This window comes from Chenopodium quinoa, unplaced genomic scaffold, assembly GCF_001683475.1.
Source record: "Chenopodium quinoa cultivar QQ74 unplaced genomic scaffold, ASM168347v1, whole genome shotgun sequence".
In the NCBI taxonomy this organism is placed as follows: Eukaryota; Viridiplantae; Streptophyta; class Magnoliopsida; order Caryophyllales; family Amaranthaceae; genus Chenopodium; species Chenopodium quinoa.
The window spans coordinates 1,175,985-1,291,974 of record NW_018742577.1 but is presented as its reverse complement, the minus strand read 5'-3'; the positions used below and the strand labels follow the sequence as shown (position 1 = coordinate 1,291,974).

The window sequence follows — 115,990 nt, the reverse complement described above, 5'->3', positions numbered from 1 at the left end:
CAGGACTTAGGCCACTTAACTGTCGATGACCCACTTCATATGCGATCATCTCATGGTTGTGATACCCCCATTTACCGTAACTCTTCACTTCCCAACCGTCACCCCTTTGCTGTTGTCGAACCTTTACTCTGAACTGACACCCACAACCTTTCCGCTTTGTATCAAACCGAATCGCTTGACTGAAATCTCGTTCCTCCCTTTTGCGATAACGGTCGCATCTCAAAATGCGATCCATTCTACCATCCCGTTGAGATTTATGAGTTGCTACTACTAAACAAAAACCTGATCTAATTGCAACCTGTTTCGCCCAATCAACCGCTTGTTGAGCATCTTCGAACAGACCATCGTGTACAAAAATCCCACTATAATCATTTCCGTCTCCACCATAATCCTGCAACAATAACATATAAATATAATCACATAAGAGTAGATTAAATTAATACATTTGACACAACATTAGCACAAAAGCAAAAACAATAATAAATTATAAACAACAAACAAAGAAATAAACAAAAAGTATTCAAAAAAAAAAAAAAAACAAAACACAAAAATAAAAAACATAAACAAAACTTTAGATTAAATAAATAAAAATAAACCAAAAAAAAAAAACAAAAAAAAAACATAAAACGAAAAAAATTGTAAAAAAAAAAAATAAAAATTAAATAAATTAAAAACAAAAACAAATTAAAACAATTAAAAACAAAACAAAAAAAAAAAGAAAAAAATTGTAACACAAAAAAAAAAAAATAAACAAATTTTAAATTAAATTAAAAAAAAAAAAATAAAAAATAGTGGTGGCGCCTAGCCAGGACGCCGCCACCGTGGCGGTGGCGTCTAGCCAGGACGCCGCCACCGTGGCGGTGGCGCCTGGCCAGGACGCCGCCACCGTGGCGGCGGCGTCTTGGCCAGACGCCACGGCCAGGGTGGCGGCGTCCTGGCCAGGCGCCAGAGTTACGGTGGCGGCGTCCTGGCTAGGCGCCACCACTACGGTCACGGCGTCCCGGCAGGACGCCAGCCGCCAATTCGTGGTTTTAGATGGCTTCGTACCTCCTTTTCCGGCGTCAACGGCGTCTCTCCGGTGCATCTACCCGACGTTGAGGGCTCTTCGGTTTCACTCGGCGATCCAGTCCTGCTCCACATTTTTTATGAGTGAAAAATTTTATTTTCGGTAAAAATTAAAACAAGGGCAATAATGTCAACATTTTTAAAAAATGTGGGCTTTATGTAGAAAAACGCGGGCGATGTTTAACAAATCCCCTACTTTTACCACCATATTTTTAGCGGCGATTAAAAACCCATAAAAAATGGAGAAATGAATGACATGGGTGTCATCTTTCTCCACCAAAGCCCCTTACCATCTTCGATTTATGCATTTAACTATTTATTTCTCCATTGAAGTCCTTCCATTTCTCCATTATAACTCTTTTGTTTTTTTTCTAGAATTCATTAATTTCTTATACAAGATTACAATATTAATCCCAACTTATTGGTTGGAATGACAAATTTACCCCTTTTAAATGTTTGAAAGGTTTCACTTGTATTTTCATATTTAGCTTCATTGGTATTCATATCAATCAATCAATAGTATTATTAAAACTCCAAGGCAAGGAGTATCATTCCACCATGTGTCACTCTTTTTGCCATGTGTCACTCTTTCTTTAATTGACAAAGCGACACATAAGCGATTACATGTCAATGTGATAATTGTAGCGATATTCCCATGAGCAATACACCACCAAGCCATTACCTGATTCATTAATTATCATATAGTGAATAAGAACACTCCCTAATTGTTTCTAGCATAATAACGTTGTTTCTTCCTTGATTTACGCTTAACTATTCAATGGTCTTAATAAATTGACCAAAATTTATTTGTAACTGACATTGTCCATAATAACAAATGGAAAAGCTAATTATTTTTCTTCATACTAATTAAGTTTGTAACTGACCAAAAAATAAAATATCACACTATATCAACTTTTCACCTTCATATGTAGTATTATTATTCTTGGTTCTTTAGAGTTTTAATGCCAATGGCATCACCAATTCTTATTTCATTAAATTATTTGATTTTTCTCTCAAATAAATGTTTAGAAAGTTATAACCCTTTCATATAAATCATCCATTTTCAATCAAATAAATATGTCCTTACTAATCACCCCTTTGTATCCCAAATTAGAATAGAATATGTTAGCTTCCATTATTGGAGCTAAGAGAGATCATCAAGAATGGTTGATCTACTTCATGGTATTTTGTATGGGTGATGTTATGCAATGGCAGAGCCATGATTTTAACAATGGTAGGGCACCGTACTACTGGAAAACTTTTATTAAAGTCTTTAATTTTTTTTTAAAAAAAAATCAAGACACATCTACGTACCGCAATAAGACAAAAAATCAAGACACATCTATGTACCACAATAGGGATTTAAGCAAAAAAAAAAAAGAGGAATAAAAGAATGAATGTTGAGTAAGGGATTATAACCCATAACCTTTGCTAGACAAGGTAATGTTCCAACCACTAGGCTATCGGTAAGTTTGAAGATTATAATACATTTTGTATTTTATTTACATGAATTTTTACTAACTTCTTATTTTTTTTTATTTTTTTTTTCTTTAAAAAAATGGTAGGGCACGTGCCCTACCAAGACACATAGCGGCTCCGCCACTGTTATTGTGGAGAGGAAGATTGAATAAACATCAATAAAAGGAGGGACTAAACAACCATGCAAAAGTGAAAAGGTAAACAATAATTATCATCTTTATTAATATCAAAATCCTAAGTGATTTCTTTTATCAGTTGTTGTTATTTTGTGTAGGTTTGACAGGATAAAGTCGTATCTCCTAATCAAAAAAATTACCTAAGTCATCTAACTCAAGAAGATAAGGAAGTAGGGTTGAATCCAGAGGGAAACAAAGTCTTTCTATTCCTAAATGATTAAATATAATCTAGATTATCAAGTAGCCAAATTGTTTTGTGAGAATTAATCTGAGGAGAATAAATAAACTAAAGCAACGTTAAACTTAAGGAAAAATCAATAAATCAAACCAATAAATAATATTCCAGGGTAAAACACAATAAACAATCATCAATGTATCAATTAATCAAATCATAAAGGGCTTTCTCTACGTATTCTAATCACATAATTAATCTACTTTATTAAATCGCATCTCTCGAATCTTGACTTTACCATTTATAAATTAACCTGCCTATTGAAACTAAGCCTAAACATCAATTCTCATATCTTGAATCTCGAATCAATATTGCATAACTCATTCAATCAAACCTTGCCAAATCTAATTGCATAACATTAAATCGATCAATAAAATCAATCGAGCATTAACAATCAGCAATAATAAATTACTCCTTCATATTATTTATGGATCCCCACAAACCCTGGAAATAAAACAACTCATACATATTAAAATCTAAACTAAGCAAAGCAATATAACAAGACATGATTAATCAAAGCAATTAAATTACTGAAAATAAAAGAGAAATAAATCGTTACCAAAATAAACCGAAGTAATGAATTGCATAAACCAAAAGAGTTGAGAAGAAGAGTATTATTCCAAAGCTTAAAACTAAAAATCTGGAAATTATCTAATGGATGATGTTCGCAAATCTCGCTTAACAAAGTATATTTATAGTCAAGCTAAAAATCCTAAGCTAAAACAAAGATTAAGAATCGCTAAGAAACCCTCAAAAACACGCGCCCGGTTGAGCGCGCCTCCGGGTGAAGGGTTATTCCTTCCTATCTGCCTCGCTCGGCCAAGCGCGCCTCAGGGCGAGGGCTTACCCGGTCGGGCGAGCATCCGGGCAACTTAGACTTCTTGATTGGGTTATTTTCTTTGACCAATTTGGATTTCCCCTTTGGGTCCTTAACACTCGGTCCATTGCCTAGGTCTCTTCTCAACTGTCGAGCCCTTAATCACCGGTTTGATTCCTCCAACGCAGTCTTGGGCTACGGAATGTGGTCATATGAACGCGATCCTACTCCAATGCTGGTAGTGGCTCAAATAAGTCCTGGAAAATGCTCCAAATCTGCAATTTCCTATAAAACAATACGAAAACACTAGAAAACGCATATTAGTAATAAAAGTAGCTCCGTAGAACAAAAAATACTCCTAAATATGACCAAGGGACGAGGGTAAAACACTATATAAAATAAACATATCAAGGTTCAACACAAATCAAATACCTACAATGTGAGTTCAACATGTACATGATTCAAGTCCACAAAAAAAATTAAAAAAAGAAAAGAAAAAAAAACATGTACATGATGACGAGCAAGTATAGTTTGTTATAAATTGTTGTTAGATGAAGTTATTTATTAATTTATTATCCTCTTTGGAATGAAGAGAGAGATTATGTGGAAGACGAAGACGTGAGCATGACTACAAATTAAGTTAGGGGATTTGAAAAAATTAGTATTAGTTATACTATGTACATCGAATTATATATTAAGACTTTAAGAGGGAAATGAAGTGACGAGCTTTGAAGTGTATATTTCAAGGTGGCAATTCGAGTCAGCAGGTCGGGTTTGGGTCAAATTTCGGGTTGATTTCAGGTTATGCTTAGAAACTATCAAAAATAGTGTAAACTAAATATTATTACGAAATATGAAATTTAGGTCAAATCGAGTCGAATTTAGGTTGTTCGGGTTCGGGTTGGGTTCGAATTTCTCCTCAGTAAGTTCGGGTCAGATTATTGGGCCAGGTCAAGGATTTCTAGCCCTTATATATGAAAGTATTTAAGCATTTTTTAGGGCTTTCGGGTATGCCACGTCGCATTCCCGATTATCCAGATGCTTACGCAGGATGGCCCTCAATACAGATAAATCTAGTGATTTAGATGAATCCCAGAAAAGTTTTAAGGAAATCAATGATGAAATTGATTTGCATTATCCTTATGCTGCAGGTGTCATGATTGTTCGTCCTTATGTTCCTATTAATGATTGTAATGTGGATTATTACTACAGTTCTGATTATCCTGATAATAGATTCCCTACCCAAAAGGAAAGAAGTGATATGTTACTATCGAACTTTATTTTCCGAATGATCTAGATAACAAAAAGTGTCCGCCCCTTAGATCGCCAAACTACGACGAGAGTTTCGCCTTACTCTAACAAGTAAGCAAGTAGAAACTACCTTTTGAAGCGCCAGTCGCGTAGGGCGACCGGGCCAGGCCAAGTCAGAAAGGCTTTGATGACTCAAGGTTCATATTAGGGAAAGGAGAGTGAGGGGAAGAGGCGACGAGAGTCGGCCCGATCGGGAGGATTAATGATGAACATTAGTGTTTTTAATTAAGCAAAAAATTATTAAAATTTATAGATCCAACACAAATATTATCTCATCTCATTCCTACACATTTAGAAAAACTTCCCACTTCAATAATTTGCTTAATTTATTTTTTATTACATCAAACATGTAATAACCCGGGACTACGCCCGGAAAAACAACTAGTTCATCCTTCATATACTTATTCATATTCTAAACCCCATTTATCAAACCTTCTAAACCCTTCCAAAAACCCTCAAGTCACAACTCCCACGTATCCAAATCAAAATACTCTCCCCAAATCCCAAAACGACGAGCATTAACCAACTTTGCCCCAATTACGACGTCGTTTCGCACCCCTCTTTAGCTTCTTCTCCAAGAACCTTCTTTAATCTTCAGACAATTTCTCCCTTCTCCCTCAATTCATCAACCTCAATTTCTTTCTCTCTCTAAATTTCTCCATCACAAAGCGCCGAAAATGTCGCTAACTAGGGTTTTGGGAAGAGCGTCAAGAACTACGCTTTCCCAATGTCGGGCCTACTTTCTCTCTCCTCCTCCCCTTCATCAACACAATTCCCCTTTCTCTGTCCTATGTAATCGATTCCATTCTCTTTCCGACGTTTCTAGCAAGGTAATTGACCGTTAGTTTTGATGAATTTTTGTCTGTTTTTTTTGTTAATTGTTTAAACTATTATAGGGGTTTATTTTGTTTAGCAGGGTTTTGCTGGGGTTTAAGGATTTAGCCTACATGATCTGATTTTCAGATTATTTTTGTTAATTTATTAAAAAAAAATAGCTAATTTATGATATTTGTGTTCCAAATTGGTTCAAAATGAACTGTAACGATGTGTTAAAAGATTAAGATTATTGTTTTAAAGTCCCAATTTTGAAATTTTAGAATTGATATATTATTTTGCGTTCGAGTTAGTTTTAAAATTTGAGAATTAGGTGTTTTTTTAGAATTAGAGTATTTTTGATATTCTGACCTTTTTTTTGTTTCATTTTCGCTTGAAGTTTTTTTTTGTTGCTCTATATTGTTGGGTTTTGCTAGGGAAGCTTAAGGCTTTACTTGTTATATGTCAACTTGGAGCAAATTTTTGTGAATTTCGGTCTCATATGGTAGTAGAATTATAAATTTCGATAGTTGTAATGTACTTCGTATTGTTTAGGGTATGCTAATTGATTAGAAAATCTCTTAATAGCTAATCATTAACTAATACTCCATCCATCCCTCTTTAATAGGCTGTATTTGATTAGAGGTCATGTTATTCTTTTGATATGTCATAAATGTTTTTGATAATATATACAATTGTTAGCAACTTTAAGAATAGTATGGATCAAGTCTTTATATAAAGTAAGAGAACTACTTTAAATGAGAATTTTCATGATATAACTACAAGATATGCTCCCTAACAATTTGGGACACCCCTAAATTAAAATGTGGCCTATAAAAGTGGGATGAAGGGAGTAACAGTTAATGCACTAGGAAAAGGTAATATATAAGGGGAAGTGATGAGAATTTAACTTTCATCTATTTATCTTGCTCTTGTTAAGTGCTAGGGCTAGTATGTTGCCAAATAATGATGCATATTAATTTGTGGCATGTATAGTAGGCCGTAATATGATTGGTTTTTGTGCTTTTAGCAAGGGAAGTTATGTGACATTGTCCATGGTAAACTTTACCCTCATCTTTTATTTGAATAATTGTTTTTCATCACCACACATTACTACTTTAGAAGTGGTATTGAGTGGTGGTGGAAAATTATCAAGAAGAACTTGTTGGGGGAAGAGTTGCATCACCACAAACCATGGCATGTGACTTCTCTTGCAAGATCATGCTAATCATTACCATTACTTTTTTTTCCCTTTTTACAAATGGCCATAACTACTTTAGTGACTAGGTCTGATCCTTTATTTTATTGACAAATTATTAATTTTCTTTCTTTTTGACGTTTTGCCTTTTATTGCTGCCTTATAGTGAATAATCTAGAGGAGTTGCTGAGGTGATAATTCTTTGATCAAATTTGGCTACTGGTATCATGGATTTAGGCGTCTTAAGTAAAAAACAAAAGTTATTGGAAAAAAATATAATCTTTTTTATCTTAGTAGATTTTCCTGCAATATTATAGAAAAATGTATACACAAAAAACAGATACCCACAGGCATGCTTGTCGACTCAAAGGGGAAAGTAACAGACTGTAAGGGGAAGGGAGTTTCAGCTATTCACTAGAAGACCATGGTACTTTTATGCTTTTGAGTATCCCTATGCACAATTCTTCTTTTTCATGTATTACCTTGCCTCACATGTCAACCTTCTCCGGTTCTTTTGACGCCACCCCCGGTGGAGAATTTCACGAACTCATTCGCTTTGAAGGTGGAGAATGCCACAAGCTCGTCAGCGGGGTGGTGGAGGAAAGGAATTCACCACACTCTTTGGTCTCTCTTTTGAGAGCATGGCCATCAATCCACAAGAAGAGCTGCGGAGGTTAGACGGGCAAGGAAATTATCTCAGATGGCAATGCAGGCAAAGAAGCAGGAGCAGGAGCAGAGCAGGGGAAATTAGATTATGTTGGTTTCTAGATTCTGTTTTCAGTGGTTGTTCATTGTTTTCAGTTGAACTTCATAAATAGCTATTTTATACTCTGTTGTGTTGATTATCTCAGAGTATTTTGAATGTTTTAAATGAGATTAATCTTCCAATGTGTTTAAGTCACATTAATTCTGTCATTGATGTGTTTAAGTCGCATAATTCTGTCATACCACTAGAATTGTGCATAGCCATACTCAAAAGCATGAAGGTACCATGGTCTTCAAGTGAATAACTAAAACTCCCCTCCCCTTTCAATCTGTTACTTTCCCCTTTGAGTTGACAAGTATGCCTGTGGGTATCTATTTTCTTTCCCCTTTCTCTATGGGTACTAGTGAGGGGAAAACATAGTTATACATTAAGGATATAAAGCTTACTAGGGAAATTGAAGATTTTCCTGCTTATTGGTACCTAGACAACTATTTTGAAGATCATCCATTAGTTTATTTATTGGTGTTGAGGGAAAATATTACCCCACAAGGTAGTGAATAATCAAGTTGGGTTGCTGCGGTATTTTTTTTTTTTTAGCCAAATGAGTTTAATGTTATAGACATGCTAACATTCTTAGTTTACCCTCCGCTTTACTTTATGTTCTTCAATGTATGGTTTAACGCCTTATGATAAGCATAATCATATAAGGATCAGAATGACCTTTGTTCTCTTCCTTGCCCCCATGCCTTTACGGTATTCTGTGTATTCCAGAAGATGGGTGCCTTTGTTTTGGATTTCTCATAGGTTTGATGGCTGGATTTAGGCTAGACTTTGTAGGATTGAAACACATGAGTTATTACATGTTCAATATGAGTGTGATTTTAGATTTGCCACTTAAAGTTGTCTTCAGCTATTTTCCGAAGTATTCTCTACTCCCTTGTTATTTGCCATTAAACAGTTTTATATATTGAGCGTCTGACATTCCCGTCTAGAGTGGAAGTTGTTATTTCTCCTAAGATATCTTACCCTGTTAACGCCTTAGATCACCATTCTTACACCTATAATATAAATGTAGATTGCATTTTTGGGGAATTCATTGTGGAGACGTGACTACTACCTGTGTCCCAACCTTTCTTGTTTCAAAATCTTGTATATTACTTCAGTTGCAGTACACATCCATTACTACTGTATTCAATTTGAGAGCTTTTACGTTTTTGGAATCTCTTGAAAGAGGTTTTTCTAAATCATCATTAAAATCTGTGGGGGCTTGTAGAGTTGTATACTTTCAGATTGTGTTCATATGATGTTTCCTGCCTTGATGAAAATTGGATTTTAGGTGTCCATTTTTTATCGTAGTGCGACTGCTATCTGATTCAGGGATTTGTACATGTGAAGTTTAAGCCTTTATGTCTGATAGGGACCTCTTTAAATGCACATTGATGGTAAATTTTGCATGTTTATTTTGTTCTTTGAAATGTATGCTAATCTTTCTTTGGCTCTATATATATGTTTTAATTACGAAATAAAGCTATTTTGTATGTTTTTGCTAGGCATCTCCTTTGCATAATGGACTATGTAGAATTGTTGCTTTCCCTCATCGTGAAATGTCAACCTTTGCATCTCCTGAACAAGAGCAGGGGACACCTGCTGAGAATAAAGGAGATAATGGTGGTGCTGATGGTGCAAAGCAATCAGGTGAGGGAATTAATGCAGACAGTGAGACTTCTGCACAAAGTCAAGAAACAGGTTCTACTTCAGATACACAACCTACGTCTCAGTCTGTCAAAAGACGGAGTCGAGGCACTAAAATAACTGCCTTTTCTGATTCAGATTCCGAGGAAAACATGGATGACCTTTCCAAAGAAGATCTGGTAAAACTTGTGCTGGAGAAGGAGAAAACCTTGGAGAACAAACAAAAAGAGTTTGCTGAATTTAAAGACAAATTTCTTCGTAGTTACGCCGAATTAGAGAATATCATGGAAAGAACACGACGCGATGCAGAGAACTCAAAGAAATTTGCCGTGCAGGTTTGTGTCTATGATTTGGATGCTGGTTCCTATTACATTTCCTTTAGTAGCACTTCTGACATATTTTGTGGCACATTGCTTGTTCATACTGCAGAGTTTTGCAAAGAATCTACTGGATGTTGCTGACAACCTTGGCAGAGCAGCCTCTGTAACCAGAGAGAGTGTCAATAAAATTGATGTCTCTCAGGAGACTGTTGGAGCAATGCCACTTTTGAAAACCCTGCTGGAAGGTGTAGAAATGACAGAAAAGCAGCTTGCAGAGGTAATAATATTTCCAACATATACTTAATTTATTGTAGTCACCTCCTAGTAATTTGAATATTATTACATGATTTCTACCCCTCTCCTCCCCATCATCTTAGTTTGAATTTTAACAGTGTAAGTGTAATTTTTATATTGCTGACTTTGTAGAATTTACTGGTATCATGTTTATCTATTTGCCACAAAGTTTTTGTTAATTTGATCTAGATCAGATGATTGTATAAATTCGAATAATGTAGGCGTCCACTTCACTTGCACATATTATATTCTTGCTAAGAGAGCATTATTCTTTCAGGTATTCAGAAAAGCTGGTGTTGAGAAATATGAATCTATTGATGAGCAATTTGATCCTAACAGGCATAATGCTGTGTTTCAAGTTCCTGACAATTCTAAGCCTCCTGGCACTGTTGCTGTTGTCCTCAAGGTAATGTCCAGTGCTTTGATCTAGATATAAGTGTAAGAACGTTAGTTGATGTGATGTAATTTCTTGGTTCTTAAAAAGTAATAAGTTCAGCTCATCTAGTCTTTTTACTCATGTATGTTTATCTTGCGTGCAATTCTCTTTTATATGTGACTTTTATGTGTTTACTCTTCTGGGATGTAGATACTTTGAGGGTTTTTGCATGTGTTAGCCTGTGGTTGTCTTATGAAACTTGTTGATAATGGGCCTTAAAGGCATGCTGTGGTATGAGAAATTATCTGATTGTGAAGCTGAATTAGTTTTGAGGACAAGGTATTGTTGATATGTTTTTTGATCTTTTTTTTTTTTGTATTATTGTTTTTTACAATCCTTAAGGGGGGGAAGAGCCCTGCGTAAAGGAAACACAGAAGTTTCACACTAAACAGAAAGAGTATTTGGTCATATAGGCTTGTGCTATCTGAATTTTATCTCTATTAAAAGCATTGATGAATGGTGTTGTATGGTTTCTCTGCTAACCTTTTTATGTCTTCTCACCTTGAAATGGCTTGCTATTCTTTCTTAGTTTCAGGGCCTCTAGTGGCCTTCTACTCTATAGATTTGGCATAGGGGGTCAACATTGATCTTGTCTTCAAAATAAGAAACATTTAGACTATAGAGCTTTCTTCTGAATATACTGAAATAGTTATATGTTATCAAGTCCTCAATTAAATGGCTTGAAGTGAGGTCCTGTTGCTATTAAAAGTGGCCTTGATTATCTGTGAAGTAAATTAATTTTGGCATATGCAGGCGGGCTACATGCTTAACGACAGGATCATCCGACCAGCTGAAGTTGGTGTTACCATTGCTGTAGAAAATAACGATGCCAGCTCTTGAAGCTCAAGATATCTTGTCCAAGCCCCTTCACTATACCTGAGAATTTTGTCAATGCTTGCAATTGTCTGAATATTACAACACTTTTCTGACACTAGGTTAGCATAGTTGCCTCCGTGGTACTATTTTTTGTCTCCTTCCCTTGAAATTTGTTGCAATTACAACATAAATGAGCTTCAAAGCAACATTTAGCTCTACTTTGTATTTATGAAGTGATCACAGGCTAAGTTTACTGGTGGCTTCAGGATAGTTACGGGCTATAGCTTCTGGATGTCGAGTCAATTGGGTAATTATAAGCAAAAAATGCAACAATTAAGGTCAAGTGATTTGGTAACTGCAGTTGTACTTTACATGGGTATAAAAAATTTAGTCTTAAGCCATGTTCTTTTGGGTTGAATGCAATAAACTAAACTCAGCTGAATGAACTTATAGGGAGGAAATTGATTGGACCAATTGGAACAAAGCTAAAGTAAAATGAAAATAAGATTGAAAAAACAGTGTAAAACATCTCATATTCTCACCCATGAAACACAGATTGGCACCAAGTCCAATGCCAGCATGGGAAAATTACTCATATGTTATTTTGAATATTTGGTTGTATATTTAATTTAGGATTTTATTAGAAATTACGAAGTGTCTAAAAAGTCAACATTGGTAAAAATGTAAGTGCTTTAACATTTGTAAAAATATGACATATATAAACCACATAATTGAGTAGCATTACCTATCAATAACTATATACTAAAAGAAACACCAGCAATGACACGTGTCATTTTCTGGTGTGTCTCTTAGTTTTTTTTTTTAACAAAAATCTATTTAGGAAACAAATCTTAAACAAAAATAAAGTATAACAAATTTATACATAAATAAAAGATTAGATTTGATGTATCCTTGAAAACTATGTTTGAATATTTTTATAACATAATACAGTGTATTAGAAGCTCCAAGAAAATAATATGAATATAAAAAATTACTTAAAATAAAAGATTTGATGTATCCTTCCACAAAAAATATTAACAACTACAGAGTATAAATTTAAGAAGAAAAAAATCGGATTCTTAAATGTGACATATTGAGTGTAATGTACTACGTTTATTACAACACCAATTTACTTTCTAAAAAAATAAAAATAGAAATCTATTTACAGATTAAATACGTATTACATAGTTTTAAGAAATTCATTTGGTTAATAAGGAAAAAAAAATACCAATTTGTTGGTAAAATATACAAAACTATATAGATATAGTCAAATACGTATATTAAAATACCTATCTGATTAAGAGACTCTTTCATAATAAATTCATTATAATATTTTAGATAATTTTTTTTTAATTAAATATTGTTTTAATTTAAGAAAAATTATTTAAAATTATCGTGCATGACACGGGACCTAACCTAGTTAAAGAAATATGCTACATTCTCTCATGTTAACTTTTCAAAGTTCTTCAAACTATCGTTGTTTTTTTGAGGAAAAAAAAAATTGTTTTTTTAGTAATTTTTTTTTTTGTTTTTTTAGTAGAAATAGACCAAATAGTTATTTGACGAATTTGTTGTATGAATAATTAAATACAAGTATGCCATAAACCTGAGGGAAGTGAACATGTGGTCCATGGACGTAAAAATATAATTGTAGACTTGTAGTTGTCATAGGTGTACTACTCATCATGTTTTTAAAAAATTTCTTAAGGTTTTTTTTTATTTTTTTTATTTTTTTTTATTGGGTGTAGAGAGAATCATAAAAGATAAATGAAGTATATGAGATTTGATATCCATTTTTATAGGTACAACACTAGTATACTACTAAGATTTTAACTAAGTAAATAAGTTAACAATCACTCCAAAACGTATATACAATAGACAAAATTAACTTTATATGGAGTAATGGTTTGCCTTTAGTTGTTTGTGCCTTTTGCGTTTTGAATAACCATTAACAAATAACAATCACATGCTCTCCAAATTAATTTATGTTCTCATGCTACCTAAATTGAATTCTCAATTTCTCATAGCTAGATGGAAGTGTGAAGATTAGTATCCCCATCTAAAGACTATGCCTTAACCTAATTCCGCTTTCATCTGCATTTGGTTTTTGAGAAAAATCACCTAATTTGACCCTTGTTATGCAAATGGATCATATGGTTTTCTTTGCCTTATCCTAGATGGCTATTGCAACTTGTTAGGATATTAGCGGATAACAACATAACATAAACAGGTTCATCTGCTATTCTTCCCTCCGAATAGCTCATGGAAAGCAAAATTTGAGCAGAAGCTCCTTTGATCTCTGTGAGTACAAGAGAAGGCTCTTCAAAGTTGAATAGGTTCATCTTTCTCCCCCACAAAAACTCAGGTTGCTGATACTATTACTTCCAGTAATGCAAAGCCTGTTTATCTGTCTTACTTGTTGCTGTCTGCGATTAAATCAATCTCATCCCTGAATATGACCCTTGCTTATCCTTAAAGTGTAGGACAATAACAATAAAGGATGAGTAAAAGGCTGAAGGATTTAATTCTGCCCAATATATGAACACTGAGAATTAACTTGTCAACACATTCGTTCTACAAGGAATTTGACATTACATTACATTTAAAGCAACGTAGAGTTGCACCAGGGTTTACCATCCTTGACAAGAGCATAGGATGTCATACTTACAAAGCCCTTTAACAAAATACTACCACCTGGTTAACCACAGCCAGTCAGCCAGTGAATGGGATCAATCTACAATATCCACAACACCGAAGCCATTATTTCTGTACGATCTACAGGCGAAAATCCTTCAATTAATAGCCCATAATCCTCTTTTTTGCAGACCTGATTGGGTATTCTTGTTCTCCAGGTGCAAACCAAGATTCGAGTGGCTTCTCCTTGTATAAATTAGATCACTGTCACTGGTTGTTCCCTGCAAACAAATTAGCAAGGATTAAAATACTGATAGCTACAAAATCTAATTCATGCATATCAGCCATGGATCATAATCATCGTATACAGAATACCATTTCATCCCTGCACCTTTGTTCTTTTTTTCCTCTTATCATCATAGAGTTACATAAATGGATAACTAGGACTTCAGACCGTCTATTGGGTGTATCACTTGTGAGATGGAAGGGAGATAAGCTCCATACATGCGCCCATCAGAAGGTAAAAATAAATAAATGAATAAATAAAGCACACAATTTCAAGCAAGGATATTTTTCACTTTTCAGACCATGATAAAAATGGCTAAGCCTGTCTGCGGAAGCAAAAAGTTCTTTTTGGTATATATTAAACGAAGACAAACAGAAAGATAAGAAAAATTGTGAAGGATACTGGATGGGTTCAACTTGATCTATGGACACTAATACCTCACAACTAGCTAAGCTAAGGCTGCCTAAGACCTCGCATCATATCTGTCTACATCAATTATCTTCGTGGTTTCCCTTCCCACCATCAAAATAATAGTACTAGCTAAGGCAAGTCTAGCAATAACTTATTACCTGACGTACTCCCATGAGGTCAGTGTTGATATCCAGCAACCCATATATATCTTCACTGTCTATTACTGCCTTTTCTGCATACTGGTCAGTTTCTCCTGATTTATCTTCACCAGCAACTCCTTTTGCAGTCAGCTGCTTCTTCTTCTCCTCAAAGACGGTAATCTGCAATTGAAAGCCATGATTTATGTAACACATAACATGCATTCTAAAACACAGCTATTATGTTAAATCACAAATACAACAAAAAAGAAAGTGGCTAGCGCTAGCCTATTACAAAGTACTAAGGAAGTTGTGGACAGTCAGCTTGAACTAAGAGTAAATATAATAAAAAGAGTTTATAGCATATAATAAACATAAAATATACAGAAATGAGATATTAAAAGATGAGTCCACTTGATCTAGATGTAAGAAGTACAGTTAGAAAATCTTGCAATCATATATAGCAGCTGGTAGTAGGCTCTTCTTCCATTCAAAATTACCAAGGGAAAATTCATAATCATCAATGGGAATAGCAGCGTACTTATCGCACATAGCATTCTAAAATTCCTTATTATATATATATATTTTTTTTTTGACTGATTTTTGGAAGCACATACATTACATTACTACAGCATCTAGAAACTCAAAGTACTTTTAGTCAATTGACGTTGGAATTAAACCAGTAAAAACCAAGAAAATTTCAACTTGTTTTCCATGTTAAAGATGACATTGTTTGCCATGAATATAGGAAAAGAAATTGAATGGAAAAGAGGAAAGGGTAATGTTAAGTGTTATTATGAATTGTTTGGTACCACCTAAGGAAAGGAAACCCGGAAACAACTTTGCGAATTCTAACCATATGGTTGGGAGGGGGAACAAATGGGAGGTTATGGACTTACGGTTATCTTTAGGAAATGAAGTGTGTTTACCCTACCTCTCATACCAAAGATTTGGTAATGGAAAGGATTAATTGATTCCATTTCCACCCCTTAAAAACACTATACCAAACATGCTCTACATGAAAAAGAAAAGGCGTCATAAGAATTCCCACAACACAGGAACCAAAAATTTCCGATAATCAGACTGTCAATAGTTCTCTATTATTCAACACTTCCCCAATTTATTAAAGCTTATACATTCAAAAATTAATTACTAATAAGCAGTAAGCATACACATATTATATTACTAAAGTAAGCACGTTATCAAAGATTAAGGTCATTTAATAGAATCAAACCCATCATCAAGTAGGGTCTAAACAAAATCATGATCATGCAAGCTGAAATTCATAGCCAATCACAAAATGACAAAAAAAATTATCAATGAAAGTGTTCATCATTATAAGTAAAAGCAACCAACATCAATGAAAGTGTTCATCTTTTTAACATATAACAATAACTTCATCCAAAAACCCTAGCTTTCTACTTAAAACCTTATTCTCTAAAAAAAGAGGGGGAATTTATAATTTTTGAAAACCCAGAAAAATTAAGAATAAAGGGTACATATATATCTAATTTATTTCTTTTTCTAGCAAAGCATTCAACACAATCGAAATCATTCAACCACCCAAAAACCCTAATTTCATACTTGTCCTAAAACCCTCATTTTGAAAAATTCTTAAAAACAAAAGGAAAAATTAAGGGACCCACCGGAGTATAACGAAACATGCGACGACAAACTTGATCGGAATTAGAATTCCCGTCGTCGGCGGCGGAGGGAGGACGAGAAAGTGGGGTCCATTTACAGAGTAGAAGAGGAGAATCGGATGGTTTGAGACCGTTGGATAGGAATAGTTTGCGGGGTTTAGAAGGGGTGGAGGAGTGAGATGAAGACACGTGGACCCATTTCTTCTCCCACCTTCGAACGGGCCCACGAAAGGTGGCCGGAGAAGCGGAGGAAGAAGAAGAGTTGCCGTACAAGTAGCGGGAAGCTCTTACAGGGCGCGAGTTAGAGTGAGAGTGAGTGTGTGTGTTAGAGTTTGTGGAGGGTCCCTCCATTGTTGTTGTGTTTTTTTACTGGTTTCACTGTTGTTTTTATCTCTCTTCTCTTCTTCAGGGTTCAAATGGAGGGTTTTTGCAATTTGATATGGATTATTTAAGAGGTTAGCTATTGCGTTGTTGAGGAGTAATTATATAGGACTAGGATATTAAATAGATAGTCTCATAGTCATCTAGATAAGGTTTTAGCTTTGAGAGAAAACGAGCTTAATTTGGATTAATTCCTATCCCTAAAATTTGAAAAATAACTATACAGTTTTAAAAGATATTTAATAACGTAGGAGCGTCACTAACATGTATTTATAGGTATAGTAACGCTTAAAATATTCTATATTAATATGAGTATTCTATCAGATCAATTTGGAATTTTTTCATATTTTATTAATTTAAAATTGAGAGAGTTCATAAACTTCCTTTTAGGCTTCCCCATTCCCATATATACTTTATTTTTATAGGGTTTTTAGTTACTAAGTAATTTGGTAGCGAAAATGTCCAAAAATATTTATTTTTATAACTTAACATGTGCCCATGAACACATGTTAGACAAACTTTTTTTTTTAAAACGATGAATTGTTATGAAAAAGTAGTAGGGGTGATTCCAAGATTGTTTGGTGGATATGGTGAGGGACTCCATCATCATCTACATTTGTTAAGGAGTAGGAGTTGTTCATTACCTAATCCCCTATACTCTCAAGCACTTAGCACTAATCTATATAGTTGGGCTGACTGTGCTTGTGAGAAGTGCTAGTTTATTAAAATCCTTTTTCTTACGGAAAAGACTTATGGTAATACTCATCCCTACATGTTAAATGACAATATAACATGAATTAACATCTACACTATCTCGGGTTAGGAGGGACTGAGGGAGGAGAGGTTGGGGAATATAAATGAAGACTCGGGTGATGTAGAGGGGTAAAGAAAATCATTCGCCAATGTAGGATAGGTTTTATCTGCTTACTTGAATTTGTTCTAATTTAATTGAATGGTATCACCTTTACTCCAATTCTCCAAATATATTTAGCAATATCGTAATGACATAATGCTCAAAAGTAAATATTCTGAGGTCCTACATGATCGAATTGAGTTAAAAATCGATGGAATAAAATACAAAACATGAATTATTACAAGCACGGATGACTAATTTACGAGTATTACGGTAGTGTAATATACAAGTATTTGTTTATCAACAGTTAGATTAAAGTAAACCCAATAGAGTAATTAAAAAATCGAATTGATAGGTAAGAAGTTCAACCCACAATCCACTTACTAAATGAACCATTTTATTCGTATTTACTAGAGATTCATTAAAAATTACTACTCGTAAAATAGAGGAAAAGAAATGAAATAGAAAAAACCAAATATCTAATCCCAAATTCACAATTCACAAGTCATAGATTACATTTATCCATTTAATCAAACAACTTCCTCCCTCTCTTCTTCACTCCACTGAAAACAGTATAGCACAGCCATGTCTTCAGAACTTTGGAGCTCAGCAATTTCCATGAATCTTTCATTCCATACTCGTTCTTCTTCTTTCTCTTTCTTACCTACCAACAATTTCCACCCTCTTCACTTAAACAAATCCAACAACACCCTCTACAAATTCCTCCATTTTTCTCCTTCTTCCCGCCAATTCTCTGCCCTGCAACACCAATTATCCAAAGCTCCAACCCATTTATCAGCTTCATCCTCTGCTTCGTCTTCGACCGCGAATGCCGAAAAGGAAGATAAGCTTCCTGCTGATATTGACATCACAGAGATTACAGAACCCAATTCTAGAGTAATTGTTCAAGTTTTTTGTCTTTAAATTTGTAATCTTTTTGCATTATTGAGCATAATTTGATGATTTTCTCAATTGGGTATTGGTTGCTTTCTTGAAATTTTACTAAAAATCCATATGGGCTATTCTCTTAGTGATGAGTTTTCATGTGGGTGTTGCTTAATTAGTTTACTTTTATTGAAAATATAAATGGGTTATCTTTGTTTTCCCTATCTATGATTGAACTGTCTGTGATTTCAATTTTCTACAAGTATGTAAATTTATATATGAATTTTGTCTTGTGAGTTGAAAAAAATCATGGAATTCAAATGAATTTTCCTCTATTCCCTCTAAATTTGATGTGTTTTCTCATGTCAGGTCAAGTTGACTGTGAGTGTTCCATCAGTAGTATGTGAAGATTGCTATAAAAAAGTTATGCAAGAGCTTTCGAAGCAGGCAAAGGTGCTCCTCTCCACACTTTTCTTTCCTATTAGAAAGTTTCTTGTAAATAGTAGCTCCTGGATTAAATTTTGTATGTATGCATGACATATACCTAATTTGTTTACTGATTGAATTAAATATTCCGTCCCACTTTTTCTAAGTCATATTTCTATGGTGGAATTCCCAAATGATAGGCCACTTCATAACTGATTCTGATTTATCATGAATTTTCCCATATTACTTCCAAGTTTCTAAGGATTTGGTCCTTATCATCTTAAGATTCAGTAAAAAAAAAAAAAAAACAAGGTAACTATGGTACTTTTAGTGAATCCTTTAAAAATTACATTTAACCAAATGTGGCCTATTAAAGCGGGATGGAGGAAATATTATGCCTTTCTGAGGACCTGTATTCACATTGAAGCTTGATGCGCTGATATGTGTTTGGATATCGTTCCCTTTTATAATTTTATGTGAGCCAGAAGATTGTGCTGTGGTTTAGTTTTCTTAGGGCTTTTGTCCATATATTTATGTTTTTGTGATGTTCACCTTTAATCCATTATGTTGTTGAATTCTTATGTATAGTACGACTCAGTAGAAGTTGGAACCAGTTCTTGGGAATTTATTGGGTCACAATAACTCAGATGTCTCAATGAACCATTCTGCTTGCTTGATGTAAAGTACTGAGCAGATAATGCATCCACGGAATTTCCCAAACAATCTCATTACAGTTGTAGTACAAGGAGTGTTGACTTCTTTGGTAATCAAAACTCCATATACTGAACTTCCTTACCCAGCTCTAGGCAGGATTCTTGTAGAGGCATTAGAGTAATGGTATGGTATTGCCTTAATGATTGGTTGAGTTGGTTGCACTCACTTTCCTTCCGGACTTCTTGTAACTTAGTTCATGTCTTTGTATATATATCTTTTGATTACTCGTATTCATACAAGTTATGATTTTATATTCTTAGGTTCCTGGATTTCGACCTGGAAAGCAAGTTCCAGACAGTATTCTTCTTAGCTATGCTGGGAAGCGAAATGTTGAAAGGGCTACTATTGAGTCTATACTCAAAAGGACCCTTCCTCATGCCTTGTCATCGGTATAATCCATTTCCTTTTGAATATATTGCAATAGAATTTTTTTATTTATGTGAAATGCCTTTATACACCAATTTTTTGCTTGATGAGTGCACCATTCTGCATTCATACTTTAGCCTCACTATGCTTTATTGTGAAAAAAATTGCTTTGATGAGATTACAAATTAATTTTCTTTCTTTTTTTTTTGTTGGTCATCTGATAAAGGTAAATGAAATAGCTTTACAAGATTCCGTTAGAATCATTACTTCCTTTGCAGAGTTGGAGAAGATGTATGCCTCATCAAATTCTTTGAAGTAAGTGATTTATATTATATGAAGAATTATCTGTTGTATTCTGGTAACAATTTGATAAAAATATGTATCATGCACGTCAGGCAACTTAGATGCATATTACGCAAATTGGGAAGATGAAGCTATAACCTACTCATTGTATGCGCATCAAGGCTTCATTCATTTGAATATAAAATCGGCCTAAACACTGAATATATGATGGTTGAAAATTAAGGATGTGCGTTTTTATTGGGCTTAGCTGATTTGAAAGTCTGATTACAAGTAAATGTGGGACCATCTTGGTGGTGTACCTTTTCAGGATTTCTGACCATCTTACTACTAAATTCATGTGTTTTGTTTTGTTGCTTGCATCTTGTATCATATTTTTGTGTAATTCATACAGGTTTGATATCGTCGTAGATGTGATGCCTGAAGTGAGATGGAATCCTGAAGATGGATACAAGAACTTAAAGATTGTTGTTGAAATAGATAATGAAATAACTGCTGAGGTAGCTTGCGAACGAGAGCTAAAACGTCGCCATAAGACATTAGGTCCAATGAGAATAGTGACTGATAGAGGGCTTCAGGTAATTGTTGAGAGTGGAAAAGTACTTATTCTATTTTTAAGCAAGCATATCTCAATTTAGTGAATTTACTATCATGGAAGAAATTTGATCAAAGCTTCATTTACGTAAATGAGATGCTAGAAAGCTTCATTACGTAAATGAGATGCTAGAAGCTAGATATCATAACTCAAACATGTACGGTTAGGCCATCATGGTCAAGCACTCTAGTCTGTGTTCTACTGTATAGCCCCTCTAATCCAAAATATAGAATGTTTTTTTTTTTTTTTTTTTTTTTTTTTTTTTTTTTTTTTTTGAAATTTAACCCATAATAAGAAGTTAGATAGATTGTGTTCGAGTTGCATTAGTAGTGTAAAATGGCATTTAATGTTGTTCTGATATCGTGGAACTAGTAATATTATGGATTGGCGAGAGATTGTATACAAAATAAGATCCAACTTTTTTGGTAACTACATTTCAAGATAAAGTCAGGGTTTTAGAATTTACTTTTTAGCCAGTGCGAGATTGAGAGAGAGTTTTCAAATAGATTTACTGATTCTTCTTTCTCCAGTGGTGCAAATCTGATGCTCTCTCTCTCTCTCTCTCTCTCTCTGAATTCCAGCATATGAGCTTTATAAAAAAAATTATCTACTATCTTTAAGTACTTCCCTGTAATCTTTTACTGATGCTATTTAATTGCTTATTTTTTATTCTGCTATTTAAGTACTTCCCTGTAATCTCGGTTATCATTGATTGTATGCAGGTTGGTGATGTTGTGGTAGTGGATATATCAGCAGCAACACTTGAGGAAGGTGGGAAAGATTCTCAAAAGATTCCATCTGCCGAGAGCAAAGGTTTTGCTTCTATGATCTTAGCCGCTTTCTATTAAAAGTACATTATTGTGAACATCTCAGTTATCCTTTGGAATCTTTGGATTCTATGATCGACTTATCTTGAATTTGGACTGCACTTTTCGATGGAAGATTACAGTAGACCCATAAAACTTAATAAGGTAACGATAAAAAGTCAGGGACACACAATTTCTTAAAAGCAATATTTCGTGAGAAAGTGGTTTTGTGACTTTTGTCTGAATTTGATGCAGCTTTCTGGCTACTTTTGGGGAATTTTCACCCTTTTCTTTGCTATACATTGGTTTCAGTGATATCCTTGTCATTTCATATGATCCATTGTTCATCTAGTTATTCTTTCTATCTTGATGACTACAAGGTTTTTCCACTCTATACATTAGAAATTAACGGTGCAACGGGAGGGAGTTTGTGGTGCAGGTTCAACACTTAAGAACAATATCATAATTTTATGTGATGTGAGAAGTGTTAGGGCTTCATTTATGTGCTAGACTTTCACATTTCATGCTTAAGATTTTTGATTCTCGCTTTAAGTATAATCAGGTAATTTGCCAAGGGTACGTGCATCAACTCTTAAGTCTTAACTATTGATTTGTATGTTCTCAGGTTTCAACTTTGACACAGAAGATGCTGAAACTGTTCTTCCTGGTTTCCTTGATTCTATAATTGGAATCCGACAAGGTGAAACAAAATCCTTTCCACTTGTGTTTCCTGAATCGTGGAAACAAGAAGATCTTCGTGGAGTGCAAGCTCAATTCACAGTGAGTATTGTGCTTTCTGCAGAACCTCATGTTACCTAGGAAAATAAGAAGGGAAAAACAAAAAACATTCATTGGCGTATGCTGACTTCAAAAATGCATGATATGTTCTGTAAAGCTTTGCATTTCACTACATTAAAAAAATCAGTTGATAGAATGTTGTTTCTTCCTTGAATAGAATTTGCTGTTCAATCATGACATAATTTTTTTTTATAAAAAAACAATAATTTAAGTACCCAAACGTTTCATATCCAGGTAGAGTGTAAAGAACTGTTTTACAGAGAGCTGCCGCCGCTTGATGATTCCCTTGCTGAACAGCTTCTGCCAGGATGTTCAACTTTGGAGGAGGTAAGCTGTTTAAAATGACTGTAGCTTGTGGTGGCTTTAGGAAGGAGATTAATATGTCATTATCTTACTTATGCTACATATTTGCAGGTCAGGGAAGCATTGCTACAGAGATGCCGAGAGCTGGAGAAAACAGCCAAGGACCAAGCAACAGATAATGCAATCCTAGACCAGATTCGTAAGGTATTGCTGTCTTTTCAATTTTCCTGCGCCAGCTTCTCTAGAATAGCAATTGTAATGGGTCATTGAAGAACTCAGATTTTACCTCAACAAAATAGTGTAGATCTTACATTAGGGTGTCACAGCTTCTAACTTTAAATCTTTTTCTAAATACAGATGGTCGAAGTTGATATTCCTCAGTCCTTGTATGAGGAAGAAGGCAGGCAGATGTTTGGATCAAAGCTTCTGGAGGTTCAGGTCAGCACTTACTATTTTCCTCAGTCCTAGTATGAGTAAGACTGGAATTTACTCCTGAAAAGTATTATAATAGGGAGGGAGATACGGAAATTCCAACGTGACTACTTGCCCAAGTAGATAGAATCACAAAAAAGAAAAACCATAAAATTGAGAGGCTTACTTGCTTCGACATGCTACAAAGCTAGTCTCACTCCTCAAGTTCTCAAATATGTGGTTGGAGAGTAGGAAAAAAAATGAACTTTAGAAGGTGATTTATAATAGGAACAAGTGGAAAATGCGCTGTTTGGCTTGAATTATATTTGGATGATAAGTCATTTGGTTCAGTTTCAGGCCGGGGGCCGGATCAAATGCAGTTAGGTGAGACTTGGGCCTATTGTCAATTACAGTATTTTATAGGAAATTTTGATTTTTGGTACCACAAAAACACCCTTGTTTCACTTTTGCTACCGCTCCTATTTTTTTTTTATTTTACTACCACCTAAAATCACATAATTTAAATTTCACTACAACGGATTCCGTTAAGTTTATTCAAAAAAAAAAAAAAAACCAGCCACCCTCAACTGCCCCCCCTCCCGTCAGCCACCCTCCCCCCTGCCGGCGGCCGGCGCTTGGGCGAACGCCGGCGACCCCACCCCAAACCCTTTCCCCCACCAACGGACGACGATGATGATGATTGTATGATTGTAGGGGGGGTCGATTCGAACAAGGGGAAAATCGAAAAATTTTGACCTCTAATTCGACAAGTTGTGTCGAAATTGATTGAGGGCTTTGTTTTCTTTAGATTTCAATTGCAAAATCATGTAAATAATTGTTATTTTCGTTTTGAAATCAAAGAGTTTGATTCAAAAATTTTAAAAACCCTAACTTTTTCCCCAATTTGATTTTGAATGAAAATCATCATATTAATTCAATAAGATTGAAAATTGATACCAAAATCTTGTTTTGGGATTAAAATCGAACATCAAACCGCTAGAAAATCCTAATTTTGATTCGAAATTGTTCGAATTTTTGGACTCGGTTTTCTTGTTCGTCGCGGCACCGTGGCAAGGCGTTTGTTCCTAGTTGCGCGGCATTCAAGTGGGCGTTGGCTGGTTGCGGTGGCTAGGCGTTTTCAAGCGTCGACGTTGGTGGCTGAAAGTATGTTCCTGGCTGCTACGTTGGCTGCTGCTGCGTCTGTTCATGGCTGCTGCTGCTGCGTTTGTTCATGGCTGCTGCGTTGGCTGGGGAAAGGGGAGGGGAAGGAGTGGGGATCCGCCAAGGGGGATGGCTGGGCTGGTGTGGTTGGAAGAAGAGATGCGGGCCAGGTGGCTGTGGGGTGGAGGGGGAGTGGCAGGGGATCGGAAGGAGATTGGTGGCTGGGGAAGGAGGAGAGAGAGAGGCAGGGTTGAAGTGGGGCCCACAAACGGCAATAGTAACAGATTTTGTCAACTGGTAGCAAATTTTAACATGTGTGGTTTTAGGTGGTAGCAAAATAAAATAAAATTTTTAAGAGGTAGCAAAAGTGAAACAGGAGTGTTTTAGTGGTACCAAAAGTGAAAATTTCCTATTTTATAATAAGGAGTATAATAATCAATCAATATTAAACTTAAAAGCTTTGTGACTAGTCAATTTCGGATTGGATCAAAATCAACCTAATAACAAGTATAGTTCAGGGCTGGGCGGCTGGCTCAGGCTATTTTGGGTTAGGCCAGTTTTGCCAGGTGTATTGGGAAGTAGCTTATGGGTTTTCCACACTACATGATCCATCTGTCATTCAATTTCCTATTCTAATGTTTTCTTTCTTCTGTTTTCATTTGATTTTATAGGCACAAATGAAGCTGAGTGATGAGCAGTTGGCATCCTTGACAAATCCGAAGACTGTAAGTGATTACATTGAACAAGAGAAAGAAAATATAAATCAGATCATTAAACAGAATCTGGCTGTAGGAGATATTTTCAAACGAGAAAATTTGCAGGTAAAGATCTTTTAGCTAAAGCATGGAAAGTTTCATCTAATGTCCCCTTCTCTTATGCTAAACTAAAGCATCCAACTACACTTTCCTTGTTACCTCAGCTCATAATTTCTTATTCGTTGTTAAGGCATCGAAGGTAACTTTATAAAGAACCATACCATTTGCTGATGATACTGAATGCAGGTATCAACTGATGAAGTGGTCAAGGAGGTTGAAAACTCCATTGCAGAATTTAAGAAACATCAGCAAGAGTACGATGAAGAGGGTGTCAGAGGACAGGTTTACCCGTTTGTTTGCCCATAAAATTTTATTTCTGGCCTTAATCCCTTCTTCTTCAAGTGTAATGCTTCAATGTTTATGTATTGAATTATTTAGGTTGAAGAGGTTCTGGAGGGAGCAAAAGTGCTCGAGTGGCTGAGAGAACATGCTGAAATTCAGTATATTATCAGGTGAAAAGCAGAAAACTACGCTCAAAACTGGGAAGACAACTTGTTTTGTTGTTCATTCGATAATTAGGCTACTTCAGATGCTCTATAGTCTGTATATCAATGAGGCCGCGTTATTTGACACTGCATGGGGTGTGACCCAAATTTGAGTTAATTATAGAGATGTTTAGTCGGTGACTCAAAAATTTTGTAATTCGAGTGTTGGCATTTGAAGTATCAGTTTTATTGTTTATAGGAAGTAGCTACTTAACTTCAGTGTTGTTTTTATAGTGATCTTTTCTTTTCAGTCACATTTATATATTATGGTAGCACATAATTACATAAAAAGGCCAATATAAATGATCAGATGTTTGATAAAGAGAAGAAAAGGCCTTAAATGCATATAATCAAATGAGGATTGAGGAGAGGATTGGTATCTCAATCCTCCCTCTGTCGTCTAAATGCAAGGGTTTGATTCTTGTGGGATACAAGGACTGGGAATACTAGGTATGCAAGTCTATCAACTCGAGAGAGGACATGTCTGATCTAGTCCATATAATCATATGTATCGATCCAAGGAATTTTTGCAAGAGCTTTGCACTCCCTTCGTTTAGAATCAATAATCTTGTATACAACTCATATTTAAATTGCTTTATAGAACCTTGCTTAATATAACAGTATAAAATAAAGGATGGGTATAATATGATCTATATTAAAACGTCTTCTCTTGTCATTGCAATATGACATGTCTTATAAAATGACTCACTTTCATGCCGACCAATAAATAAATTTAAGTATATACTCCCTTAGTCCCTTCCTTTCTGAAAGATGTACCTATATTCCGTGTTGAGGTGTTTTTTTATTTTATGAACTCAATTCAATTTTATACGTGTTTTGAGTAAGCATCTTTTACTATCTTACTCCCGCACCCATATCTACTTTTGTTTATGCACCCTCTCTTACAATATACACTTTTTTCTTATATAAGTACCAACACTCCTAGAATCAAGAGTCAACAATAAATGAGTATATAAAAGAAAAACGGAGAAGAGGAGAGGGGTAACAAACTAACAACAGACCAACAGTACTATATACGAAGTACGTGTAGTCAAATTCTACTACACTGCTACACATGATTACCAAAATCAATATTGCACGTGCGTGAAACTGGAATGAGCGTGTGTTTAGATTTAAGTTTTTTTAACATCTCACTATTTGTGTGCATGTGTCAAATTACATTAATACTATACTAATCCAAAAATCATTACATTATCTACATGATTTGGACCATTAGTGCACAAGGTTGTTATCATTATTATAAAAAGTTCAATGCAATAATTTTGTGCAACATCTTAATTAGTACGGACAATGAGGTAAAGGTATTAATAGCTCTCTTCTTCTCTATATGAATCATGATTGGTAATTGGCTATAAAAAATTTAAAATCAAGAATCGTACTACTCTTGTTATATTACTCCGTAATTTATTAATTGTAATTAATCTTTTCACAATTGTCAATATAAAACTTTGACTATTAATTTCCTAAATATATAGTATTTATTTGTATAAATTATAAAAATGTTGATATTCTAAAAATACATATTGTGATTAATTTTTCAATAATTTTTACATGATATATTTTGCTTTGCACGTGGTACGAATTACAAACAAAGATATAAAAAAATTAAAAAAAAAATAAAGGTCAAAGGGTATGTTTATTCCAATCCGATTTTGGAACCGCAATTCATATCTGATTTTAATTTTGGGTACCTAACACGGAAAAAATGAACATTTAGTAATAAAAAATGAACACGTAAAAAAAAACATTTAATGCTAAAAAGTTAATACGTATAAAAAAGGGACATTAATATATTAAAAATGAATATGATTATCATATAATCATAGAATTGCTGGACTACGGCTTATAAATGAACATTTAGTTAAAAAAATTTGAACATTTGAAAAAATGAACATTAAGTTATAAAAAATGAACACGTAACAAAATGAACATTCAGTAATAAAAAGTGAACACGACGTCAAAAAAATAAACATCTATATCTATATTAAAAGGCGTTTATAAAATTGTGTATGTGCCACGTGTATGCTTTCTTACACCAGTATGATGCTACATCATTATTTAACAACCTTTAGCATCATGCCACATCCTCATTCAATGATGTTAATGAAAAATGCATACAAAGAGATTTGAACTCTAATCTTCATTAAATGGAAACCACATGTATTACCATCTTAACTAGAATTAAATCATGCTCTATTAATCCACATTTATAAATAAATACATACATGTATTAGAATGTATAATAAAAACAAAAAAACAAAAAAAAAAGATCCAAAATAAATTATTGTTGTCATTGTATTCTTATTTACCCATGTTAAAAAATTAATAAGTCTTTTAAAGCGCCTAATATAAAAATGAAATTATTCAAAGTATCACCCAGAGCAAGCCCGGGTCATACACTAGTTTAGTATATTAAAAATGAACATGATTATCATAAAATAATTGAATAGCAAGACCATGCCCAATAAAATGAACATTTAGTTAAAAAAAAGAATATATATGAACACATTAAAAAAACATAAAAACATTTGGTAATAAAAAATGAACACGTAAACAAATGAAAAAAATATGAAAATTTAATATATAAAAAATGAACATAAATTTCATATATTCATATATGTTCAAATTCATTGTATATAATTATCAATGAAAATAAAGATAAAATAAATCATTTAAAATATGTTCATTTTTTATGTACTAAATATTCATGTTTAATGTATTAAATGTTCATTCTTTTTTAACAAAGATTAATACATAAATATAAAGTCATACTACATCTACAAAGAGATCTATATCAAACAAATACATGACAATTGAATCAAATAAAAACATCCTTTTAGCGAAGCTACGATCGTTGTTACAAACCGTACATTCTTTATACCCCCTTTCATATCGATGTGATTTATAACCTTATTTTACGAGGGGCTCTATTGATCAGTTGTAGCCGTGAAGAAAATGTTCGCCTGATTCATTTGGTTGTATTCAAAAGGTTAACCTCTTTTTCGATCTCGCACAAATCTTTACCCATGAAACAACTCTAGTACAATCCATCAAACAAAAAAGCAAATCCTCCCTCAAAAGAGAGAAGAAAAACATTTTATTTCGAAAGAGAAAAATCCTCCTAAAGAAGAAGAAAAGCCCTTTCTTTCGAGGAAGAAACGTCCCTCATAAAAGAGGAAGAGTTATTATAATCCTAGAACAAACAAAAACAAAGAGAAATGACACACAAAAAAACAAAAGATTAGGCCTTTTCACCGGTAAAAATCGATGGAAGCCCCTCCAAAATTCAACAATGGAGGCTAGGATTTTTAGAGAGGGGAGAGGGGAGAGAGGCATTTTAAATTAGCTGAAATTATTAAATGTTCATTTTTAAAGTACTATGTGTTCTCCTCTTTTTATTTTTATTTATTTATATTTTTGATTTTTTACAAAAATTATACACAAGTTCGATTATAATTATTTTAACTCTAAAAATTTGAATATTTACCTTAAATCTAATCTTGGTTCATCATAGAGAAAATAATTATTGATCTATAACATGATAGATTAGTAATCAAAAGAATACAAACCAAAAAAAAAAGAAAAAAAGAAAAAAGAGAATTGAGGGAAGATTACTATAATCAGTTGACATTCATCACATACTACAAATTGACAAAATACACAAAAATTATAGATGCAATATCAATCACAAATTCAAAATATATAACCTAATTAAACCAAATTACAAATCAATAACATAAACTTACATGTATTAACCATTATTTCAAGATAATAATTAAATCCATCACAAATCAACGAAAATACAGAAAATAGAGGAGAGAGAAAATATTCATGTAAGACTTATTGTTGCATTTGCATTTAAAAAAAAAAAAAAAGAGTAAATTCAAGTTTCTCACCGTGAGAAACTTGCCTACAAAAACCAACTGGCAAATAGAGAATTATTGGGCTTAAAACATTACTTCTTGAAATAAATAAGCAAAGGGCCCATCTGACCCCTTCGAAGGGTGCATGTCATGTGGCCCATGCTTAAGAATTTTATCCATTTTAATAATGAACTTCTATTATTATAATTCTATCCATTTTAATATTGATTTGTATAACAATAATAATCCATATAAATAAGTCTAGTTGTTGAAGCAGTAGAGAAAGACAAATTGCATGTGAAATATTTTGGATGGTTCAAATGGGTCATCAACGTTACGACCCCATACTCTATTACCCACATCACTTCCTAGGGACTCATAAATTAGAAAAGGACCTACTAATAAAAGTCTAAAATATGTTGCTTTCTGCTTCCTATTTGAGCTATCACATATCAACACTTTATTAATCATCCGTGATTAGTGGATACGAGCTTGTTTAGTTGGTGAAGTTTAAGACGCTATTCAAGATAGAAGTCGAATAATGTTGATTTCATTATCAATCATTTATCTACGTAAATAAATGAATACATACATGATATCGATATCCTAAATTCGAAGTTAAATTTTATCTACAAAAAATTTTCCAAATAATTATCTTTACATTCCATTTGCTAAATACATATCAATAGGATTATTGTAATGTTAGCCCATTTATGCTACCAGTTACTGCATTAGGAAATACGAAGTATATAGTTAGTCCAGTTAAGTCTAGGTTGACTTATCATTACAATTTTGTCATCACTACTTGACCTCTATCAATAATTGGAAGCTAAACCAATTACACTCCGTAATTATTACATTTATTTATTAGTGGAAAAGTATAATTACATACATACAAAGTAGAAATAGCTAGTATATGCACTTATAATAAAAACATTATATATGCATGCATTGTTATTCATTTTAATTGTCTCATAAGAATCATAAAATAAATCGTCATAACGACAATTTTACTCTCCCATTACATATAATAATACGGATATACAATACGATACATTTAATCTCACCAAATTCCAACTGTACTCAATTAAAACTTTAAAAAATAATCATAATCAATTAATCATATACAACAATCTTAGAGAAACCGACGGAGTGTATATATATCAACATAATCCTTATATGAACCGCGGCCGAGTCAATGCATTGGTCATGTTTTCATGGGAGTCTCGAGACAATGCTACATTGCTCCACGCATTATCATGAAAAAGGCTAAAGTAACACTTAGTTATACTATATTATTAATATCATCAATCAATCACAGTGATTAATCATGGAATTTTAAGCACTTTACCAAAATCACTAATGCAAGAAAGGAACAAAAAGTTCATACAATATATAACTCGGTAAATGTATATTTTATGATATAGATTATTATTAATTTACTACATTAATAGTGAAAACTAAAAAGATACATAAAAAAATAAATAGTTAATTGTTTGTATGTGTTAATGTGGCCTATTAATTAACTTTTTAAGGTTGTCTACTCGTGAAGATTGGTTAAGAAGTATGTGCATGCCATCCCTGTGTCCATTTTTATTTTTTAAAAATTATTTTTTTAGCTGTATAAAATAAAATAAAATAAAATAATTGAGGTATATTTTATTTTTATTTATTTATTTTCTTTTTTGCAGTTGCGCCAAAAGTGAATAGATTTCCAGTCAAAGAAGCAGCAATTAGCTCAAGCTGGTCAAAAACCAGCAAAACTAGTCAAATGTCTTCGTCTCTAACTACCAACTACAGCCTTGTTCGCCAAATTAATGAAGTAGGAATTAAGTGTTACTTGGACGTGGAACTGGACTTAAATGATGGACTTGAGATGATTTACATTCATATGGCGATATTATGAAGTACTCCGTATAATAGTTTGGTTTTAGATTATATTGTTCTATCTTATTTTGTGACTTTCGTTTCTATAAGATATTTGCATTTAGAAAAATCTATGCTAGTTTGTTGTCACGTTGAGTGTTTCTTATAATATTGTGATTAGCATGAAATTGACAAATAAATTAAATAATGTTATGACGTATGTCTACCATTTAAAATTTGACAAAGATTCAAATAGATCGAGTATTAGAGGTGATCATTGGGCGGGCCGGGCCGAAGATAAGAGGTTGTGCCCATTTCTCGGGCCGGGCCAAACTTCGGGCCGAAATTTTTGTGCCCAAACCCGCCCAAAATGGTCGGGCCGGACCAAAAAAATCAACTAAACATGCATAAAAACGCATTCCCAAACCCGTCCAAAAAAATAAATTTTCGGGCCGAAAAATTCTGCCCAAAATCGGACCGGGCCGGGCCAACTTTGATAACCTCTATCGAGTATTCTATGCAATTAAGAAGCTCATTTTGTTTTTATTTTTTTTTATTTTGTGCAATTAATGGACACGTTTATGGGTAAAATCCTTGGATAAGAATTTGAACATAAGATTGCGTTGAACCACCAAAGTCTAACACATGACACCATAACTCAAACTCAAAAATTTAAAAAGCATTGCACAAGGTAGCTAAGCACAACATGACATGCCAATGGTCATGGCCTGGGCTAATAGCAAGGTAGGAGATGAGCATGCGTACAATTTTTGTTGAACAAACGACAAAAAGACATAACCCAACCTAACTCACAAGCTATTAGCTAATGCATAAACTAATAGAAACGTGGTTTAAATTATGCTTAGCCATAACCAATATCAAACAAGTATGACATAACATAACACGATCTATGCTGTGACTCATGCCTAAACAACCACTGCACCCACAACTCCACGAAACAACTAGTTCACGACGACACGACCCATTGCTCTCAAGTCTCAACATCTCAAAGACTGTCATTTGAGAAGAGAACATTGTCACAAATCACAATCAGTAAACACCACAAGAAATTATAGGTACCAAATTTGTCAAACAAGAAAAAGAAAATTATTTTTAATTACAAGAAATTAAAATTATAAACCTACCAAAAAAAAAAAAAAAACTTTTCAGACAATCATATGGGAAGGAGAGAGAAAGAAAAGGGTAGTAGGCCCCACCTCAATTAACACTCACAAATCACAATTTTCTCCTTCAATCTTCGTCTTCCTTCACTCAAGAGTCCTCACTTCACTCTCTCCTTCTCACTTTCTCTCTCCTCGAGACGACCAAAATACTTCAGATCTAACTACCCAGAAAACCCTAAGCATTTCATAAGTGTAAGCTTTTTCTTCCTTTACTTCTCAGTTCATTTACTTCTACATTGCCTTTTTCTTGCTATTTTTGGTAATGGGTATGTCTTAATTTTTGTTGTTAATGCTTAATTTGTCTTATTATTATCTAATTTGAAGTGGGTTTTTGTTCGATTACGTTGAGGATCTGAATGATTAACTGATTTCTTGATTAAATAACTGATTTCGTGAGTTAATTTATTTGGTGGGTTTGATTTTATTTTTACAGGGAAAATTTTTCTTGATTTTTCTGGGGTTTTTTGTTGGTTAATGAGGTGGTTTTAGCTAAAGATCTTGGTTTAGTTTAATGGGTGTTTGATTCTTTTCAATGTAATGATGTAGGCGGGATTCGATCTCGGGTTCTTGGTTCAAGCAACCCCAAGAGCTTCCTAACTAAGTTAGCAAGCATCCGTATTAAGTGTTGGATAATATATCAAAATGACTTGGGGTTTAAGATCGTCAAATGGTCAATTTGTTGCTTGTTTGTCTGGTGAAATGAAAGAGTTGGTCTTTTGCTGATTCTTAAGTTTTTTTTAATTTTTAATTTTAATTTTTATTTTTTTAATTTTATTTATTTATTTATTTTTATGTGGATTTATCATGTTATGTTATTATTTAAATTTTATAAAAACTCATTATCCAGTATAATATAAATAAGAGTTGGATGTTGTTATCATTATGTGGGTTATTGGTGAGTTATGCCAAAGATGTTAATTTTGTGGATGATGTTGCTATTAGCTAAGTTGCAACTTTATAGTACTAGATTGACCTATTAATTTTATGGTAGTACCAATTGTAAATGACAGTTGGTCTGTCACTTATTATTGCCTCGTCATCTATGCTCTTATCATAGTTGGTGGGTGATTGAAACCATTGCTTTCTTTTTCTGTATATGATGGAGTGAATGGGAGTCCTAGTGTGATTATCACTCGTATTCTTTCTCGGAATATTCAAGTCATTTGTTGTTTCGTGGTTTTGTGTGATTATTTGTTGGTTTACTGCTAAGAGAGAAATCGATGGAGGAATGAGGGTTTATCTGTGTGTTTTGATCATTCAGCTAAAAGATAGTTCTGTGTTTTTTGTTTTGTTTTTATCAATTGGAAGTCGGGCTTTTCTTTTAAATGAAGAAGCTGAAACTTTGGGTTCAATGCAGGTCTGTAATAGGCTCCTTCTTCAATGGCAGTGGCAGATGCAGAAAATCCTCTTACAGGAGAAACCACTTGTGGGTCTCTACTACAGCAGTTACAGGTAATTAAAGTGGAATGAGAAAATCGTGTTTCGAACATCTTAGCATTATGTTGATTGTCATTTTTTGATTGGGTGTAGCGAATATGGGATGAAGTTGGTGAAAGTGATGAGGATAGGGACAAGATGCTTCTTCAGATAGAACAGGAATGCCTAGATGTTTACAAAAGGAAAGTTGACCTGGCCGTTAAATCAAGGGCTCAGCTTCTCCAGACCTTGGCCGATGCTAATGTTGAACTTTCTACCCTCTTTTCTGCTCTTGGAGACAAAACTGCTGTTGGAATGGTTTGATTCTACTATAATTCAATTTATTTATTTAATTTTTTAAGGAGAAACAAGCCAATATCTTGTTTGTGTCTGATCTGCATGTAGAATTATAAGTGTTGATTATAATCAGTCTACACATTACTTTTGGGCAGCCTGAGAAAACATCTGGAACAATTAAGGAACAACTTGCAGCAGTTGCACCAACATTGGAGAAGCTGTGTAAACAAAAAGAGTATAGGTTGAGAGAGTTCTCTGATGTACTGAGACAGATTCAGGAAATTAGTGGAGAAATTGCTGGGAAGTTGAACCTGAATGATGCACCAGTAGTTGATGAATCGGATTTATCCCTATCGAAGTTAGAGGAATATTATGCTCAACTTCAAGACCTTCAAAAAGAAAAGGTATAATTTAACCTTAAATGTTACATGGTGATACTATGTCCTATTTGATAGGAGTTACACTCATAAATTTTGTTGATGTGACAGAGTGAAAGGCTGCACAAGGTCTTGGAATTTGTGAGCACTGTACATGATCTTTGTTCTGTCCTTGGTATGGACTTCTACAGCACCGTGACTGAAGTGCACCCAAGCTTGAATGACTCTAATGGTGTGCAGTCAAAAAGCATTAGTGATGAAACACTGTCTAAGCTTGCTGAGACAGTTGTTGCTCTAGAAGAGGACAAAAAACAGAGGCTTCAAAAGGTAAACCATCGATCAAACTACTCAACATCATTTAGACCTGTTTAAAGTTGATGTAATCTCTTAAAGTTCCGACCCCACTCAATGTGTAAAAAATTTTGAGCTCAAAGTTCCAATAATAACCCTGAAAGGCTGAAACAACCCAGAAAAAGAGGGAAAAATAGAGTTTACTACCCAAAGTGACTTGACCTGAACCAAACCAAACTGACCAAATAGTGCCACACCTGTGATTCTCAAGTTGTCATTATAAATTTTATGTTCATGTTTCATCATAAGCTGCTGCTATGAGGGGATGTGAGGCTAGAATTTGATGTTGCCATTCATGTAAGACTAACATGAGGCTAACAGAGTGTCTCTATGTGCAGCTTCAAGAGTTAGCTAATCAATTAACTGATCTTTGGAATCTAATGGACACACCTGAAGAAGAGCGACAATTGTTTGACCATGTTACATGTAACATATCAGCCTCAGTGGATGAAGTGACCATTCCAGGTGCTCTTGCTCTGGACCTGATTGAGCAGGTACTGTAATTGTATTTTATGTATGCTGCTCTTACAAAAAATGATGCTTGGTACTGACAATAGTGTTTTTATTGTGCTTGGACTTTTTGTGGTTAGGCTGAGGTTGAGGTAGAGAGGCTTGATCATCTAAAGTTTAGTCGGATGAAGGAAATTGCCTTCAAGAAGCAGGGTGAACTTGAGGAGATATATGCCCGTGCACATATAGAAATTGACACAGAAGCTGCTCGGGAAAAGATTTTGGCAATTATTGATGCTGGGAATGTTGAGCCCTCAGATTTGATTGCTGACATGGATAGTCAGATCTTGAAGGCCAAAGAAGAGGCTCTTAGTAGAAAAGAGATACTGGACAGGGTTGAAAAATGGATGTCAGCTTGTGAAGAAGAGAGTTGGCTTGAAGACTACAACCGGGTATGGCTCTATTCTAATTTGTTTTGTATTTCCAGGATTTATTTTCTTTTTGAGTGTCTTGTTGCTTCTTTCTTTTCTATTATCTCTTCCAGAGGTTGGAAATGTTTGGTATGGATTTTACTTTACAATGGGCATTGTTAGTTTATGCTATATAACCATGATGAAGGTTTTATGGTTTTTTTTTTTTTTTTTTTCCCCATCATCAGTGCATGCACATGCATTGACCTCTGACTCTGAACTTTCATTTTTACAGGATGACAACAGATATAATGCTAGCAGGGGTGCTCACTTAAATCTTAAGCGGGCAGAGAAAGCCAGAATTTTGGTGAACAAAATCCCAGGTTTGTATGATATTTGATGAAATACGAAGCTGCATTTAGTCTCTGCCAGCGATTCTTCACAAAATGGAGACTGCTTATAAGTTATAACTTTAATATGTGAAGTAACCTACTTTTGTGACCTTGCAGTGATGGTTGAGACTCTTGTTGCCAAAACTCGCACATGGGAAGATGACCGGGGCTTGACATTCACTTATGATGGAGTTCCCCTGCTTGCTATGCTGGATGAATATGCCATGCTCAGGCACGAAAGAGAGGAGGAGAAACGGAGGTTGAGGGTAAGTAACTTACTATAACAGCTCAAAGCAAAACTCCTGGCTGCATAGCCTGGTCATGTTATTTCTTTTCACCCCTTGTCTACATAGGCTGGATTTTAAGCATAGTGGTGGGAAATTTTACTTTTCTAAAGTCAAACAACTTAGTGAGAAAGAGCACCACATGCTTGGATTCTTTTTAACCAAAGGTCTCTGGTTAGAGCCTTGGGAATGCATCTGCATTGGTCCAGACTCTGGAGTGCATTCTTCTTGTTTGGAGCCTAACCTTGCTAAAATCCAGATTAGTAGTATATAAAATTATTAGATACTGGACTATTTACCTAAAAGAGGCATGCTAATTCCCTAAACTCTGTTGTCCCTTGGAAAGAGGAGGGGTATGGATGTCTTTCCGTTTTTGCCCCTGGTAGCATGGCTCCTTAAAAGGCATGTACTGCTCTGGAGTCTGGACTCTTGTATACAACCACGATTAAGGGTCTGAGGCTTTGAGCCTATACCATCCCCTTCCCTTTCATTGTTGTTCTCACTTGATTATGTATGGAGTTGATTTGAAATGACTATGTTGGTACCTGTCCTCAATGGTAGATGAACTGGATATCGCTTTTTTTTTTCTCTTTTTTTTGGTAGCTGTGATGCTAACTTCTGTGTGTTGACCCTGCAGGACCAAAAGAAATACGTTGACCAGGTAAGCACAGATCAGGAAACTGCTTTCACTTCAAGACCTAGCCCTGCTAGACCTGGGAGTGCAAATAAGAAAGGACCACGTGCAAATGGAGGCCCCAACGGGACTCCTAATCGTCGACTCTCTCTAAACAGTCATCAAAACGGAACTCGGTCATCGAAAGAGGGTAAGATCAGGCCAGCAGCTCCAGTAAACTATGTATCCGTATCGAAAGATGATGCTTCGTCCCACATCTCTGCCTCAGACTCCATTCCTGTTACACCTTAATAGTCGAAACTAGAAGAGATAATCTGTAGGTTTGTTGTCATAGTGTAGTTTTAGTTTGCTGTCGTAGGATGATAAATGTGAACAATAAGGTGTAATGAGAGTATTTAGTATATACTGGGAACTGTCTATGTGTGTTATATTGACATCAAGAAGCTTACTAATTCATGCTGTACTATTTCCCATTTTCCCATGTTAGTTGGTTTCAAAACCTCTGGGATAACCAAGTCCCACGCCTTCGAAAATTTATGTTCACAGAGCATCAGTAACAGGGAAATTGTTCTCACTTCAACTGTATAAGCTATATCTTTTACTCCGAATTACGCTTACAAACAAGGGTCATTACTCATTAGCAAGGTTGGTTGAGTGCCAAAATTTTGCCTTTGCCTGTTTTCGCCTCAGTCTGAGAGTTAACTTAAACTCACAAATTCATATTCAAGGTCCTCTCGAGTCTTGACTTGATAACTTGCAATCTTCAAATGAAATCAATATCAGATATAGGTTTTATTTTTATTGTTTATTTTTTAAATTTCCTCATGGGCAAATGGGCTGTTCGAAATGCTCGTCTCGTATGAGTATGTATGAGTAGCTCGTTAGTTGTCTCGTCTTATGAGCTAGTATCTTGAGCACCAATGAACCCGCGAAGTTCTTGCTAGTCGTGACTAGTCTGCTACCCTATCTTCAACACGTTAAAACTCTCGTCGCATAGAACTGTAATTCATTTCTTCTCTCTCTTCCTTTAATTAATCACGAATCATTTCCTTAAATCATCAATTATTTTTTTTTCTTGGTAAATTTGATTGTAGGTCGATTTCATGCAATTGAACGAAGGTTGAAAATTCCTCCTCATTTCTTTCATGAAGCAGCTTGAAAAGGTTCTGATTTATCTCAATCTCAGTTATAAATTAAATTTTTTGGTTCTTCATGAGCATTTATTTGCAATTTGAGTGTTTTTGTGAAATAATTCAATATGTTTGATCATGTTGCTGGATTTTATGAGAGTTAGATCATGACTGTATGAATGCCAGTGAGAACATAAGATTTACAAAACCGAATCGATTCAAAAAGTGTCATAATTTCAATTCTGGTTAGTAATAAGTCCTTATCACACTATACTGTAATTATAATTAATTCTTTGGCATATTATTGAATTACACCACATTTGACTAGATCAATTGATAGAGACAGATGCAAATTCGTGGGAACTTAACATTTGCTGTTCAATACATACATTATATACGTGTGAGGTTAATTTCTTACGAGACTAATCCATTCGAGCCGAGCTTGTTGTTAGCCTTTTGTTCAGCTCTAACCCAACCTAAAACTAGATCAATCACTTCTGAACTTAGCATTAGATTTAAGAGATTCAGGTAATCTTTTGACATAGAAATGGACATTGGAACAGTGCTATCTGTTGCTCAGACTGTGTTTGCGGCGCTGCAATGTCCGGAGCTCAAAAAGATGTGCTCAATTCTTGGCTACAAAACCCAACTTGGTGACCTTCAAGTCACTGTCTCCGCCATCAACACTGTGCTCCGCAAGGCAGAGGCCAAGCGCGAGCTTAATGATGAAGAACAGCTTTATGTTGAGGACCTCAAGGATGCAATCTATGAAGCAGATGATCTGTTGGATGAGTTTGTTACACTGGTTGAGCAGAGGAAACTCACAGAGAGTGACAAGCTGGCGCATTTCTTTTCTCTTTTTAACGAGTTAGGTGTTGCTTACAAGATGTCTAGAGGGGTTGAGAAGATTAGGCGGAAGTTGGATGCTATTGCTTACAACAATCAGTTTAGATTTAAGCTTGATCCTGAGCCTACCAGGAAGAGGAGGCCCGAGAGCGATTCTTGTGTGAATGCAGTGGATATTATTGGAAGAGAGGATGACTTGGAGAAAATCATTGGTGTGCTGCTTGATTCTAATGTTCAGCAAGATGTGTCTTTCATTACTATTGTGGGTATTGGAGGGTTAGGCAAAACTGCCCTTGCTCAACTTGTCTACAACGATCCAAGGGTCAAGAGCGCATTTTCGTTGAGGTTGTGGACTTGTGTCTCTGATCAAGATAGAAAAGAATTGGACTTAGAAGATATTCTTGGTAATATTCTGGCTTCAGTTACTGGCCAGAAGCATGAGGGGTCAACCATGGATTGGGTGCAAGGACAGCTTCGAAAAACACTAGCAGATCATAAATATTTGCTTGTTTTAGATGATGTATGGACTGAGAATCGCAATCAATGGTGTGCTTTGGTTAAATACTTCATTGGAGGTCAAACGGGAAGTCGAATAGTGGTGACCACACGTTCGCAAAAAACTGCAGCAATTATAGGAGATAGTTCAATGTATAAGCTACAAGGCTTGTCAAAGGAGGATTCATGTTGTTTGTTTGAAAGGACAGCATTTGGATCAAATCAATCAAACCTCCCAGATCATGACTTAGTCGAGATGGGGCGAGAGATTGTTGATTTATGTGCTTGTGTCCCTCTTGCTATAAGAGTGATAGGTAGTCTGTTGTATGGTCAAGACAAGAGTACTTGGAGGTCATATCAGAAGACGGGGTTAGCCAACATCAGGGAGGGTGAAAACGATATTATGCCCATATTGAAGTTGAGTTACCATAATCTTGAATCTCCACTAAAGAGTTGCTTCAGTTATTGCACATTGTTTCCCAAGGATTTTGAGATAGGGAAAGATATGTTGATAAGCCTTTGGATGGCACAAGGCTATATTGTTCCATTAGATAAAAATCAGAGCATTGAAGATGCTGGCGAGGAATATTTTTCGATCTTGCTGAGAAGATGTTTCTTCCAAGACATCAGAATAGACGCATTTAATGACAAAATTACATGTAAGATACACGATCTCATGCATGACATGGCTCAAAGTGTCACTGAAAAGGAGATCTATGCAACAAATACCATTAGTGGCAACCTGGATAAAAAAATTCGCCATCTATCAGTTGCCAGTAGGAGGGAATATGGCAGATATTTCTTCAGTAAGAACCATATTCGTTCCTATCTTCATGTTGACCGAGGTGGTTTATTATTGAGCACGGTGGACCTGTTTTTCCTAGAGCCATTAGTAGCAAATTGTATGTGCCTAAGGGTATTAGACCTAAGTTGGTTAAAGATCAAGAAATTGCCAGGCTCCATCGGTAAATTGTTGCATTTAAGGTATTTTGATCTCTCATATAATGTTGATTTGGAAATGCTTCCTAAGTCAATTACAAAACTATATAATCTCCAAACTTTTTTATTAACCGGGTGTGAGAAATTGAAAGAGTTACCAAAAGATTTGAGCAAATTGGTTAAGCTCAGGGTTTTGGATATAGATGATTGCTACCATCTGACTTATATGCCTCGGGGCTTGGGTAAGTTGAGTTGCCTTCATAGGCTAAGTAACTTTATAGTGGGGGGAAAAGGGAGTAATTCAAGTTGGAAGCAATGGTTTAGCGGGCTGGAAGATCTAAAGGCTCTAGAGAAGCTGAAGGGTGATCTTGAAATCCAAATCAGATGGCCAAAGGATGCTAATAATGCTGTTAAGGAAGACTATAAGAGGGATAGATTATACCTGAGGAGTAAGGAACATCTCAAGGCCATTTACTTTAAGTTCACTGATGAGGAGGGGGGTGGAAGAGTTGATGATGTGATAGCAGGAAGTTTGATGGAAGAACTGCAGCCGCATCCTAATCTGAAATGGTTAGAGGTGCAGGAATACCATGGTGCGAGAATGCCTGATTGGGCAACCCTTCTTCCAAATCTTGTTCAACTTTGTCTTTTTCATTGTGGGGAGTTGGAATACCTGCCATTCCTGGGAAACTTGCGTCATTTGAAAGTCCTCAAACTTTTACGGTTGGATAAGTTGGAGTACATAGAAGTAAATACTCCATTGGCTAATTCCAGCTTCATGCCTGCGCCTCAATTGGTGTGTGCAAAAGGACTATCGTTCTTGCCCTCTCTCAAATTACTATGGTTAAACAATCTGCCAGAGTTTAAAGGTTGGAGGAGAATGGTAGTAGGTTTGGGAAATCAACTTACAGAATTTACTGTTGATAACAGCAACAAGGCACAGTGGCAGTTATTACCGAGTCTTTCGCAATTGAAGTCATTGGAGATAAGAGGGTGCCCAAAGCTGACATGTATGCCTCTGTGTCCTGGGGTGGATAACCTATATATATACAAGTCTAATGATATACTAAATGAGAACTATATACGCAATGGGATGAGAAATTAGAAGATGCTGCTCCATAAATTAGGAGCGTTCCTGTGCACAATTCAGGGTGATTGGCATAAATAATGTGGCATGGCTAAAATTGTTGCCCATGGAGGTGCTTTTCATAGCTGCTCGCTTGGGCGTTTGCATTATACACTCTATACAACCTTAGTAAGTCTTCACATTTATCTGTGGGGAAGTAAATCTGAGCTAGTCCAATACAAATGTATGTACATTGTTTGTCATAACACTAGGTTTACAGAATTACAGGTCTGTAGATAATTGTTACATTAGTACTAGTAGTTGAATAGCTTGTGGATGAACTTTATTGACTACAGGTAAAACAATTATAAACTGTAATCTTATTTAGTTTTTCAAAGTTTTTTTTATTTTTTATTTTTTGTTTGGGGGGGGGGGGATTCAATCTTTTGCTAACAGTAACCATTTTTCGCTTTCTTTGATTTCTGTGATTTAAAAAAAGTGCACAGTTTATGTTTTTGAATTATAATTTTCTTGGTATTTGTTTGTTGACAATTTCTGTAGTGGTAGTAAATTGTCAAATTGCAACCCAAATTTAATAATCAGGGCCTCAGGGAGTTGAAAACTGTGAAATTGAAACTACATCTTATACATAATTAGGATCTTCTGTATGTGCATCTTATATGTCCTCTATACAGAACTAGGTGTAACCGAGAACACCTAAGACAAGTTATAGTATCCATTTTTTGATATTTGGCTGAATATACTAATTTGGCCTGCTAGTAATTAAGAGTCTTGCTTACAAGCAAAAGTAGCAGATATATTTATCTGCAAAAGATGTAGGGAAAAAAGACTTATTCTTAACAAAATAATTTTAGCCTAGTCCTACAGTTTAAAGTACTGTATATTTTAGCTAGATTAAAGAGCTGCCGGGTCTCTAGATTGGAGTAGGGCAGTGAATAGGAATCACTTGAGACTTGGGTTTAAAAAGATGTTTCCCACAAATCAGAGTTAAGTGTATCAAACAAGACAGCCATCAAGTATTAAGTGCTGCTATAGATGACACAATGTAGTGGCTTCTGGCTTGCATTTTCTCGTCTTTCCCTTTCTTTGCAGCAACTTTCTGCATAGCCACAAATGTTGATTTTTTAACAGTGATTGATATAGCTTAAGTTTCCAAGTGTAGTGCTGATTTCCATTTTTGGAGACAGACTATGATTCTAAATTTGTTTGGTTTCTTGCTGTTAAATTACCTGTTGCAGTAAGCCAGTAACATACACTTGAAGAAGCTACCATCTTGTAACATGCTCTCAACCTTTACCTGAGTGACTTACTCTTTCCTACTCTTATATCTTTGTGACCTCTTTTTGGTTGAAACCTTGAAAAAGTTGGAGTATGTAGCATGTAGTGATGAAATTTCAGAATTTTTTGGCATGCAGCTAAATTTCAAACAGGGACCTGGAATGTCAAACTTGTTATAAATCTAGGAAGATCTCTAGATTAATGCAGTTATAAAGATTTAACTAGTACATAATTGAAGCATTCCTGATATTGATTATACTACATTTCATTACTTTTTTTTAACTATTTCTGTCCATAATTGAAGTATATGGATTTGCATGAGGATGAAGCAATGGATCGTAAGGGATGGAGGAGGAAGATTATGTCGATGATTACATGGAATAATCAAATTTGGTTCATGTAGCCGACCCCACTTATGGGATTAAGGCTTTGATTGATTGATTTTATGAATTAATTGTTAAGCCTGCACTTAGTAATGTTTCCATTACTATCTGTATTCAGAGGAGGCACTTGAACTTACATTTTGTTTACTTCTTATTATTATGCAGCGTTGCAGGGTTTGGTGCGTTTTTTTTGCCCAATCTAATATTCTAATGTGGTGGACATGTAATTTCATATGATGGCATTGCTTCTACGCTTCTACCTTTTCAACTGCATATCATGGTATGTGCCTCCTTGGGATCAATTGGCTGTGGAAAGCTAGTAAAAGGTGTTTTTTTTTTTATATATTTTTTAGATACTTTCTAAATTTATCTTCGTATTTAATTTTAGTTTTTAGCCGACTACTGTTTTATGAACTGTTTGTTTTCTTTGGCTAAAGTTTTCTCAAATGTTAAGTTTTTTTTTTACTCCAATATTTTAACCACTCATTTAAAACATTCTTGAATTTTATTGTCGGTTCTCTTTTAAAGTTTTAAAACACCTTTAATTTTCTTAAATGCTCTTTCATTTGCTCACTTTACTCACCTTTTTTTTGAACTCTTTCTAATGATTATTTTGTTATGTCCTTTTCTTTTTATCGAACGATTCCTTATGACGATTCATGTTAGCCGACCCTAAATCATTTTGGGGCTAAGACGACGTTGTAATCAAACCATATACTTATCTTTTGCTTCTAATATGATGGCATTGCTGATATGATTTGGCTAAATTTTGGTAACTTTCTTGGCATTGCTTATCTCTGTGTGTTTGTGTGTGCGCCGTGCGCGGGTTTTAATTGTACATGAAATTTCGCCGTGGCGGGTTTTAATTGTACATGAAATTTCTGGTGTGTGTGGGTTTTAATTGTATAGAAAATTTCTGGTAACAATTTTTTCCAATACTAATTGGATGGTTTATTTTGGTCAGGACATGAGAGACCGAAAACTGCTTAACAATTGAAGCTGCATGATGAGTAAATGGAGTCTATTTAAATTTCAGATTTATGAATATTGAGACCAGAATTCGTACTGATGATTATAAATCATCAATGAGCTCAATTACCTTTCACAGGGCAAATATGTGTTGTGATCACAGAGCTTTGTGAGGGATCGTGATCAAGAAATGAAGATGCATGAGGAGTACATGGAGTCATGGAGTATATCAACACTCCGGATTCATGAATTGGAACACTGACAATTGTGAGCAGAATTGGTATTGAGGGCTCTAATTCATCAATGAGCTCAATTACCTTTCACAGATCAAATATGTGTTTTACGTTTATACGGAGTATGTTTTAATGAGATGATGTTATGACAAGTAGTTTAGTTGGCAATTTTTTTTTTTTTTTTTTTTTTTTTTTTTTGGTTTGGGAAGGACCCTACTGTACTGGAATCTCTCACAAATCCATCCTGCCTGGGTTATCGAGTTAGACCCTTTGGAAGGATGGGGAAGGGTAAGAGAATCCCCACCTCAAAATACCTCTAGTAGGGTTCAATCCGAAAACCTTATGGTTGTGATTCAAACTTTCCCATTAGACCAAATCTTGCTTGGTAGTTTGTTAGCTAGTTAACCGGTCACATTTTATACATAAAGGTGATATTGTCATACTATTGCATAACCTTAAACATGTAAAAATCAGTAACAAATTATGTGTGTATATTTGGTCATCTACTACTAAGAAATTTCGGGGTGAAAATCATACTCTACCTCTAATAGCTACCTATTTCTTCCGTGTTTTAATAAGTGTTACACTGTGATGGGTACATAATTTTAGGCAATTTAATTGACTTAAATAAAATAAGAGGTAAGTAGGGTAGTTGGAGTATTAAAAATCGTAAAAGAAAGATAATGATTTTTTTTCCGAAAAAATAGAGAATCAATATCTAAACCCGCTTTCTAACTCATTAGCCACTCAATCCAACCCGATCCATCCATAGCCCCAGGCAACCCATAAACTAACCCGAGTCACTCCGGTGCCAATACTCTCCAATCCCAGCCTATAACGGCCCCGGTGACCACCTCTAATTACAATTACAATACACGGTCGTAACAAACTAACAAGTCCAAAAAAATTTTCCTCCTTAAGGAAACTTCCTAAGATTGACAAAATAAAGCTCGACGCTTTCAAATTTACAAATTTATTCTCTCTCCTTTCGTCTTCTTCCCTGAAACTAATCAAGCTCAGCAATGGCGAACGACAATGAACCCGCGAAGCTGCTACTACCCTATCTTCAACGCGCCGATGAACTCCAAAAGCACGAACCTCTCGTCGCTTATTACTGTAATTTTCAATTTCCTTTTTCTTTATCTCTTAATCACCTTAATTAATTTCATTGTTATTGGAGAACCCTAATTTTTTCGCTTAATTGTATGAAATTTTATCATTTTTGTGTTGATTTTGGGGAATTTGATTGATAGGTCGATTGTATGCGATGGAACGAGGGTTGAAGATTCCTCAAAGCGAGCGTACTAAGACTACTAGCTCCCTCCTTGTTTCGCTCATGAAACAGCTTGAAAAGGTGCAGAATTTTCTCGATCTTGATATTTTTGTTCATCTTTTTGATCAGTTTTGCAATTTGTGATTGTTAGTGTTGAGTAATTTTGGTTGATCATGTTGCTGGAATTGATGAAAACTAGGTTATGAATGTATAAAATTCTAGGGGGAATTAATGTATTTCTGTTAGATAATTTCCACTCATTTTTGTGATATTTATGGCTGGTTGGCCTTTTTCCAAGTTGAAGGTATAGTTGAGAGATATGAGACGGCTTATTTGAAATTTTGGGGCTTTGTTGTTTGACACTATATTGTAAGATTGTGAATTTGGATATGATTTTGGATCATAAGCAATAGCACGAGGCCCTTACAATAATAACGCTCAGCTATGTAGCAAGGAACTGGCTTGGGTTTCAGCAACGGGCAATCTTCAGGCTTATCTATTTTCGGCCTTGTTAGAATGGGTATAGTGTGGTTTCAGAAACAATTATGGGTTTTGGAAGTGGATAAAGCTCATGTTCCAGGAGTTTCTGCGCCTTCTAGCTGCTCGGTTTGGGTTGCTTCATAGTTGCATCATGTTAGTGGTGTGCACACAACCTCCAAAAACATGCCTAGATACGTCAAAATATACGTCAAATATAGTTGCATCAAAGAATAAATTTCATTCTAATATAAGTCATAATATGCTTAGATACGTTCTTAAATCATTTTGATTTGTTTTTAATCAAAATATAACTAAATGAAATTACAAATCTAGAATAGCTTAGATGTTTGAAAAGGAAAGAAAAATGTTTCCATAGTGATTGATTGTGTTCTTTTTGCAAGAATCTCATCTTACCATTACTCAGTTTGATGCTGGCTTGCGCTGATATGCATGCATATTTTTCAGGATAAGAAGTCGTTGAAGTTGGCACCTGATGACCACTTGCACTTAGAAGGTTTTGCCCTAAACGTATTCTCGAAGGCTGACAAGCAAGATAGAGCTGGGCGAGCTGACATGTATGATTATATGTATTTTGATTTCAGTTTGATGGTTTTCTGATGTCTTCTTGTGGTCCTCGTCTTCTTGTTAACCTTTTAAAGAGTTTGTGTTCATTTTTTTTATAATTATTTATTAATATTCATGGTTTGAGGTTTCACCCTGGAAAGTCTAATCTACTCCCATGCTTTAGGTCCGCTGTTGTGGTTTCTGTATTGCATTTTTGTTATTCTATAACTTGGTATTATATTAGGCTTATCCCCAGTTCCCAACTTTTAAAACAATCAACTTATAATCTAAGCTACTTACACTTAAGTTATAGTGCAAGTAATATCAATTTATGATGCATGCTTACAGTTTGGTCTAATAGAGCAATATTTATATGTGCTTATTGTGTATTATAAACATTTAATCGATTGAAATATGAGACATGCTGCCTTGTAATATGCTCAAGGATGCTCATGTTGCATCAAGTGAATTTAGGGTTTTAAATCTTGATTTAGATCATGACCCCAATAATGCAGTAATGGTCATAGATCATAGAATATACTTCTATGCAGGTGTCATTTAAAGGGTTTGTGGCTGACAAAGCATAACTTTCATATTAGTTAATTGGTTGTTTATTTTGTTTATCAACCTGTATGTCAGCCATATTGGTTCTGTGTAAGCTGCATCTGCTGATATTTTGTTTCTTGGGCTATATTAGTTCAGTTAGCTGAGAAATAATTTGTATTGCCAAGATGTTGCATATCAGCTTAGATTCAAAACCATGAGCTATGCATAATAGCTTATGCTTTCTAAAGGTTTCATATTTGGGACTGTTCATTTTAAAACTTTTGGAAAAGAGAGCAGAAGAGAGCACATCAATACTGAAGAATACTTCGTCTACTTTGAGTAGCTTGGAAGAATGAAAGACACTAATTTGTTATAGAATAGTTGGAAGTGTGGAACATGGATGATTTAGGCAGTGTTAGAATTAGAAGAGTGATCTCTTTGGAAAAGACAAGGCATGACGTTATGGCTAATTGACAAAGTAGATGTACCATGGGATAGCTTGTTTAGAGTGAAATTGGAGCCTTGGAGGAATTGGTCCTTAGGAAAGAAGAGCAGAGCCGAATTTTGAAATGAATTTGGGCTAGATAGGGATAGGGGTAGAAATCATAGTAGTTCTCCAAGTATGAATATGAAAAGGAGGACCCTTCAGAGTTTGTTAAAGAAATTAAATTGAGTATGGTGGACTGTTTAGAGCTGAAGAGGCTATTCTAGAGGAGATCCATTGTACGGAAAGGAATGGATATTTGATATTGTGGACTTTTAAAAGAGTTGGAGCACTATTTATGGTGCTGTTAGTGCTTGGCTTGAAAGACATTTACAGACTACAAGACCATGTGTTGTATTTAGCATACAAGACTCGTAGTTTGCAAAGGCATTTTTATTGATGGTTGTATGTCGATTTATGCCCCCTCGATCTGCAACCTTTGTTTCTAAAATTTCCTTTTACTGTCTTCCGCATATTCCACACTCAGCTTATATACCTTAGGAGGCTTAACATAACTCAGAGATCATCAAGGTGGTTTCTCATTTTTGCCCTTATCTGCATGCCTAACATATGTATAGCAGATCCGTGGTTGCTTGGGTTAATGCATTACAAGGTTCAGATTGTCTTTTGACTTTGTGCTGTGGATGTTTGTTACTGGTCTTTTGAGTTGCATCAGGTCCTCAGCATGCATGACTTGATCCCCACAACTGTACCTTTACTCTGTCCTCTTTGAAGGCTTGAATTCATCCTGGCCACACTTTCTTGAGACGTGATGTAAAATATTGATGATGGGTTTTCAAAATTGTAGTTTACATTCAACCCAAATCAGAGGCCTGAGTCATAACTAAGATACCAAGTCGGAAGGCTGGTGAAAACCTTTAAAATAAAATCATAAAGAATTTGTCTAGCTTCAAGTAACTCCCAAGGTCTCTTGTGCTCCATCTTGGCCATCAGGTCCCCATCCATGAAGTGGATGGGGTTTTTGGTTTTAATAGGGGATATGGGGGAGGTAAATTTTTGTTGACATCCTACTTTTTGCTTTTGGTGCTGGTGAACTGCCATCTTCGGTGGTGGCCTGAGATTTGAAGAGTAGAATTTCAATTAGGTGCTTTTGTCGAGAGTTTTGTGGCATGGGAAACCTCCCAGGGCATCTGTTTTGATTGTTTTACAAAGTCACAAACTGACTGATTTTACTAATGACTAGCCCCTTAATGAATGAATAAGTTCAAGACTCCTTTTAAGTTGTAAAGCAAGGAAAAAACATACTATTATAGAAAGGAATGTTAATTGCAGATGCCATATGATGAACAAGAGAGTATAATTTAAATTCAACAGTAGATTAAATGAATTGGATGAACAGCGCTTAACTTTCTTGGATTTATTTTGGGACCTAAATGTGGTTTAAATGAATGTCTTTGGGAAATAAAGTAAGGATGGATTTCTTTGGGTAGTAAAGTAATCTAAAGAACAAAGCTCATTTTTTGTTGGGAGATCATTTCATGGGTTTTTGAAGTCTTGAGCTTCTGTCGGTTGTGGTTGAGAGGTATGAAGAATTGCAAAGGTTTCATTATGTTTGGAATGTAAGGAGGAGAAAAGAGCTTACCTAGTGGGCTTGGACCTTGTCTCCAAATCCTATGAGGCCCAAAGAAGAGGGAAGATAAAATTGGCTTTTTGGAATAATCTTGTGTTGGTAGTAGCAATTCCTTATACATATAAACATGTCTTTTGCTTTTATTTTTCTTTTTTAGAATTTTCTTGTTTCTTCATGCACTGACCTCTACATATATATGGTGGAAAAGTTGTATTCAGATTTTTCATTCTGGAGAAACGCTTATGATAAAGAACTGGTTGAGCATTCTAGTCTTTCTAGTCTATGTTTGAGTTTACTTCTTATAAATCTTCATAGAGATTGCATATTTCCTTTGCTTTATATCTTCTACGAGAACTAGCTAAAGCCATTGTTTGCCTCTCTTATTTGCTTGTCTGTGGTGTCAAATTCATTTGATTGTCTAAGGTCCCAAAGTGATTGAGACCTTTTCTTTTTTCTGTTTTCTTGTAGAGAGTCAATAGCAGTTATAAGCTGCCGGTATCTAGAACCAATAATGTACTGCATTTTCATGTATGCAACATGCATCTTGCTTGCAATGAGACATTAAGCCGTTTGTTTTCACACTCCAAGCTAGCTATCTTCTTATAGCAGCTGAACTGTACAATTACTTGGATCAGTGGGGGTCTGTCCTGATGTTGTCTAAAAGCACTTGCATGTTTCTTATCTGAGTTTCAGAAAGCAAGGGTGGACAATCTTTTGATGTTCTGTATTTTGGTTATCTTGTGGATATATGATTGGTGAAGAATGATAGAATCTTCAGTAACTAGTTACCTAGTCAAACTGTGCGGGAAAGTCTAGTTAACTTATGCATTCCTTGTTCACTTCACCGAGCTTGCCCTGGAATGTCCTCTTTTAGTTGGGAATTTCTCAAATCCTAATCTGAAATAATTTTTGTGTTTAAAAAGGTAAATGACTACATCAAAGGAAGTTATAGTCATTGAAGTTAAGTAAAACTGTTGTAGTCAAGATTGTGGTCAAAATTAGTTCAGTGTTTAAATGTATGACTTATCCAATAACAATAAACTTAAATCTCCTTGTGCTTCAGGACCCCACTGCAATAATAGAGAGTGGGCTAATTCCTTTTTTGCATATGTTTTGTTCCGTATGATACTTTCAATGCTTGCCTCCCTGTCCTTTATTTATCTACTTCACTTCCCCCTCTTCCCTCTCAATCAGAAGTGGAATATACATCTTAACAAATTATTGATGAAGGTCTTGTTGGAAAGTATGTCAAATGCTAATATACTGAATCTGATGCAGAAATACTGCAAAAACTTTTTATGCTGCGAGCATCTTCTTTGAGATTTTGAATCAGTTTGGCACAATTCAACCTGACGTAAGTTTCTTACTTTGTGTTTACTTCTGTTCCTTCCTTTTAAAAATCCTTTCTTTTGTTGTACTATTTAATTAAAATTTCCTTTTCTGCTAAACAGCTTGAGCAAAAGCAGAAGTATGCAGTGTGGAAAGCCGCTGATATAAGGAAGGCTCTTAAAGAAGGAAGAAAGCCTGTTCCAGGTCCTCCTGGTGGTGAACAGGATTTATCTGCTCCATCTAGTGCTTCAAGTGGTGAATTTGTAAGATCCCAACTTGTCACACATTGTTATTTCAGTGCACCCACGTTTTTTGTTAGATATGTATTCTTAATAAGTTTCTTCACAGCAAGTTGTGTTGTTAAAACATGTTTGATTTAAAGCATTTGAGTCATTGCTGCTGATGTAGTGTATGGTGACAAGCCAAGTATTGTCATGAAGGACATCCTTCCTTACAACTACTAATGTTCACTTTCCATTTCTTTAACTTTAATTATCGTAATAATATATTACTCTCGATCCAAGCTCATATTTATAAGGGTTATCCAAGTTCAGTTAACAACTACAATGAGTATCAAATTTGTTCAATTAAGTTCAGACAAGTGAAAAGAAAATCAGATGAATAGAATGCACCCTAATACGGCGAGAAGTCGAGTATTACGGTGAAAGAAGATATTTTTGCTTCCCTTGTCTAAGGATAAAAGTATTGCTGATTTTGTCTTTTCCTAGTAATGTACATAGGTTTACAAACCCTATTGGAGGTTTAACCCAAACCAATAACACTCAACTTTTGTTGGATCAATATCTGATGGGAATTATTGCTTGTTGATAGCTAAATTGTACTTCGGTAATCTGTAAAGTGGACTTTTTGTGTGGGAAAATAATATATCTGAAGCTTTTTGATAAAAAGTTTGGCGTTCATTTAACATGATTTTTGCTGTTTTAATTTACTAGGGATACATCTATAGAGGCATCAAATTTTTGTATCCAGTGACAATGATTTTCTATTGATATTATTTGTACTAAGATTCTGAGGTTATAAACTTCTAAATGTTTTTCTCACAGGATGTTGACCCAAGGCAGACAGGACATGATATCAGTCCGGGTCCAGAACTGGATCGAATGCCCTCTGCTCATTTTCCAGATGGTATGAGGAGGCAGCCTTCCACTGAAGGCTTGCCATCACCTCCATCTTTTCCCAGTGGTGATTATCCTTCTCATGATTTTCAATCTGGTCCTGGTTTTGGAAGGCCAGAGAACCCTACTTCCCACAGTGCTGATTATCCTTCCCATACAGCTGATTATCCTTCTCATGATTACCAATCTGGTCCTGGTTTTGGAAGGCCAGAGAACCCTACTTACCCTCAGCCATATCAGAGTCAATCTTATCCGCAAGAACCTCCACATCTACCACAGGTTCCACAAAATTATCATACTCAGGACGTTCCAGCACCCTTAAACTATCCTAACTTTCAGTCATACCCAAGTTTTTCAGAAAGCACTCTCCCAGCTGCCCCATCACATCAGCCATCTTTTTATCAAGGTTCTGATGCTTCATATTCACATCAGTCTAGCCCATCAGTAACGAACTATGCGTCAGTTCCTCAGTACAGTTCTAGCGGAAGACATGGAATTGTACAAGATGTCCCAACCAGTGTTCAGACTCCAACCAGTGCACAGACATACCATTATGATAGTAACTACCAGCCCTCAGCTGACAAGATTGCCGAAGCACATAAGGCAGCAAGATTTGCTGTAGGGGCATTGGCATTTGATGAGGTGCCTGTTGCAGTTGAACATCTCAGAAAAGCACTCGAGTATCTGACAAATCCTTCTGCAGGTCAGTAGGTTTGCCGTTTGATACTACCAAGATGATTTGGCTGTGATGATATTTTTGTTGCATCCTTGTTTTTTCCTAATGGATTGAGTTGTAAATGTTACTGGATATGTCAATGAGCAATTGCCTTTACCCCAGATACATGAGTGAATGAAAATTATGTTTGCTTTTGAAGTGTGTACTCTTGTCTTAAAGTTTGATGGTTGGGTTGAGATTGCAGGAACTATCATGAAATCTGAAAATGCCCTGCTTATTGGGTTGCATGATTTTCTGATCTGTCTCCTGTCTAATAAGACAGAGACATACATAATCAAATTGTGTCCATGCTGCTTCAACTTTACCCTTTGAAACCATTTCTGAATGTCGAATCAGACAGTGTGCTAATAATTTGCCAAAAGTACATTAGAAGGGACAGTCCAATATTAAAAATTACATGATTACATGCATTTTAGTACTGTTCACTTTATTTTCTTCAATGATTTACCATTTTGTTTTATCCATGCATGACACAACTTTCCAGCACTTCAGGAAACCCATTTTTTAGCCCCAGTTTTATCCACAAACACAAGCACTTATGCTGCGCCCTTTGTGTTTCAGAATGATTTGTATAAACATGAACCATAGTAGTGATTTCACCCTAGAAAGGAAAACCTTGTTCTGTTTCATTCGTCAGATAAAAGTATTTCATTACTATGTGTAGAAGCACGATATCATCTTTACCTAAACTGAATGATGCTGAAACCCTCATTTTCAGAGATGTTATATTATGATGCAGAAACGTTATTAATGCTAAAATGCATTGCTTAAGTTGATCACTGATTTTTAATTTTTTTTTTTCGTCAAAACCCTTTTCAGCTCCTGATACTTGAGGAAATTAGTAATTTTCTGTTTTTTTTTTTTTTTTTTTTTTTTTTTTTTTTTTTCCTCTTTGTAAAAAACCCACTTGAGCAAGTACCAGATGATGGACATCTTGGTCATCTTTTTATGGGGTGAAGGGCAAATTAATCAATTGAACGAGTATAGAAGAGAGAGTAGGTACACCGCAGATAGTTGTGGTGATTAGTTGCACTGAACCAAGCACCCAACCACGCTTAGACCTACCTGCCAACAGGGCTGGAATTGTTCCACAAATTCAGCTCAATAGCTGTGGTGAATGGTTGTGTTGCTCAAGCCGAAGTTAAACCGACCTGGCATATGGGCTGGAATCGTTCCACAAATTTAGTTCAGTCGACACAATTATGTTTAAGCCTATACTTTATACTTGAAACAACATACTTATATACACCTTCCTTGTTAGGTCACTTGTCGACTTGTATCTGTAAGACTTGGCCCAAACTTTTACCGGACTACTGTAATGGCTAAGCCGAAGGCCATAATTCAACTCTATCATTTAAATAGATCACGTTTATGTTTACTCATACATCTATTTTTATCAAACCTAGGGTAAAGGACATTTGCCTCACTACTTGCATCCTACTTCTCTTACAAGAATATTGGAGGTAATTTTAAGATATGTTATGTTATAAACAATAAATTAAGTCCCAAAATTGAGTGTTAGAATGTAATATTCTTTATCGTCCACCATTGTTAATCTAATCAATATGTATTTGAATTTTGCATCCTCAACTTTGTACACAACTAATTTTGAACGCGTCTCAAGCCGGATTTACTAACTTAACCCTGCGTTAGACACATATGCACCCGAGTGCACTTAGCTATATCTAGCTACTTAAGGCTATTTTGCTGCTCATATAAGGTTAATTTAGCTCCAAATGACTAGGATAACAATCTTGTAAGTCCACTGAAATGCATAATACGAAGTAGATTTTGCACATAAAGTTGACATGAACATATGTAATTTTTTTTTTCTTACTTGGTTAATAATCTTAAAAAAATACTCTACGTAGATTGAAAAGGCTAACAATAAAGGCAAAAGGAAAAAAAAAAAAAAAAAAAAAAAGTAAACAAACAAAGAATACACAAGATTAGATCAACTTAACTAAAACCTACAGTTTTTGACTTTGATCATCAGTCAGCAAAGACCCACCTAAAACCTCACTTTCTACTGCCTTTTTTGAACTAATTAGATATTCGTCAAAGTAGTCATTGATTTTTGGTTTGAGCAAAAAGAAAGGGAGGCAACAATGTGGAAAAACTGAAGTTGTTCTAGTAGCTCATTTGCATGATTTGTAGCTCGGTTTTCCACCCTTAGAAAGAGCTCATCGCCTAGCTTGTCACCTATGTGAGCGTCGACAAGGACCCCACAAACACTCCGGCAGCTGTTGGCAAAGGCTTGACCTACCTCGGTCGGGTCATCGGGGTGACTCACTACCAAGGGACTTCCACCCCTAAACACTTCTAGCTTGTTTATGGCAAATGAGCCATTGGCTTCTACTACTTCCCTGAAGTCTTGTAAACTTGGTGCATAGACTGGAATATTGAAGCTGTCACGTTTTTCACTAGTTATGAGACCCTGTAAAATTGTAAGAAATGTTTTGATGAAGTTAAAATACAAGTAATATGTGTGAGTGTGACAATTGTAATTTATTGTCTCTCCCCCTCAGAAATAACAAAATTTATATTATGAGTAAAATATTTGAGAAGTATTGCACATAGATTAACTAGTTTTGTGAACAAATTTTTAGTGCACTTGAAAGTATGTGCATCCTGACAGTATATACGACAAATATTTAAGATTTTATGTTTAAAGTTTTAAATGTATATCGTTAGTTGAATTGTTATCACATAAATTGAGTAACAAATCTCAGATCAAGTTGCCAAAAAGCTTGTACAAAAACATGCCATCATATAATCATAGGTAATAGTTAATATTCGACAATATGATTATAAGATAAACAAATGAATTGAAGCTTATATTAGGTAAAAACACAATAAAATTATCCGAGAACATATAATAGCTGTAAATGCGTTAATATAGAACATCATTCATGATTGTCAATTGCTTGATGCTTCTAACAACCTTAGTTATCATTATTCTTAGTCAACATACAAATATACAATGAACCTTTCAATTTCCCAAACAAAAGCTAGAAAATTGCCATTTTGATCAAATTGTGCTTTTAAGGGATGTTAGGGTAGGCATGATTCCAAAGAAAAAGAGATAATTTGCATGTTTCTTTGATAATAATAAGGAAATAAAATTGCATATAATAATCATGATTTTTGTATAGCATGCAAATATGCAATGGTTATGAAAATCTAGTAACTAGTTTAGTTAAAACTTTGTACTAGTAATTAGATTTACCTCTTGGACAAGTTCATTCCATGCATCTTGAAAGTGGGTCCCAAAGAGAAGGCCAGCCCCACCTTGATCAGTGGGGTCCATTGAGGTCCTTCCTAAGCAAACAAGGAACATGGACCCACCTTTCTTCATTTCAACTGCTCTTGCCCTTAAGAATCCAGCCAAATCTGTTTGGAATTGCTTTTTATAAGCATTTGCTATCATCTCATTTGATCCATGAATAAATATTCTTCCTTTGTTGTATGCCTTTGACCTCTTGTCTAATATACTCTCTGGAATCTGCAATATTTCATGCAAAAACTAATTATTTACTCCATTTAATATAATGAAACACTAATAAGGTGACAATTAAATTCGAACATAAATATATGTTAAATTTTAAATCCACACCGAAACAATAATGTATTTTTATTATAGCAAATTAGTGTGTGGCCCAAACGATGCACCGGATTTTACTTATTATATCAATAAATATTATTTGAGCTATATAATATAAACTATATAATTAAAATAAAAGTGAGCAATAATAATTATGAAACTAAATAAGTGCTCTCAAATTGTTGTTTAATACAAAGTATTTAGTATATTATAATTAAAGATAAAACACAATTAAAAGATAGCAAAGATGGTAAGGAAATGAATTCATTTCTTAGTGCTCTTGTGTTCAAACCTTGTATTAAACATTTTTATGGCACATATTATGTTTAAGAACGCTTTTTAATATATAAGTAAAGACATAATTTTAGCTAATCTCTTGTTTCGAATGATGTTTGAATTAAAACAAAAAAACAAAGTTATTATTACCCTTTTTTTAACTAAGATACTTACATGAAAAATAACTGAAATCTCCCTTTTATTCTATTACTGTTGATTTCAACTGTGCTAATTACTGTATTACAGTATCTAACTACATTTTAAAGATTGTCATTGGCTTATCCCAAAGTTATGGCTCACTTTAGCTTAATGTATAAGCTACAGTTATACTAACATAAAGTAATTATTCCTGGTGGCATGTATCTCATTTTCCCCTCTTCTATAGAATATAGATTAAACGGAGCACATAATTAATCTTTATGATCAAATTCATTTCACATTATAACTTAACCCCTGTGTGTATTACGTACTCCCTACGCCTGTAGATGTTATTCTCCCTATGCCTGTAGATGTTATTCTACTTTGACTTTTTTATGAGACAATCACCGTTAAAATAACACAAACATTTTAAGAAAGAGACGAAGTACTTTTAAATTAAAATTTAAGTTAGGCCTCGATTTTAATCTAAAATAACAAGAAACTTTCTCTAGGAAACATAGGTAAGTTATATACCTGAGATAGCCAGTGCAAGGAAAATGCGGAGTGAAAAACATCAATGGACCTCGCCGGGAAAAGGCGACGGTAGAAGCTTCCGGGAACCCCGGCAGCGAAGTAGGATCGATGCTTATCAGCCGCCAAGCACTCCTCCATGCTACCACCTCCCACCCCATCATAGGGGTAGTAGTTAGGAAGCAGTTGAAAGAGGGTGTTAAAGTCATTGGATGGGAGGTCAGAAAAGAAGGCCGAGAACTCGGGTGGCTCGTAACCCGAGGCCTCGTACCGCTTCGCCATGTGGTTAACCATCACGTCGACGATGTAGATGGTGTTGGAACCACAGGAACATCCTAGGTCAACCACCACAAAGGGCGTGCTTGGTGGTCCTAGTTGCACCCTGTCTAGGGCCTCTCTTAGGAGGTGCAACATTGATTTTGCATGTTGTGCCTAAAAAAAAAAACAAATAAAATCATGTGTTAGCATAATGTTTGTGACTAATTAATCAAGATGAATAATTTTTTTATATTACAAACAATACTCTTTGCTACAAATAATAAGAAATGGTGGTAGTATTAATGTTTTTATTGCAATTTATTTAAAGAAGCGCAAATTTTAATACAATAGATATAATGTAACGTATACAAGAAAGATTTGATACGTGAATATACGGTAACTTAAGTTCAAAACTTGAAAAGGTAAAGAGGGACAAAGGAATACTCCTTAAATCTCTCTAACTATATATAAAAGAATATCAATTTCGTTACTATTGATGTATTTTGGGAGTACATGAATGAATCAGTTATGGTATAACAAAATCTAAGAATACAACGTAAAAATAACGTTATAATTTATTTTTTTCTTTTAAATCTTTTCAAATAACTCAAAGATTACTGATAATTAAACCAAATAATCATCATTAAAATTTAAAATATGAATTGACATCTAAAGGATCTAATAATCATGCTTGATCTACTAATGATATAGCAATAACAAACGTTATTTACTTAAATATGTGTGATTTAATTAATTATATGAAAAATGAAATGATATAAAACCTGGGCTTGAGAATTATTTGCATAGCTGGTTTGATCCTTGCCACCTTTCATGCACAACATCTTCTCAAGCTTCATATTAGAAACCATGACATCCTCTCCTTTATGAGACATGGCCGATCGATCGAGTTTACAACCAAATCTAATGTCAAATTTCTCAAAATTATACAATTGAAGATCAATGAATGAAAGAGGGTGAAATATATTGTTATTTTTTTTTGTTGAACTATAAAATGTGAAGTGTGGTTACAATAAGGCTAGAAATTAGTATATATGAATAACCAAACAACGTGGAATAGGAGTGTGGGAATGATAGAAGGTAAGAATGAAAACTTGTGCTGTAGTTTGGGTCTATTTATAGGAGTCAAAAAGTTGATATGTGGGAGAAAAATTAAAAATAAAGATAAGCTTGCCATTTGGGTTACTACTTTTGGGGTATTTATGTTGCGCATGGGGTACTAATGTGTGTGCATATTAGAATAGTATGGGGTTTGTAGTTTGTTTGTTGAGCAATTATCGTCTGATGCTGGTAAAACTGTCTCACACTAACTAATTATTTATTTGGTGTAAAGAGAGCCACATGGTACAGACAAAACTGCATGAATTTGATTTCAGGTTATGGGAATTATCCTCAATAATATAATCATTAAAACAAGTTGACATTTGCATGCCATTTTTGTTACATTATAAAAAATGAAAGATAATTTATTTCAACCTCCAAATCCTAACTATAAATTAAATAATACACTAAAATATTACTTAATAGATATGGTAATCACCTAATTCAAAAAATAATACACTAAAATATTGATTATAATTACATATCCTAACTTCCATGGGGGTTACTAAATAATTCATAATTATTATTCTGATCAACAAATGATATGAGTAAAGTGTTATCTAATAATATGGGGCATATTCACATGGTAGAAGTCAAGGAGAAAGATAGAAGGCCAAGATTGACGGCGGATTTTGGTGTTATTATTTTAACATGTCATGTTATTAATTATACTAATTAAGCTTATATTAGTAACTCCATTCAAAAAATTAAATTAATAGTAAGTCCCTTACTACTCGGTCGTCTCTAATTACCTTCCCTCACGCGTTTTGTTTCATAGATGCCGATTTGATTGTTTGAGAGTCAATGTTTGAGAAACACTCTCATAACTTTTTGGGTTAATATTTCTCCCACCATGTTTGATATTATCAGCGCGACAATTATAGATCTTGTATATAACAGTATCGACAAATAAACTTATACAATTAACTTATGATACACGTTTAGCGTATTGTATACAACTAAATTTATCAACTTCAATCTTTGTCAATTTGACATTTATAATTTTTGATGGAATGAATATATATGTTGTATACAAATAATACAACACACAAGTTCCAACATTTATTTAATTGGCTTTTCATAATACATATGTTCATTACGCAGATAAAATTATATGTAACAATTAAATCTATTAAATCGTCGGAGTTACTGTACTAATGTTTAGGTGGCGTAGACTTAACATATGTTCATATGCGTGTTCGGGCATGTATGTGTCGCATACGCAGTCGTCAACACCTAACTTTAAGTGAATAATGTACATTGTACAATAGATTTTGTACAAATGAATAATGTGAAAGTAAGAAGATGGTGATTTTGTCTGGTACAAGTATCTAAAACTAGCAAAAGTATGATGTATATCTTCCTAAAATCCCACCTGTCATGCCTCAAAGAGTTAGACAAGCACTAATTACATAGTGTTCTACCCTCTTGGGAGACCATGCTACTGTATAACTTTCACTTAATAAGACACAATCATTTACCCTATTTTACCTCCTAATCCTAGCCATTTCATTGGACATGTCATATATTTATAATAACCTATGATTATATGCTTTTCACTTCTATTTTTTTTAGTTTACAATTGTGCTAAATTATTACCATAATTTACCCTCTTTTGTAATTATTTCTATAGACTAGAGTGTTCATAAACAAGATTAATTATAAATCCTAGTAAAGAGAACTACTTAGTTTGATCATTAGCGATATCATTTGCACAATAATTTAGCTAATAAAGTGATAATTAATTTATTTAGGTTAATTAATATTGGGTTAACCATGCAATACTGTCGGCAATGTATTTGTGTTGAAGCATGATTTTATCTTTACAAAATAAAATGAGAGATAATCATTCACTTAAAACTTTTAAAGGGAAAAAACACGTTAAAGATAAGCCATTGCTACTGCATGCACTTGAGCAATAATCAACTAAGAATACCCTTTAAAAACAAAAATCAATTATTAGCTACTTGGCTACTTCTATTAATTACTCATGAATGAACTTAATTTGAGTATATATATATATATACTTATTATGCACAAATTCACACTTATAAACCTTTAAAAAGGGAAGCAAGCGCATGCAAACTTTTTTTTTTTTTTTTTTTTTTTTTTTTTTTTGGTTAAGAGAGTCATAAAAGGCAATAATATAGATGAGATTTGATATAATGTTTTGACTACTACCCATAAGCTAGCTTTAAATCAACTGAATTAGTTGACATCCACATACAGTGTAATTATATGCAAGTACTCATTGTTTGCATAAGAATTAAAAGTACTAGTTAAGATCAGACTATAATTACATTTTGTATTGTATGATGATTCATAGAGAAAAACGTCTATCGGAGAACATAACATTGAAGTTTAAAGAGAAAATAATAAAAAAGAAAAGCAAGAGTAGTATATCAAAACATATATGCAATACGCGATGGTCGATATATTAATGTGCAAATCAAATCATGAGTTCCCCCTTAGTTTTCAGCAATTTAATTCTCACCATAATCAACATAACTTTCCTGACTTTTGTGCTCTCCTAATCTCCTTTCACCAATCCTTAGAAACGCAGTAGACTCGTAGGTTTAGCTTGATTTCATTTGCTAAAAGAAAAAGACGATTCTAGGCTAATTAATTAATTTTAATTTTTGTCTGATTGTGAAAGCATTAATGCTATATGTTAAAATGTTATTGTTTATATATATTAAGGCCCAAATTCTAAGTCTACGTATCAAATTATAGGTCAATTATCAAGATTTAGTTAAGTAGGTAGAGTCACATCCCAAGGATATTATATTATTGCAATATATATTGCAATAATTTTGGAACTTATATCTAAATTGAGTTAAATCCCAACGTGACTATTAAATTAATTGGCTTAATTTTTGGAATAATGTCTAGTTTTGGTTAATTTGATTACAAGCATACAGCATGCAAATAGCTACCATATATTAATGTCTAATAGCTACTAAAGAGTTAAAGCAAATAAATACTTGATTTTAAATTGAGTAAACTAGACAAAATAGACCCAATTAATGTGTTTGAGATTAATGTCATATTGATAGTAGTATATTACGAGTAGTATAGTTTGAATCATTATAACAGTACGTGATATGGATGTGCGATATTAATTCATACGATGGTGGCAATAATTCATAATTTGTCTTATATGAATTACTTGCATAGTTGCATGATAATTACCATGCATTGATTTCTCATTATTTATGACCTCTTTATCATTGGAATAATTCTAAATTAATTTATTTTTAGTCATAAATACTATCATGAATTTTGACAATATTTACGTAATTCGATCACCTTCTATTATTTTCGATGATTTATACATACAAATCGAGTTTACAAGAATAGATGATCTTGTACACAATTTATAAGAATAGGTGATCTTATACATAGTTTATAAGAATAGGTGATCTTGTTACGTTTAATTCATCTTAATATAAATGTAAAATAACATACAACCTATCATGCATTTTGACCCACTCCTTAGTGAAAATATAACTCGCAATAATATACGGGTGCATGCAGGATGAAAAAGGCAAAAAGCTCATCACCTTTGCAAATTCCGATTCTCATCGATATAATCATATATACGTAGTATTAAATTAGGCAGACAGATAGTTTGAACCATTCCCACTACCACTAATCTGAAAGTCTCTTACACAATATGGATACAACTAGCAGTGTTTTACAAGAGCTTTACCAACCCCAAATGTTTAGTTGGATTTGAAATTGAATCTATACCTAGCTAGCCTCCTAGTGGCCTCTAAGATTTCGTTGAATTTATCTTATTTTGACTTAATTTATGTAAATATATTCAAATAATTTAAAATACAACACGTTTAATGTGCGGATGGCCACACTATATGATTAGCTATTTGTAAAAGTACAAAGTAGTCCTTACAACACTTATAGAATAGTCCTTACAACACTGAAGTTGTTGGAGATAAGAGTTGACAGAATCTAACTTTATCTTATTGTTATAGTTGTTATACATAAAGATAGATATGCATATACTTTAGTTTGTTAGCTTTGTAATCTATTTGTTAATTATCCTTATCATGTACCTGGTCTAGTCTAGTTGTATCTAGCTGCTTGTAGCTTGTATTATAAATACGTTTGCCTCATTGAGAATAATATAATTATTTTCCCCATCTTATATATCAGAGCAAGTTTCGACCTCAATCTATTTTTTAATTCCTGTAACACAAACCGAGTAACCCATATATCACAAATGAAGTAATTCTCATAAGACTTTCCACATATATATAAGAATTTGTGTTTAGCGTAAATTTATATAGAAAATATATACTTTTATATAGACAATTTTAAACAAAATCGACACAAATACTAAGATGATTTGATTTCAAATAAAATAGGTTTTTTTTTAGACTATATATAAGTTAAAATAAAATAGACTCAATTTCAGACAAGATAAATTGAGTCAAACACGATTAAACGAATTCAAAAAAAAAAAAAAAGTCCAAATCCAAGACTGAATTGCATCATATTCGACCAATAAGCAAGGCAAGCATTGCAGCTTTGGGAAGGTGTATTATTGTATTGCATGTCTTCTACTCTTTTTACCTTGGCTTAAAAGGAAGAAATAATATGTTTTCTTTTTTGCTTTAACAGAACAGTTAAAGTCTTATTTCTGACCATGCAAATATATATCTATATATATGTATTTAAATTATAATAAGAAAACTTTTTAGATTTTATGGCCATGAGAATGTGCCTTTTTAATTCTTCATCCTTTATTGTTTGGCCTTTTTCTCTAGGGTTTCTAATTTCTGTTTTGCCTTTGTTAATTATTTCTGATGCTGCCGGTTGATGCTTTTTCTAGGTCCCTCCCCTTAACTTTTGGGTGCCCCCCATTCAATTCAATTTCATGAAATATGGTATCTTTGAAAATTAATTCAATTTGTACATGACAATTAAAAGAATAACTTATCATGCATGCATGTATCATATTGATAGACTACATTCAAAGAGCTAATGGTCGGTTCCTCTTAGGAATCGCAACCCTAGTTTCAAAAGGAGGTATAATGTACATGTCAACTGTAATAATAATGTCCGATTAATTAACTAGTTGATATTCATCATATTAATTTCGTTGTATACTAAAATAAATTAATTAAACAACTATCAAGCGGTCAATATATATATATAAATATTCCTACAGATGTATGTAATTAATCACCCTCAAAATTAAAGTCATTATTGTATAATGGGTCAAACATCCTATTAGAGACATGACACAATCTACCATGAGAAAACAAGTTATATTACAAGCACAATACACATGTCACCATGTCGGGCACTAGGTTGTGTCTCTAGGTTATGTTCGAGGCACAATTTTGGCATGAGTTAAGATGTGTCTAGCCACTCAATTTCAAAACAATATAACACGGTCCATAACCATCTTTACTGCAAAGTAAATCATGGCAATAACTAATAAGTAATCTAGAGCCATTTAATCATTCTTCCCCACTTTCGGTAGTCCTTAATTCCTTAGAAAGAATCCGTGAATATCGGCTGATCACGTGACTCTAGGCCGTGATAGCGTTTTGGTTTCTAACTTCTTTAACTACCAACTAACCCCAATTTTAAACACTAAACGCTTTTTGAGGTGATATTATACATTAATTACATAGCTTAACCAGTTGAAGCAAGATTCAACTGTCTGCCAATTACTTTAATCTTTTTTTTTTCTTTTTTATTGTTTTATTTCTGCTATTGCCTTAATACTTTGATTAGTCATTGCAAACACTGAAGTAAACAAATCATAGAAAACTAATCAATTCGATTAGTAGCTTCTTATATTGCTTAATGATTTTATATGGTCCCATTTTCAAATCATGACATTCATCACTCAATTGACTTGCTTCCGTTTCAAATTAAACACTCCATTAAATTACTTGTAAATAAATCATAAATAACTCTTGTTGTATGAGAAGCAAAAACCATTAAAAATGATTTTTGATCTAAGATAAGATTATAATATAATTAACTAATTTTAGTTGTTAATTACTAGCTTTGGGCAGTCAAAAGCTAACCAAGCTTTAAAACAATAATTATTCGACCAGATTAAGACCCTTAGTCAGGGAATGGTAGAAACAAGGACATCTATTACTTACCTTAGTCATCTAGCCAATATTTTCACCTTATTTTTGCTGATTTAAACTTATCTTATCTGATTTGGCCTTGTCTTATATGATCTTATTGTCTGATTTGACTAAACTTTGACCTTAAGTGTACGATAATCTGTAAGAAAAAATATATCAAGTGGGATATTGTTAGATTCGTAATAATGTGTACTTTATTAATATGTAATTTTCATAACTTTTTTACTACTAAATTAAAGATATTTAGCGATAAAAAATTGCATATAAGACGATGTTCTGATCTGAACTTATTTTTTTTATCTGATCTAATGTGAACTTATTTTTTCAGAAATAAGTAAAAGTAAGTTGAACTAAACAAAACCTAAAAGATGCAATACTATCTCGCACTTTAGTACTCCACATTTTGCTATAAAAACACAAATTTAAATTACACAAAATAGTAATTACTATCACAAAACGTACGTGTTTCAATGTTTTCATGAAGTACAAATTCAAATAGCTAAGAAAAATAATATAAATCTCAAATTTGATCTAGTAGAGCAAACTACAATTTTCGTAAGAGTAGATGAGGATGGAACTACTGTATAAGATAGAAAAGGTGGTTAATTAGCTATTATAAAAATTAATTGGAAAAGGAGTCTTTTGATTTCATGGTTGGTTGAATAACTAAAAGTGTTTGTCTTCAAATTATAGTCAAAAAGAGTGATTTTTAATTATTTCTAGTCAAAATAATACTCAAAGGTTGGTACAAAGGAATCTTTTGTGAGCAAATCTGCAAGTACTTATATTAATGGATGAAATTTAAATAGTAATTGATGGGGAGTATTTGATTTATAATTAGATATTATTAAATTTTGGCATTGTTGAGCCCTTGGTTTAAAATACTTGGTTGTTATAAGAAGTATAAAATATATCATTTTTTCCTTTTTTATATTGAATTTTTTTCTTGTAATTAAGAATCTATACTAAGTTTCTAATGACTTTTATAACATTTTATAGACTTTTTTTTTGAAGGAATTTTATTAGACTTAAACTGCACATAAACAGGCGAAAATAACATTATTAGTCCGACTAAAATAAATCGTAACTAAATCAACAAACCTAGCTAATGACTAATGACATTAAGATTGAAGCTTAGAATCGATAATAACTTGATGATGAATCTTTTAACCTAGTTAGAATAAAGTCGTGAAAGCATTTGTCAAAAAAAAAAAAAAAAAAAAAAAAAGTCGTGAAAGCGTTATGACTTTAATGAAGAATTAGGGCCTTTAGGGAATAATTAAGGGTTAAGGTTTTGTTAGGAGCAATGCGAGTGAAGAACGTGTAGTAGAGAATAAATTTCCATATCATTTGACGATTGTTTAAAGCAACTACTTCGTATTAAAGATGTAGTTAGGTAAACATAGTCAAAAAGATGGTTAATTTAATAATTATGTTAGCATCACAAAAGTCTTTACGTATTATTCCACCAAAAATCAAAGATGATTTTGTGATTCTTTGTGCCCTCTCATTTGTTTAAGATTTCTAACTAAGGTTTGGTGGTTTATTTGTTGATTTTTCAAAAAAGTTATATATATATATATATATATATATATATATATATATATATATATATGTATATATATATATATGTATATATATATATGTATATATATATATATGTATATATATATATATGTATATATATATATATGTATATATATTTTGGATTAAGGGCAGGGACAAAGTGAGCTTTATGGGTTTCATCATGGGTGGTTTTATTCAAAGTTTACACCGTATCCAAAGGGGATGCAATAATTAGAAGATGTCGGGTGAAGGAGAAAGATTAAAAGCAGGTGAGGTAAAATGACATAACTTTTTATATATAAAAAAAAATTACTATTACGTATATTTTTTTCTCATGATCGACTCATATTTGGTAAATAATTATAAATTGAGTGATTAGTGATTTTATGTATAAATTTATTAGTAAAAATCTCATATGAGCATAGATTTATTGCGGATTATCATGGTAATAAAAATCCATCAACAAAAGCGCCTACTTTTTATTACAACTCAATAGTATCTCTCAAGCGATAACGAAAGATTATGACAATTATGAAGATAATATGTTAGGAAAGGAATTACATAGCTATGGACCGACATAAAGTTTAATCTTTATTATCATTCTTGTAATTTATGACCATTTACCAAATTAATTATAGGGTAACATTACTTTGTATTTGCCTATAATAGTCCTGACTCTAATCTACTTTACTTTTCTATCATGCATAACTTCACCTATAAAAGTAGGGAAACCATTTACAGTATCTTTTATGCTAAATTTGAAGATGAATGGATTTGAAAATTGTACATATCATACACATCCATAAGCTCCAATACTTAACACATAAACTACTCATCTACTCCCACCACTCTCAAAGTGCTTAGTTTTATATATGTCGGACTGGATTAACATGTGAGAATTTTTAACTCGTTAAGACCCTTTGTCTTACGTACCAAAATGGTAGGGGAAAAAATCACGGACTTTTCAAACATCTTCAAGAGCTAGGACAACCATCTTTGGCCATTATTTAGAAGTAAACTCTTGGTTTTGGATTCAATCATAGATTAAGAATGACCTATTGTTGTCAACTGAGACATAGGAAACAAATTTTACATCAACCAATAAAAACTCTGTCACAAAGGACAAATACTTCATTAAAGTTTGATGCTTTTGCAAAACATAAATCAGTTGAAATATGACTTATCCTAAGGCATAGCTTTGTCTAGGAAACCAATAATTTTCTAATATCTTGACATCAATTGATGAAATGTTTCGAACATGCACAACCATTCTGCCCTAATTTAGGGTCCTTGCCTATAAGATGGGGGTGAAGCTTTTTCAATTTGTTTCTTAATATAATTACAAGCAATTATAAATGCTATCATATTTTCCAAGATCAAAGCTATTAGAATTTGATTCTTTTATCATACTCATTCTTTTTTGTAAAAATTGTAACGATTTGACTGCTCAATATCTAAATGAGGCCTTTTATATCTTTAATTTAATTAAATACATTACTAATTAGTAGTATTATGAAAATTACATACATTTAAATACACATTGAGACATCCTTAAAAAAAAAGTACATATCGAGACAAATATAACTATATATTCCATAACAACAATTTTTAAGTCAAACTATAGAAATTCCTTTGCTCATTAATTGCATTTATTTTATAGTTATATGCTTATCAATGTAGAAATCTAACAACAATCAATATTTTCAATTATCTTGTAGTAAAATTGTGAAAGTTGATATTTTAAAAAAATATAACTAAAGTAATTAGTGTTAAGTTGACACTTGGTTTTTTTAACTTTTAACTTCATGTATATTATCTTTTTAATTTCTGTAGCATATCATTTTCCTCAATATGTTTTTTTATGAAGGGCTTTACTAAGTCGAAACCCCTCACGAGTTAATCCCGTTCGGGTTAGCCGGCTAGACAATTTAAAAAAGTGGAGGAAAACTGGAAAGGTAAGGAAATCCCACTCCCTAAATTGTCACTTTAATATATAATCTCACTTTTAACACGAAGTATACTACTACAAATTTAACCAAAAATTTTCACCAAAAAAAAAAAAAACAAATTTAACCAAATAACTGCAAGTCTACAAATTAAATCAACGTACATGTGTGAAGTTTACAAATGCCGCCTATGTTTCGGATCAGAGTACAATCTAAAGAAGTAAATACAATATACATACTAAAGTGAGGGAACCATGCTATATCACTTACAAATTACAGAAACAAATATTCTAGATAACTAACGTACAAATGCATCAGAGAAAGGGAAGAGACAAAAAGAACCTGTAATTGATGCAATACATTGATTATAGCCATGGCTATGTAGTATATAACTCATCTCAGATTCCTTGGGACTAGATGTGCATGAAAGTCATGGTGATTAAAAATAAATAGTTCGCGTTTATAATTATTTTCCGAATTTGGATCTTAAATACAGTAAAAAATTGACTAATACTTCGAATGAATAACGTACGTTTCCAGTATTCACCCATACTATCCACAAAAAAGATCAGCTTCAATGACAATCAAAGGATCAAAACACAATAACAGCAACAAAACCAAAAACGACGGAGTCAATTATATGGCCAGAAAATGATCATGTACTTACTGGAAGCTCCAAACTTAACTCACAAATTTAAAGAAAAAAAAGGCTTTGGATATCATAATTCATCAAATGCTTGGGCACCCAAAAATTAAGGGCAAACCCTGTACAAACTTAATCTAAAGGGCTGTGAAAGAAATGTTATACAGGGCAAATTAACGCAGGAATGCTACATATTGTACAAAAGAGGAGAAAAGAGACTACCCTATAGGCTGAGAACTTCATCCGCAATAATTTACCTGGAGTCCTGGACATGAGAGGAAAGTATTATGAGAAAGACTTACATAACTCGACAAAATAAATACTGAGTATTTGAAACAAGAACAGATAGATTTTGGTAACCTCATTCGCTAATTTCTGTACTACGTCATGTGTATTCTAACCTTAAAAAATCCCTAATTTCATACAGGAATTTCCAGGATTTTTTAAGTATTCTCAGACAATGTCTGACTGATGAACAGATTTGCAGTTTTCCCATGACATAACCAGCAATTAACATTAATACAATCAAATCAGCTCTAAATTTATGGAGCACTGACTTTTTAAGGCTTCTCATGTTGGTTAAAACAACTAGTCAGTGCTGCATGCTGATTGTCTTCTTCTAACCAATTGACAAAAGGAATCACTTCAGACACTCAGAAACTACCTAACGACATCACCCAGAGTCCAGACTGTTACTAATATTTTGCAAATTTACAAGAAGCTCAGATGCTACAGCCAAGAGCATGATGCGCACTCTCAGTTACGGTCCTTTTTTCATGTTCATTATAGTGAAACTTACAATGTTATTCAATTTAAATAATTCTTAAGGAAATCAAAATTATACAAGTTCTTTTATCTGGAATTATATATTCTTTTATGTTTATATAATTGTAATTAATAAAACTCAGTCTCTCTCTCTCTCATCCCCCCTCTCCCCAACAGACAAAGGCTATCCAATCTCTAAAAACAATCAAATACAACTTCATTCAAAAGAAAACCATTACAAAGCGTCCTACCTGAAGACATATGAGCTGTATGCCACGAAAGGTTCTGAAAGCATCACCAAGTACAGCATTTAACAACATCCAAGATCAGCTAGCGTTGGGGCAAAAAGCTCGTCTTGTCTCATCATAGAACCAACTGCAAGGCATAGGCAAATAATTACAAATGTAGCATAACACTTCAAAATTCTCAAACAAAACATATACAGGAAAAAAATTCCAATCATCATTCCTATTTTAATTCGTCTTGGGGATATGTACGATACAGGAAAAAACTATTATGACACAGATAAATGTATACATTACATAATCCATGTACTTCATTGGTAGATGTCTCATATGATGAAAAAACACATATCTATGCTCATAAGTATTAGGAAAACTTGAATGCCTACAACCAGGAAACACTACCAACATTATTCTTTTAATACAACACAACAGAGTCAGTTAACTGATACTTGTTTGCACCAGAAATAAGTCAGGTTGTACAAAGTTGTTATGACGAACCTTGGTTGACCTCTAGAAGAAGAAAAAAAGGTACCCCGTTACGTAAACCTTGCACAAAATCTCTCTTTCTCAACAAACAAATCACACACATCCAATAATTCCTATGTTGCCACAAATTTAACATTTACAGCCATAAATAACTAAACACACACATACTTGCGTATAAAAACTGGCTGCTTCTGGTCATTCATGGGAGAGCCTTGATCACTTTTTTCAGCTTCTTCTCCAAACTTCCTGAATGGAAGGACTTCACATGGGCCTTGAACTAAACCCGCCAGCACCTTGCTATCATGAGTAGACTCATAGACCTACCACAAACAAACATGACAAATCCACCGTCATAATCCAAATTTCTCACTTGCAAAGTTGCAATGGCCAACATCATTCTAGATGTTGTATAATTATATATCAGACTTACTATGACCTTTTTAAAGTCAAAAGGAGAAAATGATTAAAAAAAAAAAAATCTATATAAAATAGGTTCTTTTTTACAAAAATGCACCTCATTGTTTTGAGGAGCACCCGGGCGGCCAACCTCCTCTGGCAAGTCATCAGGAAAGTAACACCTATGGACAACAAGCCATTTCGAACTAGTTTGAATATCCTCCCACATGTCCTGAAGCATAATAAAAACATCATTATACAGCCAAAACATGATTTAGCTACATAGGTGTATGAATATTATGGATCAAATGTAACCTTATATTTTTAAAGTTGAGAAAATATAGCATTCTACACAAGAAGCTAAATGGCATCCAGATGTTGATGTGGGTAACATTTACCTGGAGCTTTACAGGTATCAATTTGCCATTTTTAGAACGGAGAAGGACATAAGTCTGCAATTGATATACCATTCCATTGATGCGACAAGACCGAAAAAACTTATTTTCATCTACGACTCTATCTGCATCACCAACCCAGTCAACATTATGCAAGCAACTCTCTGAATTATTGTCAGTAAACTCCTCAGCAAGGTCACTAATCCTCTCCATCTCAACTAGATTTTTCTGCACATCATCTTTTTCATCATTATTATCATTGTTACACTGGGGGGAATCAATAACGCCATTGCTGTCACTGTTTTGATGTAGTGAAATTTCAACACTATCTAACACTTTTTGATCAACATTGTTTTGATTGCTTGATGCTGGTAAGTCATTAAGTCTGTTATTTGCTTGAGGTATGGCTGGAAATTTGGGCTCTGCCTCAGACATCAACCTATCTTCAGAAGAAGATATTTCAGATTTCACCTGCAGGGAAGGTTTATCACTAGAAGGTTCTCGTGATTTTGATAAAGAGGGATCAACTGCATTTTCTGTTGTGTTGTTTAAGCAATTATTTGACCCAGGTTCATCTTCCTTTAAGCCTTGCAATATATCCTTTCCATTAATCTCACTCCCACGTCGCAGGATTGACTCAGACGATGGTTCAATAACTTTAACAGCCTTAGAGTGCGCTTTAGAATCTTGGCTTCCATTTGTCGTTGCGTTTAGCTGATTCACTTGAGTGTGTGGTTTAAAATCTTGGATTCTGTCTATTGCATTTGGTTGGTTCATCTGAGAGTGTGTTTTGAAATCTTGAAATCTGTCAATAACTGCATTTGGCTGATTCACCTTCTCAACCATGGATCCTGCCTTTCTCTCAGAAGGCAATTGAACTCCAGTTGTGTTTGAAAGGACTTTTGGTACATTCATATTTCTGGTAACACGGCCATATTTTGGAGGAAACGGTTTCCCATGGCTCATTGTCAAGCACCTAGGACAATGCCACTCTCCTCTAGGAATGCTTTTTGCATTGTGTGATTGAAGACATCCCATATGGAAACCCTTCTCACAAGCATCACAAACCACCATATTTTCAACCTCGTTGATAGCCAGCTTGCAGAACTGACATAATAATGCCCTGTTCATATAATCCCTTGAAGGAGGAGTCCACACAGAACGTGGAGGAGGCTTTGGGTTCAGAAACCTCTGCACTATCCTAGATACCTCAAGGTGGTGATTGACAGCAGGAGTATGAACAAATGGCATACCCTGAACTGGGTGATGCATAGTAGGCAGAGCTCCAGGAGCTGTGTGACTGACGATGAGCCCTGGCACGTGACCAACAGCTGATTGTGATGTCATTGGTGGACCACTTAAACTGACATTAATGTCAGATCTTGCAGGCAGTTGAGCTGGCACCATATTCTTTGTTCCAACATTAACCTGCATTGGAGGTTGAGGTCGCAGGTGTACAGGAGTAGTCCTCACCGTATGTTGATTAGTTGCAGAGCTTACTGAGAAATAGAAGGTATATATGTATAAGTTTGCAGCTATTCTACAACCTCTACACTAATTATGGTACTTAAATGACTACAATAGATTGAGGTTCACATAATCTATAACTGTGTCATATGAACACTTATACAATTAAATGAGAATGCTGGAAATAACAAATAAAAAAAATATCACCATGAATCAAATGATATCTAGAGCATTGTTGCAAACTAACAAGGTAAGCTTTAGCACAGCAGAGTAAAAGGCACAAAGTAGTGTATGCATAATCATTATAACATGAGAAAAACAAAATATGAGGTTTGAATAGAGAAAAAGTGAGCCAGTGAGGTCTCAAAAATAAACAACATGAATTGTGAACTTCCCAATGAAGCCTAAGGGAGCCAAATATTCGTTTATCAAGTGGCAAAACCATAAATAAATCAACAAGAATGTCCAATCAAAATAGCAATTTTGTAATTATATCAACAACTGTGGGGCCTATATTTAACAAAAAGTTGTTGATTTATTTATAGGTTTGCCATTTGATGTTAAATCCCTGCTATAGGAAGAAACGCACTTCAGCGCTTGTTTCTAGTACTATTATTGTGTCAAAACTTACAAAACCTTTCTAAGAATTAAAGCACCTTGTAAACTATAGTTCATCGTATGAGTACATATCAGGTACCAGCAGGACAAAAGGACAAAAGGACCTATATTCTCTACATGGAGAGTGATTGTATGTATTAAAAAAAAATACTTTCTTAATCGGCTATTTCAAGCACACACACACACACACACACACACACACACACACACTAAGATAAAAATCTAATATATCTAGAAAATTGCGTGTACGCTCAGGATGAATATAACACATTGCTGTATAGTGCACGTTCCTGAAGTATCAAATAAAGCAATTCTTCGTATCTTACAAACTTGACGTCATTTGTATGAGTAATGCCCCTGACCAATAATATGACTCATAGTAAACCAAGGGTATATAATGGTGTAAGACCCATATTTACCCCGAACAACTGCCCACCCAGAAAATTGTATATTATGATACAATGGACAATCCTACTTTCAATTATTTTCTAAATCAATGTCTAGTAGTATTTAAACAGGTGAATGGTGCTTCAAGAAAATAAGTATTATTCATTTATGAAATATATATCATAATTATTAAGATTATACATCTGTAAAAGGCAACTAAATGAAAACTGATGCCTCAATCAATCAATCAATCAATCAATCAATCAATCAATCAATCAATCAAAGCCTTAATCCCATAAGCCTTAATCAAAACTGATGCCTCAATAGAAAATAATCTATTACACCTATAGTTCCAGCAACTAATGATTAATATTGTGCATTTTTATAGAAATGTTAACAGCCAACAAAAAATTTTAAAGCATTCAGAACAATTCAATAGCAGCAGTTTGACTAGGCAACTAGCTCATCATGCAATCATGACTCAACACAGCTAACAAAGAAGGAAACGAGTATAAACACAATTGAATTTTATCAGAATAGATGGGCAGCGGTAAATAACAAACCTGGAACATGAGGCAAAGATTGCCCATTCGGTCTGACGTCAGGTCTTATATGAGCTCTATCAAGTCTAGGAGGCATCACAGACATTGGATCCCTTCCCATATTATTTGGAACTGAAGAAACAACTGGAGGGCGAGCTTCAGTGCCAGAAGGGTGTTTCCGCACGGGCATAGAAGCTGTAGAAGAAACACTAGCAACAGTAGTAGGAGGTTGAAAAGCTCCTGTGGATACAGGCACATGACCCACTTTATCAGAAGGGAACCCACGGACAGCAGAAGGTGGTCCACGATTCTCACCAACAGCCCCAGTAGCAGTTTGCACTCTCTGAGATGAAAATGTAGCAGGCTGTGCAGCAAAAGCCTTGGATTCTTCCATCTACAATATATATCAATCAAAGGAACAGAAAGTAGTCAGATCGGGGCAAATAAGTCTGCAACTTTGCATGCATGACAGATTTAACTATTGTCATTGAGCTATCTCAAAGAACATAGCATTAGTAATAAAAATCAACAATATAAACAGAATAGAAATCCCATGTCATGCAATTCCAAATTATATTTACCAGCACAGCCTACTACTCAACATGAGCAAAAAGACAGTTGCATTCTTATCATGACCTGAATAAAAAATCCTACTCCTTCATAATCTAAAACTAAAACCAAAACCAAAACCGTAGTATTTTTCATAGACCAATGATCATTTTTCCTATCAAACACACATGCTTTTTTTTTTTTTTTTTTTTTTTTTTTTGAGGAAAAAAAAACAGCACATGCTACTCAGAAGTACAATGTCAAACAAACATGCAAAGCTAATAGCAACCACAGATTGAAGACTCAAGGTTGATTTTTCATATAAAAGCTTTTAATGACAAGTGCAAGACTCCAGGGACGTAGCAGATCCAAGCAGACAAGTAAATACCTCTACATATTAAAGCCGAATAGCTCTCAGACTGACCTCAGTACTCAACATAACTAATGGCTCGTTTGGTACGAGGTAATCAAAATGCAACTTAAAATAAAAGTAGAGAAAAATATGCCTGAATATAAGTTTTCACAAGTTTGGGGTAAAGAGTAAAGAGTATGGCTTCTCATATTATTGAATAAATCACCAAGTATTTAGGCTAGACATAACCTAGTCAATCTCGGTGATTAGGTAACAATCCTAACACCTTACTTCCCCAGAAGATAATCCGAAATAAGTAAATATCCTAAAGATATTCTAATTTACCCAATATAAATATGAAAAAGGTAATATATCACACAAATATATTTTCCTATATTGAGTATATTTCATATCTCTAATAAGTACAAGTATAATCAATCAATATCTCTAAAACCTCATGTTTTACAGGACATTTAATGTCACAGTTATGTCACATTTGACTAGCACATTTGCAAAAGCAAAACTTTGACTAATAATATCATTAATTATCAACGAGCATAAATTATCAAATTATAATAAGTCAATACTTGAAAACTATATTGAGACGATTCTAACAATTACCTACATGACTAAATTTAATTTTATGTATAAACTATAATGCACAAACAAAGGTCACAGTGGAGTGTGTGAATAATGGCATAAGCCAAACAGGGGCATTTAATTTGAAACGGATGGAATAATAAGCAGATGCAACAATAACAATAAGTTGTGTGTGGTATTGCAAAGATAATCAGCGTAAAGAATGAAAATTTACACACAAATGTACTAGTACAACACCCTATGGAGCAAACACGAAATTTATCAAATTTAAACCTATTGCTTTAATCAAAGCTTTAGTCACATAGATTCAACTATTTTAAACGATCAACATTGTCTTCCTCTTACCTATAAAACAAACAAGTAACTCCCTTCTTTCTCAAATTCAGCATAAATGTACAACATTAATTCAATTGCAAACTTGAATAAATCACTAGCAAGAATAAACAAAACCAACAAAACTCAAATTAATAAAATAATTGATAAAAACCTCACCCTGCGCTTACTAAGAGCAATCTTATCCGAAATCGAGATCTTCGGAGGGCGAAACCCTACATTTCGATCCTTCAAACGATTAAGCCCTAAATCTTCAATCACAGCACCAAAAGCTTCGGTAGGGAGAATATCTTTAGGAGCCAATTCCTCACACATAGACACAACCTTACCCCTAGCTTCCGCCATCATCGCCTTCTCCGCAACCGTCGGATCTCTTCCAGCTCTCATCCTTCCTAAAGCAGATAACACAAGCACAATCTCCGCCACTCTCTTCATCTCCACAACCTCCTTCTTCCTCCTCTTCACCGTCACCACCTCACCACCACCACCACATCCGCCGCCGTCAATCGCAACCTCGACCTCCATCGCTCGCTTCACACCACCACCTCCGCCGCCGATGTCGCCGGAAATCGGCAAACAATCATCCATAAGACAAAGAAAGCGCGAGAAACAAAGGTCGAAGTACCTGCAATGGAGAAAACAAACAAAGAGAGAGATTAGCCGCCATTGAAGGAAGAGGAGAGAGAAAGTGAGAGGTGAGGAAACCCTAGAGAGAGAAAGTGAGAGGAAGGAGGAGAGAGAAAGAGAGGGAAAAACTCAAAAAAGAGGAAGAAGGAAGACGTTGAAAATTTAGGAAATTAAAATAAAAATTCGAGAAAAATGAAACCTTTTTTGGCGGGTAAAATTGATTTTATGAGAGGAATTTGTAGTACTAGTATAATTGTCTGGAAAATTGAAGGAGAGATTGGTAGAGTAGTATTTGATTACTGAACCAAAAACGAAGAAGAGAGAGAAAAAAGGCAGGCGAGTTGAAAACTGATGAGAGAGAAACTTAATTTAGGGGTTTTTATTTTTATATTTATTGATTGATTTATTTCTTCGGACTTTGTTTTATTTCTCTTGAGTTTTAGTTTGAGTTGGATTGTGTTTGACTAGGTTGGAAGCCCAACTTTGAAAGGCTGGCCTCTTTTATATACAGTGGTTTTTTTTTTTTTTCCTTTCCTTTTTACCGTCTGACCCTTTGGACTAATATAGATTCAGGGTTCAGTTTTGGGTGGTTAGGTTTTAGTCATCTCCCAATAGTTGTCGCAGTCCTCCCTACCAAGTGTGGCCCCAATCAACACTGCACTAATGACTAATTGGTATAGAATCGTAAAGATAGTTACATAACTGATATAGTGTTGTATACAGGATTTGATTTTGAAAATTTAAATATCATTCTCGAAAACTATCTTGATTTAATTAGATTTTTTAAAAGAAGATTTAAAGTAGTATGTGATGAGAAAAATAAATATTTTCTACTATAATTAATAAAATCATAAATTGGAAGTTAAAAAAACAATTGGAAAATAAAAGATTAAAATTTAATTAGTAAAGAATTGTTTACTTATTGAATAAGGTTTTATTAAGCATATAAAAGTAGTTTAACTGTAAAGAAAATCATATTAAGAGACTAAGCTAAGTTAACATACATCCTAGCGCACGTATTAAATTTATTATTTTAAAAAAAAATGTTGTCAAGGGAGCAGTCTGTTCAACTAATTTTTAAATTGATTTACAACTTATTTTAGTTTCAAAAATAAATGTAGTAAATGAAAATTATCAAACCTAATTTTTGTTTACCTAAACTTATTTTAGTGTTGACATATGAGGCACAAAATATTTTTTTTTAAAAATATAAATGAAATCTCTTTTTATTCAGTACTCTCACTTCAATGAGACATGGGGAAGTCGCAATCGCCTTGATACACTTTTCATACATTGTTAAGTAAAAATAATTTCAGTTCAGGAAAAATAAGATAAAATGAATGGGGCCTTATTACTAGAATAAATACCCAAAAATCTCTAATAATAATCGCTCCCCTTGTAAGTAAGACCTTGTGGCCTTGTGGGAATGTGAGATGGAATGGTAGTTTTAATCCCATCCAAAACAAAATCCTATGTTTATTTGCAGGAACAATTGAACTCCAATGCCACAACTTTTCTCCAAGGAGATAAGCCCTGTTTTTTTTAATTAAAATGCAATTTGGCACTTCAGCCATCAAGTTCCTATGAAAAGAGCTTCATGTGGAAAACACGGAAATGTTCAGCTCTAACAATGTATGTTCAACTTAGCATCATAAAATGCATTAAGGTGAAAATATACGAGATATTAACAAAAGGACGAGTACAGATGACTTCTCTGATTTATTGATTTACAATGCAGAAATATCCAACCAGGAGAAGGATATTACAGATACAAAAAGTTACAATAGAAACAACACAAGGGATACTGAAGTATATTTCACATGAACAAATGGAAAGAAAATATGTCTCTAAAGCTATATTTTGCCAGAAGCTGATCTTCAGTAAATGCGACATTGCTACAAACAGTAACTACAGAATCAGAGTAAACAATCTCTGCATCCTGAAGAGTGAAGCCATGGATCAGTGGCAAAGGAAATCCTTTTATCAAGCGCGTGTTCAGTTGTGGCAGTAGCACATCTTTTAGCACCTCTGCGATTACTGGCTGCAATATTGTGCCCATATAATAGTTAAAAGATGTATATATACTGTTATATTTGTCTTAGACATAGTTGGAGATATATTTAAGATTTTAAGAGTAAGGTTCTCCATTATATTATCTTTGGTACCAATAATCCTATCCTCATATGAATCTTACCAAGTCATCGTACTAGAAAACCACAAATCCGAGGTAATTTAGTAATTAAGAGCGAAGTAATAAACCAAACCTCCAGAGAGGCAAAATTAGGATTTCTTTAAAATTTATATTAAAATAGACAATAAAGTTTTAAGATCATTGCTTAGATTTCGATAAACTATTACAGTAATTTTTAAATGGAGTAAAACTATATACACAAGTAGTAGAGTATTTGTGATGTTATTTTTAATCAAAACTCTCCCAATAACTTAAGCAAGTGCATACTAGGAAAAATTTAATCATAAACCATACTATTATAGACGTGACAACTTTTTCAGACATCCAACGACAATATAAATGACCAATAAATTTATACACTATGTTTTGAATCCAAAAATATTACAAGAAACCTTTATACAACTATTCAACTATGACCTAAATGTTCTTGTAGGTGTCGAATTTCCCTGTTAATGGCTAAGTACGTTTTAGGTTTTCTTATTCTTTATCTGGTCTTTCAAATGTAATCTTACTTCCCTCCCGGATCCATGATTTTTAACACTAAGGACATTAAAGTACTAACAGGACATCTCTTATCTTCCCTTCCACTACCCTTGGCTTCTTCTATGTACAAACATGGGGGATCGGTGACTTCCCCTCCTCTCTCCAGCATACTAAATTTCCCAAACCCAGTACTTCAGGAAAAAGCTTTTTGCATAAAACATAACATCACATTGTAATTTTTTTAAATTAGCGAAAAATAACAGCACTAGGTTTCTGTCTTTCACCAGATTGCTAACAGATTCACCATTACTCTTGCATGCAGGCAATGGGAGCAGAGGGCATACCTCAATTACATCAATCTGCAGATCACCAATTTTACTCCATTTAGCTGACAAATTAAACTTATCCAGTTCAATGCTGCCTGTCAGGTTATTCCCTGAGATTACAACGGAACCTGAAGCACTAATTACCTGCATCATAAATTTGCAAGTTTAGCCCGTTAAATGTGTTCTGCAAAGATCATGTCTAATATTTAGATTTCAGAAATAAGTATTATATGGCATGTTTTAAATCATGTCATGCTAGTTAAGACTTAAGAGAGGAGGGACAAGTAGTTCAGCAGAACATTCAAAATATTCCTTGGTTGGCAAAGATGCATGTAATCTAAGGCACCACATTAGCTATATAAACTTACCACAGATCCGCAAGCAATTGGCACCGCTTCCCCATCACTCACAACATTAATTGTTACTTCTGCATTGATAGTTGCTTCCATTTTATCATCAAACACGTGCACATATGGAGGAGAAGCCACTGATAAGTCTAAAGCCATTTTGGCATTGGGATATTGCTCGTAAAGTTGGGGTACAACTTCTTTCCACTCGCTAGTATTCAGAAGAGACTGATCTGGTATTTTGTCAACTCTCCACTCCATAAGCCCTGCCTAACTACAGAAAAATGTAGTTAATTTCGGTCCTACATCACATGCTGCAAGGAAGTTGAGCAAGATGGTTTTTGACTCAGTGAACTGGTGAAGTCTGTAGTATTCAGCTTGGTACAAGTGTGCAAGCCAAATATATTAGAAAATGGAAACTAGAAGAGCTTAATCTTATTTCTGCAATGCTAAGAGATGATTTCTTGAGTTTATCATAGATTGTAGCTTTGCCTTCCAAATGTGTTTTCTGCAAAGATGAGCGATATGTAATATTTCATAGTTTTTAAATAGAAATACTACATCCTCAAGGCTCAATTCAATATACAGTTCATTAATGCTTTTGTGTCATTTATTATTTAAGAATTCATAAGATATCCCTATTAAGTTTTGAAAGCATGCATTTAATGAGGGAAGTAGATAGCATTTGAGGTACGCTGACACGCTGTGTGCATGCATGGCAGGTAAAGTAGGAAGAATGGTCATACTTTAGGATTTAAAGAGTAAAACTACACATTTTGGGTATAAAACAAAATAAAACAAACAAGCATAACTAACTAAAATTGACGAGAGGTTAGTAATGAAGTTTATTATAAACAGCATGCCTTGCCAACAGAAAGGTATCAAGATTAACTCATAATGGGGCCCAGAGGAACGAGAGACGAAACAATCGAGCCAAAAAGACTTACATTGAAATACACTAAAGCTGCAGAGTTGAAAACATCTTCATGCAATGACATTGCTATCATCTTAGCAGGAGTATAGCATGGAACTGAAATTTGTAATATTCGGTGCTGATGTGGGGTGGCCAGAGCTCCATTCCTTGGAATAAACAACCCATTTACCACAAAACCAATGGAAGAATCACTTAAGGTGGGATCTCCAACAAAGGTAACATTTAACGCAGAAGATTCATCCACTTTTATTTCTGTAGGAAGAGACTGCAACAAGGAACCAATCTTTGAGATCCCTTCATTAAGTTTCTTTACAATAGCATTCTCAACTGCTGATTCAATATGGTCACTAAAGGCGTCCACCACCCTGCGAGTTAAGCATCACATGCACTCTGTTAAAAGCATCCTATAACCAGCTCAGGGACTTCTGAAGGCCACAAAATTTGGAGTCTTATTTGAGAAGTAACAGCTCATGAATTTTTAAATTTTTTTAAAAAAAAAAAAAAAAAAAAAAAAAAAAAAGACACCGAGTTAAGATCTTAAGCACCAATTACTAAAACCATACCCTTGATATAGCCATGACGCTCCACCATCTAGCTTTATATCTACGTCGTCTACTTCACATCTACTATCCAGGAGAGACAGCTTAAGACCACCACCGTGGTTCTCCAAGCTTAACTTCAAGCCCGCTTCCATATCTTGAACCTTTGGAAAAGTAACAGTCATCAATTTCTTTTCATGAGAACTGATAATAGAGCATAATTTTTTTTTAAGTTTAATAAATCCTTCAAAGGACTCTGTAAAAATAAATTTCAATATATCTGAGTATCAACTAATAGAGGTAGGTAATGATTGATCAACATTATATTCCTTTTTCCGCAAAGATCATGACTTGCACATTCAGTTATTGACTAGGAAGCTACTAAGATTTTTTTTTTTATTATTTATTTTTATTTTGCTTTGATCAGATGGACCAATAACACAAGTCAGATAACATCTACTATGTTTTGACCATTCAACATAGAGATCAAACAGGAAAGATAGTTAAGAAAAACTTGATCCATTTGCAACATATGCTTTCGCATATCTGACAGTAATCTAGACAAAAAAAAAAATAAAAAATGAACAAGTAGATAAAGCAAACAATATGACGGCTCCACAGAATCTCGTGGAAAAAGAATGACCAAGTTCACCTTAAAACCCCCGACAACATATTTTACTGTACCTTGTAAAAGAAACTATGTCCACGCACACAAAGCACCACAGCAGCAGCAACATAAGCAGGGTTTTCATGGAATCATATGTATATATTTTTTTACACTATATCACCTCCAAATAGTTAGAAAGACTGCTCTCTAGAGATTCCCAGGGAGCAACGAACAGTCAATTTCAATCTTCCCAATTAAACAAACCTGACAATGGCTACTAGTAAAGCCTAAACCAAGCTTTTGTCTGAATTGCAGTCCAGCTAATTAGCTAAATCAATCGAGTTTATAATACAACCGTCCCTACTCCCTAGCAATCCATAAATACAACTACACTCCAATAAAGATTTGATCCTTGCTTTTGTCTATATATAGTACATTTCTCCAAAAGAGGACGCCACAGATAGGCCTACAGTTTCTAGTGTTTCCTTCATCAATTTCTTTTCCCGATAACTGACAAAAGAGCAAATTAATAATTATTTTCTGAAGTTTCATAAATCCTTCAAAGGAGTCTGTAGATATAATTTTCAATATATCCAACTAATCCAAGTAACAACTGATAGAGGTAGATAATAATGATGAATGTTCTATTCCCTCTTCCTTCTCAAAGATCATGACTTTCACATTTAGCTACTGACTAGGAATATGCACAAAGACATTTTTTTTTTTAACTTGCATTAATCCCGTTGGACCAATAACACAAAAATCACATATCTACAATGGTTTAACCATTCAAATTCTTGATCAAAATCAGGAAAGATAGTTAAGAATTACTCAATCCATTTGCAAAAAACTCTGTTCTCGCTCATCTGGCAGTAATCTAGACAAAAAATATGAACAAGTAGAAAATAACAAACAATGTGACAAGTTCTCCTTAAACCTACTAATCAGGCTCTCCTAAAAATAACAAGAAGAATGCCCAAGTGTTCTCTTTAAACCTGCTGCAACATCTCTGTAAGAGGCGTCATCACAAGTCAAGCGAATCATCACTCATCCCTCTTAGCTAACATATTCTCCGAATGCTTCCTCTTGTAACTTGTAAAAGAAACCATGTCCACTGTCCACTGTCCACTGTCCACACACAGATCACCACAGCACCAACAACATAAGCAGGGTTTTCGCCAAATCATATGCAAACATTCTTACACTAAATCACCTCCAAACAGTCTAAACAACTAGGAAGACTGCTCTCTAGAGATTCCCAATGAACATAAAACAGTCAATTGCAATCTTCTCAAATCAACAAACCTGCAATAGCTACCAGAAAAGTCTAAACCAAGTTTTTTTTTTTTTCTGGCTATGTAGTCCACCTAAATCGATCGAATTTTCGTTAATACAACAGTCTCTAGCAATCCATAAATACAACTACATTCCAACAAAGACTAATTTTTGTTTTTGTCTATATACTTTTCCCTTCCAAAAAGAGGAAACTGCAAATATGCCTAAAGTTTCATCTAACAGTTCACAGTTACAGTAAAATCATACCGGAATGATAAAATTATAACTGTTATAAACTCGACAACCCTCATCGATTAAACATCATGACAGTGTAAAACTAAAAGAAGAGTGATAAAATTAATACCTCAACTGAAGCTATTCCCTGATCAGAAACTTCAACAAACCAATTCTGGTAAGTATACTTCCAATCCATACTTAAATTAGCAGTTGCTTTTGAAGCTTTGATTCTAATTTCATCATCACCCACTTCAACATTTGATGAAAGAACATTAATTTGATAAATTATTATGTTGGAAAGAACAATTTTGACTCTTCCCACAAGCAAAATTCTTACAGTTCTCTCAATTGGGGGAAGTTCAAGTGGGGTTAGAGAAGAAATTGCTTTGTCAGTCAATAAATCTTTGAGAAAATCAAGACCCTTTTCTGAAATTGATACAGAAATAAACCCGTCTTGTTTTGATTGTAATTGGGCATTTGAAATTATGCAGATTAGTGAAAAAAAGATGAAGAATTTTTTGAAAAAAGTTTGAGCTGCCATTAAAGAGTGAATGATGAAATTGAAAACTCAAATTTGAGGGTGATTTTGTTTTTGGGGGTAAGATTAATGACTTGTAGAAAGGAGATTTGGATTATTAGCTATAGGAGGAATCTGAATTTGTTTATGTCATAATCGTAATTCGTAATCAGTACGTTTTATGGGTTTGATTTATTTGCTAACGATAAATGACGGTGCAATGGATTTGACAACATTACCATGTAAAAATATATAAATACATAAATTTTTGGGTTTTTCTAAGGTATGCCAAATTGTTAAGTTTGTAAGGTGTGTCCATACTTTTTCAAAATTACAAGATGTGTCCTCCAACTTAAGGTGTTTATTTAATCGTACCCTCTAACGTTAACCCAACGTGAGTAATTGTGTAAACTGTTAATTATCCCGATTTGGAGAGAAATTTCACGTCTAAATTGGGTTAGATTTTATATAAGGGGATTAACATTAAGCATTTTTTCCGCATTTTTTCATTTATCTTTTCTTCTTTCTTCTAAAAGCAATCATTGATATTTCAAGCTCTCGGTGTAATTCTTCTTTTTTCTCATCCGCTTTTTATTACTTCCTATGTTTTTGAAATTACTAATGTCGATTTAACGTCAAAGGGTACGGTTGACTAAACAATTTAAGGTGGAGGGCACAACTTGTAATTTTGAAAAAGCATGGGCACATCTTAGAAACTCAAGAACCTCGAGGGCACAACTTAGAAAACCCTAAATTTTTATTTGTGGCTGCCAGAGTGTGGCCGGGGTTATCCATTCAGGGTTACTCGATTGGTTAAGGTTATTCGGTTGGTTAGAAATTACTCGTTCAGGGGTTAACTGGTTGGTAAAGAGGTGACCCGGTCAAGCTGGCACACACCAAAACACTGACTAGGTAACCCCAATCACACAACATCTGACCGAGTAACCAATAAGTAACCCTAGCCACACCATGTGGCCAACCACATATGAAAAATTTGTGATTATAAATAAATATGTTTAGGTCTATAAATGTCTGCACAATATTTGATATAAATAAAAAGCGACAATTAACATTAATGAAGATAAATAAGTAAATAACCATTTTAAAGAATATAATTATCTTATACACCATTTATAAGAGGTCTCAAATTTTTAAAAAGGTAAGGAGGGAAAAAAAAAACTAGTTCTATACAGTAAATCAAATCGACGAACTTAGTTCGAATTCCGGTATCAAAAACTACGCACGAACTCTACTCAGTCTTAGGGACGCACCCCTGCAATCCAAACATTGATTTAAGTATTAGATGTGCATGCATTAGCTTAGCTTCTTTAATATATTCTAGCAGTAATAGGCAAGATTCAACAATCATTTAAATAATTTTAGTATTTTACATGCATACTAATATATATTTTTGCCGTAATATTTTTCACAATAATAGTTATTTCCAAGGGTGCAAAACTTTTCTCTTCTGTAAGAAATGATTATTGCAATTTAATCACTTTTTCTACCTTCTATTTTCTCTTTCTGCTGTATTTCTATTATTGTTTCAATAGCTAATAATCTATAAACTTATTAGGTGCACAAATACAAGAATCTCAGAACTGAATTGAAATTACACTACATTTATGTGTGTGCAATTTTCACGCCATTTCAAACTCAAATGTTTATAGTAGAATACAAACATTAGCCTTAACCAAAGATTAAAATTTAAGTGAGATTGTTAATTTTAAAGATAGAATATATTAGTACGAAGTATAAGTTATTTAACAAAAAGCTTACCAATTCCATCGCACGAAATCGATCTATGCACTCCTTACTTTGAGAAGGGAATAACTTATATATGTACTCTAGAGCACGGTACAAGAGAGTCTTGTTGATTGAAATTCCAATGAGAGAACTCATGATGACAATAATAAGGATAGCTGCCCACAATGACTTTGGGGCTATGACAGTGTAGACTCCCGTCATAAACGCCAATAATGTGCAGTTTAGTGCCAAAAGGAGTAACACCATACTCCGATCAATCAATATCAATGATTTGATTGGATCAAGAACCATAGACCATATGAGACAAATCAACACCAACATTGAAAAAAATAGGGCTAGTGTATTGGATACCAAAAAGACCAAAAAAGCTGCCTTCTTTGCCAAAATTGCCTCACCCGAATCTTGAGTAAATCCACCAGGGAGAGTGAATCCAGCAGTGAATGTAATGGTGGCTAATAACGCAGCTACCACAAACAAAGAATTTCGCACATCCAACAAATTTGTCGTCTTAGTTCGAAAGTATGTCGTTTTAATCCTTGGATCAAGTCCAATTCTCTTACACATTCGGTCCTACAATGATTCACAATTGATGTTCATTTCTACAGTAGCTTTCAACAACAAATGAAAAAAAAACTATATGACATAAAAAATAAAAAAGAACTATGTATGCTAGTGGTCGGCCTAGTCCACATAAATTATTGCCAACCTAATTAATTCAATTAAAGGTGTGTACATGAAATTGATATACTACCTCCGGTTCTTATTACTCGCAATAAAGAGTAGTTTTGCGGACTTTTAGACAAAAAATCTTATACATTGTTAGTGAAAAATAAGGGGGATATACTTAAGTATATCTAACTCAAAAATAAAATAAAAAAAAAAACAAATTCAACCAAAATTAAATTAAATAACCCACCACCACTAACACCACCCAGCAGCACCGAAACCACCTACCACCACCACCCAGCAGCACCAAAACCACCCAGCGCCACCACCCAGCACCACAAAACACCGAACCCACCACCACCCAGCCGCAACACTGAACCGAACCCTGTTGACCCCAGTACCCACGAACCCACAAGCTGTAGCAACCCACCAAACCCACCAAACCCACGAGCCGCGCAGCAACCAAGGGCGGAGGTACGGGGGGCTGGTGGAGGCCTAGCCTCCCCGGCCCATCATGGCAGCCCAGTTTTTTATGTTGTTGGCACCCATGAGTTTTATGAATAAATATAAATGTTAACATAAATAGCAATGAAGTTGGGTTGCCTAGTTGGTTTCAAAAGAATATGACAGTGCTTGTTGGCATGAGGTGAATGTCGCAGGATCAATCCTTGTTACAATTTATAGTTTTTTAGGCTTTTTTGCCTTCTCTCTATTTTCAAAGTCAGTTTTTCCCCTTCTTTCCAATTTATATCATTTTAAATGTATATTTTGATTTAGAATTTTTTTTTAATACATACATATGAAAATAATGTGGTCTCTTCTACTTCTACTTCTACTTCTTCTCAAAGCCATTTCTTCCCTTTTTTCCAACTACCTTTTTCATTATAATTACATTTTTTTAAAAAAAAAAACTTATATACATGTGGAATGATCAAGTTTTGACAATGGTATTTATAAATATCTAATAATTGCATTTTTTTCCCCTAATAATTCCTAATAGTTTTTTTGTTTTTTTTTTTCTTAAGAAAAAATCTATATGAAACCGGCCCCCGACTAGTAAATTCCTGGCTTCGCCCCTGAAAACAATTGACCAAAACCACGAATCCACGAGCCGCAAAAACCCACCAAACCCACGAGCCGCAGAAACCCACCAAATCCACCGAACTCATCAACACCCGCTAACCCACATATCTAGAATAAAACACCCACAAGCCACAAGCCACAAGCCACCAACCACGAACCCACCGATCTGAACCTATCACCCACGCACCCATCGATCTAAACCCACTGATGTGAACCCACCAACCTACCACCGACGAACCCCACGTTGTGAACCTACCACCCACGATCTGAAACCACCGACAAACCCACGATCTAAAACCTACCACCGCTAAACCCACCATGAGAATGGGGTAGGAGGAGGAGAAAGAAAAATAATGGGGATGAGGGTGAAATTAATTAAGCTTAAGGTTTAATCTAATGATATCAGATTTGTAGTTTAGTAAGGTTGTTAAAAAAAATTAAGGGTATAATGGTCATTTCACACCCAAAAACTTACTACAAAAGAAAAGAAAAAAATTTATTGCGAGTAATGTGAACCATCCATTTTTGACAAATGTTGCGAGTAATAAGAACTGGAGGTAGTACAAAGCTTGAATAAATCGTACTTCTTTTTGCATTGCAACAATGATAAAAAAAGAGCAGAATATTTATTTTTTATTTTGCATTAAAGAAACATCAGATAGAAGTACGTCCTCCGTTTTTAAATACGGAGTACTTGCAACACTTTTTAAAACTGGAAATGACAAAATGTCACAATACTTTTTCACACTATAATTGGAAAGTTATTTTGAGGAAAAGTTGTACTATTTCCCTTATTTAAAGTACATGGCTCACTAAATTTACTTCTAACACCCTCTGACCCCATTTTAAAGTATATTAAATAATGTGAATCTCACTTTTCTTAAATAACGTGAAAAATTATGTTGCAACTATTAAAAAACGGAGAAAGAATATAACATTTAATTAAATGAATTTTAATATATAGCAAATTTTATTGGAAAGAAATCATACCCATGCCTGGTTGTCAGCGCATTTCTGAGCCAATAGATCTATGGCAGAATTATCTCCATCATCCTTGATGTCATAGTTGATCTTATCAATGCTGAGTAAAGTTTCAGTCAAGAATAAGTTGTCATCTTGTATTGCTTTGTGTAAAGGTGTTACACCTTGAGAATCTTGAAGATTAATTAGATCCTTCATGCGTGGAATCTTGAGAAACTCTTCATAGTTTGTTAAACTTGACAGTTTTATATGATGTAAAGGAGAATCCTTTTTTTCAATACAAAGATCTCGAAACGCTCCTGGATTATGGTCGATGAAGGCACAAAGAGCTGGGACATGACCTTTTTCACAAGCTTTTGTCCAAGCCAGGGGTTCCCTACTGAACACGGATGAATCTTTTTCCAAAACCGCTTTTATAAACCATGCATGACCAAATTCAAACGCTTTATCCCAAGGTGATTGTCCATTTTTATGTTTTTGGGTGATGAATTCTGGTGCTATATCTACTAACCATGTCCCAAAGCTTACATCTGCTTCCATTTATTAACCAAAAATTAGAAGAAAATAATCCCACCATCCTCAGATAAAAAAAAATCACTAAGCACTTTACAAGTTTACATTATTTCTTAGTGAAGATATGTGTTAAAAAAATTCTACAACGTAGGGGAAAAAATACCCTTTCAATTTAAGTGATTACTACTAGAGTGGAACAAATCATACCTGTTAAGCTTGTAGCAAGATGCAATATATTCCGACCAGTCGAGGAATCTTTTAGATATTTGGTCCTGCTTCGCTTATCCAACTTTCCCAATATGGCTTTGGCTACTTCAGAGCAATTGTTTTGTATAGCAAGAAACAACGTAGAGTGCTCTGGCTTGTAATAATCAAGCAGTTTATACATACTTTGATTAACCGTGAGTAGTGTCAATATGTAAAGTGCAAGATCTTCACGTTTGTTGCGTAATGCCAAGTGTAGAGGCCCTTCGTTTTCTTTATTCTTTTCAAACCATGGCAATTGATTGATAGCATTTACCCTCCAAGTAAGTTTGTTTTTTTTTGTAAGCTTCAACAAGGAGTGGTACAATCTGGTTTGTTGCTTCATGAGTGGTTGTTGCAGCAACATGAAAAGGATTGTTTTGATAATTGTAATCCTTAACAACAAGTTTTACAAACTGATATTTCCACTTGCTCTCCAATATGAATTTAAATAGCCATTCTTTGTCACTTTTTATCCAACTGTGAACTATTGTAGATCCTTCTTTATCGACTCCTTTGATTAATTCTAGATGTCTTTCCATTAGTTGTGCACAAAAGTTTTCTGCTTGTAAAGAAGAATTGCTATTTAATAATTTTTATACAATCATTCATAATTAAACAATATACGTAAAAGAAGCCTAATTTTATTGTGTATTATACTTCCTTTATCTTTTTAAGTTTACACATTTTTCAATGCATTAATTTAACTGTAGTATCTTTAACGAATTATTATTAAAAGTTACTCGTAAAAAGTTGGTTTTTGAAACTACAAATCGAAAACAAAACTAAAATGATCACACATGATTATGTTCGTTTTTAACTAACTTATGTTACATAAATAATGTCAAAAGTTGAAATGTAACAATTGTAAAAATTTTGGACATGTAGTGGGGTATAGAGGTATAAAAGTGAGTATTTTTCTTACAATAAAGGGATAAATCAAGAGTAGAAAGATATAAAAATGGAGGTAGTGTGTATAATTCAAGTTTTAACAAATTTAAACTGTGAATAGTTAAAGTTATTAGTAATTGCAAAGTTGTGCACCATGAATTATGTGTAAAGTCAATCGACATGGTACAATTAAATAAATAATTGGCTATTTTTTTTTTTTTTTTATTTTAGGAAAAGTTTGGCGTGATATCGAACTCGCCGTAAGTTTAATATATCTGACATTAATAATCTAATGTTTGACATTAATAATCTAATATCTAATATGAGAAATTAATATCTGACATTAATAATCGAATATATGACATTAACAATCTAATATCTAACAATAGTAATCTGACATTAGTAATCTAATATCTGACAATTGTAATCTAATATGTGACATGAGTTTATTCGATTATTAATGTTAGATATTAAATTATTAATGTCATATATTATATTATGTATGTAAGATATATTGGACTCACCGTGAGTCCGACTCACCCAAATTTTTTTCATTTATTTATATATATTCTCGTATAATTTGTTAATTAAAAAATTCATTATTTCGCTTTTTATTATGAGATGAAACATTTTACTCTGTATTTGTTATTTTATCCAAGCAGAGTTCAAGACTCGAGAGTGCTTGTTTGGTTAATCTTTAAAATTGAGGAAAATAGATCAAAATTTATGGGAATATGCAAATGAGGGTGTTTGTTTGATAACAACATAGTAGTAAAGTATCTGTAAAAAAAAAACATAGTAGTAAAGTGAGGAAGTAAAAAATCATAGGATCGAAATTAGAATTTCTCATAAATATACTACCATGGTCCCCTTTGATTAATAAAAATTCGAGGCTAGGGAATTTCAAGCTCCTTTGATTTATAACCAAGTTAAACAAGAATACCAAAATTCCTAGGATTTGGAAGTGGAAAGTAACATCCCATGAAATATGATTACTCATAAGAATTAACTTCCTGTATAACCAAACAAGATATTAATGAGTGGGAAGTATTAGAATATTAGAAAGTTTCCAATAAAAGGGAATTATAGATTATATAGTGTGTAAATTATATAGCTGCACCATGTCAACTTAAGATGGATAAATCATGACAAAAACGTTTTATTTCTTTGCATTGCTCTAGGTTTTAGAGGATAGTAAAGATGAGAAAGAGAAAACTAAAGAGATATCCATATTTTTTTATCTATTATATATCAATAATAATGCTATAACTGAAAGGTAAAAAAGAAAGATAAATAGATCGTGGACTCACCTGTGCATAATGGAGCAAGATGCAAGATATTGAGCTTTTGATGATTCGTAAGAAGTTGAGTCCAACCTTTGTTATCGATTATCTTCAATATCTCTTCGGCAAGTGTATGACATTGAACCTCGACAGCCAAGAATAGAACATTCTTCTTACTTTCGATAACTACATTTTCATCCACTGACAACAAATATATTGCCAGATTTACATTCTTCTGGGCTATGGCCAATGACAAAGGTGTATCTCCATCAATGTTCTTCACTAACCAAGGATGTTGATTATTTGAAAGGCTTGGTGATTCTTTTTTGTAAATATCTATCAGCATTTCTGCAATTTTTGTAGCATCTTCTGTACACCGGGCATATCTAGCCAAGTAGTGTAATGGATTGCCACCATTATTATTATTCGTTGAAGATACCAAGTATGTGAAAATCTTATTTACATCTTGAATGATATCCTTACAATCTAAGAGAATTTTGAATGGCCAAATTTTACCATAATATGCCCACAAATTAAATCATTCTTTTTTTTTTGTTTAATTAGCTCTGGCTCTCTCTGAAGTAGTTCTCGAAAGATTTCTTCTGTAATAAATAAAAAAAGGTTTTCAAAGATTATAATTTTGCACATGTGTGTATATTTGTGTGTTCATGTATATATACATATATATATTAATATACATATATTCGTATATCTTAACTCTCACTAAATTATACGGAGTACTTTATAAAGAAAAAGGTAATCACGTAATTAATAAGATTTTATTTGATTCATATTGATGTTAGATGTACCTAAACTCCTCCTTGTATGTTACTTCTTAAAAATTAAAAAAAAAAAAAATGAGTTGTACGAAAAACAAGGGTCGTTCATGTTCCAAAAGATGAGATGGTAAACAACGATAAACATCTTTACTATCTCTATATTACCAACTTTGGCTGCTACATGAAGAGGGTTCCACTTGCTTATTCCCCTTGTTTGAACAAGGAGTTGGTGCTTGGCTTCTTGAGGTAAAATCCCCATGGCTTCTCTTATAAACTCTTCTTGGTTTTCGGTTGCGGCCATGTGGAAGATGTTGCCATGATGGCGTCTTCCAGATTGGTCATCCTCCTCAGGATAGAAAGTCAAGTAGTATTCGATGGGTTTATTGGATTCAACACAATGTTTAAGGAAGTCTACATCTCCTCTCACTGCTGCATTTCTCAGCTCTTCATCCATTTTCGAGGATGTCATGATTGGAATTTTGGGTTTGAGGGAATTTTTGGAGTTTTAGAAACAAATTCTAAAATCAAGTGTGGTTTGGAGTCATATGAATAATCAAGTTGGTTTATTTATATATATTGTCTGTCACTTTTAGAAGCATTTTAGGCGATACATTAATAAAACGAATATAATAAAGCAACTACTTTAGCAAATCCATATTATACAAGCTAGAATGCTTAAACTTTGGTGAAATGCAAGCCAGTAAGAATCTTTATTACGTAGTACTTATTTTGATAGAGTATAAAACATATTCCTGGACCTCAACCATAAGTTTAAGCTTTTGGTTGAGTTGGCTCTTTAACATAATTAAAAGGCACGCAATATGTGTTTACCTTTTAGGGCATTGGGGCTATAGTAATTTGTAAGAGGAAAGTCAAACAACCTACTATTTGTATAGACTAATTAACATTCTCTAATGTAGTCTAATCATATAATTAATATATATAAAGTTAAACTTTTAGTCAGGCCACGAAATAGCGACACTTGGCGTTTTAACTTTTTGCCAAGTTTCGCGTCACGTATACAACAATTAATTATTAGTATGACACGTAGGATAAAAACATTGCATAGATTTAAATAGATTTTGTAAAATAAAAAAGTTAGTTTAGAGTTTTACATTCAATAAAATTTGGATATAGTTTAAGGATAAAATTGTTGATTTAGCGTTTTATTTTCGATGAAATATCAATATTTCAAATATTATATGTCGTCGTACCACCGAATTACAAAAGAATCATAGAGGCCACGAGGCCGTCCATACTACCAAATAGATTTCATTGGTAATTTTCATAAACTTAAGCGTTTTAACTTCTTTCTCTGTTATTAAGCCGAATTCTACTTCATTTACACGCTATTTAATAAACTTGATTAAATATAAAAGTCTTGATAGGTTAATATTTATCATTAATTATATTATATTACAAATATAGTTAATGGCACTAATAAATACGGAGTAACTAAAATCCTATGCCTACTGTAACACTTTTCCCATATTAAAAATTAATGGAATCATACATTATATTAATTGGATAATTAGCAGTATAAATTTAGGCACCACTCTTAACATCTTTTTTTTGCTTCATACCCTTCCTACCACAGTAGATATTTGCTTTAAGAGTAAAAATCGAGCTTTACTACTATATGCTTTAGGTCATATTGAAGTTAATTATGTACAAAGTAGTTTTTTTATGGTCTTTATTTTTTTTTAAGTCATGGTGTCTTATAGACTAAAGTGGTATGATGATCCCATTAATCCTATTATTCGATAGAGGTAGGTTAGAAGTTAGTTTGGTTTCAAAAAATTTTGTGTATGTTTGTATAGTACATCGATCTATGATACATCATTTTTTTTTTTTTTTAGGAAAACATCTATGATACATCTAATACGACTGTTATATTATACTTTGTACAAAATATATAGTTTGTAATATCCCAAATTACTAACAATCAACTTTTACCAGTTGTAATATATATTACTTTATGAATATAAAAGAGGTATTGTATTATGAGACAGAGGGAGTAGTATCATACCTCAAATATCTTAAATCAAAAGAGATTATGTCTTTTTATAAAATATGATTTGTGTCAATGATATGTGTTAAGTGTTGGTAATTAAGACAAAAAATTTATCCTAAAATTTAATAAATAAAATGGACATCGCCCGGGCACAAAACTAGTTTTAATTTAATTGTCACTCTTTTATTCTATGTTGATTTTGTAATTTAATTGTCAAAGTTTCTTGTATGATATAGACCATTTAATATTTTAATTATTTATCACTATCTCTTCTCACTAGCAATATTGTTTGAGTAGATTAGAAAGTGTTCAGTATCAACTAAAAATAAATTAAGTAAAGTATTGCAATTGAAACTGCTTGTTTAACGAAAGGGTTAAGTACTGACGCATAGCTGCTATTTATTAGCACGTAAATAGCAGATATAAGACAAAAAAGTGGTGAATTTTTTTTTTCTTCTAGTAGTACAAATATTGTACCACTGTTGCCTATAATGACTATAAATAGTACTACTAAAACAACTTTTACTTTAGTAATATAAAATATATGTATAATAGTACATTAAAAATACCGTTGTAAGTATAAGATTACATTAAAAATACCATTGTAGCAATAACAAATCACAAAAATTAAGTGAATTTACCAATTAGCCTTCCTATATGCATCCCAAACAAATAGCAGCTAAGCGCCAAATTGCACTCTAACAAAAGTAAATGTTTGAATTAAGTTACAAAATCAAATGATTACTTAATTATAATCTACCACAGGTACATTATATTTTCAGTGTTGCACGTTATAAGTATGTCTAATAAAGAAGCTTGATTAAATGGGTTAAATTAAATTAAAGTTACCATTAAAAAATATTAAAATTATTTTTAAATTGACCGTCTTTCAATAAAATTAACAAAAATACATGTTATAAAACACTTATTGAATAGCTTAAAGCTTCGTATAGGAATATTAAAACATGTTCCAAACTTATCTAAATACTACACGAAACAAATTTTCACTTTTGATTTTATTCCTACTTGTTTACGTACTTTTTCTTTATCACTTTTTGTCATCATTTTTTTCTCTTTTAATTTTTTTTTTCTTAACATTTACATAAATGCATATAATTCTGTAGAACATTTAGGAAATATATTCGCATTTAAGCATTAGCTTCTAAGAATCCTAAATTGATTACTACGCAAAGGATAAATATAAAAAAATATTCCAAACCTCAGCTCTCTAAATATTTCAAGGAATGAATTTTAATAGTACAAGATTCATATATTCTAACGATAGGCCTCACTTCTCACGACATTGGTACTTAAGTGTATGTTTGACTCACAAAATCTAAGTATATATAGGGTATGATCGATCTAAAGTTTAAACCCATAACACGTGTTTGGGTGATAATTTGAAAAATATTGAATCCATAAATCAAAACTAGAGGTGTCGATTTGGAAAATTGGATCAGGTTCAGTACGGACTATTTGGGTCGTCGGATCAGGTCCATTTCAGGTTGAAGTCATGCAAACTCGTTATGCACATATAAGTAGAAATTTGAATCGGGCTATATTTTAGTCAGGATCGATGAGTAAGTTTTTGACATCTATATTCAAAACTCCGAGGTAAAAAATTTAGAAATTGGGTTGGGAAAGGAATGGTGGGTTTGATTCGTATAAATAGACAAAAAAAAAATAATTCGAAAACTATATAATTAACAATTATATTCCATACCGATGCAACCATCTAACCGAGCCATACGCCCATGCAAAAATCTGGCCCAATAATGCCTCCATCCTATCCTACGAGGATAAATATAAAATATTGATTCCCACGCAAAGGACAAGAATCATAAATAACTTGAAGGTGTTATTATAATGAAGCCCTACTTTAGTAAAAAGCTTTTGAAGCATAGTATATCAATCAACTATTGATTTGGCCTGGTATCGAACTTACATACAAAGTAAAGCATATCATATCATGTGATCTATGAGGCACGCAGACACATGTTTACTTATTTTTGAAAATCATACACATGTTTACTACTCCCTCTGTCCCTTTATCTTTGCTCCATTGCCATTTTTTGGGTTAAACTTTGAAAACTTTGACCATAATTTACCGTTAATCTATAAAAGATGATATAGTCATGAGCGGTCTTGTTAGATTTGTCTCATTGTATATTTTATTAATATCATATTTTTATAATTTTTACGTATATAGAAATAAAGATATAGACGTTTTAAGACGCGTCTTGAAAACCGCGCACAGTTAAATGGGGCAAAAAAATAGGAACAGAGGGAGTATTTTTTACTTTCATTATTTCACTCAAATTCCTAGCTACTGCTACGTTACATGGAAAACTTAGCTTTTTCTAGAAAGCCATCATATTTAATTTTAAATTATGTTCCCTCCGTCCCCTAATACAAAGCATCTTTTAGTTTTTGCGCGAAAATGAAGAAAGTTGTACATTCTTTAAAACTAATGATTAAAAGTACATATATGTATGTGGGGTTAGAGAGAGATAGAGAGAAAGAAAAAGTAGTTGGGAATAATTGAAGAGATAGAGAGAGAAAGTGTTAGAAATTGATGTTTTGTTTTTTTAGGTAGGAAACAGAACATAGATTAGATTAAATAAGTAGCTGGCTTAAGCCTTAATTACAAAATGCACCTTCCAAGTTTAAGGTGGCTGATGGGTTAGTGGGCATCCCGCCCCTACCATTAACTGCTGATTAGCAGTTAAGCTAGCACGTACTAAGTTTGTACCAAAAGAGAAATTAGTGCTAATACAGACCGAAGTTTGAGCCACATTTGGCTTTTGAATAATTACAAAATGTTATTGTAGAATAGAAACTGCAGTAATCAACTGACTAGAAGAATGATGTACACCCAACACAGCTTGCCTGGCCACCACATCCGCTTCCTTTACTTCTGCCCTTGATGCCTTGGACAGCTTTCCCCTTCCTACGGTTGAGATTAGGCCCCTGCATAAAGCGTAATAGTTCTCCATTTCATCAGAACCAATCATAGCTTTGTTAACTCCTTGTACAGCCCTTAGACAGTCAGAGTGGAACTGAACATCATCCCATTTCTCCCAAATAGCCCAAGATGCAGCTAAGATGGCTAGTATTTCAGCCATGAGGGCAGATGTTGAACTAATGTGGACAGCAATGCCTTTGATCCATTCTCATCAAAAAAGAAATTGATGTTAAAAGTACAAAAAAGTAAAGGAAAAAAGATGACAACTCATCAAAAAAGGGTAATAATGTAAAAAATATACAACCTTTAAATAGAAAGAGGCATTGTATTTTGGTTTACCCAAAAAGAAAATGAGGCTTTATATTAGGAGACGGAGGAAATATTAAAGTATTAGGTTATTTATTATCACTTTTAATTATACGTCAATAAATATATTAATTATAAGTAAAGTACTTAAAGAAATGGAGGTAATAATAAGTAATAATTTTCTAAAGCTATTTAGGGATGTCAAAACATGTACTACTCCAGTCTTTAAACTTTAATACTAGTTCCATTAATTTTTAGCTGCAAAAAAGTAATTTTTTTATGTCTCACAAATAATATCCCTTTATTACAATTAAAAATTAACGGAGATAATAAAGAGATTCAAACATAATAACTAGTTACGATAGAAAGATTCACAAGGTTGATCTCTATTATTGTTAAAGGGAGTAGTAGAATTGTATACATGAAAGTCTAATTTATTGTATCAGACATCAAAAACACCAACTAAATAACCTTCTAGGCTGCGACGGCATCTCCAATTTCTCAAAAATTAAAATGGTGACTAGTGTACGCAGCTAGGCGCCACAACAAATAGTCAATTTTGCATGTTAACAAATGTATCAACGGATAGAAGTATAACGTTTTTTACAGATCAGAGAAAATTCAATGGCACATTTCTTCCTCCAATAGTTTGAAGGTTAATAGGTAACGTTACACTTACACGTTGTGATGAGTTTGTGATACATTACATTTTATAATACTACCTTCATTAATTTTTAGTTGCAACAAAGAGGTATTATTTGTGAGAAATAAAAATTTCCTTTATTACAACTAAAATTAACAGAGATCGGATAGTATATGTACTTATGATCATGCCTTCTACAGTTCTACGACTTCTGCCCCATGATTCAAAAGCGATTAATTAAAGAATTGTCTCTTAAATGCTTCAAATAATGATGATGAGCGATGTCGGTTTCTTTCTACTAGGGATGAAAAAATTTCCCAAACCCAAACGTTGTATTTGTAAGGGAAGCAGCGTTCGAAGGTTAAGTGGGATACTTATGGTGATTCTCATTCGCGTCTCATGTTCTCTTCTGTTCAAGAACGCCGACGTCGCAATAAAATTTTCAGTTTGAAAGATAATCTGGGTAACTGGGTTTCCGAGCCTGTGCATATTAAGTCTTTGTTAGTAGAGCATTTCTCCGATCTTTATTGTGCTCAGCAATCTCCTCTTTCGGATTTGGAAACGGATTTGGAAGATTGGTGGTCTGAATTAAATTTCCTGGCTATCTTTATGTCGGATTAGCATATACTTATGCGACCATTTTCTGAAGAAGAAATTAGGGATGCTATGTTTCACATTGGTAACGATAAGTCTCCAGGTCCAGATGGTTTTACGGCGGCTTTCTTTAAAACTAATTGGTCTAAAGTGGGTCTAGAGGTGATTTCTGCGATACAATACTTTTTGCTCATGGTTATCTTTTAAAGGAGTGGAATCGTACTTTTTTAGTGCTGTTACCCAAGGTGGACCAACTGGATCATCCATCCCAATTCCGGCCAATTGGTCTCTGCTATGTTCTTTATAAATGTATCGCGAAATGTATGACTCACAGGCTTCGCCGGGTTTTGACTTCTTTGATTTCAGGAACCCAGAATGCTTTTGTTCCGGGACGGTTGATGTCTGACAACAGTTTAGTTGCTCATGAAGTTCTGTCGTATATGAATACTTCTAATACGCGAATCTGTTCGGCTGCCCTGAAATTGGATATGAACAAAGCCTATGATAGGGTTAATTGGAAAGTTTTATGGTGTGTTTTGCAACTTTTTGGTTTTCCTCCATATTGGATTGGACTTATAAAGCAATGTGTCTTTACGGTTTCTTACTAGATCTTGGTAAATGGGAGTCCGTCTCAAGTTATTCTTCTTGCTGGTGGCCTGTGTCAGGGGGATCCTCTATCCCCTCATCTGTTTGTTTTATGTATGGAAGTTTTCTCCCTTATGATTTCCCGTGCGGAGAAGTTGGGTTGTATCCAAGGGCTGCGAATTTCTTGGCGAGCACCTTCTGTTTCCCATCTTTTCTTTGTTGATGATGCCTTACTGTTTTTCCATGTCTCCCTAGAGGCTTGTGATCAGGTCTTGGGTGTGATTAACAGGTTATGTTTAGTTTCTGGTAAAATGATTAATCTCCAAAAGTCCTTTTTGAAGTTCAGTTCGAATAATCCTGAGGATTATTCTCAATACTTGAGTTTTGCTTTGAAGATGCAATCACGGTCTTCTTTTAGAACTTATTTGGGTCTTCCTGTGTATTTAAGACAGAGTAAATGCCAGGATTTTCAACCGTTGGAAGATAAAGTTGTTCAACTTCTGTCAGCTTTTACTTCCTTGCGGCTTTTTGCTGCAGCAAAATTGGTTCTTATCAATTCGGTGTTGGTGGCTTCTTATACTCATGTTCTCTCGGTGTTCAAGCTTCCCTCTACTATTTGTGATCGGATTGATAATCTTCTAGCTAGATTTTGGTGGCGATGAGGTAGCTCCTCCAAAGGTGTGGCTCTTATTCCCTCTCAGGCTCTTTAGTTGCCAGGCCAAAAGGTCTGGGTGATTTAGGGATTTGTCACCTTGCCAGCTTTAATTCTGCCTTATTAGCCAAGCAGTTTTGGCGCCTTGTGCAAAATCCTACAGTTTTGATTTCTAGGGTGCTAAGTGCGAAGTATCTTAGACTTTTACAGTATAATTCTTCTATTTCAGTCTCTCTCCTTCTTGGGGTAGCAGGAGCTTACTTGAGGGGACTAGAGTACTTTCGTAGAGGACAACCTGAAAGATCGGTTCTGGGCTGAATGTGAGCATCTTAGATGATAATTGGGTTCCTGGATTGAGGTCAGATTTAAGGACTCGGTTCCGATGGCCAATCGTCCTTTGTTGGTTTCTGAGCTTATTGATCCCCAAACTCATCAGTGGGATATTACCAAGATTCATAGCCTGTTTCCTTCTTTGACAGCAGCTTATATTTTGGGGTTGGACAGGCCTAAGAGGCAGATTGATGATTTCATTTACCGGAAATTTACTAGGGATGGCGTCTTCTCTACCAAATCAGCGTATGCTTATTTAGTTAGTCAGTTACCTTCTTCGAATGCCATACATGGTATGCACTCTGATTAGGGGATTTTTATCCACCAATCAGCATCCGACACGTGGGCCAGCAAGGTTTCGCCACGTGTCCTTCATGTAGGCTAATAGGAGCCTTCCACGTGTCATCAAGAGATTCGTCCTCCTTGGACCAATTGCAATGTGACACGTGTCCACCCATGCCAAATGGGAAAACCGGCCAACAAGGCCCAATCATTGTGGGAGGCCCAGTCAGCCTTAGGTTTAACCTAAACCTAGTACTGGCACGCATCCCAAGGCATATAAATATGCCCATTAATCCTCATTAAGGGAGATTACGCACATTTAACACTCTCACCTAGAGAGACCCAATTACTTTTATTTCCGCATTAATTACTCCTTAATCAAGTACTAACTTGACCGTCGGAGGCGGATCTCCAATCGTCCGGAGCATCCGTTTGTTTTGCAGGTACAGGCGTCCGGTTCCAGTCTCAGAATTGTAACTATCCCGCAGGACATCAGAAAACCCCGAAACACACTCCACTTGTTGGAAGAAGTTTTGGGCCTTCCCATTTTGCCTAAGTGGAAACTTTTTACTTGGAAAGTGCTTCATAATGCACTCTCTACGGCTGTTTTGTTACACACAAAAGGAATTCCGGTGGACCCTCTGTGTGGCCAGGTTGAAGAAACTTGTTCTCATCTTTTCCGGGATTGTTCGGTCACTCAGTATCTTTGGGAATGTTATCCTTGGCCTGGCCTTTTTCCATTCCGTTACTCTTGGAACAATCGTTTGAAGTTTGGTTTATGGAATTAATCTATAAGCTGGGATCCCTTAAGAAGTGGGGTGTATTGGATTGTTTTTTTGGTTTGCTTTGGGTTGTCTGGTTAACTAGGAATAATCTCCGTTTTTCGGCCGAAAGTGTATTCTCCAGCTTCTGTTTTGGCTTTGGCTACTATTTGGAGGGACAGGAGTTCTGAAGCTCGTGCTCTTTCTTCCATTTGGTTGCCTTCTTTCTCTCCAGGTTTTCCTTCATCCTCAATTTTTGTGCCTGTTCAGGATTCGCATGGGCCGGTATATGATATTTGTCTGTAATTGATGGGGCCTGGGATCCTGGGGATCATTGTTCAGGTGCGGGCTGGTTCTTTTCAACTGGTACTTCTTCTCCATGCTTAGAAGGAGGGGCCTCAGGCAAGTTTTTGCAATTCGGCTCTTCAATCGGAGTTATATGCATGTCTGCTGGGTTTACGACATGCTAAGGATAAAGGGTTCTGTAACATAAGGTTGTTTACGGACTGCAGCTCTATTCTACAGTTGATTTGGGGTCAACATGTGGAAGACATATCTGTTGTTTGGCTTCTGGATGAAGTTCGACACATCATTTCTTGGTTTGTTATGTGCACCTTTTGCAAGGTCTCCAGAACAATTGTGGATTATGCCCACCGCTTAGCTGGATTGGCCCGTAGACGTCAGTTACTTCATTTTCGTTTTTAGTTTGTTGCTTTTTTTGTTAGTTCTCTTTGTCAAAATAAAAAAAAAAAAAAAAAAAAAAAAAAAAAAGCTTCAGTGCTTCATTAGTCTACCTTTGATTTTTTGGGCTCTAATTTTACTCTTGTATGGGCCAGCAGATACTATCCCTTTTCTTTTGGGCTTTGTCTATTGTTTAATTATAAACGTGGGCCGTTAATTTGTCTGTGCCTTTTAAGCTTTAAACAATGCAAGAGGTACTTTTTAAAGTGCCATCTTTTCCAAATTTTGTAGTAGTGAAAATCAGGGGCGGATTTAGGGGGGGTTCATTGAACCCACAGATTTTTTGGAAAAAAATTATAAATTTTAATTTTTTTAAAAAAATAATAAAAGAAAAAGGTTTAAAAGAAATTTTTGTGAGAATAATTATCACACGGGTAAGTTTGGTGCATTGGTAATTCTCTGAATAATAGAGCAGCGCGCCCCTTTAATACATTAGGTCTTAGGTTCGACTCCTACTGCCCTCTTTTTTTTGTACTTTTTTTTTTATACTCCTTACATTCACTTTTCAATATTTCATATTTCAAAAATCAAACATCAGACATTTTTCCCCAAATTCCCAAACACCAAAACCCTAACCTTGCTTGACACCCTATGACCCTAGCCAGTAGCCACTAGCCGCCGCGGCACCGCACACCGAGACACCGACCGTCGACCACCTCACGTCCACACGGAGTGACGGAGACACGGATGAGTGGACGAGGGACGACTCACGACTGTTCTGTCTTCTACTCTTCTGAGTTCAGATTTCAAGTTCTTCTAGTTCTACAATTGTGAGTCCTCTTAATCTCTTATTCCTCTACTAGTCTACTCCTATTAATTCTTAATCTTGGTTTGCTTGTTTTATTTTTTAAATTGGTTTATGGTTTTGATACATTGTTGAATTCTTGAATTGTTGAGAAATTGAATTGTAGAAAGTTAGAAGTTAGAAACTTAGAATTATAAATTTTTACTTGTTCTGTTAATTGAAATTTGATAATTAGAAGAAGTTTATATTGTCAAATTTGTGTTTATTGGGGACTTGTGATTTTAATTGATAATTAATTGTGTATTTTGTGTATTATTGTAGATTGTAGAGCTTTTGTTACTATGATTATAATTGATGATTAACTAGAAGAAGTTTTTTTTATTTTTTTATTGTGTAATCCATCCATTTGTAATAAAAAATTGAATTTATGTATTGAATTTTTAATCAATATATGATCATCGTTTTTTTTTTAAGATTTCGAACCCACAGTTCGGAATTCCTGGGTACGCCACTGGTGAAAATTGGATACAAGTATGGGCAATGGACCAAGCAAAAGTGTGAACAAGTCACACCATTATACATGTTACACCTTAAAAACATTTGTACAACAAATAATGAACGAACACTGTAATGAAGACTACAATAGCACATATGACAACTTTCTTCTTAATTTCTTAATAAAAACGTAGTAGTGTCTGAAAAAAATTTCCATCAATAATCGTCATAAATAACTCAATAATAAGATATAAAATACATAATGTAAGTAAATTAGATTTTAGTATCAGCTCTTTACTTTTTCTCCTTGATGTTCTCGTTAAGCTGGGTATCGACATCTTTGTTGTCTTGGTTTGAGCTCTTGTTCGGACTAAGCAATCGATCCTGCTCATCATTATTGTCGCTCTACAATCCAAAATAGATTTGTTTAAGTCTTAAATTATCTTTCGATGGCTTATTTTACATGGTTTTAAATCATCATTAATCCATCTTTATATATATTTTTTGTTTCTATCAATGATTAACATACATCTTTGATTAACAACAGTTAAAATTTAAAAGGTTTATAAATTACAATTATGCATTTCCTTAAAAAAAATAATAAATAAATAAATAAAACTGTATACATCGAATGTACAATAATATTATTAGTGTATATAAAATAGCTTATATACAAATTTTTTTAAACAAAGTTGGGTAGTTTTTAGTCTTTTGGGAAAACTTTAAATATGATCGATATGATTTTTTTGGGGTGTTTAGAGAGCCATAAGGCGAGTGATGAAAATCGATCTCAGGATCACCTGAAACCGGGAGAGGAGCTTTAACCACTTTAAATATGATCGATATGATTTTATTATAAATACGTGATATGATAAGTTTTATAGGATAATACCATTACCTTCTCACCCTACCACTTGATTTGTACTCTTTTTATGATAAAAAAATTGACAATTTTTTTGTATTGTTCATATATAGTGAAAATTCAACAGTATTTTTTTATTGGTTATATATAGTGAAAATTCAACAGTATTCATCCTTAAAATGGCTATCCCTATACTTAATTATCATTGGCCGATTTTTTACTTAGGTTTTTTGTTGGTCAAATTTATGAAAAATGATTTTTCTTGTTTCTAAATTCATTTTTATTTTGGAAAATAATTTTCAAAATTTTCAAAAATGTTTTCCAATTAACTTTCGAAAAAATATGAACTTATTTTTCTAATCTGATGTGAAATAAATAAATATAAGGCTAACTAAACATGGCCTATAAAAGGTTACTCCTATTGTAACAACTCCTTTCATTAATAACGTTAACATTTAGTTAAATAAGCCTTTTAAGTTTTGACCCAAAAAATTAGGTAATTGCTCCAGTGTTTAGCAGCTTTGATCGAGAATTAGATGGAGGGGTATCAAATATTTCGGTTGGACCTTTTTTTTTTTTTTTTTTTTTTTTGTTCTACTCATCAATTACTATTTTTTTTAGTCAAATTAAAGAACTCTTGACTGATTATATTAGGCCTTGTTTATTTCACCTTAAAAAAATAATATTCAGTAAAAATATTTTAAGTTCAGTAAAAATGGATAATAAAAATAAGTTTAATTCAATAAAAATAAGTTTAATTCAATAAAAATAAGTTCAGTTTAGTAAAAACAGTAACCTTAAAGAAAAATTATAGTAGAGAATCAGAAAAAATAATTTTAAGTTTAGCATAAATACTTTACTTTTAGTAAAAATAATTTAAGTTCAGCAAAAATAATTTCAGATTATTAAGAAAAATCAGGGGTGTCCATTATTCGGATAAAAACCGAAATCCAATCAAATCCAAACTGAATTATTAATTTGGATTGGATCCAAACTTTAATTCTGATCGGATCGGATTGAATTTTTTTTGAAAAATTAGATTTTCGAATCGAATCGGGTTGATCTTATTTGGATTCAAAAAACCGAATTAACCGAAATATGAAACCATGCTTTTACAAATAATGATTGTTAATATTAATCATGTAAAATTATATTGATAATTACATTAATATAAATTATGTAAAACTATGTTTTCAATACTTGTATTAATCATGTGCAATATGTTTTCAAAACTAAAATTTTTATAATTGCATTTTTATTTTTATAATTACTTTAATCCCTAAATATTTGCTATGTATTTTAATTTGAATTTTGGGATCGGATCCAAATTATCGAATTTTAAATCGGATTGAATTGATGAGAAATTCGGAATGGATTGGATTTGAAAATTAAAAAATCGAAGTTTATTATGGATCGAATTGGATTTGGCCAAAATTCAAACTGAAAACCGAATAGACACCCCTACAAAAAATTTCAGTTCGGCAAAAATAAAGTAAAGTGAATAGTATCTTAGTCTATTATTACTAATGTAAAAAATTATCATGTGTGCTTGTCAAAACCTTTTCAATGTGTAACATCTATATATTCAGTTTTCATCAATTTCCTTAGTATGTAGTTTAATATAGGTCAAACATGTGTGTTGTAGATCACACGAAATACAAGTAGAACAAAAGAGATATTGCAGAGAGATTATATAAGAACATGCATGTTATGGCACCAATTCAAACCCAAATTTGAGTTTATAATCGAAAGCATCCACGCATAAACTAAGAGCTTACCAATTTCTCATTCGAGCCCTCTGTTAAAAAAAAGATTAATCTAGAAAAACCTAGAATATTTTGTAAAATAAATATCTAAAAGTAGTCTAGAAAAATCTAGGAAGTATTATGTAAAAATATCTATGTAAAAATATCTAAAGTGTGTAGAAGCTACCTAAGAAAAAATCTAGGAGAAAATATCTTAGAAAAATCTAGATTAACCAAAGCTAGAAATATCTAGAGAGTTGTAAGACATCTATAAATACCATGACATGTAACATGTTGAGATGAATAATAAAAACACAACAATCTCATTCATATAATACAAGTCTCCATTTCACAAAATCTTCAACATCAATATTTCCTCCAAAATTATTCAAACCCACTACACTTCCGCACTATCAATTCCAACATTTGGTATCAAGAGAAAAATTAATCCAAAGCCTCCAACTTTCATCCAACATCCAAACTCCATATCAATACAAACCCCACATTAATTCAAATGGCCTCTCCTACTCCAAATTCAAACACAAACACAAACCTTTTTAATCCCCAAGTTAATTGGGTACCTTCATTTAAGGGGGAGAAATTTGATCAATGGAGTATGCAAATGAAATCCATCTTTATAACCCAAGATATATGGGAAATTATTGAAGATGGATATGAGAAACCCAAAGATGCTGATGAAGAGGCTTCTTGGGATGATACTAAAAAATCCCAATACAAACAAAACAAAAGAAGGGATCATTATGCCCTTTCCATAATTTATCGTAGCGTAGATGAAACAATACTACCTACGATCATGGCCGCTACAACGGCAAAAGAAGCATGGAGTATCTTGGAGACAAAATATAGAGGCTCGAAAAAGGTAATACTCTTTAAACTTCAATCTTTATGGGGTCAATTTGATAGTTTACAAATGTTAGAAAATGAAACAATTCAATCATATGTTGACCGAGTCTCAAACATTGTTAATCAAATTCGATCTCATGGAGACACAATTGATGACGTGAAAATAATTCGAAAAATATTAAGAACTCTTATTAAAAAATTTGATCACATAGTGGCTGCTATAGAAGAATCTAATAAAGATTTAAAATCACTCACCATAACTGAGCTAATGGGCTCTCTATTAGCTCATGAAAAAAGAATGCGTAGATTTGATGAGCAGCCATTAGAACAAGCTTTTCAAGCTAAATTAAAGTTTTCTAATAATGGAGGAAATAAAAATGGTCACGGAAAAGATTTTCAACCAAAAAGAGGATTTTTTAACAACCGTGGTAGAGGGAGAGGAAAATATAAAAATCAAGGGAGCCGAGATAATAATTCTTATTGCACATTGTGCAAGAAAGATGGCCATAATACAAGAGATTGTCGGTACAAATGCAAAAGATGTACACGACACTCTCATTTTGAAAAAGATTGTTATTTTCGTCAAAAGAAGAGTCAAATTTCACAGAAAATAATGATAAAATATTTTATACATGTTTAAATGCTCAAGAAGAGAAAAATGATCTATGGTACATAGATAGTGGATGTTCTAACCACATGACCGACAATAAAAATTCATTTGTCAATCTTGATGAAAATATAAAATCACAAATAACACTTGGTGATGGGAGTAAGCAAGAAGTTGCCAGAAAAGGGACAATTGTTGTTAAAACAAAAAATGGCTCCTCTAAATTCATCCCCGATGTCTTTTATGTCCCTGGACTTGCACAAAATCTGTTAAGCGTGGGCTAATTAGTCCAAAAGGGCTATATGGTAAAATTTGACAATAATCAATGCCACATATATGATAAGAAAAAAGGGCAATTAATCACTACTACCAAAATGGCTCCTAATAAAATATTTCCACTCAAAATGAAACTGGAATCTAATACTGCCCTAATTTCAATAATGGATGAATCCACCTTGTGGCATTTGAGATTCGGGCATTTAAATTTTGACAGTTTAAAACTGTTAAAAAATAGAGAAATGGTGATTGGACTACCACCAATCACTAATGAAAAGAAAATTTGTGAGGGTTGTATCTATGGAAAAATGCATAGATTACCTTTTCCAACCTCATCTTGGAGGGCCAGAGCTCCATTAGAACTTGTCCATGCAGATATTTGGGGCCCTACCAAGAATCCATCTCTTGGTGGAAAAAGATACTTTTTGTTGATTGTAGATGACTTTTCACGCATGATGTGGGTATATTTCTTGGAGAAAAAATCAGAAGCATTATCCCACTTTATGCAATTTAAATCCCTCACAGAAAAACAAAGTGGGCATTCAATAAAGGTTCTACGAACCGACCGTGGGGGAGAATTTACAAGTAATGAATTCAACAAATTTTGTAAAGCACAAGGAATTAAAAAGGAGCTCACTACCAGACACACACCACAACAAAATGGTGTTGCGGAAAGGAGAAACAGAACAATTGCTGAAATGACCCGAAGTATGATGCAAGGAAAAAATCTACCTAAATATTTTTGGGCCGAAGCAGTCTACACATCTGTCTACATCCTCAACCGATCTCCCACAAAAGCAATACGAAGCATGACACCATATGAAGCTTGGCACAAACGAAAGCCAAGAGTTGAGCACCTCAAAGTTTTCGGGTGCATCGCATATGCCCACATCCCGAAGGAGAATCGGGATAAGCTAGATGGAAAGGGAGAAAAATGTATCTTTATTGGATACAGTGACGAGTCTAAAGGATATCGTCTTTATCAGCCCGAATCCAAGAAGTTGATCATCTCAAGAGATGTCATCTTCGATGAAGGAGCACAATGGCAATGGAACGAGAATAATTCTGAAGTCCCAGTAGCAAGCATTCCAACAACAAGTCCAGATCAAGGTGAAGGCCCAAGTCAGTCACCAACACAATCATCTGCAAGTCCATCACCATCAAGCAATCCAAGATCACCACCAAGCTCAAGTCCAACATCAGAATCAAGTCCAACACCAGAAGTACGACGATCACATCGAGAAAGGCGTCCCCCAGGCTACTTAGAAGACTATCAATGCAATCATGCTATAATGGCACTCTTTGCAGGCGAACCACAAAACTTTCAAGAAGCTGCCAGAGAAGAAAAATGGATCAACGCCATGAACAAGGAAATCAACATGATAGAGAAGAATAACACATGGAAGCTCGTGGAGAAGCCACAAGACAAGGAAGTTATAGGCCTCAAGTGGGTCTATAAGATCAAGTTCAATGAAGATGGCTCCATCCAAAAACACAAGGCACGTCTCGTAGCAAAAGGCTACTCACAACAGCATGGCATCGACTTCAACGAGACATATGCACCAGTTGTTCGCATGGAGAAAATCAGGTCAGTTCTCGCCCTTGCTGCACAATTCAAGTTACCAGTCTATCAATTAGATGTCAAGTCAGCATTTCTCAACGGGGAGCTAGAAGAAGAGGTATATGTTGAACAACCACAAGGATATATAATCGAAGGCAAAGAAGATAAGGTATATCGCCTTCAAAAGGCCCTCTATGGGCTCAAGCAGGCTCCTCGAGCATGGAATAGTAAAATTGATGGTTATCTTCTCCAAAATGGGTATATAAAAAGCCCAATTGAGCCATCAGTCTATATCAAGACTCAAGGGTCAGATTTTATGATCTTATGCCTATATGTAGATGATCTTATCTACACATGCACCAGTTCGAGGATGATAGAAGAGTTCAAGAAATCAATGATGTCAGAATATGAAATGACAGACCTCGGAGAAATGAAGTACTTCCTAGGCATGCAAGTGAAGCAAAGCCCAGGAAGGATTTTTCTCTCACAAGAGAAATATGCAGAAGATATGCTTAAGAAATTCAACATGAGAGATTGTAAGCCAATGGCTACACCAATGGCTACAAATGAGAAGCTCTCCAAGAATGATGGCAAGGAAAAAGTGGATGCATCATTCTACCGAAGTTTGGTCGGATCTCTCATTTATCTTACAAACACAAGACCTGACATTGTTCATGCAGTCAGCATCATATCAAGGTTTATGAGTGAGCCAAGCAAAGCTCACTTAGCAGCAGCAAAAAGGATTCTCCGGTATATCAAAGGAACGAAAAGCCATGGAATCATGTACAAGTCTGTAATCGACTACAAACTCACGGGCTACACAGACAGCGATTGGGCTGGAAGCATCGATGATCGAAGAAGCACAAGTGGGTACGTGTTCCAGTTAGGATCCAAGTCTGTTTCATGGTCATCAAAGAAACAAGCAACAGTAGCACTATCATCAGCAGAAGCAGAATACATATCAGCAACAAGTGCGGCATGTGAAGCAGTTTGGCTAAGGAGGATTCTAAAAGATCTACAACAAGACACAGAAGGTCCAACCACCATCTACTGTGACAATATGTCAGCCATAGTAATGACAAAGAATCCAGTCTTCCATAGTCGTACGAAGCATATCGAGATACGACACCACTTCATCAGAGAGTTGGTCGAAAAACAAGAGATCGAGCTACAATTCTGCAAGACAGGAGAGAAACTCGCAGATATCTTTACCAAGGCACTTCTAACAGATAAATTCCTCCATTTTCGAAGAGAACTCGGTGTTCAAGTTTTTCAAGATTAAGGGGGAGTGTTAAAAAAAAGATTAATCTAGAAAAACCTAGAATATTTTGTAAAATAAATATCTAAAAGTAGTCTAGAAAAATCTAGGAAGTATTATGTAAAAATATCTATGTAAAAATATCTAAAGTGTGTAGAAGCTACCTAAGAAAAAATCTAGGAGAAAATATCTTAGAAAAATCTAGATTAACCAAAGCTAGAAATATCTAGAGAGTTGTAAGACATCTATAAATACCATGACATGTAACATGTTGAGATGAATAATAAAAACACAACAATCTCATTCATATAATACAAGTCTCCATTTCACAAAATCTTCAACATCAATATTTCCTCCAAAATTATTCAAACCCACTACACTTCCGCACTATCAATTCCAACACCCTCATCGTCCAAAATCTCAACATCTGAAGCCTCTTCATTCGAGCACTCATCATTTGAGCCCTCATTATTTGAGCTCTCATCATCCGAATCCTCATCGCTTGAATGGCTTGATATTCTGTTGCTTTGTTCTGGATTTCCCTCACTACGATGACTAAGCAAAATATCCAACTCCTCCTGGGTCTTGTATCCCTGCATTCAAACTAACATAAGATCCCAAACCTCTCAAACACTAATTTTGTTTTTTTTTTTTGGAAAGTCTACTCGGGTGTATAGATCAGGCATTTCTTATTTTTGTACCATAAAGCTTTTATAAAAAGTGGGTTCATTGTGGAAAAAAAAGTGTATTTCATATCCTTCCATTAAGGTAGAAACTAGAAACAAGTTACTCAATTCCAGTACTCAACTAGAGCGAATTGAAAGTAGATATTTATATATACTACGAAGTGTGTATGTAGTTAAACCAATTTCTCAATTCCACATATACATAAAAAAAGTTACCATAAAGCTATTATACCATGTGTGTATTTGTGTGTTTGTATTTTTCATGCCATTTCAAACTCTAATGTTCATTTATGATAGAATCCACACATTAGCCTTAACCAAATATTATGATAGAATCCACACATTAGCCTTAACCACTAAGCAATTGCGAAATTCACCAAATGCCATCCAACTTTTCAAAATTCACCAAATGCCATTGACAAATAGCATATTAACACCCCGTGCCATTAACGATGTCTAGACGTTAGATGGTCGTTAATGCAAATCTTATTTCATGAAATGCAATTGAGAAGTTTATATTTCACCAAATGCCATTATTTTTGTAAAGTTTTATACAAAATACCTGTAAACATATCAAGTGTAACGGCTAGTTTTTTTGACCTTTTTTGAATTTTTTTTTGGGCAAATCTAGCCGTTGCACCCAATTTGTTATATATACAGTACACTAAAACTCACATAGCAGATCTTTTTTGCATAATTATGAGCTTCATGTCAAACACATTCTCTTCAAAACATGAGTATGCATATGTGGAGGTTCCAAATAAATTTTGCAATTGTGGTAGAAAATATGCAATTAGAAGCTCAGAGTCAACATTTAATAATCCACAAAGGCTGTATTATAAGTGTGATTCATGTGATAGCTTCAAATGGTGCAAAGTTCAGATGCATGAAGAAGGTCTGAGCATGGGAGTTATGCAAGGGATGACTCAGGACAAAGCAATGTGCATGAAGAATTGAAACAGTTGAAGAAGAAAATCAAGCAACAGCAGAAAGTCCTCGATTGTATTATGAAATTAGGGGTACTGATTTGTGTAGTAGTGGTGATTGTAATGATGAAATGAAAAACTGAAATTGCAATAAAATTGAATAAAGAAGGAAAGTAAATTATGTCCCCAAAATATTGCTTGTTGTTCAAATTATGTCCCCAAAAGATTGCTACCTGTTTAATTACAAGTTTTTAGTCAAAAAAAACTAGACAAAACAGCACACACTACACTTTCAATGTTCAAAAATTACATGGATAAACTGGTTGTGCATTAAAAACATGAGTGGTTGTGCATTCATGATGCTCTCTTTGTTTTCTTCTTGGGTTGAGAGGAGGTGGTTGATGTGCTTGCTTCAGTCACAGCGCTTTTTTTTTCTTGATGCACAAGTCAACATGTTGTGCCCCAACTCACTGCATAATTAGCTGCACTTAACTGTTGAATGTCTCTTCCCTTTCCTTGCTTCATTTGGCCCTCTTCTTCTTTGCTTCTTTGGTCTCCCTGCAGCTCTTTTCACCAATGGTGGCAGTATGTTAGGCAGGTTCAGTGATGGTCATTGAGATGGGTCAGGCATAGGGTGCATATGCTCTGCATAAGTTGGCTTGTATGCCTTCCCTTTAAAACAAGGGGCTACAAAGTCTGTAGTTTGAAGCCTCTCATTATTAGAAATAGGCCGGATTTCGACAGAATCGTTCTGACAGACTGAAATTCCCTCGGAAAATTCGAATTTTCCGACGGAAATTGGATCTGTCGGAAAATTCCGCCAAAAAATGTTAGTTCCGACGGAAAATCCCTCAGAAATATTCCGACGGATTTTTTTTCCCTCGGAATTTACTGCTTCCGACGGAATTTTTCCTCGGAAAATTTCTTCCGACGGAAATTTCCGTCGGAAGCGGTCAATTCCGAGGGAAAAAAATTCGTCGGAACATATTAATTTCCTATGGATTTTAAATCCGTAGGAAAATCCGAGGGATTTTATTTCCGTCAGAAAGTTCCGACGGATTTTTAAGCTTTTCCAACGAATTTAATAATTTTAAATAAAAAAACCCATACAAAAACCCGGAAACCCTAAACTCCCCCTTCCCCTTTCATTTCTCTTTTCTCTCCTCTTTCCTCTTCTCTTCCTCTCTGATTTCTTCTCCTCCTTCATTCTATCTTCTTTCTCTGTTCTTCGTTCTCCTTCTTTCACCTTCATCCTCTTTCTCCTTCTTTCTTCTTTCTCCTTCATTCTCTTTCTCCTTCTTTCTCTTTACTCTTTTCCATTTTCGTTTTTTTTTCTTTTTCGTTTCCTTCATTTTCGTTTCCTTTTTCGTTTTCTTTTTTGTTTGCCTTCATTTTCGTTTTCTTTTTCATTTTCGTTAATTGTGGGCTGGTGGTCGTCAACAATTATGGTGTTTATGGTCAAATTCGACCATAAAAATTCCAAATCTGGAGTTTTTATGGTCGAATTTAACCATATAATCCCAAATTCAAGGTTTTGGAGGTGGAATTGAAGGTATGTCTTCGTTTTGTTTCTAATAATTTGCTTTGTTTTTTTTTTTATTATTTATTATTGTGGGTTAATTTCGATTGTGTGGTTAATGTTTGATTTCGTTGTTTAATTTGAGTTTATTTTTGTTGATTTATTTTTGCTTGGTTGTTTTTTGTGTGATTTTTGTGGGTTTTTTTGTGGGTTTCTTTGTGGTGGCTGGTGGTGGTAGGTGGTTTACGGGGTGGAGCTGGGTGGTTAACGGTGGGTAGGGGTCAGTGGTATGCATGGTTATGGGTTGGTGGTGGGGGTTGGTTTGGGTGGGTAGGGGGCACTGGTATGCGTGGGTAGGGGTGGGCTGGTGGTGTGGGTTGGTGGTGGGGGTTGGTTCGGGTGGTGAGCAGGGGTTTGGGCTGGTGGTGTGGGTTGGTGGCGGGCTGTTTTTTTTTTTTATTTACTTTTCCGACGGAATTTTCCGTCAGAATATACCTCCTCCGACGGAAAATTCCGTCGGAACATCTCCCCCATCGACGGAAATTTCCGTCGGAACATATCCCACTCCGACGGAAATTTCTGTCGAAACCTTGCGACGGATTTTCACTTAAAGTCAACAAAAGCGCCGACAGAACGTAATCCGTCGGAAATTCCGTCGGAATAGACCTTTCCGACAGAATTTCCGACAAAATATCGCGAAATTCCTACAAAGTGTATTCCGACGTTGCTTTCCGACGGAATTCCGTCGGAAATGAGCATTTCCGACGGAATTTCAGGGTTTTCCGACGGATTTTTTCCGTCGTTGATTGACTGTTTTCTTAGTAGTGTCTGGTGGTAAATCACCCTTAGCACATGTTTGCATGGCAGTCCAGAATGTTGCCACTTCCCACAACCACAAATGCCAGTGTTCAGCTTGATGGGAAAATGCACATGTTGGTCTCTCACCTCAAATTCATCCCCACCACATGGAATTGCTGATAAGTGTCATTTATGACACATTTTAGGGCGTTTTTCTCCCTTAGTTTTAGGTTTATTTCGGTGTTTCTTTGTTATTTCTATTCCTTTTAGTCTTGTTTTAGTTATCTTTGTATTAATTTATGGTTTCAGGCCTTAGTCGTGAATAATATGCTTTTTGCTCGATTTCTAGCTTGATTTGCGTGTTTTTCTATGTGTTCTTTCACTCTTTTCTCTCTTGGTCTATTTGTATAGGTGCTTGACGCTTTCTTCGATGCTTATGACCCGAGAAAAGGCAAGAAAGTTCAATAGAAGAAGCTTGAAGCTAAGAAAGAAGCTAAGAAGCTTGAGGCAAGAAAGCTTGAAGCTCGTAGAAGGCCTTAAACCGAATCTTGTTCCTTCTTTCAGCCATAACTTTTGATCTACACATTGAAAGGAGGCGATTCAAATTGGGTTGGAAACTAGACTTGAAGAGATTTCCAACGGCAGGTTGCAAACCTCTAGGCACCTCCTAGAACAGAAGTTATGACCGTTTGAATCTGCTAGACACTGCCAGGCTGCGCAGCCGCGGCAAATTGGTGCCGCGGGCGCGGCACTCTTCTTTTCCCCGCTTTGCAATTTTCTGGAGATGCCTTGTCGCGGGCGCGGCTCTGGATACCGCGGGCGCAACAACCTCCTTCGCGGGCGCGACTTTCTGGGTCTTTTTCGAGCTTAATTTCCAGATTTCTTTCTTTCCCTTTTTGTAATATAAATGGAGGACTTCTTAGACTTTATAAGGGGGGAGTTTTACATTTTCTCTCTCTACTAATTAAGATTAGGTTTAGTTTAGGATTTTCTCTCTCTAGTTTAGGAGTAGTTTTAGAGAGAGAAAGTTTGGATTTCAATGGAGATTTGAGAGCTTGAAGAAACAACTTTGTGGATTCTATTCTCATCTATTCAGTGAGCTTTTCTAACTTTCTCACACCTTTATTTCTTTGTTTAATTCTTATTTTTGTTTAAATCATTTTTGATTAGAGTAGATGATTAGATTAATTGTTTAATCCTTGCTTTAGTTCTAGTTTTATCTTGTTTTCCATGATTTACTTCAATATGTTTGCTTAGTTTTTGTTCTAGGGAAATGGATGAAAGTTATGTTGATGAATTGAGTGATTGATTGTGATTAGTATGC

General features: G+C 34.3%; 10 protein-coding genes across 15 annotated transcripts; 5 read left to right on the top strand and 5 right to left on the bottom strand.

Annotated features, from left to right (window-relative positions):
• The first annotated feature begins 5,531 nt into the window (after positions 1 to 5,531).
• On the top strand, positions 5,532 to 11,752 carry LOC110720888 (protein GrpE-like). 3 transcript variants are annotated; one of them, XM_021899970.1, is made up of 6 exons: positions 5,539 to 5,910; positions 9,348 to 9,492; positions 9,628 to 9,824; positions 9,919 to 10,086; positions 10,381 to 10,509; positions 11,293 to 11,752. In XM_021899970.1, exons 1-6 carry the CDS (start codon positions 5,758 to 5,760, stop codon positions 11,377 to 11,379), a joined length of 879 nt encoding a protein of 292 aa, XP_021755662.1. In that variant the 5' UTR covers positions 5,539 to 5,757; the 3' UTR covers positions 11,380 to 11,752. The 3 variants fall into 3 exon arrangements, with proteins under 3 accessions (XP_021755660.1, XP_021755662.1, XP_021755661.1); XM_021899969.1 differs by having other exon boundaries at positions 5,540 to 5,910; positions 9,348 to 9,543; XM_021899968.1 differs by having other exon boundaries at positions 5,532 to 5,910; positions 9,348 to 9,824.
• Positions 11,753 to 13,860: 2,108 nt separating this feature from the next.
• Positions 13,861 to 16,948, bottom strand: LOC110720887. Its single transcript, XM_021899967.1, has 3 exons — positions 16,470 to 16,948; positions 14,845 to 15,006; positions 13,861 to 14,270 (listed from the first exon to the last, which is right to left on the bottom strand). Exons 1-3 carry the CDS (start codon positions 16,815 to 16,817, stop codon positions 14,148 to 14,150), a joined length of 633 nt encoding a protein of 210 aa, XP_021755659.1. The 5' UTR covers positions 16,818 to 16,948; the 3' UTR covers positions 13,861 to 14,147.
• Positions 16,949 to 18,036: 1,088 nt separating this feature from the next.
• LOC110720885 (trigger factor-like protein TIG, Chloroplastic) lies at positions 18,037 to 25,984 on the top strand. The gene is made up of 13 exons (XM_021899966.1): positions 18,037 to 18,597; positions 18,955 to 19,038; positions 19,986 to 20,114; positions 20,318 to 20,406; positions 20,786 to 20,969; positions 21,709 to 21,799; positions 22,418 to 22,572; positions 22,825 to 22,917; positions 23,005 to 23,097; positions 23,251 to 23,331; positions 25,137 to 25,286; positions 25,467 to 25,562; positions 25,659 to 25,984. Exons 1-13 carry the CDS (start codon positions 18,286 to 18,288, stop codon positions 25,734 to 25,736), a joined length of 1,635 nt encoding a protein of 544 aa, XP_021755658.1. The 5' UTR covers positions 18,037 to 18,285; the 3' UTR covers positions 25,737 to 25,984.
• A 6,709-nt stretch (positions 25,985 to 32,693) lies between these two features.
• Positions 32,694 to 37,789, top strand: LOC110720883 (65-kDa microtubule-associated protein 1-like). The gene is made up of 10 exons (XM_021899964.1): positions 32,694 to 32,891; positions 34,057 to 34,151; positions 34,230 to 34,433; positions 34,568 to 34,816; positions 34,901 to 35,116; positions 35,479 to 35,634; positions 35,731 to 36,042; positions 36,296 to 36,383; positions 36,510 to 36,658; positions 37,314 to 37,789. Exons 2-10 carry the CDS (start codon positions 34,080 to 34,082, stop codon positions 37,599 to 37,601), a joined length of 1,734 nt encoding a protein of 577 aa, XP_021755656.1. The 5' UTR covers positions 32,694 to 32,891; positions 34,057 to 34,079; the 3' UTR covers positions 37,602 to 37,789.
• Positions 37,790 to 38,737: 948 nt separating this feature from the next.
• Positions 38,738 to 44,737, top strand: LOC110720882 (putative disease resistance protein RGA3). 2 transcript variants are annotated; one of them, XM_021899963.1, is made up of 3 exons: positions 38,738 to 41,975; positions 43,634 to 43,748; positions 44,433 to 44,737. In XM_021899963.1, the coding sequence occupies exon 1, from the start codon at positions 38,988 to 38,990 to the stop codon at positions 41,823 to 41,825; it is 2,838 nt and encodes a 945-aa protein (XP_021755655.1). In that variant the 5' UTR covers positions 38,738 to 38,987; the 3' UTR covers positions 41,826 to 41,975; positions 43,634 to 43,748; positions 44,433 to 44,737. The 2 variants fall into 2 exon arrangements, with proteins under 2 accessions (XP_021755655.1, XP_021755654.1); XM_021899962.1 differs by lacking the exon at positions 44,433 to 44,737 and having other exon boundaries at positions 43,634 to 44,422.
• An 800-nt stretch (positions 44,738 to 45,537) lies between these two features.
• LOC110720884 (protein HOMOLOG OF MAMMALIAN LYST-INTERACTING PROTEIN 5-like) lies at positions 45,538 to 52,947 on the top strand. Its single transcript, XM_021899965.1, has 6 exons — positions 45,538 to 45,786; positions 45,924 to 46,024; positions 46,889 to 46,998; positions 50,887 to 50,962; positions 51,060 to 51,200; positions 52,002 to 52,947. Exons 1-6 carry the CDS (start codon positions 45,693 to 45,695, stop codon positions 52,782 to 52,784), a joined length of 1,305 nt encoding a protein of 434 aa, XP_021755657.1. The 5' UTR covers positions 45,538 to 45,692; the 3' UTR covers positions 52,785 to 52,947.
• A 1,491-nt stretch (positions 52,948 to 54,438) lies between these two features.
• LOC110720881 (indole-3-acetate O-methyltransferase 1-like) lies at positions 54,439 to 58,923 on the bottom strand. Its single transcript, XM_021899961.1, has 4 exons — positions 58,399 to 58,923; positions 57,362 to 57,790; positions 56,039 to 56,314; positions 54,439 to 55,246 (listed from the first exon to the last, which is right to left on the bottom strand). The coding sequence occupies exons 1-4, from the start codon at positions 58,507 to 58,509 to the stop codon at positions 54,857 to 54,859; spliced, it is 1,206 nt and encodes a 401-aa protein (XP_021755653.1). The 5' UTR covers positions 58,510 to 58,923; the 3' UTR covers positions 54,439 to 54,856.
• A 10,039-nt stretch (positions 58,924 to 68,962) lies between these two features.
• LOC110720880 lies at positions 68,963 to 77,507 on the bottom strand. Of its 2 annotated transcripts, none has more exons than XM_021899960.1 (8): positions 76,989 to 77,507; positions 76,322 to 76,787; positions 74,350 to 74,722; positions 71,318 to 72,813; positions 71,038 to 71,151; positions 70,692 to 70,843; positions 70,044 to 70,167; positions 68,963 to 69,284 (listed from the first exon to the last, which is right to left on the bottom strand). In XM_021899960.1, the coding sequence occupies exons 2-7, from the start codon at positions 76,748 to 76,750 to the stop codon at positions 70,119 to 70,121; spliced, it is 2,613 nt and encodes an 870-aa protein (XP_021755652.1). In that variant the 5' UTR covers positions 76,751 to 76,787; positions 76,989 to 77,507; the 3' UTR covers positions 68,963 to 69,284; positions 70,044 to 70,118. The 2 variants fall into 2 exon arrangements, with proteins under 2 accessions (XP_021755652.1, XP_021755651.1); XM_021899959.1 differs by having other exon boundaries at positions 68,963 to 69,292; positions 76,989 to 77,506.
• A 982-nt stretch (positions 77,508 to 78,489) lies between these two features.
• Positions 78,490 to 84,461, bottom strand: LOC110720879 (putative BPI/LBP family protein At1g04970). Its single transcript, XM_021899957.1, has 6 exons — positions 83,856 to 84,461; positions 81,634 to 81,773; positions 81,084 to 81,435; positions 80,158 to 80,406; positions 79,808 to 79,933; positions 78,490 to 78,830 (listed from the first exon to the last, which is right to left on the bottom strand). The coding sequence occupies exons 1-6, from the start codon at positions 84,267 to 84,269 to the stop codon at positions 78,606 to 78,608; spliced, it is 1,506 nt and encodes a 501-aa protein (XP_021755649.1). The 5' UTR covers positions 84,270 to 84,461; the 3' UTR covers positions 78,490 to 78,605.
• A 907-nt stretch (positions 84,462 to 85,368) lies between these two features.
• LOC110720878 (ankyrin repeat-containing protein ITN1-like) lies at positions 85,369 to 93,014 on the bottom strand. Of its 2 annotated transcripts, XM_021899956.1 has the most exons (5): positions 92,617 to 93,014; positions 91,700 to 92,274; positions 88,752 to 89,272; positions 86,025 to 86,582; positions 85,369 to 85,518 (listed from the first exon to the last, which is right to left on the bottom strand). In XM_021899956.1, exons 2-5 carry the CDS (start codon positions 92,016 to 92,018, stop codon positions 85,495 to 85,497), a joined length of 1,422 nt encoding a protein of 473 aa, XP_021755648.1. In that variant the 5' UTR covers positions 92,019 to 92,274; positions 92,617 to 93,014; the 3' UTR covers positions 85,369 to 85,494. The 2 variants fall into 2 exon arrangements, with proteins under 2 accessions (XP_021755648.1, XP_021755647.1); XM_021899955.1 differs by lacking the exons at positions 91,700 to 92,274; positions 92,617 to 93,014 and adding an exon at positions 89,463 to 90,140.
• Between the last annotated feature and the right edge of the window lie 22,976 nt (positions 93,015 to 115,990).

What these genes read in the sequence shown, in the direction of transcription:
- LOC110720888 (XM_021899968.1), top strand. Translation starts at nt 5,758, where the DNA reads ATGTCGCTAACTAGGGTTTTGGGAAGAGCGTCAAGAACTACGCTTTCC. An exon ending in TTTCCGACGTTTCTAGCAAG is followed by an intron (nt 5,911 to 9,347) that starts GTAATTGACCGT and finishes TGTTTTTGCTAG; the next exon opens with GCATCTCCTTTGCATAATGG. An exon ending in CTGTTGCTGTTGTCCTCAAG is followed by an intron (nt 10,510 to 11,292) that starts GTAATGTCCAGT and finishes TGGCATATGCAG; the next exon opens with GCGGGCTACATGCTTAACGA.
- LOC110720887 (XM_021899967.1), bottom strand. Translation starts at nt 16,817, where the DNA reads ATGGAGGGACCCTCCACAAACTCTAACACACACACTCACTCTCACTCT. An exon ending in GCATGTTTCGTTATACTCCG is followed by an intron (nt 15,007 to 16,469) that starts GTGGGTCCCTTA and finishes TTTCAATTGCAG; the next exon opens with ATTACCGTCTTTGAGGAGAA. An exon ending in ACCTCATGGGAGTACGTCAG is followed by an intron (nt 14,271 to 14,844) that starts GTAATAAGTTAT and finishes ATTTGTTTGCAG; the next exon opens with GGAACAACCAGTGACAGTGA.
- LOC110720885 (XM_021899966.1), top strand. Translation starts at nt 18,286, where the DNA reads ATGTCTTCAGAACTTTGGAGCTCAGCAATTTCCATGAATCTTTCATTC. An exon ending in TGACTGATAGAGGGCTTCAG is followed by an intron (nt 20,970 to 21,708) that starts GTAATTGTTGAG and finishes GATTGTATGCAG; the next exon opens with GTTGGTGATGTTGTGGTAGT. An exon ending in AAGAGGGTGTCAGAGGACAG is followed by an intron (nt 25,563 to 25,658) that starts GTTTACCCGTTT and finishes TGAATTATTTAG; the next exon opens with GTTGAAGAGGTTCTGGAGGG.
- LOC110720883 (XM_021899964.1), top strand. Translation starts at nt 34,080, where the DNA reads ATGGCAGTGGCAGATGCAGAAAATCCTCTTACAGGAGAAACCACTTGT. An exon ending in AAGACCTTCAAAAAGAAAAG is followed by an intron (nt 34,817 to 34,900) that starts GTATAATTTAAC and finishes TTGATGTGACAG; the next exon opens with AGTGAAAGGCTGCACAAGGT. An exon ending in TTTGGTGAACAAAATCCCAG is followed by an intron (nt 36,384 to 36,509) that starts GTTTGTATGATA and finishes GTGACCTTGCAG; the next exon opens with TGATGGTTGAGACTCTTGTT.
- LOC110720882 (XM_021899963.1), top strand. Translation starts at nt 38,988, where the DNA reads ATGGACATTGGAACAGTGCTATCTGTTGCTCAGACTGTGTTTGCGGCG.
- LOC110720884 (XM_021899965.1), top strand. Translation starts at nt 45,693, where the DNA reads ATGGCGAACGACAATGAACCCGCGAAGCTGCTACTACCCTATCTTCAA. An exon ending in ACCTCTCGTCGCTTATTACT is followed by an intron (nt 45,787 to 45,923) that starts GTAATTTTCAAT and finishes TTTGATTGATAG; the next exon opens with GTCGATTGTATGCGATGGAA. An exon ending in AGAGCTGGGCGAGCTGACAT is followed by an intron (nt 46,999 to 50,886) that starts GTATGATTATAT and finishes AATCTGATGCAG; the next exon opens with AAATACTGCAAAAACTTTTT.
- LOC110720881 (XM_021899961.1), bottom strand. Translation starts at nt 58,509, where the DNA reads ATGTCTCATAAAGGAGAGGATGTCATGGTTTCTAATATGAAGCTTGAG. An exon ending in CAAATAATTCTCAAGCCCAG is followed by an intron (nt 57,791 to 58,398) that starts GTTTTATATCAT and finishes TTTTTTTTTTAG; the next exon opens with GCACAACATGCAAAATCAAT. An exon ending in CCTTGCACTGGCTATCTCAG is followed by an intron (nt 56,315 to 57,361) that starts GTATATAACTTA and finishes GAAATATTGCAG; the next exon opens with ATTCCAGAGAGTATATTAGA.
- LOC110720880 (XM_021899960.1), bottom strand. Translation starts at nt 76,750, where the DNA reads ATGGATGATTGTTTGCCGATTTCCGGCGACATCGGCGGCGGAGGTGGT. An exon ending in TTGCTCTTAGTAAGCGCAGG is followed by an intron (nt 74,723 to 76,321) that starts GTGAGGTTTTTA and finishes TATATATTGTAG; the next exon opens with ATGGAAGAATCCAAGGCTTT. An exon ending in CAGCCAGTTTTTATACGCAA is followed by an intron (nt 70,168 to 70,691) that starts GTATGTGTGTGT and finishes TATGCCTTGCAG; the next exon opens with TTGGTTCTATGATGAGACAA.
- LOC110720879 (XM_021899957.1), bottom strand. Translation starts at nt 84,269, where the DNA reads ATGGCAGCTCAAACTTTTTTCAAAAAATTCTTCATCTTTTTTTCACTA. An exon ending in CAATTGCTTGCGGATCTGTG is followed by an intron (nt 79,934 to 80,157) that starts GTAAGTTTATAT and finishes TTTATGATGCAG; the next exon opens with GTAATTAGTGCTTCAGGTTC. An exon ending in TGCAGATTGATGTAATTGAG is followed by an intron (nt 78,831 to 79,807) that starts GTATGCCCTCTG and finishes ACAATATTGCAG; the next exon opens with CCAGTAATCGCAGAGGTGCT.
- LOC110720878 (XM_021899955.1), bottom strand. Translation starts at nt 89,865, where the DNA reads ATGTTGCTGCAACAACCACTCATGAAGCAACAAACCAGATTGTACCAC. An exon ending in GCGCTGACAACCAGGCATGG is followed by an intron (nt 86,583 to 88,751) that starts GTATGATTTCTT and finishes GAATCATTGTAG; the next exon opens with GACCGAATGTGTAAGAGAAT. An exon ending in GATTTCGTGCGATGGAATTG is followed by an intron (nt 85,519 to 86,024) that starts GTAAGCTTTTTG and finishes TTTGGATTGCAG; the next exon opens with GGGTGCGTCCCTAAGACTGA.